The sequence below is a fragment of the Phodopus roborovskii genome, unplaced genomic scaffold (genome assembly GCF_943737965.1).
Source record: "Phodopus roborovskii unplaced genomic scaffold, PHOROB, whole genome shotgun sequence".
Classification (NCBI taxonomy): Eukaryota; Metazoa; Chordata; class Mammalia; order Rodentia; family Cricetidae; genus Phodopus; species Phodopus roborovskii.
In genome coordinates this window covers 31,159,055-31,283,866 of record NW_026126416.1, presented here as the reverse complement: position 1 = coordinate 31,283,866, position 124,812 = coordinate 31,159,055, and the positions used below count along the sequence as shown (strand labels likewise).

Genomic DNA, 124,812 nt, shown 5'->3' with positions numbered 1-124,812 from the left:
GCTACATAGTCTAAGACCTTGTTTCATGACTGTCCTTGACCTCACAAGAAAGGGAAATTGCTTCAGATAAAAAACCAAGATCCTTACAGGATAAATGCTGTGACAAAACCAGAAGACAGAATGGTGAGATGGAAAGTAAATGGGAAGGTCCTTCGCAAGTGTGCCACCACACTATATGATACTAGGGACTGAATGCAGGGCCTTCTGCATGCTAGGCAAGCACTCTACCAACTGAGCTCCATGCCCAGCTCACAGAAGGGACTTCCGCAAGCCTAACATTTGGCTTTAATGTGATGGAGGAGAGGCCAGCCATGCGAAGAGTGTGAAGAGCACCTCAGTAGACATAGCAGTGATGCTAAAGCTCCTAGAGGGAGGGAAAGAGTAGCCTCAGAGATGAAGGGAATGGGGAACAGAAGGGAGAGGAGTACAGCGGGAAGGAGAGACAGAAGGAAAAGGAGAAAAGGGAGAAAGAGAATGAGATCAGCTATGTCTGAAAGGAGGCAGGACAGTCTATGTAAGGCTTATTGGCCAAGAAAAGAGTTGAACTTTCATTCTGGGATGAGTCACATGTAACCCAGGCTGGCCTCAAACTCCCTATGTAGTAAAGGATGACCTGGCCCTTTTGAGCCTCCGGTCTCCATCTCCCATGTGCCACCACATAATTTATGTGGTGCATTTACTAAACTCAGGGCCTTGTGCCTGCTGGGCAAACACTCTGCCAACTAAGCTACATTCCTAGGCCAAGTTGACATTTTTTCTAAAAATGAACAAGAAATCATTAAAGAGATTTTACTTGGGTGGAAGCAATGCACCAAATATTTATTTATTCTTAGTGTCTTGATATGTAGCCCAGGTTGGCCTGAAACTCAGGCTCTTTTGGCTTTTGTATCAAGAATGCTACAAAGCAGGCCTGGATCATCATGCCTGGAATAAATTAGTTTTGTTGTTGCTATTTTGTTTGTCTGTTTGGTTTTTTTCAAGAGAGGGTTTCTCTGTGTAGACCTGGCTGTTCAGTTGCTCATCTATAGACCAGGATGGCCTTGAAATCAGAGATCCATCTGCCTCTGCCTTCTGAGTGCTAGGATTAAAGGTATGTGCCATTACCACCTGGCATAAATTACATTTTTAAGCAAGCAAACTGTTGTGTGGGGTATGGATTGTGGAGAAAGAGATGAAATGCAACACCAGTTGGGAAGTTACAAAACACTTAGATTCAGGTGGTAATAATTATTCAATTTCAGTAATGGAAATAGAGCTACAGAACTGGAAAGAAATGGAATTCTGGGGGTTGATGGGTAGCAAGAAGTCAAGGATAGCTGTCAGGTTTTGGTTTGCACATCTCCATGAGTGTCACCACCACTCAAACTCCTGGAGTATAACCTTTCCTACTCGGAGCTTCAATAAGGGTTCTCCAAAGAAACAGATCAACGTTTGTATACATGTATACACATGTATAAAAAGAGAATTTAAGGAACTTAGATCACACAACTATCCAAAATCTGCAGGGCAGGCAAGCAGGGTAGAGACTGGGAGATCTGAAGCTGTGGTCTGGAGGCAGAAGCCTTTCTTCCTGAGGGTCCTGTCTGTATGTGGACTCACTGGCTAAATCTATATGTGTTACAGAGCTTTGTCTGCTGTCCTCAGCTTATTGACTTGTTAATCATATTTACAGCAACTAGACTGCTGTTTGATTAAAAACTAGATAACAGGGGTACCAAAGTCTAGTCAAGCTGATACATAAAATTAATCACTCGCCGGTTGGTGGTGTCCGAATGTCTTTAATCCAAGCATTTGGGAGGCAGAGGCAGGTGGATCTCTGTGAGTTCAAGTCCAGCCTGGTCTACAGAGTGAGTTCCAGGACAGTCTCCAAAGCTACAGTGAAACCCTGTCTCAAAAACAAAACAACAACAACAAAACAAAAAAAAAAAAACCAAAATAAATAAATAAATAAAATTAATCACTCCAACTACTAAGTTCTATTACCTTTCACCTTCAAATATTTTTCAGACTGTTTCCTTCCTCTCTATTGTCACTAGCTTAATTTAGGCTTGAATTCTTCTCGTTGAATTAATTCATTGAAGTTGGGGGTTGCACAGCTCAGTGGTAGTGCAAGGCTTGCAGAAGATCTCGATTTTATCCCTGGCGCAGCATATTAATTAACGTACTTTGCTAAATGTTGAAGATAAAAATTGTGAATGATTGTGTCCTCAGGGATGTATATTCCAGCTTTTTTTTCTGCTGTCTCTCTTGCTTACTTTGAATCCACCTTTACAAATAGATGCTTTCTTTATAGATCGTTGTCGTCTCAAATTTAATAGTGCTGTAGAACACTTCTTGAAAGATCACCTTATTAAATGTTTATTTTAGATCAAAATACACAAGAAACGGAAATAAGAGAATGGCTGATCACTATCTTTTTAAGGCTTTAAAAACTATAAGTATATTGGAAAATAAATTTAAACAACAAAATATCTAAACTGGCTAGGGAAGCCCAGTGCCAAAGGGGAAATATTCCGCTCCTTTTATGTTCTTTATCATCAGTTTACCTGTTCGATTGCATTCAGTCAGATGAGGACCACAAGCCTTCTCTCTACCAGAAATGCACCGGAGCACAAGTCACTTGGTTTCTCAAACTCCAACCAGTATCTACCGCAGGCAGCCTACCGCAGACAGGAAAACTGCAGCCTCCGCCGTCGTTAATGTTACCTTTTTACATCTAACCTCATAATGCTTCTTTTTGTTGCAGCCACTGCACTGTGTCGAAATCTGTTTACATAACTATTTTGTTACTGGGTTGAGGACAAGCTACAGCACACGCCTGGTACAGACCATGGGATTCTGAAATGCTTTCGCCAAAGAATCACCGTGCTGGCCTCCGGGGGCTCTCGGGAAGGGGAGAACTCCGAGAGACTGGGGTCGACTTCGATCTCGAGGCCCGCAAGCTGGAAGGCTGTGGGAGGACCGCCCCGTCTACTGTATCCACCCGGCACGCCTGCCCGTTCACAGTAGATGATCGGCAGCGGGAGGCGAGCACCGCCCTACTCACGCGTGCGCACTTCCTTTTCCTTCCTGGGGATGGGGGGGGGGCCCTGGCCGGGGTTGGCGTCTCCCAGCCCAGCGTCGCCCCGCCCCGCCCCGCCCTGCCCCGCCCGCCGCGCGCGTCGCCCGAAGGGGCGGAGCCTCGGCCGGGCGCCCAGTCAGCCACGGTCCCAGCCTGCCCCGCGCGGGCCAACGAGAGCCAGCCCGGTGACTCACCTCTGCCGCGCTAACTCTTCGCAGCTCTTCCCTTCACACACGCTCACCCGCGCCTCGAGATGGCGGCGGCGGCGGCGGCGGCAGCGGCGGCGGGGGACTCAGACTCCTGGGGTGAGCAGAAGTTCCGGCCCGAGTGCGGGCCGTGGCGGCCTCGCTGCCACGCGTGTACTAACGCGACTCACTCTCTTCCGTAGATGCGGACACGTTCTCTGTGGAGGACCCGATGCGGAAGGTCGCGGGCGGCGGCACGGCCGGCGGGGACCGCTGGGAGGGCGAGGACGAGGACGAGGACGTGAAGGTAGGTGCGGGCCGGGGCGCCAGGCAGCCCGGGAGGCGCCGCTGCGGGCGGGTGGGCGAGCGGGCAGACTCGGGGCCCCAGGGCGCCGCCCGGGCCTGCGGGCCGTGGGTCCCGCGTGAGCGTCGGCCCAGCGGTGCCCTGGTCCCTCGGCTGGCCGGCCATGTGGGCAGCAGGCGGCGGCGTGTCCGGCGGACTCTGCCGAGGGTGGTGGCAGCCCGAGCCCCAGCCCGTCGCCGAGGGTCCGCTCCCTGGCCTGGATCTGGATCCTAACTGGCGACGAGAAGTGACAGCCAGCAGTCGGGTCGGCCCACGTGCAAGCTTCGCAGTCCAGAACCTCTCTCTCATGGCAACGAGCCGAGCAGATTGGAAACTCGGTTTCAGTGTCTGTCCCATATGGAAAGTAGGGAGACCCGCCCGCCTTTCCTAGTTCGGGTCTCCCAGATTAGTAACTTAGGTATGATCCTGAGGGTCGGTGGCTCGTTCCAGCGGAGGGATGCAGAAAATACCTTGGTTTTTCTAAACTAGAATTGGAACAGTAAAGCAAACAGCTTTTAGCTCTCCCTTCCCCCACCCCGTGGTAAGGATGAATTGAGCACTGAGATAACCGGCAGGTTAGTGGACAGAAAAGAAACCCAGGACAGAACGAACTATGAACTGTGAAAAATGGAAAGGAAACAGTATTCATCTACACAGGTCCAGACCTGAGAAAATACCAAAGATTTGGTAATTGAAGTAGACCAGGGGCCAGTGGTTTTGTTTTTCTTTGTCCTATTCACCTTTATTATTTTTGAAAACTGCATGGGCCCATCCTACAGCTCTAGAAGTTATTATCTTCTGTGTTCATTTAAAAAAAAAGTTACAAGTCTCAGCTCTACGATTGTACTAGTGAAGTTTTCAGAGTCTTGTTATAGTTGTGCACATAAAGTTTTTTGTATGGAATGAAAAACGTTAAGTAGTGGGAGTAAGTTCAAAACAAAATGGGGGCTGGGGTAAATAAAAGGAATTGGGAATAAGTGCCAGAAAGTATAAGTTGTCTGTAATGATGCCATGTAGTATATACCGGGGATTATGGCATCTAAATGGTGTTGACATGATGTTTATATATAATTATATGTATATATATATATATTTTTTCCTCATCACTTACAGTGGTTTCCAACCTTCCTAATTCTGTGACCCCTTAACATGTTGTGTTTATTAACATGTTGTGGTGACCTCTGCCCATACATTTTTTTTGTTGCTACTTCATAACTGTAATTTTGCTAGTTATGCATCATAATGCAAATATTCGGGATATCTGATACTCCACCCTTGGAAAAGGGTCATATGACCACCAAGGGTTTGAAACCCATAAATTGAGAGCTGATCTAAGTCTTAGAGCTAAATTTTAGAGTCTCCAAAGTAAGGTGTTGAAATTTCCATTCTCGTGATACAGTATAAGAATAGGACTTCTGGGTTTTAGAATGATACTGATTAGATTTGTTGACATGAGCAAGTTAGACTTTCTCATTTTGTAAATGGTCATAATGAGATCTGCATTACATAGTTACTTTGTTGTTTGCTTGTTTGGTTTTGAGACAGGGTCTCGCTTTGTAGCACTATATGGCCTAGAACTCACTATGTAGACCAGGCTAGCATTGAACCTCACAGAAATCTGCCTAGGTCTGCCTCCTGAGTGCTGGGGTTAAAGGAGTGCACCACCATGAGAGTAACTTTGTGTTTTAAATGATCATTAATCAGGGCCACCTAGCACTTGGTAGGTATTCAATAAATATTCGTTTTCAGTGATGTTTTCTGCTAAGATCTAGTATTTGAAGTTTATTTTGTGTCCCAACTTATCGTTTCCTAAGGCCAGAAAGAGGGCTTTTTTTGTTTGGTTGTTTGTTTTATATAGTGTTTACTTACTATGAATTTTGTGAAGTTTTTTTTTTTTTTAATCGAATAGATCTGCCTATTTGGAGGCTTGTTAAAATTGAATTTTGTCACCTTGCATAGTGGTTGATTTATAGTACTGAGCTTCTAAATTTTGATGTTTTAGCATTTAGTCTTTTGTAGGGATAAGCAAGCAAGGCTCAATCTTCATGAAACAAAATAAACATAATCCTTAAACAAATCAATCAGTATGTGAATTTAAAAAAAAAAAAAAAAACCTGAGTTGAGCATGATGGCAAGTGCCTGTAGTTTCAACACTTTGGGAAAGTTGGGGGAGAATCTCTTGAATCCTGGACTTAAAGACCAACTTGGGCAATTGTGAGAATTCTATCTCCAAACTATAGAAAATGTTCGTTTTATGTCAGGATCAAGTGCTTTGCCTTATAAATAACTGGTTTAATGTTATTTGAAGTATCTGTTTTAGTTACTTGCTGTAGTTGACTATCCTTTTCAGTAGACAATATTTTACCCTTCCAAACCTTGCAGTGGCGAAAATGGACTTGGTAAAGCTGTAACCTCTTAATATTAATGGAGGAAAAAGATAGGCTTTTTCCCATTACAAAGGTGAAAACTAGTGGCTAGAGAGATGGCTCAGAAGTTTAGAGCAGTAGTCATTTCCTCAGTGCCAGAAGTAGAATCCTAGCACTTCTGTCATAGCTGCTCTAGGGTATCTGGAGTCTGTTGTAGTCTGTTCTTGTAGGTCTGCTTGCTGTGATGTACAGACAGGCAGACACACACACACCTGTGTATGTTTTACTTTAAGTATGTGACTGGAATGATGTGCAGGACATAAACATAGGATTCGGTACCTACTGGAAGCAAGAACAACACAACTTTAAAACCATTTTACTAGATTCCCTACAGTTCATTTGAACAAGTTACAAATTAGGTTTATTCTAAAGGTATTTGAATTTTCAGAGGAAACTTCTGGCTGTGTTCAGCTGTCTCAAGCATTTGTTTTTTATCTGTGTGTGTGTTTAGTTTTTTTAGGCAGAATCTCATGTGGCCCCAGGCTGGCCTCAGCCTCTTTGGTTGGTTTGACTTCTATGGCCTTGAATCCTAATCCCTGCTTCTACCTCTAGCATACTAGGATTGTAGGCATAGTCAACTACCCCCAGTTTATGCTGACTTGGGGATAGATAGAACCCAGGGCTAGCTACATCTTTGGACCTCATCTAGTTCTCTGGCTAAATTGACTTATTACACTCAGAACTGACCCAGGTAAAAACTGAGCATGAAGTAGTCTTGTCTTCCTCATTTTCTTTAAAGATCTATCCACACTAGTAGTTTAAGTCTTCTAGAGTTAAGGCCATTTTTCAAGTATTCTGAAGAACAGGATCTATAGTTTATTTTATCTTTGTTTCTTATATTTTATTTTTTGAGACAGGATCTCCAATTTGGATCCTCCTGCTTTTGCCATCCAAGTTCTTTGGTTATATATGCATGCCACTTCAAGATCTGTGTTTTAGAGAAAAGTATGATTACTCAGAAGATGACCATTTTGCATGAATAGGTACCTTTATGTTTTGGTTTCTTTAAAATGGTGTCTCCTATAGCCCAGGATTTTGTCAGATTCACTAAGGATGGCCTTGGACTCTGGCTTGGTTTATGCAGTTCCGGTGATCAAACTCAACATGCCCTGACTCTACCTACCAACTGAACTATATCCCCAGTCCTGTTTTATTTGGGAGGTGGGAGAGGCAGGCTAGTTATATAGGTGAGGCTGGACTTTGAACCCTTAAGGTTCTCCTGCCTCAGCCACCATGCTTGGCTGAAAATTTGTATCTTGAAGAGATGATTTTTCTAACTTATAGAAAATTCAGAACGTACAGAAATAGTTTAGTAAGCTCTTCACTACTCCCTGCTCACTCGAATGAGAAGAGTTACTGTCATTTTTTTTTCCCCCTTGAGAGAGGCTTACTTTTGTGGCTCAGGCTAGCCTTATAATCCCTGTCAGTTAGTTCTCCTGCCTTAGCCTCCCAATTGCTGGGATTATAGGCGTGAAGGACCCACCATGTTCATTCAACTAGATTACTGTGAAGAAAATCCCAATCATTTCAATACTGTAATAATTTTTGAATAGCAAGTTTTTACTTAGAAAGCTTATTGTTAGTATTATCATTCTGTTATTATTTTGCAGTTTCTGGAGCTCAAACCTAGGTGCTTACACTTAATGTGCTACCATTGGACTTCATTTTCAATCCTAAAACATACTTTAAATTGTGCATGTGGGCACACATGCCACATTGTATGTGTAGCAATCAGACGGTAACTTTGGAGTCTGTTTTCTCAAGAAGTACTTTTTTATTTAAAAAATTGTATTTGTTGTACTGAGCCATTGCAAATAAATTAGTTATTTGTTTAGCTGGTATTTGGTTTGGGGATATTTTAAAGATTAATTTTATATGTATGAATGTTTTGCCTGCATATGTGTATGTACACTGTATGTGTGCCTGGTGCCCATGGCAGTCACAAGAGGACTTCAGATGCCATGGACCTGGAGTTAGATTGTGACCCAGTTTCTCCACAAGAGTAATAAGTCCTCTAAACCACTGAGCCATCTTTCCAGTCCTAGTGTTCAATTTTCTATTATTTTACATCCCAGCCACAGCCTCCCTCTCTTTCAATTTTTTGATCGTGATACAGCTCAACCAAGAATTTAAAGTGGATTTCTTTAATAATCACTCTGAATATGAGACAGGTGGGTGTTGGGCTAGAACACAACTGAGTGCTGAGCCAAACTCAGTGAATTGGATTGACTGGAGTAGAATTTACTGAAGCAATTAATTACTTTGACGTAAGGAAAGATGGTAGAACATTTATTTAGCTTTTTTTTTTTTTTTTTCTTTGAGACAGGGTGTATATTTGTAGGGCATGAGTATGTATGTATATAAGGAAATTATTAAATAACCTCTCTTCTAAAGAAGCTGACCATTTTAGGAAGGCAACCTGAGTCTTTTTGTGTTTGTTATAGTCTCATAATCCAATCTGGCCTAGAACTCCACACATAGTGGAGGATGGCAGTGAACTGACGCTCCTTTCTCCTCCACTCTCCAACTGCTGGAATTACAGGCATGAGCCACCAGGATACCTGGATCAGATTCCTGGATTGTTTGTTGTTTGTTTCAGTAATGGATTTAGAATCCAGGACCTCCTGCATGTTGTATCAATTGAGCTATATCCCTAGCTTCTGAACCAAATAACACTTATGTCTTTTTTTTTTTTTTAAGTGATATATTAAACTTAACTGTCTCTGTTTTGAGTCTTACAACACTTTTGTCACTCTTATCTCAAAAAACTTGCCAGCATTTACAAGTCCTTGTGTTTATCGAATAGTCTGCAGCCCAGCTTTTCTATAGCTGTGGTAGGCATTCTATACCCTACATTCATTTTTTTAGGACTTGCAAATTTCAAAACTAAGCCAAAATTTTAAACATTCCCGTGGAAAGCTCCTGAGCCTTCTTTACTTGGGCAGTGGTAGTGATAGTTGCAGCTGTTTGTTCTCTTAAAAGAATTAATATGGTGGTTTAATAGTAATTTCAGGGCAGGTGTGTTGCATGTATTTGAGGGTAATGGTAATAGACAGTGACTTGCTTTTCATGGTCCTTTGTGCATTGAGGCAGGTGTCATGGCTCTGCCTAGAATTTATTTATAGGAACTGCCTCTTGCTATTAAAACACATTCTTGCCTGACTTGGTGGCACATGCTACAAATCCCAGTATTCTGGAGATGGAAGTAAGAGGATCATGGGTTCAAGATCCTGCCATCACACCACCCCTCCACCAAAAAGGGGAATCTGATGAGATGGAGGATTTTTAGGGACCCTCCTGTTTGCATAGGTAGGAGCTGTGTTCTCTTGTTCTGGGGAACCAGAAAGTAATAGGGACAGGATATATAGAATTGGTGGTGAAGGTATCATCAAGGTGCTGCTTATTTTCAGTCATAGTTCTCTCTTGGCTTTGTAGTACCAGACATAAGCTTTGTGATCAGTATCTTTAAATTTCTAAACAAAATAAAACCTAATGTGGACAACTTGAAGTTTGAAGGTGTGTAACTAATACAGTTGTATGTATCTGGGCATATTTTACATATTAGTATGTACCTTAGCTCTGCTTTTTTATGAGATTATGATCTAGGGGAGTTCATTCTAGAATTGATTGAAAGAACATATCTTAGTAGGAGGAACTTAGTTTGCAGTTACTTTATATTCTGAGTCTCAGGAAGTTATGTTCTGTGTCATTTTGGTCCATTCAGAGCAAGTCCCTATATTGTTTCTTACTGAGATCATTTGTTGGCTACATCTGGGCTACAGTTTTCTTTTTCTGTAAAATGGGATGGTGCTGCCTTACTTTCAGGGGGTGTTAACAAAGATTAACTTTAATGTTACAGAATGAAAAACTAGCATAATTTTGGGTGCAAAGTAAATGTTCATCAATACGTGCTATTACTATTATTATCTCGGTTTAAATCTACATTCCCTGGAAATATACATGACCCTCCTATCTGAAGCACTATCTAAGCAGTGTTTTGCTCTTTGGTTCCCTTTGTTGCTACAGTTTTGATAAAAGAACTAAGGCACAATAGTAAGGTAATACAAACATTTGATTTTTAACTTCTAACTCTAGTATCTTCTTAGTTATCCATATAATGACTAATTGATTTGTTTTCAGTCTGTTAAAACTCAAAACCATGGGTTAAATTTTCAAGTGGTTGTAAAAATATATTTACTTGGGGGCTGGTGAGTTAATTCATTGGGTAAGAGCACTGGCCGTTCTTCCAGAGAACCCAGGTTATATTTCCCAGCTCCCACATGGTAGTTTACAACTGTAACTCCAGTTCCAGGGGATTCAAACTCTCTTCTGGCCTCTGGTATATAGACATACATGAAGGCAGAACATGCAGACACAGAAATTAAAATGTTGGGATTAAAAAATTATACACACACATATAGGCACACATTTACTTTTATGTAAAATTATTCCTACTCTGCTTGTTTTGACACATTGCAGACTCAATAAGGAGGACAGATTTTTAATTTCTTTGCTGGATGTACAAACTTGTCTTAATTGATTTAGATCTGTGATCTGTAATGCTATAAAGCTAGAAGCTTGTGTTTGTGTCATAGCTGTGGTGTATTAGTCAGCCTTTGCCTCTTCTACTAGCGTCAGGGTTTCCTGCTTTGCACCTTCCCTCTGATGGCTCATCTTTAAATGACATGTCACATTGTGCCTGGTGATTGCTGAGACTGTGTTCTACCTATAGATTAAAGCTCCATTTAAATTGAGGGCTGTCTCCATACCTACTAAATTGGGATCTTCTAAATTCTACAGAAAATTGTGTTGACATTAGGTTTGCATGTCACTCAGTGATAGAATTAGGCATAGAAAAACAGAGTATATAGGTCTAACTCAGAGTGCCTTGTCCAGCCCAAGGAGGCAGAGCCACAAAGGGTTAATTCTTGACTAATCTCTAATACTGTGCCTAAAATATTGTGTAATTTGATTCATTAACTATGGTTGTGTTGTAAGAATTCCTGCTTGAAATAAATGACCCATTGCATTGGTTAGACAGCAGAATACTTGGTTCATTTGGTAAATGAAATAACTGATAAGCATGGGGTAATACATACATACATGCCTGCAGAATGCAGTAAGGGAAGGCAAGAGCATCATGAGTTCAAGGCCATTTTGTGCTACATAGGTAGATATGGTCAAACTGAAAATAAGAGAGCAACTGATTTAAGACTTATAAATTTGAACTTGTTATCTTGTATTTTGATTGGTAAGATTTTTATAGTGTTAGATAAGTGGATATGAAAACTTACATGGAAAAACAAACATGATAATAAAAACATTAAGAATCCTAAAAGGGTGAACAATATTAAACAGACATTATTTTATGTCTGCACATGCTAAACATATCATAAAGCCTTGGTAATGAAAGCAGTGTGGTACTAAGTGGGTGTTAGTTAAACCTATAACCAACCCCTATACTCAGGAGCTAGAACAGGGTCACTTAAAGTTTTAGGTTAGCCTAGTCTATATGGCAAAACCTGTGGTTCTTACTATAGGTGGATCAGGGATCTAAATAAAATAAAAAGCCATGAAACCATACATATTCTAGAAGAAAAAATATGGTGAGTTCTTTGGTGTGAGATTGTCTGACTATTTATATTATAATGTAAATCCAATGATAACAAAAGCCAATGACTCAGATTTTATTGTATTTGAGGAAGAATTTCATTGAGAGAGGAACAGACGCGGGCGGTGGTGGCCCACGCCTTTAATTCCAGCACTTGGGAGGCAGAGGCAGATGGATCTCTGAATTTGAGGCCAGCCTGGTGTACAAAGCTACACAGAGAAACCCTGTCTCAAAAGGAAAAAAGAGAGAGAGAAAAAAAGAGAGAGAGAGGAACTACTGACCAAAGGTGCCTGCCTGTTGTTTCTGTTCTGCACTAGTATACTGGAGATTGAGCTAGTATAATTAGAAGAATTAGTCAAACTGGTATGGAGGGCCTTTATGTCTTGGATGCCTTGGAAGCAGAGTCAGGTAGATTTCTTCTGCATTGGAGGCCAGTATGGGCTATATAGTGAAACCCTGTCTCAAAAGTTGTTTTCAGGCAAGGTGGTACAGGTTGTATCACTTATCTAGAACACTTGGGGCCACAAGTATTTTCTTCCATTTAGGGACTGTTTTCCTAAATATTTTGAGGAGTATATGTGTGTGTGTAATGGTCTGGGACCCAAGTAAACATGAAGTTCTTTTGTTTTAAGTATATCTTATACACATAGCCGGAAGGTAATTTTATACACTATTTTAAGCATTTATTTTCTGTTTGACTAAAGATCTATCAATGGGTCATATGTAGAATTTTATTAATTTTTATTTTTTGGTAGTACTGGGGATTGAATTTTGTGCATACTAGGCAAGCAGTTAGCATTTACTGTATTCCATAGCTTCCTATTGTTTTTTACTTAATTTTGAAACAGCAGGCTTTAAATGTTGATCTACCTTCCAAGTAGCTGGAATTACATTCAGGCTTGTGGAACTAGGCCCAGTTGTTATAAGTGTGGAATATTCCTTTTTTTCTCCCCTTGTTTTACATATCTATCCATCTATCCCAGTAGTGTGGAATATTCTTGTGACAGCATGTTGGTACTCAAAGAATGTTTTGAATTATGAAACATTGAAAATATTTGGATTAGGAAACTTTAAAGAACTTAAGTGATAAAATTGTTCAAAGGCTGGATGTGGTGGCCTGTACTCCCATTACTTGGGAAGTGGAGACAGGAAGATCAGGAGTTCAAAGCCAGCTGGGGCTATACTGAATTCTCCTAAATACTAATGTTCAAAGCCCAGTAAGTAGCCTTTACTATATACAAATACTTAACTATAGGGTATGATGGGAGCAAGGGAAACCTTATAAAAGCAACAGAATTTACAGGAACTTACAGGAATTTACAGAATACTAGGAACAACCCTCCCCCCCCCCAAAAAAAAAAAAAACCATGTAAAACTTCTTACACTCCTGAGATACAAGAGTAGACTTGAAAAATGGGAAGATAACCCTTGGCTAGGGGCTTTACTGTTAATAAAAGTTAAAATACCAAAAAACGCCAACAAGCTTGTTTATGCAGAGTTAGGTTAATCATAGAGATCACATGGAAAAGAAAACATGTAAGAATTACTAATGGAGGTTCTTGTCTTCAGGATAACTGGGATGATGATGATGATGAAAATAAAGAGGAAGCAGAAGTAAAACCAGGTGAGCCACTGACACTTTTAAAACAGACATCCCTCTGTACTTTAGTTTTCTTTTCTGTACTACTTCTCTGTCCTCTCAACAGTCAGATTAAGTACCTTCTGGGTCATCGTGTAGGAGGAAAAGTAGAGGAAATGGTTATTTGAATGATCTTACCATGTCGATTTGAATCTCTGGGGGTGAGATTTGAAAGGAAAAGGAAGAGTACTGGAACTTTTATCATTTCCAGAGTATGTGACTTAGCCATGGACTAGAAAGTATTCAATATAATTGTAAATAAAATATTTCTTTCAGAAGTAAAAATATCAGAAAAGAAAAAAATAGCAGAAAAGATAAAAGAGAAAGAACGGCAGCAGAAGAAAAGGCAAGAAGAAATTAGAAAGAGGGTAAGTTTTGTCAGTTTCCTAAAATGTATACAGAATTCATAATGTGTCGGTTGTGGTACAATGTCTTTAACTGGCTTTTGCAGGGCTCTGTAAAGACAACATGAATATACCATAAGATAGGTGAATCCCAGAACACATTGATTTGTGGTTTTTGAATTCTGACGTCTTGTATCTGAAAATACTTTCAGTTTCATCAGAAAATATAGATTGGGCAGTGACCACCTTTTTTTTTTTTTTTTGCTAGCACCTGCAGTTTTTGGGTTTTTTTTTTTTTTCCAGTGCTGGGATTGAATTCAGGGCCTCATGCATGTAAGTGATCCCTTTACCACTGAGCTATGTACCCAGCCCACCTGCAGCTATTTCTAATCACAGTTATACAGTGACAACACCAAACAAATGTTTGTTATACCCTAAAGTAGTTGTATTTTGTAATGGAATCCAGAAATATTGTTGTATTTATTAATTAATTTTCTTTTTTAATAGGAAACATTTTCATAATTCAAATATAAAAAATTATTACAAACCATTCCTAACCCCTTAATTACTTATTCTGAACCCACTATTCCACATCACATGTAAATACTTGCACCTTATCTGTCCAAGATACCTTTTTTTTCTTTTTAGGTCAAGCTGACCTCAAACTCACAGAGATCTGCCTGCTTCTGCCTTCTGATGCTGGGATTACAGCTGCTTGGCTTGTCCAAGATCTCTTTATATTTCTGTATGTATTATCCCCACCTCTCTTTGTGATAGGCTTTAGCTGTATAACATAGGCTGACCTTGAACATGATTTCCTCTTGCCCCCACTTCTCAAATGCTGAGAGATCTTTTCCGTACACAGCATGAAAATACCTCTGATATTTTTTCTTCACTTTTTTTTTTTTTTTTTTAAAGCATGGCTTCTTTATGTAGACTTTGCTATCTTGGAAGTCACTCTGTTAGACCAGGTTGACCTCTGCTTCCTGAGTGCAGGGATTAAAGGTGTGAGCTACCACTCCCTGGCCGCCTTTAGTTTTTGTTAAGAAAAATCTTCAAATATGAAAGTAGGAAAATAGTCAGGCATGGTGGTACACTCCTGAAATCTTAGTACTCTGGAAGTCTGAATTACATTACTGTAAGTTCAAGACTAGCTTGGGTTGTGTTGTAAGGCTCAGGCTCATAAAGCCAAATGTGGTGGTATTCATACTTGTAACCATGGCATGTAGGAGGCAGGAGGAGGATTGCTAAAAGTTGGATGCTAGCCTGGTCTATATAGCAGTTCTAGGCCAGCCAGGGTTACATAGTGTGAGACTGTTTCAAAAACAACAACAAATAATACATGTCACTTAATACTGTTATTTGTTACCAGATTTATTTTATTTTTGTTTTGCTTAATATAACTAAATACATTTTACCTTTAAACCCCTGAAAGGGGATTTTTTTTTATGATTGCATAAATACCTGTTGTTTTAGAAGTCTATTTTTCTTGTTTTCAAGATATATATATATATATATATATATATATATATATATATGTTACATACATACATACATACATACATACATACATACATACATACTCACTCTCCTGCAAATAGATTCATGAGTCCACATGGGAGTGCTGGGATTTGAGCTCCAGGTCTATGGAAGAGTAGTTAAGTGTTCTTAACCATCTCTTCAGCCCCAGTGTCAGGTTTCTTCCCCCCCGCCCCCCCCCAGGGTTTCTCTGTGTAGCTCTGAAGTCTGTCCTGGAACTAGCTCTTGTAGACCATGCTGTCCTCGAACTCACAGAGATTCTCCTGCCTCTGCCTCCCCAGTGCTGGGATTAAAGGCGTGCGCTGCCACCACCTGACCCATATCAAGTTTCTTAACACAAATACTTAACTATAGAAATGCTTGATGAAAGCATATAGAAATATTTTAAGATGCCTGATACAGGTCATATTGCTAGAAGGGTTGTTCAGTGTCTGTTGTGGCAGTATGTGAAGAGTACCATTTCATCTTGCCTATAATTTGATCTACTCATTTTAACAGTGGATGGGAAAATAATAGCCTCTACCTCCCTGAGTTCAAGTATCACCCTGTTAGATGTTACTTCCTGTGTGCAAGTTGTTTTACCTCTCTATGTCTCCAAGCTTTATTTCATTATCTGTATAAATGAAAAATGAATAGTCTTTAAAGTGTCTAGAAGAATGCCAAAATACAGTAATCATTTTTATATGCTTCCTTCTTTGTGTAAGTGCTGGCATAAAATTCATACAATACAAAAAATATACTGTGTCTACTATAAGCTCGACTGTAAGTGAAACTTGTGTTTCATTTTAGTTAGAAGAACCTGAAGAACCTAAAGTACTAACACCTGAAGAGCAATTAGCAGATAAACTTCGGCTAAAGAAGCTACAGGAAGAATCAGACCTTGAATTAGCAAAAGAAACTTTTGGTAAGATGGTGGGTCCAATGTTGAGCTACTGCAGATGAAAAATTCTGCCAGTCTTACTACTTTAGAGAAGATCGAAAATTGTGTTTTAAAAGGACACATACATTCTAATTGAGATTAGAAAATAGCTTTAAGCTCTTGTTTATATATTTTGAGATTACTTAAAAGGTGTTGGCATGCTTTCAGATTTTTTGAGTAATTTTTAATAGTATCATAAGATTAAATATAAGACACCATTTGTAACACATGCCTATAATCCTAACACTTGCAAGTAAGGGTCAGAAGTGGTGGCTAGCCAAGGCTATATAGCAATACTGCCTCCTTAACCCCCTCCAAAAGACACCAGTAGACCCAGTAAAGTGTACTGTTGTCTAAACTAATGAACTGGATAGATTCTACTGTCTACAGCTTTTAAACTAAAATAGTGGACTGTCCTTGGGATGTCCTGTTGCCATTAAGTCTAAATAGGACTTGGGCAGAGCATGTTAGTCCATGTAGAATATTCAGTTGTGTTTAGGGTTGTTTTTCTTGGCCTTTATAGTACACCATCTTTTAGGACTGTCATTTATCTTAACAACTTAGGAAGTCGGGGCAGGAACTCCAGGGCAAAAGCCATGGAGGAGTGCTGCTCAGTGACCTGTTCTCATGGCTTGTACAGTCTGCTTTTTTACAGTTCCCAGGACTACCTGCTCAGGGGTAGCAACTTCCACAGTGAGCTGGACTGTCCCACATAAATAAATAAAAAAATCAAGAAAATGCACCATAGGCCAATGTGGTGGGGGCAGTTTCTCGGTTGAGGTTTCCACTTACCAAAGGACTTTACTTTGTGTCATGTTGACTTAAACTAGCCAGTTACCTAAGGAAGAGTTAAAAGACATAGTGGAGAAATCCAGACCACTTCCTTTGTCAAATTTGTCATTACCTTGTGTGAAAAAATTCACCTAACACCTTCTCTAGAACACAAGAGGCTTGTTTGGTCCCCTAGGAAAGTGTGACCATACCCTCCTGTGAGTCTCTAGCAATGTCAGCTGTGACTGACAGCCCATGTGTGTATGCCCAGGGCAGAAAATCTCGTATGGGACACCAGTTACAAATTAAGAAGTGAAAATGAACTAACAGACATTGTTTGGCTAATAGAAATTTACTGTTTCTTGCACTACAATGCTGATCTGTAGTTTTGCTTGATCATTTATTTGACATTGAAAAGGATATGTACAGAACCATACATACTTTCACCCTAGATTAATTTCTCTCTTTTTTTTTTAAACACATGGTTACTTCTGCTTAATTTTTGGAGTTAGGTGGTTATTTTTATTGTATCCACCTTTTTTCTTATCGTATCCCATCCTTACCCAAGGATGCCAGAGGACAACTTGTGAAGTTGCTTCTCTCCTGTCACGGGGGTGGTCACACTTGGTGACAGTTATCTTTACCTACTAAGCCATCTCCCGCCCTAGCCCTTTTGTCTTTTTTGGACAGCCAAGTAAATTCTGTGGGTCCCTTTTTTAGTATGGCTTTTGTTTTTGAGCCAGGGTCTCTCTGTGTAACTCTGGCTAGTCTGGAACTCTAGGAGAAGCTTGCATCTACTACTGAATGCTGGAATTAAAGGTGTTTCTAACACTCTATTTTTAACAAAGGAAACCTGTTCAATTGAAACGGGAATCAAATCACAAAACTCTAGAATAAAACTGTGATTTAGATAGCAACTTTTAAGTTTTTGTTAAGGGGAGGGATACGTGGGAAATCAGAAGACAGTGGTGTAGTCAGTTCTTTTTCCACATGGGTAAAGCTCTTACCCAGAGAGCCATTTTATTAGCTTCAGATCTTTTCTCTTACAGGTGTTAATAATACAGGTTATGGAATAGATGCTATGAACCCATCTTCAAGAGATGACTTCACAGAGTTTGGAAAGTTACTAAAAGATAAAATTACACAATATGAAAAATCAATATATTATGCCAGTTTTTTGGAAGCTTTAGTTCGAGATGTCTGTATTTCGTGTAAGTGATGCTGATTTCTGCTCCTTTTGTTAAGACTGTATTTTGAACACCATACTTGGGAAAGCTTTTTTTTAATAGACTTTTGGGATTTCCTTTTTAGCAAATCTATCTCCAATTTGAGTATTTTGGGATTGTTTTCGTTGTTCTATAGTAGCTTCTCCCAGAGATAGCAGCAGGCTTATGCCAAATAAAGCAGGTCACAGCACTGGGTAACCCTTTTATCCAATAATGTCCTAAAGGATTACACAGTATCTTTAGAGTGAGTGCAGTAGGGGGAGCTCAGAAGGACCCCCAGAAACTGTTGATTTTACAAATGGAGTCTGAGATGTTGTCTAAATTGCCCAACAGAACTGGCTCCCTCCCTTATGCTAGGGCACCAAGAAGTGTCTCAATGAACTGATTTTTTTTCCAGCTTTTTTTTTTTTTTTTTTTAAATATATATAAGTAAAGGATATATTGTCCACTAAATAGTGTGGATCTTGGGCTAGAAAACACGGCGTGGAGGGGGGGGGCTTATCATTTGTGTGTTTAATTTTTGTTGCATGTTCAATGTAGCTGCTACTCAATGATCAGAGGCTGTGTCTACTCCCTGCCACCCCCACCCCCATTTAGACTGGGGAAGATGGTAAGGAGTAGAGCAAATGCTAATGAGTTTACAAATGCAGTTCTATTGTTTTTCAAGACAGGCTTTCACTGTGTTGTATGGATAACCTTACTGTCCTGGAGCTTGCTCTGTAGACCAGGCTAGCCAGTCTGAGTCATTGGTTTTTATAATCATTGTGTCTACCATTGTACTCTAGTGAGCTATCACTGAGCCTAGCCATAGACTGAATAGTTACTTACCTGTTTATTTAGGAAGAGAAATTCAGTTGTTTTAATGAAATTACCTAAGTTTAATGACATACAAATGACTTTTTATAATATAAGGATATCTATTTTGATTTTATTTTTGAAAATGAAGTTTAGAAGTATGTCTCTCTCTTTTTTAAAGTGGAAATTGATGACTTGAAAAAGATTACCAATTCATTGACAGTGCTTTGCAGTGAAAAACAGAAGCAAGAAAAGGTAAGAGCAAGCTGTACAGAGAAATGACTTAGGGTGGGGCTGTAGGCAGAATTTCCTCAACACAGTAAAGAGCCCATGGAAATTTTAAGTTAGAACAGAACAGCAGAGTGGTGCCTATTGTCTCCATTCACAGATGGGCTTGTGTTCTTTTCTGAGACAATAAAAATTGCTGTAGCTTTAGCATTTCTTTGAGTACTTGATGTGGCAGATGAAATGCACATAGCAGGTAAAGGTTCATGAATTTAACTCTTCTTCATTTTTAGCAAAGCAAAGCCAAAAAGAAGAAGAAAGGCGTGGTTCCTGGAGGGGGATTAAAGGCCACCATGAAAGACGACCTGGCTGATTATGGTGGATATGATGGAGGATATGTACAAGACTATGAAGACTTCATGTGACGTTTTATCTTCTGGTGTCTTCTTTCTGTTGCCCACAATCCCTTCAACATGTAGCACAACTTCCTTTCCTTTCAGTTCTGCCAAATGCTACAATCAGAAGTGCAGTATCTTTTGTGCTGGTTATTTAACCCCTTGACACTCAGGTGCTAATGAGCAAATGAGGGAACTTGGATCTTGTTGCCAAGGGGTTAAAATTGGGAACCTCAGTTGCTACTAAATCATAGTTTAAAAACAAAACAAACCTAATAATGTTGTCATTGTTGCTATTTGATTCCATAGCAGCAGTCACTAAATTGGAAACAAAGGTTGCAACATGACAAAAAAAAATTGTGTAGTATTTACCAGCACCATTCAGTAATACAGCCTTAACCATACCTCCTTGAACTACTTCATAACTTGTCAAGAAAAGCAGTTTGCAGCAAGCAAGGGCATGTGGGATGCACCTAGTATTAAAATTGCTTTGTCTTAAAATTGAGCTGAGGATATTAAAAACATGTTGTGAAGAAGACTGCTTTTCTCAGAGTGAAGATACTGTGGCTGAAAAATAATAGTTTGATACTTAAGATTTTAATGACCAAAACCCTTCAACTTTGAAGCTGAAGAAGGTAAACCTCTCCATTATTACAGTGCAAGTGGTGGACGCTCCAGTGCATTGACTGTCTAGTTATTTATCAGCTATTTCTACTGATGGAGGACTTCAGAAGGGGGTTGGGAACTGTTTCTATTTGCCTGATTCAAGTGTCTGAGAAACAAATCTTGTTCTTCTAGGCTGCAATGGAAAAACTTAACAGGGTTTTGGCATTTCCTTTTCTTTATAAAACATGCTCAGCAAACTGCACCAGTTAACTACAGTTTGGTAAATTGTTATGTTAACAATTATGACATCTGCAATGTTTTATAAAGCAACTAATTTAATAAAATCACTATTGTGAGGACTTAAATTTTGTGTTACCTCCCAAGAGATAGTTGAGAGTACAGGATACAGCTCTTGGGTGGGGTTCTTTGTGTACTCAATCAGTGCCTGATGTAGTTACAGCTGAGGCAAGTATTGGGGGTCTTTAGTAGTTTAATTGTAGAGCAACAGAGGCTGCTTTCCTCCTGTTCATTTAGGAAATTATTTTGTTGTTCAGATGCCAAGGCCCAATTAAGTACCTAGAACCATTTATTTGGAGTAAGCATAAATTGGATGATCATTTTAAGTAATTTAACCAAATTTGTGGTTAGTTTTTTTGTTTGTTCTTTGGTCCCCATAGTTGTTACAACCAGGACGACCAAAAAAAAAAAAAGTTTTTAATTTCTCTTACATAGGCAATAGGAACCTCAAAGCTCTGTAGACTACTAAGTGGAAAACAGAACCATATAAATGACTTGAATTAGTAGAAGGCCATGACTACACAGCAATAACTACAGTAAATACTGTTGAAAGCAGACAAGGGCTAAGATCTCCTTAGCAGTAATAATGATACACACTGAATTAAAACCTATTTTATTATAGAAAGATCAGTTTCTAACTCATGAAAATGTATTGCCTATTCCTTAACTGTGTAAATAAGATTAAATTACTTTGAAACTGGAATCTGCAGGCACAGGTATTCTTTAATCACTACTGTTTCTCCTAATGTAGATGCCATTCTAACAAGCTTTTGATCTTAATACCAATTTCTCCTTCCAACCCCTACAGCCACAGATGACTGAAGTGATATGGTCTATTTCTGGGCTTTTCACCTCAAGGGATGAAAATCTCCAAATACTTTATTGACATATAGGTACAAAAAGCTATTAGGCATCTTTCAGATCTTCTAACCTGTGAGCATATCTTTAAGACAGCATCCTGTTTGAGGGTCCTTCAGAAGCACATTCACAATTTCAAAAAATCTGTGTTCATATGCCAGCTTGTAATGCAGGTAGATATCTTCACAATATGAAAGTAACTTCTTCAGGTTTTCTGTGACCCTGTCGGTAGGCTGGTGTTGTTTATATCTACACAAAAATGTATAAAGTACAGGTTAAATACTGTATCATCAACAAGGTAGGGGAGGTGAGTCTGCCACCACTATCTGTGGGGGTGTTATAGCTTAGGAAATAATCAAACTAGGATTGATAAATTAATTCCATTAAAAACAAGTATGTCACTGTGCATTGGTGGTTCATACCTTTAATCCTAGCACTTGGGAGGACAAAGGCAGGTGGATCTATGTGAGTTTGAGACCAGCCTGGTCTACAAGCTGTTCCAGGACAGCCAGGGCTGCACAGTGAAACCCTGTCTTGGAATATAAACAAAACAAAACCCAAATATGTCAGTGTCTACTTTAATTAAATTTAGTAATACTGCAAAAGAAACTTTTGCTAGAGTTTCTGGCTCACAATCAACTTTTTAAAAAAATTTTTTTTTTTTTTTAAAAGATAGCATCTCCATATGTAGCCCTGGCTGTCCTGGAACACACTCTAGGATTTGAGGCAAGTGCTAGGATTAGTCAACTTTAAGTACTTACTTTTTGGAAATGTCTTCAAATATATTGGGTCTTAGTAACTTTTGCTGCTTAAATTCTTCCAAGTAACTGAAGTTTCCTTTAAGAATCACTTGTTGGTAAAGAACTTCAGCCCAGTCAGGAACAAAGTCATAGGCCTCAGCTACAATAGAAGCCTTAAAAGAATGGAAGTGAAAAACACTGGAGGCAAAGTCTAGGAAACAGTACTGTACACAGTGAACTATGATCACAGTGCTAATAAAGGCTACCAGGTTGTCAGGTGTGGACTTGGCATTTCCCTCCATAAAACCCACTTTAGTAACTTGTTTTTAGTCTTTCTCCTAATGGGTAGTAAACTGATGTGAGTAATCATTTCCCTGTGTGGGAAGAAGGAAATAGCTGATGCTGGGACATTAGTCCCCTTTGTTTTAAAGGACTAGAACCAGTCTCAGGGTAGACTTGATTTCCAGTGTTAACCTGCACATACCATTCCATGGACACACTTTGAAAGACTGGTAAGATGACAAGCCAAGAAAATTGCCAAACATCAAAATTCTATAACCTTTGCTCAAACAATAATACAGCAGATAGTGTTGGGTGGGGATGTGCCTTAAGTGGTAGAGCACTTCCTAGGGTTTGTGTAGACAAAAGATATGCATATGCATCTCAAACTGCCTGTTCATGGTACTATTAGGCAGCTAAATTGGGATAACTAGTTTGCCCTGATTCTGTCACTCAGCTTCTGGGTGCCAAGAGTGAGATACCACAGGATTATATCGGCAGTACCTGCCAGAGTCTTCTTACCTGGTAGAACCTAGGTAGGGCCATGATACAGTCCATTAGCTTCTGATGGCCCAAGTTGATAAGCATTGTGTTCTGACCAGTGTTCAGAAAGTGAATCTGTAGTGTTATCAACTTGGTGAGCCGTTTACAGTGTAGGGCCTGTCGCACACAGGAGTCCTGAGGAACAAGGGTGGGGGAAGCACAAGGGAGAATTTTATTATCATTTCTGACTGCTGCTTGGCCCATTCCACACTCCATTTTCACTTGGAAGAGCCCAAACCAAAGTAATTCCTACTACTACAGATGCCAAGGCTGGAGGCCAGGACACAATAACACTGATTACCTTGGCATAACTCTCCGCTGCATCCAACATCAGAGTCAGGGCTTTAAGTAGGAGCTGTTTTAGTTGGGCTCCATCCTTGAGGCTCTCCTCTGTAGAATAAAGGATACTTGGCTATAAAGCTGAGTGACGACTCAGACCACTCAGTGATGACAGGCTTAATGACAGAGGCATCTTAAGTATAGTCTAGGTAGGGTTTGATGGATGACACCTTCGGAGTGCAGTCCGAAGGCTCAAGAGCTGTGAACTCCATCTCCTGCCACCGGGGCTGCTACCTACTGAATGCTCTGGTGTCTGCGCTGCTGTGGAGGTGCTGCTTCACTCACCCCAGGGCTGAGATTCAATTAGCTTCAGTTGGATACAGGCTGCTGCCTCATGATTCTCCCCTATCTCCCGGCACATGCTGAAGCACAGGGCAATCATGTTGTGCTTTTCACTGTCTCCAGGGCGGCAGCGTTTGATGTAGTCTAGCAAGGCTGTTTTCAGGGTACCACTCTGCCCAGGGGGAAAAAAAAGGGATATCCTAGGTCTTAATCAGGGGCCACAGGGCAGGATCAACTTAGTACCTTTGTTTTATAAGCTGCTGAAAATACCCAAGGAAAGGTAGAAGATGAGTAGGTATGAATGGCTACAAAACTTTAAGCTGTCATTAGGATAAGGAAACAGATGTGTCCTTATTTGGAGTATAAACAGTTAAGCTGGCCTATCATTCTGTTTGCTAGGACCCTGCTAAAAATGCAAGTGTGAAGGTGAATGTAACAGATTTAACAGCATTAAAAGCAGCCTGGATGGCCCAAATTAAAGGCTAAGAATACCTTGTAGCCATTAAATTGCTGAAGGGAGTCTTCACACACACATACCCAGAATTGAACCCAGGGCTTAGAGCACATTACCACTTAACTATGGCCTCTGCCACATGGACTACTTTGACTTGGGAAATAGCCACAGGAGACATTGTAAAAGGAGAACCTCAATTATCATTTTCAAAGCATAACATTTTGCTAAAATGTGATTTCTATATTTGGGGGTACATGTGCAAAAAAAAGGGTATATAAGTGTCTTATATGGAGTATGTATTACTTTTGTAATCAGTAAAAAAAAAGTTATTAAAATAATTCAAATGCAAAAGTGCCTCAAAACAATTTTAACATCCGGGACCCTGAACCCTGAAGATGACCATATCTGGTCGTTCTCCTTTGTCATCAGCAGGATGTCTTGATGTGGCCTAACAGAAATGAACAAGGCAACCCCCACCCCAAATGCTTTGTAAACAAAGGCTATTTGAGTGGCATACCTCACATTTATAGCACATAATGGGGATAGAGATGCTCCAGGGCTCAAAGACCCAACAAACTAGGCCTCTGTTTCCAAAGTTTCTCCTGGTGGTCATAAATGGTTCTCTGGCCCAGGTCTATGCATTTACCTTGGTATCTTTTTGTTGTACTTCCTGGCTTTAGAGTTCTTTCATACAATGATCTTATTCTTTGTCTCTCCAACTCCTCCTAGATCTTCCCTATCCACCCAACCTCACATTCTTTCTCTTAAACAAAAAACCAAATAAGCAACAAAAAGAAAGTACCAGACCAAACCATGGAGTTTCTTTTGTGGTAACTTATATTTCTGAGCATGGAGCTGGAGTGTGGTTTATATACCTAGTGTCATTCTATAACCAGATTCTCTCTCCCAGAAGCTATCAATTACAAATAACTTCTTGGTGGGGCTTTGTACCCTTTTTCCTTTTTCCATGCTGGGATTTGTCTGGTTTGAACTGGGGTTAGGCTGGTGCATGCCTTCAGTTTGAGTATCAGCCCTGTTAATGTTGCCTGGCTTTAAAATTCCTTCCTGAATCCTGTCAGAATGGGAGACCCACCATGGCTCTCAGGATCATATTTTGTTTGGAAAAAAAAAAAAAAAAAAACCAGAAATACGCTAGCAACGCTTAAGACAGGCCACTTGCAGCATGGTTGGGGAGGTGGGGGTTCTTGCCAGAATAGGCACTTTTTAAACAATAGGGGTTAAAGGCAGAGGTGATGGAGACAAACATTTTCTTCAATATTCAGCATCAATATCATGACCTGTGCAGCCAGGGCAAGTCCCTGACCTTCCTGAACAGTCTAGAGCCCCATAAAGATGTGTATCCCAAGAGCAGGTGGGACCCATATCTTAGAGCTTATTACTACATACGTACCGGATCTAGTTTCTTTCTCATCAGAACTTCAAAATAGTGCTTTTGATGCAGCAAGTCAAATATGTATGTCATCTCATTGTACCTTCCAATGCCAGTGAGGAGGCGTACCTGAAGGAAAGGGCACTTGAGCTGCTGAAGCCAAACCACTACTATCACCAAATGCCAAGCTCCATGGTGAGAAGGGTTAATGGTCAGGCTGCCTTGCTTCATTCCCTCCCAATCATTCAACTGAGGCCTCTAGATTATTTGGAAATGAATCCGTGTCATTGGTTGTTACCCTTTTTGCCTTTTTAACTGACTGCCAAGTGCTACAAAATGCCTTTCTGAGTGGGTGCTTCTTGTTACTCATCCCACTGGGGTACATTTTACTTAGCTGTGTGGGAGGCATAACGGGCTTGAGTGCTTTTGTTCACATGTCATGCCTGAACCTTGTTTGGGGGAGAAGCAGTTCTTTCCCCTAGAAAAGTTGACTTCCCTGGCAAGAAGATACAATAGCCCTGGGACATGACTTACTTTGACATGCTTATTTTGACAGATCAACCAGGAATAGAGGGCTGAACTGTCTGGCTAGAAATCAGATGGATATGGAGATCCAGAGGGCAGAATTCCCTGAGACCCTATCAACTGTGAGCTGGGGCCCTTGTCGTTTCTCTTCAAAGCTGCCTCAGGATGAGGGTGGATTGAGGGATTACTCACCACCAGCCCATACTCCTCATTGGGAGCCAAGTGGTTATCTGTGAGCATCCGGGCAGCCTGCAGGACTCTGATGATGCCCTCCATGTGGCACGTAAAGGTGAAGCAGTGATGAGCCAGGATCAGGAGCTCTGTGGCTGGGTAATAGGACATGGACAAGATGGACCACTTGGCAGGAAAGTGAAGGGCCTGGCAGAGAGTGTCCTGTCTAGAGAGAACTCTGATCCTCTACAGACTTAAACTTAAATAGCAAAATCTGGAAGCAGTCTAAAGGTACTGCAACAGTAGAAAAGTTTTAATTATAAGGACTTACTGCAGGACAGCTCCCCGTGGGGGACGGAGGGAATCCTGTCCAGCAGCTTCATGCCTACCAGTGTGCGGTCTTGACATATAGCAGTTAGCTGAAGAAATGTCTGGTTTTCTGCTGGGTTGAAAGGTTGCTTTTCTCCTCCTGCATAGAGATGGAGACAGGCAGAGTTTGCCATGAGAGATCTGGCAGAAGGACCAGAGCATGGGGCCAGGAAGCCAACTTTGCTCAGGGGCATTCTTCAGAGGCAGAATTATTCTAACTATGATGGTAATACAGAGCAATAAAATGAATGTAAAAGTTTTTGTTTGTTTTTTTCTTAGAAGAGTCTGGAACATTGAAAGGCAACATACAAACTGTGTATGTCTGTTAATATCTGAATCTTTCATGTTAGGAACATTGCTATCTGAGAGGTTGAGACTCTGGAGAGAAGGGCACCTGTTCCCTCTGATGGGGTCAGCAGCTCTCGGGTCACCTCTTCAGCCACTAGTTCAGCCACAGTGTCTGGCTCAAGGCCCTGGGTGCTGATGAAAACCTGGGCTTGTCTGCATCTGTCAGGCCGCTGAGAAGCCAAGATTGTCCGGAGCATGGCTTCACTGTCCCTGGCAGCAACATCTTCATAGGAGCAGCCCAACTCCTAAGTGGGAGATCACAGGGGCAAGTCATGTTTTAAGCAGAAAATAAGAGGATGCATTCTGCAGTGTGTGGGCAGACCACTGCTGCCTGAGTTTAGCAGTCCCAGAACCCCAGAAGCAACCAGCATGCACCTTCTAGTCCTGTCATTTTGCCAAGTCAGGCTCCTGTTCAATACTGATCTTTTCCATCAGACAGTGTAAAGGGATGAAATGTCAAATACCCTTCATAGTTTCTGGAGCATAAGCTGAGGCCTAAGTTTCCCGAGATCGCCAGTCTGAGGCAAAGGGCTGCTTAGCTTTGTTTCTCTCACATTTTTGTACTTTCTGGCTGTTTTTCAGCAAGCACAGGGCCACACACAGATCCTGGCTGCTCTGAACTTTTTTTTTTTTTTGGAATAAGGGATGAAAGAGGAGACAGGGTTTTGCTACACAGCCCAAGTTGGCCTCAAACTCCTAACAATCCTCCTGCCTCAGTGTCCCAAGTCCTGGGATTAGAGGCTTAAGCCTTCTGTCTTTGTATGTAATGTTCAAACCATAAAGCAAATACATGAAGTCTAGAAGGAGCTCAAGTTCAAATCTTATAGAGAAGAGCCAGGAGCCCATGGGAGGTAAATATCTTGCCCTGCCATTCTGGTTGGTTGAGTTACAGCCAAGACTCAAACTGACATGGCATCCTCCTCACTAGCCCTCAGATGGGCCAACATCTTGACAAGGGCCTTATGTTCAAGTCACAGTTCCCTGTTTTCTTGTAGCTTTGGGGATCCAGGGATCCTGCTCATGCTAGGCAAGCACTCTACCCCTGACCTGTAGCCCCTTTCAAGATTACCATCTGAAGAGCTGCCACCGCAATGTCCAAAGTCTACCCCAGCTTCCCACTTCCCTTTCAGGCAGTGCTCCGGTGGGATTCCCCTCACACACACCTTGGCAAGTTCATACAGACAGAGGACCTGCCGGCAGGAGTTCTTCCCATGGAGGCACTTGCTTGTGAGAGCTTGGAGATTCCTTGCCACTTCATCAGTAGATGGTGCCATCATAAACGACTGACTATCCAAACTTGAAGCTGAAAGCAAACCCAAGTCTGAATGAAGGAAGCGGTAGGCTGGCCCCTCCCCATCTCCCCATGACTTCATCATTCTGAAAAGGACCCCTAAAATGAACTCCCATGATGCTCCTGGGTCTGGGGCCACTTGTGACAGAACCCCATTTTCATCACTGTCTTTCAGGAAATCCAGCCATGATTTCTTCAACGATCTCACACTAGCTCAGACTTGAGGCTTCCTGCACGCTCTAGGGGTCAGGACCAAAATGCCATCAGACCCCTCTGCTCCTGAATTCCGCCTTGTGTTGCACAGCCAGCACATCTACTGATTTCCAAAACATCTCTTAACCTCCTTGGTCCTCACTTCACCCTGCTCTGTCTCAGCTGCTGGGCCCCCACAGTCTCATTCTGGGTTTTTAAAAAGGAAATCTTGGGCTGGAGCAATGGCTCAGTGGTTAAGGGCACTGGCTGCTCTTCCAGAGTACTAGGGTTCAATTCCCAGCATCCACATAGAAGCTCACAACTGTCTGTAACTCCAGTTCCAGGGGATCCAACAGCTTCACAACAATGCATATAAAATAAAGTTAAATTAATTAAAAACAAACAAAAAACAAATCTTAGGGCCAGGTATACAGCTCAGTGGCAGAGGGCTTGCCTAGCATTTCGAAAGGTCTTAGGCTCAATCCCAACAGTGTAAAAATCCCAAGCCTAAGCTTGAAATAGGAGAAATGTTTGGCAAAAGGTTTCTATAAGGAAAAAATTAAAAGAATATATAATACTTTGTTGTTTCCTTTTTGTCTCTTAGGCATCTCATTCTTGGCATCAGCTGGCCTGAAACTCACTTTGTAGCTCAGGCTGGCCTTAAATTTGAAGTGATTATCCTGCTTCAGCTTCCCAAGTGCTTAGGTTATAGATGTGACCTGCCACTCTATTTGTGTAACATAGGGTTTTACTATCAATAAACACCATTAAACTATGGTACATCCATTCAGTTCCATTCAGTAGAATAATCTTTCCCCAATAGAGTCCATTGGTACATCCTGACAGGGAAAATATGTAGGTTCTATGACAGAATCTAACTTTTGGGGGGAAATGTTTTATATGTGCTTGCACTGGCATGCAGAAAATAACATACCACTAATGCAAAAAATTGGCATTCTGGGAGTTTTGAAAAGTTAGCATTGAATTTACTTTTTGCATTCTTCATGACTGTACTGTCATTTGTTACACTAAGCATGTTAATTTAAACCTTTATGCTTAAACTATTAAGCATCATGGGCTGAAGATGCAGTTCACTCATCCAAGTGCTTGCTCAGCATGCATGAAACCCTGTGCTCCACTCCCATCATCACGTAAGTCACGGTGGTGGCATGGACCTGTGATCCCGGCACTCAAGATGTGGACACGGAGATTCAGGAAGAAGTTCATGCCCACCCCTAGCCATACATTGATACAGACAGACAGAAGACAGCTGAAACCTAAAAACACTTTAAAAGTGATGCAGGGTGTTGGGGGACATCTCTCTGATCGAAGTACTTGTGTGTAGGAGATCAAGAGTTCAAGGTCATCCTTGGCTACAAAGCCAGTTGGAGGACAATGTGGGCAAAACACACCAAACAAACCCCCAAATGATGCTGGTGAAGATACACGGAGCACAGCTCAGACCATGTTAATCCTTCACTAAGGGCACTGAGTTCCAGTTAGATGAAATGGGCTCACTCCACTCTTCCTCCCACTGGACCCTGACCATACAGAATAAAGATGCACAGTGGCTGTATGAGGAAGCCGAGAAGTAAGAGACAGCAAGCAAACTGAAGATGACCAGAACTGACATTTTCCTCTCTGTAGTAATCCTAGAAACCTAGAAGGGAGCATGGAGGTGGAGGAGAGACTGTACATGTGTTTATACACACGTGCACTCAAGCAATCACTAGCACTGGTTTAAAGTAAACTACTGTGCCTACTCTCCCCTGCTGGAGCATCCAAGCCACTTCTTGGCAGTAGTGGTAGAGGCTGTAATGGCAGTTGGAGTGAGTTGGGGGTTGGGAGGAGGTAAATTTTTAAGATTTATTTATTTATTATATATAGTGTTCTGCCTGCATGTATGCCTGCAGGCCAGAAGAGGGTGCCAGATCTCACTACAGATGGTTGTGAGCCACCATGTGGTGGCTGGGAATTGAGCTCAGGACCTCTATCTAGAAGAGCAGCCAGTGCTTCTAACCTCTAAGCCATCTCTGCAGCCTCCATATTGCTTTTTGGAGAGAGAATCTGGGTTCAATTCCCAGTACCTACATGTCAGCTCACAACCAACCCTAACTCCTGTTCCAGGGATTGGATACCCTCTTCTGGCTGTCAAGGACATTGGATATACATGGTACACAGGCAAACGTGGTCTACATAGTGAGTTCTAGACCAGCCAGGGCTACATAGAGAGATCCTGTGTCAAAAGGTGGCGAGGGGCTGAAGAAATGGCTCAGCAGTTTGATTCCCTGAATCCACAAGGAGCCTCACAACTGTTGGTAACTATTTCTACTGGATCCAATACCCTTTACTAGCCTCTCTGGGCAACAGGCACACATGGTACACATACAGACACACAGTGAAAAACACCCATGCACATTTCTTTAAAATAAAAACACACAATACAGTAGAAATGGTTCAAATAATCCAAAAAGCAGGAAAGAAGAGTTTTCCACAAAAATCACAAACTACCAAAATTCATCCAAAAGAAAAATGATAACCTTAATAATAGTCGTATAATTATAAGAGGGATTCATGGCTTTAAATATTCTAAAATTAAGCCTCTAGATTCTGATTTGAGGAAGATTCAAGTCAGCCATGGTGGCTCATGCCGATAATCCAAGCACTTGAGAGGTGGAGGGAGGAGGGCCAGGTGATTCTGCATCACCACAGGTACAGAGGGGATTAAAAGTCAGCCTAGGTTACAAAAGATCCTGGAAGGGATGGGGGGGGGGGATGATGTTCAGAAAATTAAAATTAAATAAAATTCCAGTTTACGAAACCAGAATTATCCCAACTTCTTAGAGACAAAAAACCAGCCAGGTGGTGGTGATGCATGCCTTTAGTCCCAGCACTAGGTAGGCAGAGACAGGCAAATTTCTTGTGAGTTCAAGGCCGGCCTGGTCTACAAAGCTACACAGAGAAACCCTGTCTCAAAAAATATAAATAAATAAATAATAACCAGACAAAAACTATTTTTTAATAGTAAACTACAGCTGAGTTTGCTGGTGCATGCCTTTAGTCCCAGTGCTCTAAAGGCAGACAGATCTCTCTCTGTGATTTTGAGGCCAGCCTGGTCTACAAATTGAGTTCCAGGACAGTCAGGGCTATGTGGAGGGATCCTGACTCAAAAACAACTAGAGAGTATTCCTTAAGAACATAAACACAAGGCTCTCAACTGAAGAGCTAATCAGTCCCAGCTTTATCTATCCAAAGGGTTATGTGTCTACCCGGAAACACAAGGTCGGTTCAGTATTTAACAATCAATATCGTATATTAATAGTTTAAAGAAGGAAAAAGCCTACACAATCAGATCAACAGATGCAGAAACAAACACGATGTTAACACTGAACAATGATGATAAAAATCTGTCCCCAGACTCAGAGCAGAATGAGGCCAAATGCTTTCCTCCTAAGATCAGCAGCTAGGAAGTATGCCACAGTCACCCCTCCTAACAGTGTTAGCCCAGCCAGCACAATGACACAAAGTGAGAGTAACGGTGACACAGAACTCTCTATTTACACATGGCATGTCTATGTAGAAAACCCCAAGAAAAATAAGAAATCACAGAAAAAGCAAGATCAATGGGGTCAAATAACACAAAATAGCATCAAAGTCTATTCTATTTCTGTAGGCTACCAATGTATAACTATAAACTCTTAAATACACATTTGTCTTTTAATTCTGTGTGTGTGTGTGTGTGTGTGTGTGTGTGTGTGTGCAGCAGAATTTAGAAGAAGGTGTTGGTCCCCTGGAGCTAGACTTACAGGTCATTGTGAAGCGCCAACTTGGATGCTGGAAACCAAACTGGCCCCTGCAAAGGCAGTTTATGTGCTTTATATCATCAACTTTTTTTCTAGACCTGGCTGACTTGGAATTTGCTATGTAGAGCAAACTGGCCTTGAATCCATGGAAATTCACTTGCCCCTGCCTCCTGAATGCTGATATTAAAGGTATATGCTCACATGTCTGGGTGTTTTTTGTTTTTGTTTTGAGACAGCCAAGGGCTACATAATCAAACTGTCTCAAATCCATGGGCAATCCTGCTTCTGCCTTCCAGTGCTGGCTTGTAGTATATGATTTCAGTCAATTAAACTAGCTATCGGCCAAACTTGATTCCTCTATCTGATCTATAAGCTAGTTAAAGGGTGTTACTGATTAGTTAATCACCTTGTCTACACAATACTTGGGGAAAAGTTACTGTCTCCGTAATTTAGTGTAAATCACAAGAGTTCTTCCTTTTTGAAGATAGCACCACACCATGTGGCAAAGAAGACAGCGTGTCACCCTTTACTTACTGCTATGGACTTTCCGAAGAGGGACACTAGGGCTCTCCTGGTCCTCAGGCAGTGCGGCACTTGGGAGAAGGGCGCGGATCTCTGGGTGCAGGTCTTCTGTGCTGGTCTCTGCAGAGGCCAAGGCCCTACAGTGCAACACTAGCGCTACATCCTGGCTGTAGAAGAGGAAGTACCTGCACACTCGACTTGCTTCATGCACACAGCCACCATCCAGCAGCTGTCCAACCAGAACATGCAGTGACTCCCGTTCCTTCCTACCCAGTGTGTTCTCACACATCTCTTTGGATGGAAGACCATTAAGGTCTAAGTATTTGGATGCGTTCAAAGCAGCAAGCTTGGAGAAGGAAAACTCGTCGGCTAAGCTATCAAAGGAGAGTTCAGCACCAGCTGACTTCTTTTGAGAGGGGCTGGGCTGGGTTTCCTCTGGGCCCCCTCCACAGGTGTGCTGGGTGATACGGCAGATCCAGGTCTGTTTCTCCAGCTCTTCCAGCTCCTCCAAGGGAACAGGCTCTTCTCGGGCAAGCCAGTACCCCACCAGCGTGAGCAGCAGATGGCGCTCCTCAAGACTGCCTTGGTCAGTGGTGTGCTCACTCACCACCGGGACCTGACTGGAGAAGAAGGAAGAGGCTGCCCTGTTCGAAATGGAGTTTTTCTTAAAGATTTCATGACATTTTTTCCAGAAGTCAATTCTTGTGTGTTTGAGGAGCCACTGCTGAGTGTGTTCTAGTGTCTTCATTTCCTGGGTTAGCTGTGAAATTGAACAAAGCAGACTTCAGCCTTGCTGGGGTAAAGATGCATCCTCCCAGATGTTGATGCTCCCTAAGCCATGCTGGGTATAAGTGCATCTAATGAATACAGACACAAAATAAGCCTGGGCTGCAGAGGGCGCTGGGTACAGCATGTGGACAGTTAGTATAATAATTCTCAATGCATCTAACTGAGTGAGGGTCAGAGAAGGCTGCTTTATATTTATCCAATTCAAAGGAAACAGTTCAAGTTTATTCTACAGCAGGGGTTCTCAACCTTCATAAGGCTATGACCCTTTAGTTCAGTTCCTCACGGCGTGGTGACCCCAGCCATAAAATTATTTTCCTTGCTACTTCATAACTGTAATTTTGTTACTGTTGTGATCTGTAACATATATAGCTGATATGCAGGATGTCTGATATGTGACTTCCAGGTTGAGAACTGCTGCTTTACAGGCCATGCTTATATAAAAAACATGTATCCTTCAACATATGCAAAGTGTGTTCACTTCTAAAGCACTCGCCTATGGACTGCATCTCATTGATTCTCTGTTACGACTGAATAACTTAAACTGTCTACCTGTTCAATCACCAAGCTGTCTGCAGGTAATGCTGCTAACTCTGCCACTCTCCTGGCCACAGCAAACTGTCCATCTGCCTTCAGCTTTTCCAAAATTGATCTACACTCATGCTGAAAAGTCTCAGTGCTGTAGTTATTAATAACTGCAGGGTTGATGGCTATGGGTGTATCCTTCAAGATTTGGCTGAGGGCACACAGCTTCTGCACATCTGGACCTGTGCGGAAGAGAGGACAAAGTCACCCAACAGTAATGTGGTGTTCCGGGGTGCTGGGGGAATGAGGGAAGGAGAAACAAATACAGAAACAAATACAGGACCTTTTTGTTTTTTGAGACAGGGTAGCACATAGCCCAGACTTGTCTCGGACTCATTATATAATCAAGGAAAATGAACTCCTGACTCTTCTGTCTCCACCGCCCAAGCGTGGGTCATGTGTCCCATAAAAACGAATCTTTTGCCAGGTGGTAGTGGTGCATGCCTTTAATCCCAGCACTAGGGAGGCAGAGGTAGGCGGATCTCTGTGAGCTTGAGGCCAGCCTGGTCTACAAATCCATCCAGGGCAAGCTCCAAAGCTACAGAGAAACCCTGTCTCATAGAAAAACCAAAAAAAAAAAAAAAAAAAAAAACCAATCAATCTTTTATTTTGACCTATTACAGAAGCCTTAAGTTCAGTTCCCTACATAATCAAAATACTAAATGCCATCTGTCTCTCCACACAAACACATATGTATACATGAATATGCACACCAATATACATATGTAAATACAAATATGCACATTTATATGTATATATGGCAATTAGCATTTTCAGTATATATATGTGTGCATGTATGAATGTGTGTGTGTGTGTGTTTGTGTGTGTGTATATACCTTGCAAAGCCTTTAGTTGAAGTCTGGCTGAACTTGCCCACCTTGCTCTAAGAATTGGTACAGATTAGATTAGCACATGAAATCAGCCTCTATTATACACATGTGTAAGGAGTATGGTTTTTCCTCCCACCGCCACTGGTCTTGTCCCGCCGCCACAGCCGCCGCACCATCCCGGGGAGTGGGGCAGGCGTCTGGTCTCCCCGGTCTCTCCATGCTGACTCCTCCTTGTACTTCCTATTTCCTCCTTGTCTCCTAGTCCCTCCTATCTCCTTTCCTATTGGCCAACAGTTCTTTATTCATTAACCAGTATGAGAAACATATATACATAATGGCATCTCCCATCACACATGTGGCTTTTATTAGACAGGACCTACTATTAGTCCAGACTGGCCTCAGCCTCCTGGGCACTGGTATTATAGGTGTGAGCAACCATGCTCAGCTAAGTGGCTAAGATTGGGGCTCTCCAATGCCATAGCAATGTGTTAACCCTGAAGACAATGACTCAGGCTAGCACACACACTCGTGTGTGTGTGTGTGTGTGTGTGTGTGTGTGTGTGTGTATGTGTGTATGTATTTCTGTCTATCTCATTTGTTCTTATTTCCATCAAGTTTTTTGGTCATTTGCTCCCTCAATACTAGCATCATGTGGATGGGGACACAGGCTTGTAGGGTGGCTGTTGAGTGTACTGGCCAGTCCTCAGGCAAGGCTACTGCAGACTGAATTCAGACTGGAACAATATTTGCTCCATCTGCTAATTTACTCAACACAGGGAGACCCAGCTGCACTTCCTGTTGTCCCTGGAAAGGACTATCCTAGTAACACTAGGATTTTTCAGGACTGCAAGTACATCTTGAAGTGGAGAGCCTGCCTTGCATGCACGGGGCCCTGAGTTTGATGCCTAGGATTCTCTACCAATACTGTGTGGCTGGGTTTGCTCCAGCTTCCAAGTAGTATTATGTGGAGCCCATGCATGTCCAATTACAAGGAAAGGCACAAGAGGCATCCCATAGGCTACTTCTAGTGCTCCATAGGCTACTTCTAGTGCTAGCCACAGAATGGCAGTCTGATTTAGGTAGTTCTAGAGACAGGGACACAGCATTCAACAGCCACCAGTACAGGCATGCCATCTCTCTTTGTTGTCATCATTGAAAACAAATGCTTTTCTGGCTTTTTGAGACATGGTCTTGCTAAATAGCCCACCCTGGCCTCAGATCTTCCTCCATCAGCCTCCCAGATACAAGAATCACAGAAGTGAAACACAGGCTTTAAAACAGTATTCATGCTTGTAGCAATGTGTCACAGTTTGCTTTTCTGTTGCTGTGCTACAACACTCTGACCAAAAGCAATTTGGGGAGGAAAAGGTTTCTTTCAGCTTACACTTCCAGGTGACAGCCCATCACCAAGGGGAGTCAGGGCAGGAACCGGAAGCAGGAACTGAGGCAGAGACCATGGAGAAGTGCTGCTCACAGGCTTGTCCCCTGCTGGGCTCAGCCAGCTTTTGCAACCCAGGACACCAGCTGCCCTGGGGTGGCATTGCCATAGTGGGCTGCACCTTCCCATGCCAACCAACAGCTAAGGCAATTCCTCACAGACATGAGCACAGACCAGTCTGTCTGCTCTGGGCAACTGCTCAATCGAGACCCTCTCTTCCACTAAACAACACCCATAGTCACCAGCTAGTGCCATTCCACAATGTCACATCTTACAAACGCCCTTTTCTCTTCCAGTCATAAAACGTGGAGCCCATGCTATCTGGCACCCGGCTCAGCACTCTGTCTGCCAGTGTTATATGGAACGTGTGCTCTTCAGCTGAACACGTATGGGTTTCAGACAGTACAAATGGAGGACACCATCCTTCAACAGCAACCTGAAAGACCCAAACTCTGATGTGATTGGCAACAGTCTTAGAGAGTGCCAGCATCTGGAGGGACCCACACATACAAAAGCAGCAGCAGCTCAAATTGTCTCAGAAATGTCCAAAATTAGTTATTATTTCTGAAACAGGGTTTGTGGCCATGAGCAATGAGGACATGTTACAGTTACCTGCCAGAGAGGATAACAATGACTGGTCAATACAGAGGGTGTGTGTGTGTGTGTGTGTGTGTGTGTGTGTGTGTGTGTGTGTGTCCATGTGGCAACTGTTTAGAAGCACTGATTGCATCATGGTTGATGCTGTTATTACAGATGATCTCTTCACACTCAGTTATGGATATCAGTGTGACTCTATTTACCCATGCATTCTATTCTGAATGCCCTCCAAAAATAATTCCCACATGGAAGCTAACTTCTGGCAGCAGCTTCAGGGCAACACTGGCTTACCATCAGAGAAGAGATGCTCAGTCCCAACAAGCAGCTGGAGGGTCTTCCCTAGCTCATACTGCGTCTCACATTGCCGTGGCATAAGTTTCAAAAGGAAACACACCTGATCCTTTATCCATGTGGCAGGTATAACCGGAAGGACCTTTGTAGCCGCTGTATCAAGCTATGAAAAACAACAGAGGCTTAAAGACAAAGGTTCACAGGAATGAAAAAGCAGAACTCCCAAATTTGGGAACAGGAAAGCCAAAATACTGTTTTTTGTTTTTTGTTTCTTTCCTTTTTTTAGTTTTTTGAGACAGGGTTTCTCTGTGGCTTTGGAACTAGCTCTTGGAGACCAGACTGGTCTCGAACTCACAGAGATCTGCCTATCTCTGCCTCCTGAGTGCTGGGACTAAAGGTGTGGGCCACCACTGCCCAGCCTGCCAAAATACTTTTAAGGGTACTCTCTTGTGGACCGATCACGAAGGGAGTGCCTGAGCATCTGACAGAATGGTAGGAAGCACAGTTCTGCCATTTTGCAGGAAGTGTTGGTATTGGGGTTGTCTGTATGAAAGTCAAGTGCCTCAAACACGGAGAACCATGGAGTTCCCTGGCTTAAATTCTTCATACTATCAAATTAGTTCCCGTCTACTGCTGTGAAATTAACCAACCATGTTTCACTTGGCAGCTTCCTAGAAGAGGGTCAGGGCTTAAATTTGAACCCAGAAGATTTTAAATTCATATTATAAAGATCTTTTATAAGACTTTCTTACCTCTGTTGACGAGGATTCCAAGTTCCAGGTCAGCCTAGGCTACAGAGCAATACAATGTCTCAAAAAACCTCATTTGAGTAGACTTTTTCTTTCTTTTTAAAATACTAAAGATGCTCTTTTTTATTTACTCTGTGTATGTGAGAGATATGTGATGTAGGTCACATCCGACAACTTTAGGGTAGTATTGGCCCTCTCCTTCTATTTTTCCACCCTGAATTTTGGGGATGGAGTCCAGGTTGTCAAGCTTTCAAGGCAAACCCACTGATCCATCTCAACGGCTCCCAAACAAACAAAAAACATTTTCCTCTCACAGTAAATAAAGTGGTGGCTTGCATTTGACACTGTCAGGGCCACCCCAGATTGACGAGATGTGGTCATGGACCACCCCTCTCTTTTTTCATGTCCACAGCAGGGACCAATAATCTTTGCCCCACCAAGTTTGGCTACACCACCAGGACAAAGATCACGGTAGCACATTATGTGACACTTCTCTGTGGCAACTACGCCACTGCAATGCCTGCCTGGCTTTTCTGCAATGACACAAGGGACTCTGTCAGCCACGTGGCACAATCCCTTGCCTGGTGCCCCCCCATGCCAGCCACTGGCACAAGAGCCCCCTGCCAACCAACTTCAGATGGGAGAGGACAGCACTTCAATTCCAGCCTACCGTCTCAAGACTTTTCTGGAACTCCACAAGCTTAACTTTGGCTTTCTCATAATTCTTGAAGAACATACACAGTTCGTACATCTCCATAATCAAGAGAAGTGGGGAATCCTTTGAAGAAGAGTTGAAATTAGAAAATCTAGAACATCAAATGCTATTAACAGCTTCCAGATCAAATTAAATTTTATGTGTTACTTCCTTTTGGGGGAAAAAAAAAATCAACAAATCCATTTCTGGTTAGTCTATAGCCCATCCACGAGGTGGCACTATGTCCCCAACAAGCATTCCTGGAGGCAAAATGCTGTTTTCTGTGGCACCAATCAGACTATTTTTGGTGAGGCTGTCTGGCCAGAAAAGAGGAATTTTGAATTAGAAAGGATAAATCTAAACTGTAAGTGTACCCACTTACTAAAGCACTTGAGCTTGTGTGGTTTGAGCTATGTGAGCTTTAGTTACTAGTCTGTAAAATAAAGGTAATACCACTTCATACCAAATATTATTTTTATATTGTGAGAACTTACTAAACCAATATATATATAAGTACTCTGTTAAATAAATTGGCTGTATCTCAAAGGTCCTAGGGCATGATACCTAACACTAAACACACATTGTAGTTCTATTATTATCTCTTATCAACTTAGTAAGAAAAAGCCAAGGAGAGAAAGAAAGACAGAGAGAGAGAGAAAGAGATATTGTGCACGTGTGTCCATATAAAATACCTTAATGAAAAGCCGGAAGCCTCGGATGAGAGTGTGGCTCTTTTGCCTTGTTAATACAGTTCTCCAGATAATGGACAGGTCCTCGAGGCTCCATGGATAATCCTCCACAGAGGCCTGGATGTGTTCCATTGCTTCAGCTGCAACCCTGTCCTCCACAGAGGTGACAATCCAAACACAGAGACAGGGCACAGCACTGGCTCCCTGCCATTGGATAAGAATGTTTCAAAATGGAAGAGCCAGGCCAGGGTTATATGGATGCACAAAGGCCACAGATGGGCGTTCCCCCAGAAGAGGCCACTCTGTTTCTCAGTTCAGGCCACTCAGAAAGCTTCCAAACATGACACAAACTGGTGACTAAGTAAGGGACTATCATAAACTGCCCTTAAGAGTGTGGCAGTCAAAAGGCCACAGAGGGGGACAACTCTCCATTAATTAGCTGAAATTAGAGACTGAACGTCTCCCTTGTCCAGCGAGGGAGGGGGATGCCTGCCCCATAGAGCCTTCTCGTGATGGCCAGCCAGGGTCAGGAGATAGGGAGGGACCTTCCTTAGTGGATGGGGCGGCCTGAGCTGTGGGAGCATGGGCACTGTCACTGACTCTGGAAGCAAATGCAGGAGCCTCACTATGGTCCCTAATGCCCATTACAGTCCCTGCCTGCCTGCTGGCCTAGCAGACAGTGTGCGAGCTCTGAACTCCAGTGCTTGGCAAGGGCAACAAGCACTCTTAATCACTGAGCCAACTCTCTAGCCCTAGTTTTTTTTAAAAAATTTATCGTATGTGTGCACGTTTGTACGTATGCATGTATATGTATGCCATGGAGCATGTGTGGAGGTCAGAGGACAACTTGTGGGAGTCAGTTATCTCCCTCCTCCCACCTTGTGGGTCCCAGGAATTAACCTGGGCTGTCAAGCTTGGTGGCCAGAGCCTTTACCTGCTGAGCCGTCTCGCTTCTTTTGTTCTGTTTTGTGGTTGTTACTTTACTTTCTAAAAAGACTTATTTTGTTTTTAATTATGTGTGTGTTTCGTGTCTGTGGGGGATATGTGCACATGAGTGTTGTACCCAGGAAGCCCAGGAGAGTTGGGGCCACTGGAGTTTGAGTTACGAGTGGCTGTGCTGGGAACAGTTACAGTGTGGGTGCTGGGAACCAGACCCAGGTCCTCTGTGAGCACAACTTGTGCTCACAAACCAATGGGCCATCTCTAGCCCTTTTTTTTTTTTTTTTTTTAAAGACAGGGTCTTATCTTACTGCCCAGGTTACCCTCAGACTTTCCATCCTCCTATCTTAACCACCCAGGCAAGTGGGATTCTAGACACCACTACTATGTCCTGTCTTCCCTGTCTTAATTGCTTTCTGGCTCCTCAATTTAGGCTTCTTGTGCCCCTCACCTGGAGACAAGAGGCTAGGACACTGAGGATTGGAGCCCGCTGTTTCACTGCCTCAGCGAGGAGCCAGCACCAAGAGGCTGACTCTTCCGAGCATTGGTGGAGAATTTCAAAGAAATCCCTCATCTCCTCTCTGTTTCTCTCGAGTTCCTGCAGGTACTGGTAGTCTTGATCACCATCCACTCTAGAGATGGACCCTGATGACAGCTTCTCAAAGGCCAGCTTCAAGTGGCTCTGAAGGATTGGGTTGAAGTACTGCAGAAGAGATTTCACCTGCAAGGTAGGGATTAAAATACACTCGATGTTCCTTTCAGCTAGAAGAAGTGCATTACAGACAGATGCAAGATAAATCTTACGATGCCAAACTGTGTCAGAGCTGACTACGTGATGTTTCCAAAGTCATTTGACCTGTCCATTTGCTATCTGGCACAGGGTGGCCTAGAACTTTCGATCCTGCCTCCTCAGTCTCCCTAGTACTGAGATGACAGATCTGAGCCACCACAACTGGTTGCTTTTGAGGGAATCTGAGTGAACTTCCAAGTTCAACCTGGAATCCTAGAAACTCGTCTGCCTGATGCCAGTCTAACGAACACGGGTCTCACAGCAGACAAACACACAAAGAACACTGTTCTGGAAGTGTGTTTACCTCTTCTGGGTGGTAGTTATGGAGTTGGCTGTGAACCAGGAACTGCAGCCAATCGTTTGCTTTGGCACATTCTCTAAGGTAGGACACACTCAGTTTCATACTGTGGGCTGTGCAGAACTGTAACACTAGTGCCCATTGGCTGCTGGATTCACTGGACAACCTATAATCAGAAGTGGAGATGGATAGCAGAAGGAAAAAATATTAAATATTGCTCTAAGGCCAGACATGGTGTTGCATTTTTGCACTCAGAAGGCAGAGGCCAGCGTGGTCTATAGAGTAAGTTCCAGATGAGCCAGGGCTCCATGGTGAGACCCTGTCTCAAAAATAACGGAAAGAAGTAAATAAATAAGATGGGAAGTGGTTAAGAGAGCTTGCTGCCCCTGCAGGGAGAGCGGGCTTGGTTCCAGAACCCGTGTCAGCGAGCGCACGATGGATTGTAGTTTTAATTCCAGGGGACCAAAACCTTACACACACACACACACACACACACACACACCTATAATATAGATCTAGTTTGAAACTTGGAAATTGGTAAAAATCAAATTAACCAGAGCATAGTCTCTCTAAAAAAGAAAAAAAAAATGAGCAAAACCCTTTCAACCATGGTAGGCAGTATCGCCAAGCACAGAACAAATCTTAACATGCATGAGGCTGTGGTTTGATCTCATTGTGGTAAAAATAAAATTAAATTAAAAACATAAAATATGTAAAAATAAAAATACATGCTTCTCAAAATATACTAAATACTTATGAGACTTCTTTTTTAAATTCTTTTTTTATATTTACTTTATTCTATGTGCATTGGTGTCTTGCCTGCATGTCTGTCTATATGAGGGTGTCAGTTGTGGGCTGCCATGTGAGTGCTGGGAATTGAACCTGGGTCCTCTGGAAAAGCAGTCAGTGTTCTTAACTGCTGAGTCATGTCTCCAGCCCCTTTATGAGACTTAAAAAAAAAAAAAAAAAAGCTAGTCAGGTGTAGTGGTACACTCCTTTAATCCCAGCACTCAGGAGGCAGAGGCAGGCAAGTCTCTTGAGTTCTAGGCCAGCCTGGTCCACAGAGCAATTTCCAGGACACCCAAGAAGACATGGTGAAACCTTGTCTTGAAAAGCAAAACAAAACCACCTTTTCTGGGCTGTAGAGGTGGCTCAGTAGTTAAAAACACCTGCTATTCTTGCAGAGGACCCGTGTTCAGCTCTGGCACACATGGTGGCTCACAACCTTCTGTAACTTTAGTTCCAAGGGATCTGATACCCTTTTCTGGCTTCCTAGGACACTGAACTCATGTGGTACACAGACATACATGTAGACAAAACACTCAGTCTTAAGAACCCACCACCCCTCTTGCATACAAGGAGGAACAGACTTCCTTTTCAGCTGAACAGATGGAATCCCATAGGTAAGAGGCAACTTTCTGCCAGGATTTCGATGAACGAGCAAGATACTGGAAGATCAAGCATATACAGTGGCACAGTCAGGTTTACTAGAAGAGCCCGGGGCTGCTGCTCACAAACCTGTTCCAACCCTGCTGCTCGATACTGCTCCACACACCTTCTTCCAAGAGAACGAGCAACTCTTCCGTGGTGGCCTTGTCACCGTCAGCAAGCTTAGACAGTTTTTCAGCTGTAAGAAATACCAGCAAGAAAGACCTAAGTGTGGGCACAGCAACACAGCCCTGTAGCCCCAGCCACACAGCCCTGTAGCCCCAGCACACAGCCCTGTAGCCCCAGCTATTCAGGTAGATAAGGAAGACGACTACATGGCTACAGGAGCTCAGGGTTACCTTGAGCAAGACAGAACACAGTGGGATCCCATCTCCAAAGAACCCAAAATCAAAGAAAAAGCCCAATAAGATGAAAGCCATCAAGAGCGTGTGTGTGTGTGTGTGTGTGTGTGAGTATGTCATATGTTGTGAGTGTGTGTGTGTGTGTGTTCAATAGAAAAAGTCAGGACCTGGGTACTAAGGCTCAGGATCATTCAAACCCAATTAAAATGACTTCTAAGAAAGGGAGATAAAGGCCGGGTGGTTGTGCACACCTTTAATCCTAGCACTCGGGAGGCAGAGGCAGGAGGATCTCTGTGAGTTTGAGGCTAGCCTGGTCTACAAAGTGAGTTCTAGAACAGCCAGGGCCACACAGAGGAACCCTGTCTGGAAAAAAAGGAAGTGAGATATAATACAAACTATGCAAGAAAAGGGAAAAGTACCATTTCTGCCTAATGCTTTTGACCTCCCCATGTTTCTTCTGGGCAAAGCAGAGCAAAGGTGCTGTACCTAGAGACTCTCTTATAAAGCTGGGGTGAACATCTTCATTTCTACACTTGTAGCCCAGAATCACATTTGCCATTTTCATGTCAACTCTGAGCTTGAGGCTGCCAAGACCAAGCAATTCTAAGAAGCAAACACAGGCAGTCCCTACTGAAGGGCTGTGGGAGGAAGCCAGCCCTAAAGTATAGGCCTCCTTGCCTACTTGCTGGATCCTGAAATAAAAAAAAAAAATCAACATTATATCAGACAGAAGCATTATTTTTCACACTGGCTGGAGACCTAGATCAGTGATTAAAGACCTTTCTGTACAAGTGTGAGGATGTCAGCTCATACCTCAGCACCCACAGATGAGGGGGACAGGAAGATGGCTCAGTGGGTAAAGTTACTTGGTATCCAGCCCAACAACTTGGGTTTGACCCCCAGAGTCACATGGTGCAGAGAACTAACTCACAGACGTTGTCCTCTAGGGTAGGGAAATGGCTCAACAGTTAAGAGTGCTTATACTCTTGTTGAAGACCCAAGTTAGGTTTCCAGCACCCACGCCAGGGAGCCCATAGGCACCTGTAACACTAGCTCCAGGGGACCTGACAATCTCTTCTGGATTCCCCCATGCACATGTACAACCCCTCCTTCCACTAGGCACACAATGAAAGTAAAACACGATCTTAAAACAAAAAAGCTATCCTCTGATTTCTATGGGTATCTTGGTGTGCGTGTGAGTGCATCACACACACACACACACACACACACACACACACACACAGACACCACAGCACATACAGAGACACAATTTTTAAAAACCAGGTGGTAGTGGCACATGCCTTTAATCCCAGCACTGGGGAAGCAGAGGCGGGCAGATCTCTGAGTTTGAGGCCACCTTGGTCTCTAGAGTGAGTTCCAAGATAGCCAAGACTACACAGAGGAAACCTGTCTCACCCACCCTAAAAAAACAAACAAACAAAAAAAAGAAACAAAACAAAAACAAACACCTGCTTCTCACCAGGACAAGGAGATGAAATTGCATTAGTGATAGGTAGAGAGCTTTATATTCACTCTCTTGCTCCCTCCCTTCCTTTTTGTTCATTTGGGTTCCAGGGAACCTTCTTCATTTTGGGCACTACAACCCTATTTCCTTAGATTAAAATTTTTTTTTTTTTTTAAATTGGGAAATTTTGTTTTGTTTTGAAACAGGGTTTCTCTGTATAGCCCTGGTTTTCCTGGAACTTGCTCTGTAGACCAGGCTGGCCTAGAACTCAGAGACTTGCTTGCCTCTGCCTCCTGAGTGTTGGGATTAAAAGTGTGTGCCAACATGGCCCGACATAATTGGGGAAATTTTAATAAGCATGAAATGCACGCACTACAGGCAATAGAAATACCAAAGCTGTGGAACTTCCTTTTTTCTTAAGTTAGTGATTTTCTTTCACTGGGGAGATATGGAGAGCCAGGTGTCGATGGGACCAGCCCGTCCAGATTTAGGTGACACTGATAACTACTCCGCTGTCCCATTTCATCTCTGCGTAAGGGAAGACTGTGCTACTTATATCTGAGTTCCAGCACAGTTTTCTAAGATGATCCACAGCACGCAGGTTCCTCTCTACTTTCTGCTTTACTGTACCTGCTGAAAGTAGTTTACATTCCTAATTCCTTGAAAAGTGATTCTGCAGCGGGTCTTATTTCTTCTCTACTGTTAAGTGGGTTATTGGTAAGAATGATAGTTTTGTGTTTGGTTCCTAACTGATAAAAAGCATTCTTGTGCAATTCGTAAAGAAACAGCTGCAGGAAAAGATTAAGAACAGCAGCTCTTGTCTGAGTCGCACAAACACTCAAGGCTGGCCACAGCCACAACTGTTTTGCAGAAACGGTCTACTGGGGCCAGCACGAGGTGTGCTGCAGCAGCTGGCTGGGCCAATTTAGAGTTCAAAGTTCTTTTTGCCACTGTGGACACCAAGGTCCACATCCCAGGTAAATCAAGTTCCAAAGACAGAAATTAGGACAAAGACTCCTCCAGACAACAAGGCACAGTTGCTATGCTTCCATGACTGGTGTAGAAGAAAAAGATCTCAGAAGCAGGAAAACTACGCCCATCCTTGCAAAGACGTCACTGACAAAAAGGATCATGGGAAGACATCAGTAACGCAGCACATCTGTCACACGGTCACATGAAACACCTGCCCTGCCACACTCACTGAGTTTAAATGACAATACACTCCAAGACTTCCAGTTTCACTGATCAAACTGGATTTAGCCAGTCCACAGCATGTTGCTCTAGAGCAGTGGTTCTCTGCCTTCCGAATACTAAGACCTTTAATACAGTTCCTCATATGATCCCCGACCATAAAATTATTTTAGTTGCTACTTCATAACTATAATTTTGCTACTGTTATGAATTCTAATGTAAATATTTTTAGAGACAGAGGTTTGCCAAAAGGGTCACCACACACAGGTCGAGAACCACTGCTCTAAGGAGAAACAAAATACCCTGGTCCTACTGAGGTATCGCCACTCGTAATGCTACCATCTGTGACTTGATGGGTCTAGCAGCATTACTGGTTTGTGTGAGATGTGGCCACCATCAATGCCTGACTCTCTACGAAGGGACCTGTTTCCAAAGCTCTTTTCATGGAATGGCTAGGTGTGACTAGAATACAGGCCTCAGTCAGCTGGTTATCTGCCTGGGGGATAGGCCAGATGCTGTGGCTGAAGTATGTCTGGGGCGGGGGCACATTAACCCTTTTTCAGTACTGACAGCCAGCACAGCATTTGCTGCAGTGTCCTCCACAACCCCCTTATCACAGGCCTGCCTAGCTCAGTCTCGGATGCTGGGAGACAGCTGTGCTTACGCTATCAAAGCCTGGCACTACAAACAGGTTAGCAAAGAGACGCCAGGTACAGCAATGGCTGTGGTACCAGAAGCACCAGGTCAGCTTCTTTGGTCACTTAGGTAGAGGGTGGAGAAGCATAAATGAACCAGTGTGAGTGTGGATGTCAGAGGACCATTGTAGTAGTCAGCCCTCTGCTGCCACCGTGTAGATCCTAGGAATCAAACGCAGGTTGTTAGGCTTGGTGGCAAGCTCCTTCACCTGCTGAGCTGTATTGCTGGCCCTAGATTTAAATTAAAGCACCTATTCACACTCCACAGCACTGTAGCTTCCCCCTTCACCCAGGAGACATGAAGACCTTTTGAAACCATTGCACTTGTAATCGGGGTCAAGTCTGGCTATCAACACGAGCTACCTAGAAAACCAATGCTTATTTATTTTGAAATTTACTTTTATTTTATATGTATGGGTGTTTGTCTTACTGTTATGCCTGTGCAACATGTGTGTTCAGTGCCCATGGAAGCCAGAAAAGAGCATCAGATCCCCTGGAACTGGAGTCACAGTCTGTTGTTAGCTGCCCATGTAGGTGCTTGGAATTGAACCCAGGTCCTCTGGAAGAGCAGGCAGTTCTCTTAACCACTGAGCCATCTCTTAAGCTCCAAGGTTAACATCTGAAGGTGCATTTTAGAGGATTCAGATGTACATTTATACACACAGAAAGTTTTCTAGCAAGATACACAAGACATTGTCAACCCTGTAATATGAAGAATTAGAGATCAGACTCCTGCCTTGTACTCACACCTTTCTGAACTACTAAACTATTTTACAATGAAAACTACTACTAAAACAAAGATTTTTGTTGTTGTTGTTGTTTGCTTTGGTTTTTCAAGACAGGGTTTCTCTGTGTAACAGCCCTGGCTGTCCTGGAACTCACTTTGTAGACGAGGCTGGCCTCAAACTCACAGAGATACTCCTGCTGAAGGCTGGGATTAAAGGTGTGTGTCACCTCTGCCTGGCTAAAACAAAGTTTTAATTACAGAACAACAGCAACAACAACAAAACCCTATTTCACTCTTAATTACATGAAACAGTTCTCCCAATTCTGTATGAAGTGGGTTACAAAGGACAGACTGTGAATACAAAATGAACCTTTGTATGGGATTCCTCTGCTGCAGCTGTTAGTGCCTGAGCTGCTGTCACAGGACTTTAAAACATGCTTTTTGAGAGTTATTGCTCAGTCCTCATCAGGGAAGCGTCTCTTTGCAGTAGATGGCAGTTACCACAGAGACTACCAACTCATCCACTTGCAGAGAATAAAGGACTTCAGAGTACCCAGCCCCTAACTGGGACACCTAGGTCCCATCCATTTCCTCAAGGTTCAGGGATCTATGTGGGAAGGGAACCGGAAGATTGTAGGAGCCAGAGGCCGTGGATGATGACTTTAAGAAAACAGTGCTCTCCAGATAGCGGGCGGGAACACACGTGAACGCTGAGTGTGACAGTGTGCACAGACCACAGAAGCCCAGGCCGGACACAATCCCAGCTTGGAGCAGAGGGGTGGTGCCAAGCCGCGCTCCTAGCTGAGGACGGCTGCCACTCGATTGCTGCCAGGAGAGGGGGAGTCCGGTTCAGTCAGTGGAGTGACACCTGGTAAACGGGCCAAACTCCAAGGCAGGCCTCAGGCTCAGTTGTAGTCGCCCCACACAAAGTGGGGTCAAGGAGAGATGGGGAGACAAAGGGGACACATAGAACATGAAGCTGGGAAAGTAGGGGGTGGGGACACCTGGGAGACACTGGAGTAAGGAGATGAAGATGATCAAAATGCATCATATAAAATTCGCAAACATTTAAACAAAACAAAGGCAAACAATCACAGCATTGTTAATGATCAGTTTCACTACTTTTAAAAATGCACCAATAAGATACACACATACTTTTTTAAGAGCAGAAATTAAGCTCTCAACACTTACAGTTGTTTGGGAGTCTTACTCTTGATTAACTCCTGGACCAGAAAAGTACCAAAGGCAAATGATGGGCGTCCATGATGTAAATAATACGCATAATTCAGACGTTCCACTACAGCGTATTTACTCACCAGGTCAGGGCTGGAAAAATGTGGGAGTTGGCTGGCTGTATCTGGGAAGGAAGCAAAACATTATCAACCTTTGCCACATCACCAGCACTGCATGCTTGGGATGCCAGTTTCTCCATGGAAAACCGGCTGCTGCAATCATTCTGCACACTGTACAAGGCATATATGACATTTTCAATTTATAAAACAGATACATTACAAAATTCCTTTTTGGTTTTTGAGGCAGGGTTTCTCTGTAGCCCTGGCTGTCTTGGAACTCAGCTGGTACAGTGCTTGCCTCACATGCATAAAGCCCTGGACTTGATCCCCAGAACCATCTAAGTCAGATGTGAAAGCTCAAGTATCCCAGCACTAGGGAGGGAGAGGCAGGAGGATCAGATATCCAAGGTCAAGCTGAACTACACAGCAAGTTCAAGACCAGCCTGGGCTATCTGTGACCCTGTCTCAAAAACACATCAACCAACCAAACCCAAAACACCCTGCCTTCTTTCTTACAACACACGAGAGGGACACGATTATCAACCTTATTTTTAAGAGAAACTGTGCTCAAGGTCAGACAGCCATTACAAGATGAAGCCATAATTTATTGACTGTCAACACCAACACTCAAACAGGGGATTCTGAAAAGAGCTGCAGAGAGGCACATATCTGCTCTGTAACATGAAGTCCTATAAACTCAACACACTGACTTTCAACTTACATGTTCTCAATTAGTTTCCAGGAATGTGTCTTCCATTGAGAAGTACTTTTACTTTTATAATAGAAAGCACTGGAAAAGAGGGATTAACTTTATGTATAAAAACTTCTATTCTCAATAGGACCTAAATGCTTCCAAAGCAAGAAATCCCATGACTTACCTCCTATTGCTAGTGTGTTGGCAGACTGCCAGCCAAACAATCTGCTAGGATCAAAGGGCGGCAAAGACTGAAAAAGAGTAAAAGCCAATCAGACTCAAAAGTTTATCGACCCTAAAACAGATAAACAAAATGATAGAAAGACCTTAGAAGGAGTCACTTCATAGGGCTCTGGTAGAATGCTTGCCAGCACATATGGGGCCCTAACCTCGATCCCCAGAAGGGAACAGTTAAATGCTATCTCTGTGAACATAAATTGTTTGAACACAGCCGCTCCCCATACCATACCACTCCCACCCCTCACCTCCCGCCACCAGAAGAGAACATGAGTCAACTGCTAAGGAGCATCACTCAAGCTCGGTCTCTGATCTTTACACACATGGACACACATGTGCACCTGCACACACATGGAGAGCTCCATGGACATAAAAGTGCACATATACAAAGAGCTCCCAGGCACCAGGCATAGTGGTATGTGTCCACAGTCCCAGCATTCAGGAGGCCGAGGCAAGAGGTTCACTTGAGCACAGGAGTTAGAGATCAGCCTGGGCAACACAGTAAGACATTGCTTTAAAATAGATAAATAAACAGCCAGGTGTGGTGCATGCCTGTAAGACCCGCACTTGGGCTGTAGAAGAGAGAGGCTCAGTAGTTGAAGGCCATCCTAGATTGCACAGTGAGTTTGAGGGCCACATGAGGCCCTGTCTCAAAAATCAAAACAAAATACAATGATGTAAGCCAAGAAGAAAAGGGAACAAGGAAAAACTTGAAATGGTTTGTGTGTGAAGTTGATGCAAATGTTTCAGAAGCAAGGATCTCTGTACGCCTTTGATCCCAGCACTTAGACACTGAGACAGGAGGATCATTACATTGAGCCAAATCTGGACAGAGTGCATGTCACTGAATCACTTGGTTTACAGCAATGCTACACGCAGTGCTGCTCGGCATGGCACAGACTCCTGCAGCAGATGTGAAGGCAGAGTGAGGCTGTCTCCGCCAGGAAACTCTTTTAAGAATTCCTGTGTATGAAACTTTTGCCTGCATGTATGTGTTTACAGCATGTGTGTGTCTAGTACATGTGGAGGACAGAAGGGAGTGTCAGATTCCCAGAATCAGAGTTACAGATGGCTGTGAGCCACCATGTGGGTGCTGGGAATCAAACCCAGGTCCTCTGAAGAGCATCCAGTGCTTTTAACCACCAAGCATCTCCCTAGCTCCATTCTTTGGAAAATTCTTTATAGAAAATTGACCTTGAGGGTATACTAAGAGGCATGATAGACTTGCACTCGGCTCTAGCACAGGCTGTTAATCTCATGTATTCCAAAAACAAACAGTCCTGGCATATCTGTGAACCAATTAGTCTACTCCCAAAGTTCTTCACATTAGAGTAGGGCAGATTTCCTATCTCTAAAGAACAACACAACTGGGGCTGGAGATACGGCTCAGAGGTTAAGGGCACTACCTGCTCTTCCAGAGGTTCTGAGTTCAATTCCAAGCAACCATGTGGTGGTTAAAAAAAAAGAACAACATAACTTACACTGGGTTGAAGATACTATGAACATGTATGTAATATATGAACATATATGTAATGAAGAAAGCCTGTTGAACTGAGCCGTGGGCAAAAGATGCTTCTAGTGTAGATCCTATATAGGCCTGAGAGGGTCTGCAAGTCCCTTTGATTTAGAAGCAAAACTGCAGGTTTCCAAGCCATTCTTCTGGGTGCAGGTTCATAGCGCCATCCTTCTTTGCCACGTTCTTATCCTGAGTATTGGAAGGAGGTAGGGCTTTCTGTTTTCCTGGCAGAGACCTGGCTGATACTGTACCTGAATGAGGTGGTAGAGTGTAATATCAGAGGGCAGAATACTAGGAGCAGTGCACTGCGGGAAGAGGGCAGCTTTGAGCTTTGGGTAAGGCGTCAACGCCATCTTCAATAGCTGGGGGTCCACTTTCTTCAAACAGTTCTCACTTTCTTCATTCTGAATGACCTATGCAAGATGACACATTACAGATGGGGAGTGGTGCTTAGATAGTACATATTTAAGATTTAAAAACTAGTCACTAGCCAGGCGTTGGTGGTGCATGCTTTTCATCCCAGCACTCGGAAGGCAGAGGCAGGTGGATCTCTGTGAGTTTGAGGCCAGCCTGGTCTACAGAGTGAGTTCCAGGACAGGCGCCAAAGCAATACAGAGAGATCCTGTCTCAACACTCCCCCACATAAAAAGCAACCCCCAAAATACCTAGTCACTATAGAAGAAGGCTCCTAGTGAAATGATCCTAGAACCTAATGGCTGTATGACACTGGACTAGATGTTTAACATTAAGCCTCTATTTCCTGCAAGATTAGGAAGAGAGCTAGACTGTTGTTCTCAAACCATATGTTGTTTGAAAAAAAAAAAGCCATCTCTGCCATAATGTTTATAATATTTATATTTAATTATTCATTAATTCTTAAAAAAATCCAACAACTATTACTGCTGGGCATGATGGTGGTGCCTGTATATAGTCCAGCATTTGGAAGGCTGAGGCAGGAAAATCACTAAGAATTCAAGACTAGCCTGGGTTATACAGGGAATTACAGGCCAACTTGAACTAGAGAGTAAACTTGCCTTAAAAAAACAAATAAAACAGCTGGGCAATGATGGAACATGCCTTTAACCCCAGCAATTGGGAGGCTGAGGCCTGGGCTACACAGTGAGTGTCAGGACAGCCAGAGCTACATAATGAGACCCTGTCTCAAAAAAACCAAATAGAAAAGCAAACAAATAAAAGAATACCATCAAAGCAGATGATTCCTCAGTCCTTTCTCGACTATAGTTTAACTGGGGGCTAAAAGCAGGCTCAAGTCGCTTAGCCATCTGAGTATAATACAGCAATCTAAGGGTAATCACCACCAGGAAGATACTGCTGAGGACAAGATATATAGCAGTATTCTCCTTCCAACCAGTCACACTCTGTATTCAAGAAGCAGGAGCATATCCATGTGTGGTCCCTCAACAGAACTTATAGGGGAAGCTAAGAATTATGCTTTAAAATAAACTTTCTATAAGGGTAATCAGCAAAGACATGTCACAAACTACAGATCTAAAATATATTTACTTGTAGAAGTAACCCAACCCTGATTCTATCCTGGAGCTATAGAAAACACACCAAGGGACAAAGAATCTCTGTCCATGCATGAATTCCATTTCAGTTCGGGACAGGAACTGTAAATTCACCTGTTTCACGCTCACTCATCTAACAGAATACTTGGAGGCAGTCATGCTTTAGATCATGCTTTAGCACCAGTTAAGGTTTAGACAATCCTGGTTCTCTGTACCGAGTTTAAAATCAACCCTACTTCATCACAATAATTTTGAGGGTCACCTGTACCTGGCTGACACCCCCAGGAGCGTACATGGTAGTAGCAAGGGCCAGGAGGGTGTGTCCTTCCAACAGCATACTGCTTACACTGGCCTGATTGGTGGGAATCAAAATCTGAGCATTTGCAAGGCTAGCCTGGAAGATCAGTTTGGGATCTGAAAATAAAAGGGATAATCACTAAATTAAGAGATATAATTCTGAGAAAGATATTTTTAACCCTGTCTACAGTAAGAACAACTTCCTAAGTTTAAAAGCATTGAAAAGACATGGGGGGGGGTCAAACTCAAAAGGTTCATCTTCATAAAAATAAAGACTTCAAAGACATAAAATGTAAAGGGAAAAAAGAGTCAAGAGACGAATCCGACAAGTGACATTCTATAGGAATAATGTCCTATGGCAATGAAATAGAATTGCTATCCCTCCCCCACAGCTCCCTAGCATCAGGGAGCCTTCATTAGATGCCTCAAGTCAACTGTATCAGAGTGATTTATTTATTTATTTTAAAATCCAGTGTTACTGTTTGCTGGTCATTATGAATAGGTTGTGTAACCGGGCAAAGGTACAACCTCAGTGAACAGCAATGTGACCTGATGGTAAAAGCCTTCCAGTGAACAGCTTTCCACTTAGCAATTTTATATGCAGAAACCTGTATGTACTAAAGAGTTTGTCTGAAACAAAAGCAACAATTCTAAGTTAAGATATAGTCAAGAAAAAAAAGATATAGTTGAGACAATTATTTATAATTGGAAAAAAACGTAAAACTGAGCTCACTGTCAAAAATGAGGGCCTATTAACCAAGGTGAAATCTTATGCCAAGATTAATGATCACTGTCTCTAAGGGTGTAGGGGAACTCTCATTACACAAAGGCAGTTACAAAACACAGATGTTTCCTGCACTTCTGCAGGAGCCATGGATACCTGCCGGACAAAGTAAGAGTAGTCACGGCAAGAAAGCAGAAAGAAACTGGAAGGAGACATGGCAATATTACCAGTGGCCACCTGTAGGTAGTCATCCTCCCATTAAGAAAGCAGAAAGAAACTGGAAGGAGACATGGCAATATTACCAGTGGCCACCTGTAGGTAGTCATCCTCCCATTAAGCCCACACTGGGTCTGTACAGGTGTCACCTTGTGGAGAGTTTAGGTGGCTTCCTTTGTTTGTTGTTTATTTGAGATAGGGTCTCACTATACAGCCTTAGGGCTTGGAACTCATTATGTAGACCAAGCTGGTCTTGAACCCACAGAGATCTGCCAGCTTCTGCTTCCCATGTGCAAGGATGAAAAGGTATGTACCTGTAACCCAACAAAACTGGCACTATATGAAAAGACTAGTTGTTAACATTGCTTAATGTATAGTTGCTTGCCCTGTACCTTTCTCCAGAATTTGGGAAGAACACTACTAACCTGGAATGCTTGGGGGTAAAGGGGCTTTTCTGTGTGGTCATCAGCAAACGAACTGGTTAATTTTTTCCGCAGCTCCCTCCCATGGACACAACAATCCCACACATTCATGAGTTTGTTGTTGTTGTTGTTGTTGTTTTTCCCTTCCATTTTGGAGTTCCAGATTGAAAGATTTATAAGTTCCTAGAACCCACCTAAAGGTGGGAGGAGAGACCTGACTCTACAGAGTTGTTTTCTGACCTCCAAGTATGCGCTTGGGGCATATGTACTTAGCACAGGAGAGGCTCTAGCACAGCAAAAGAATAGAAGAGAGGGAGAAAAGGAGGGAGGGGAGGAGGGGCATGATTCCTAGCAGGTGTCTGGAAGGCAGACCAATTCTTCGGGAGAAAGGGGTGTCAATCTACTGAGGCAGGGACTGAGCCTGTGACAGACAGGTGGTTGAGCAGACCACAAGGCAGAGTGAAGGGACTCTAACTACATAAGCTGCCAGCTCCAACTGTGACTGGGTTAGTTTTCTATTTCATTAGTAAAGTATGAGCCTGGATTACGTCAGATATTTGAATACAGCCAAAGAATTAACTTAGAGTTTCCAAGTTAACGGCCATTCAATAGACTCACAGTTTACCTAAGAGAAAGTTTACGTATTTAATACTGAACATAATACCTGTTAAGTTACTGGAAACTTGCCGACACTGAACCAAAAATTCAAGCCAAGGGTGAGCTTCATGTAGTTCTTTCTTTTCCAAAAAAGGACAATTTCCAGGACTAAGTCTATATTTAAAGACAAACAGACACCTTTGAGGTTATCACATGGGACATAAGTTTCCCAAGCATGTTTTTTCAGGTGACAGCTAGCATCAGAAAAGCAATTTTGGTGCAGGATCTAAGGCAGCATGCATTGCAGGCCAGCCTGGGCTACACAGCAAAATCCTGCTTCAAAAAAAATTAGCTGTAGTTGTAGCTCAGAAGCAGAGCACTTGCCTGGCATGCACAACAGCTTGGGCTAGGTTCCAGCAATGCCAAAAAAGAATATAACTCTAGCACCAGTAATGCCAGTGCTCAGCAGGCTAAGGCAGGAGAATTGCTGTAAGTTCAAGTCCATCCTGAACTACAGAGTAAGACAAACACCTCCCCTTCATGCGCATGCACACACAGAGATATAATAACAACACACAAAAGCATGTAGATGGGCCTGAGGAAGTGGCTCAGTGGTCAAAGCCCCCTTTGCATACAAGCATGCGTGAGGACCAACCAATATAAATGCAGCCTCAAATAATGGAGACAGGAGATCCCCAGAGCAAGCTAGCTAGCCACACTAGCCATATTGATAATCACTGCTTTGACTGAGACAGTGTCTGCTGTGCAATAATGAGAACTTGAACTCAGATCCCCAGTGCCCACACATAAAATCTAAGTGACTCAGCAGTCTGAAATAAAATCCATGCCTCAGCTCTAGAGAGGTGGAGTAGACACAGGGGAATTGCCTGGAGCCCATTGGCCAGTTGTCTAGCCCACCAGCGAGTTTGAGGTCTAAATGAGCATTTGTACCTGAAAAAGTAGGTGGACAGTGGCTGAGGACCTCACTCAATATCAACATCTGGCCTCCACGTGTCCCCACATGTGCACCCACCTGTCCACACATGCACACACATTCAGACACATTTAATATATCAAAGACTACATCTAATGCTGCTGATACTGACTATGAAGCAGTACTCACTTGTAATAGTCAAGATAGACATAGAGCAGATGCTGTAGGCCGTGCTCTAGACAGTAGAGGATGAAGTGGGAGTGAAAATCCCATCCTCCTGAGGATCTGTAGCTTTGCACGGGGAGGGTGTCTTGCATTACGCCCCCAATCCTGCTGAGTCTCAGGAGGAAAAGTTCATAATCTTCTAGTTCAGATGTGAGAAAAACCCCACTCCTGAGGGGCAGAATTAAGAGATGAGAAGTTAAAAAAAAAAAAAAAATGTGAGGTTCAAGTTAACACAATTCCACAAAAATTGCTAAGAAGCCACAGCAGTTAAACACACCAACTATTAAACAACGATAGAAATCTGTACTTAAATATTACTTTTTTATAAATTTACCACTAAACACCTCAAAACTGCCATACAAAAAGATCATGAAAAACACACACAGAGTTAAAAGAAATGCCATATCATGGCCAGAGAGATGGCTTGGTGGTTAGAACAGACCACTCTTCCAGTGGACCTAAGTTCAATTCCCAGCACCCACACAGCCAGCTCACAAACACCTGTTAACTCCAGTTCCAGAGGATCTGACGCCCTCTTCTGACCTCCATGGGCACCTGCATGCCTGTGGTACACAGATACACAGGCAAACAGAACACTCATGTACATGAAATAAAAATAAATTAATATTTTAAAGATTATAGACATTTTGGTAATAGAAATACCATATAACTGGCACTCTGATTATAGACAATTGAGTTTTGGGAGCTACTTGATGGGAGATGTCATTCTGTAAATATGTTTCTCATACTGGTTAATGAATAAAGCACTGTTGGCCAATAGGAAAACAAGATAGGGACTAGGAGACAAGGAGGAGAGAGGAAGTAGTAAGGAGGGGTCAGCATGTAGAGACTGGAGAGAACAGGGGACTGGGCCCACTCTTCAGTAAGATGAGACCACATGGAAATACTTAGATTAATAGAAATGGGTTAATACTTAAGACAGAGCTAGCTGATAAGAAACAAGTAACTGGCCAACAGCATTATATCTACTACAGAGTCTCTGTGTGTTAATTGGGGCTGGCGCTGTGGTGGGTTCAGGCCAGCAGGAAAAACCTTACTCCTTACCACTTCGTGCCCTACAGCAACCCCTATTTGCCTGACTTTGTGGTGATTAATTCTTAACTTCTATTCAGTTTTATAACTATAACCACCCTCAATAATACGTGGTTTGATTTTTATCTACTTTGAACTTTAAAAAAAAAATGAAGCACTGAGAATGTAGATTATGCTCTACCCTAATTCTTTTTTATAATTTTCTTTTTTTTTTATTCTGTGTCTTTCACATCATGCCTCCTGATCCTACTCATCCCCTCCCCCTCAATAAAATCATATAAAATTTAAGAGAAAAAAGGAAAAAAAGAAAGTAAGAAGGGGAAAGTCTCGTCATGGAAGCTGCAGCGTGGCACAGTGAGTCATGCAGTAAACCCTTTATCCATACATTTGTACATGCAGGCGTTCAACCCAGAGAGTCATGGTCTGCTTGGAGGCCCTGGCCTCTGCTACACTATCCACACTGCCCTCACTGGGGCTCTTCCTGGATATCCCATTGCTCCTCGTGGTGCAGAGATTTTGCAGCTCTGAATCCACAGCCCCCCAACCCCCAACCCCGTGCTCCAGCAGATCACAGATGCGGCGGATGTTGGAGTGGGCCAACATAACTCTGGTTCTGGACCCGAGTGCTTGTGGGGGTGGTCAGCCTGCCAGCTCTCCGTCTTCGCCACCACGGTGAGCTCTCCGGCACTTCCCTGGCTAGTTCACCACTTGCAGTGGTGAGCAAGGGGCAGGGCCTGTTCTCAGGCTTTCATATCTTCAGGGCTGGTTCTTCCATACATACACCTTTCAGGGCCAGCTCTACTGCATTGCCCAGGTAAGAAGGGGCAGGGACAGCTCTCCCGCTTTTATGACCTCAGGGCTAAGTCTTGCACTTGCTTGAGGCACTGAAGGTGGGCTGTGGGAGCATGTGGGCATCTCTCCCCAGTCCATGTAGTCACATGACAGATGAATAATGGGGGGAGGGTGCAGCTCTCATGCTTGAAACATCAGGACTGGCTCACTCACCTCTGCCAACAGGGTCAGCTCTACTGTGCTGCCCAGGGGGCGTGCAGGGTCCACTCTCCTGAGAGCAGCAGCTGGTAAGAGGGAGGTCAGCTCCCTCATCTGTCACAGGCAGTGAGGGGAGAGGGCTAAGGGGGATCTCTCCCCCACCCACACCACTACATGACAGATGAGTAGTGGGGACAGATCTCCCATGCCCACAACTTCAGGGCTGGCTGGTCCATAGCTTAGGATGGTATGATTCCCCCTTTAATACAATTACATGATAAATATTGTGATCTCCCTTCCTTCCTTCCTTCCTTCCTTCCTTCCTTCCTTCCTTCCTTCCTTCCTTCCTTCCTTTTCAAGATACGGTCTCTCCACATAGCCCTGGCTATCTTGGAACTCAGTATGTAGACCAGGCTCAAACTCAGAGATCTGCCTGCCTTCTCTGCCTCCAGAGTAGAACTGAAGATGTGCTACCATGCTCAGTATTAATTTTTCAATTCACATTAAATCAGATAAATTAGGGCTTTTGTTTTGTTTTGATTTGTTTTTTGAGACAGGGTTTCTCTGTATTGCTTTGAAGCTGTCCTGGAACTAGCACTGTAGACCAGGCTGATCTCGAATCCACAGAGATCCGCCTGCCTCTGCCTCCCGAGTGCTGGGATCAAAGGCATGCATCACCAACGCCCGGCTAAATTAAATTAGTTTTTTTTTTTTTAAACAACCAAATGCTAAGGCAATATTTTAATCATCTACATTCTACTATAAAAGCAGATGTCAAAGTACCCCTCTCTATAAGCTAGAGGCTTAGGCAACTCTCTTCATTTCCCTGGATCTGCCTCTGCATCTACACGCTGTGAGAACAGAGAGCATAAGGACCTCCCCAGCAAACACAAATGGAACGTAACATGTGTGAAACAGTGGAAGAAACATGCTGATGTGCACACCTAACTTCCCTCATAGGAAGTCAGACTACGTTGAACCACAAGAAACCTGACAGTCAACTACCGCTGAGCCACACAAACGGCAAATTCACATGGTTAGATCTAATAGAATTATCTTTACAAATGAGCTAACCTTGCCACTCTGCTCTGTATCTTATTCCCACAGTCCTCTGCAGGTCAAGGCTATAGAGCAGATGTGTTCACTTGGTGTCCAAGAAGAGTGGACACAGTTACAGGGTACCTCATCTTGGGGCATCTACGTCTTGCCTCCTGCCACTTGCTCCTTAACTTCTAATGACAACTGTACATCAGTGAACATTACATAGCAAGTTCCAGTCCAGTCTGGGCTACCTCACAAGATCCTGTCTCACAACAAACAAAACAAGAGAAGGCACAAAATGCTGTGGGGAGAAGCTCCATCTAGAATTTGAGAATCTCTTCACCATGACATTAAAACAATCCTCTTTAAATGGTGTATTATGAAGCAACACTGCACTGAATTTGTGGTCATTTAAGGGGAAAAACCTCGTGTGTGCAATCGTGCATCTGTGAGCACACACACTGACACAGCACAGGGTCTGTGGGCGCATGGAAGCACACTTCCCCTCACCATTATTATTATTATTATTAATTATTTTTAATTTTTCTTTTATCCTCCCCACTGCACTTTAATCTCATGGTTACAGTACCTGGCCAGCTTGTCTAAAATCTTATTCCTCATGTAACTGTTGCAGCAAGTATTCTGATCAATGACATCAACACTCAGAGGGGGCCACTTGTTCTGCTGAGGTGACCCAGTTTCCTGGGTCTGAAATTCTTCAATCCACAAGCTAACGCTTGACCAGTCGTGGCGAGCTGTGAGGTATTTCCAGAGGGCGTCCGGGGAATGTGCTTTGTATTCTATATGAGGAACAAGACGCCTTTTAAAATAGCAGTGATCTATAGTTACTGACTTGTAACTCCATACAGAACAGTCACTGGCTACATGTGTCCACATCATGTGTGGTTTACTCAGGCTCCCTGATTCTTTTTGCTTTCTTCGTTCATTTTATAATCAACCCCATAGATAGGGGGAGAGTGAAGGGTTCCTCACCACAGAGTTAGAATGAAACTGAATGGCACTGAAGCTGTTGACTACCTTCTCCTCTGAAACATAAACTCTTAATTCAGCTACATTAACTCAGGCTACACAGTAAAGCATGAATTTGATGCTATGACTTATCATTCCTCACCCAGTTAGCTCTGCTCCAGAGCCTGGTGTGATTCTAATCCCCAATTTTACATGAGAAACTCAGAAACTGGATGGAAAAGCAGCATCACTCTGCAGCTGCAATGATAACTTTTGGCTTTGACAATATCCATTCATCGAACTTCATGACCTTTTCTCACTACCACATTGGAAATCGATTACAAAAACCTCATAAGCAAGACGTCTTAATTCAATGAGTTTTAAAGGAAGTGAACCTCCCCTGCTAACAGGAATTCTAAAGTAGACACCCCCAAAGATTTAAACATTAATGACTAACATACCCCCCCATTTAATATGCTCACATTTCAGGCACCTCTGTACTTGCCTTCTGGACTTATCCTGGGGAGAAGGATGCATTGTTGTGTTTGCGGATCCCACCAGTGAGCCCAATTCAGTGCAATTCTATAGTCCTGTTCATTAAACTCATCTTTCTTATCACGCTTGAGGAATGTGTCCAAAATAGATTTGTGCTTGAAATAGTCCTGTTCTTTTATCCAATATCTAAAAACAGTGAGGAATGGATGTTTAGCTCCATGTAAGAAAAGTATGTTCATAATCACTACAGATGAAGTGCTACCCAGTCTCCCTCCATTAGCGCCTATGGGGACTAATGAGCTTACCTGGGAAAGGACTGCACCTGTACATTTTCTTGGAAATGTCCCGAATAAAACTTTTCAACTTGATGAACAAAGTCTACAGTTCTTCTTTCTTTTTCAGAAAAACATTCCTTTTCTTTTAAAACTTCAACCTTAGATAAAAAGCAATTAGAGTAATGACCACACAAAAATCAAGAACATTTGCAAAACAAAAGCCATGAGATTAAATGCCATTTAATAACTGTATGGGGGGTGTGGCGAATGTGGCTGGAAGAATGTTTGTTTAGGGTGCCTCAGGCCCTGGGTTTGATCCACAGCACCACAAAGAAAGAGTGGAGGAGGGAGAGGGAGGGAGAAGGAAAGGGAGGAAAGGAGAGAGAAAGCAGGGAGGGGAGGAGAGGAAATTGTATTCTAGACTAAAATTTTTTATTCCGTTATCTATTTTGTATGTGCATGTGCATGCGTGTGGCATAGCAGCTATGTGTGGAAGTCAGAGGACAACTTGCAGGAGTTGGGAGTTGGGTTCTCTCCCTCTACCATGTGGGTCCCAGGGATGGAACTCAGGCAGTCAGGCTTGCCAGGAGGAGGTTTTATCTGCAGAATCACCTTGCCAACCCTCTAAACTGCTGTTTTTAAGTTAATATACATCCATATACATTTTCCTTTACCATAATGTCAAATGCCAAATACTCATAATCATTAACTAAAAAGGATTAGGATTAGCATGCTTATATATTTCTGAGATACTAACATTATTCATTTTAAAGTTAAAATTTTTTTCATCAATGTGGTCTAATAAAAATGTAATCCACAGCCAGCCATGCCTATAATCCTAGCATGTAGAAAGCTGAGGCATAAGGATTAGGAGTTGGAAGCTATCTTGGACTACATACCAAGAGCCTGTCTCAAAATAAAAGATGGAAGCTACACAGTCACACCTTTACCTACCAAAAAGTCCCGTATATTTTTATCAGTTGTATAGAAGCATATCTTGAGCAACTCATCTTCCACATTGAAGCCCTAAAATAAACGGAATTTTAAAAGCTTACATTTGTAATGAACCCATTTGAACATAAACATGTTAGATGCAGAAATGCTCTCCTGTAGACATGTATCCTGCTAGAACAGCACATTGTGTCTGCTCTTGGGAATGTACCTTCTACATCAGTTATAAGTATCAATTGCTTGTCCCCAACACCCTTAGTTGGAGCAAAGGCAACACACAGAGCAATTTAAGTTAATACCGGGCAACTGAGGACTGAGAAAGTGTACTGTAAACTTCTATGGTGGCTTACTTGTAACCAAAGGCTGACAGAAACAACAAACAACACACATGCACCTTCAGGAGTTTCCCTGGGCAAGACTCCAGCTGAGGACCAGACCTGCTTCATCTAGGATTTCCTTCTCAAATGAAGCAAAACCAGGGAACATAAAGCCCTAAGCCAGTGCATAACCTACTAGAAAGTTCAAATGGAGATGTAAGGGCTCACATGAAGGCTATAGATTGTTCTCCAGCAAAACTGAGGCCCTATGCATGACAGGTGTGAAGTTTTCTACGAAAAACATTGTCTCAGATGGTAAGATAGTACAAGCACTTGAGAGGCTGTGATAGGAGGAAAGACAAGGCTAGCCTGGGCTACACAGTGAGATCATGTCTAAGAACAAACAAAAACAAGGGATGGTGGCTCATGCTCATAATCCCAAAATGCTGAAGCCGAGGCAGGAGGATCACGAATAAGTCTGAGGCCAGTCTGAGCTGTAAAGTGAGTTCTGGTTGTCCTGGCTCACAAAAAAAAAAAAAAAAAAAAAAAAAAAGGATGGTGTGAAGAGGTGAAGTCTTTTATACATCAGAGACGAGCAGACCATTACCACTCACCATATTCCTTAAGAGCGTGGAGGCTTCCTCTACATTGTTCTTTTTCAAACTGTCAAACACTAAATCCAGGCCTATTCTGACCAGCTCCTCAAGTCGTTGAGCAGGATGATTAGTAATTCTGAAGAAAGTCTGTGCCTCTGGTATTTTGTTATTTAAAATGGCATCAGCGATAACTTCCTAGGAAAAGAAACAAAATGTAAAGTTCCTCGTCGTTTTCTTATTATGATTAGCAATGCAGTATGTGCACATGCATTAGACACCTACTAAGGGGTTTTTGACTGAAAATCTACTTCTTGGCAAGGTGTGGGGGATGCGAACTGACTGAAGCAGGTTCTTCACAGTCTAGGACCCCACAATGTGGGAGACAAAAGAAAGCACCAGTTATAGCGTTCACTGATAGGGGCTGTGATACCTGCACACAAGGAAGGCATCTAAATAAGAACAGTGACCAAAAAGGGGGTCAGCTGCCCAGGAGCATGTGACTTCTTAGTAAAGATGACTGATCAGAAGGCAGGTATTCTAAAAGGAGGGACACTGGGTGTAGAAACGCAAAATGAGATACGTTTTATCCTGAAATGTGTGTGCGTGAAGCCGCTGAAAAGACTTTAACAGCAGGAGACCACACTTGTCATCAGACACCTACCTACATCTGGAAGCCACATGGAATGGACTGAAAGTAATTGAAAGTCAAGATAATGGGGCATGGGTAGGTAACTGCAAAAGAGACCTAAATTAAAGATCTGAACCCCGAGAGAATAGAATGGAGGCTTTCTGAGACAGGGGTCTCTGTAGAGCCCTGGCTGTCCTGGAACTCGCTCTGTAGATCAGGCTGGCCTTGAACTCAGAGATCTACTTGTCACTCTTACCAGAGGCCTTAACAGCACCATAAATTACATTATCCATGTGCAAAACTGTGTGAGCACATGCACACATAGGGTTCTGGAGACCACAGCTTACATCACAGTTAACTGTAGTCCCCGTCAACACCCCGTCCCCGTACACACACACAGAGTTAAAGATCAGTGATTCTGAGAAAGAAGAATGAAAGTGTTGACAGTGCTCTAGAACACACTAAAGGGAGGAACACAAGAAGAGAGACCTGCAAAGCAGACAGAAAGAAGGCAGACAAAAATCAGCAAGGACAGTGAGTTTCTGGGTAGAGAAGGGGGAAGAGCAGTCACCCAGCACTCTCTGCCCTCTGCCCTCCAGCAGCAGTCCTGAGGACACAGGCAAAGCTCTGCTTATCCGTTCACTCTGCTGCTATCAGCATCCACACTGAGCCATCGGCTCTGCCCCTCCAACCGGCACTCAGTGTAGAGGGATGGACTCTCCCAGCACCGCCCCCCCCCCCCCCCGCCCCAGTCAACAGACAGCAGCACGTTTTTTAACAACTACTACTGTGAAAAGAGAAGCAGACAGATGCATAGACGGAAGGTTTAAATGGCAAAAGCGTTCATTAGAATTTGTAATAAGTAGGACTCAAGTGGCTTTGTGGTAATGAAGTCACAGGACATCCCCTAAGATCTAACTGACAGAAGTAATTTCATTTATCCAGAAGTCAAAACATGCATGGGGCCAAAGTGCCCTGGAGAGGATGGCGGTACAGGTCTATAACCCAGCACTTAGGAAGCTGAGCGAGGAGGATCATGAATTTGTGCCTAGTTACAAAATGAGCTCAAGGAAAGCCTGGGGTAGTGAGACCCTGTCTCCGAAATAAATAAAAAATAAAACAAAGTTCCGGGTTCAGCAGGACTGCTGGGGGCTGCCATCTGAGATGGGTTTAGGGCTGAGCCGGTGGCTGACATAGCATTCAGAGGGCACCTGACTATGCACTGTATTAAGTTAGCAGGACCTAGAGATAGATTTGAAATCATGCCCAGAGAACCCACATCAGTAAAAGCAAAGTCTCCAAGGGTACAGACTCTAAATTCCTGTCTTCTGGTGTTTCCTTAAACTATCTGAATCTGGCAAAGGGATATGAGGAGTACTCCTATTTACCTCAAAATTGAGTTTCTCCCAAATTTTGCCTTCCTTTACTGTGAGGACATCTTTGTTTACGTCATATTCATCAGTGGCATCTGCTGGCTTCCAAGGAAACTTTATCATGAAAGTTCGAAGTTCATTGATGTAGCTGGTCAAAATGTCCACTCCTTTCTGTAGATGCTCATCTATCTCTGTGAAAAACATCAATTTTCCAATTTGCATGTGCATGTATGTGAGTGAGAGTACATGAGTATGAGTGTGTGTTTGTATGTGCATGAGTGTTCATGTGTAAACAGGCACAACAAAAATGGAGGGAAAGCATACTCCACATATCTTGTTGAAAGGAAGTCTGGAAATTGTCAAATTTCAAAACAAGTATTTCAAACAATAAACCTGAGGTGTTTTCTCTTTCTCCAAGGAGCTGCGTTCAGCACAGTCCTCCTTCATTCTACACAAAGATTATCCTTAGATCTTCCCGACAGTGCTCCTAGTGTCAAACCATGCCCTCACTCTGCCCCCTCACCGCCATGTCCCCCTCACCATGGTGTCCCCCTCACCGCCGTGTCCCCTCACCGCCGTGTCCCCCTCACCGCCGTGTCCCCCTCACCGCCGTGCCCCCCTCACCGCCGTGTCCCCCTCACCACCGTGCCCCCCTCACCATGGTGTCCCCCTCACCGCCGTGCCCCCCTCACCGCCGTGCCCCCCTCACCACCGTGCCCCCCTCACCATGGTGTCCCCCTCACCGCCGTGCCCCCCTTCACCGCGGTGTCCCCCTCACCGCCGTGCCCCCCTCACCGCGGTGTCCCCCTCACCGCCGTGTCCCCCCTCACCGCCGTGCCCCCCTCACCATGGTGTCCCCCTCACCATGGTGTCCCCCTCACCCGCCGTGCCCCCCCTTCACCGCCGTGCCCCCCTTCACCGCCGTGCCCCCCTCACCGCGGTGTCCCCCTTCACTGCCGTGTCCCCCTCACCGCCGTGCCCCCCTCACCGCGGTGTCCCCCTCTGCCGTGGCCCCCCCCCACTGTGGTGTCCCCCCCTCACCGCCGTGCCCCCCTCACCGCCGTGCCCCCCCTCACCGCCGTGTCCCCCCTCACCGCCGTGCCCCCCCTTCACCGCCGTGCCCCCCCTCACCGCGGTGTCCCCCTCACCATGGTGCCCCCCTCACCGCGGTGTCCCCCTCACCGCTGTGCCCCCCTTCACCGCCGTGCCCCCCTCACCGCCGTGCCCCCCTCACCATGGTGTCCCCCTCACCGCGGTGTCCCCCTCACCGCCGTGCCCCCCTCACCGCGGTGTCCCCCTCACCGCCGTGCCCCCCTCACCGCGGTGTCCCCCCTCTGCCGTGGCCCCCCCCACTGTGGTGTCCCCCCTGACTGCGGCTTCCCTGCTTTTGTTCTGACTAGGAATGGCACAGCCCACCCTCACTCTATTCCTACCTTCAGTGTGAGCAAAAAGCTCCTTTATTTGTCTGTTGAGGAAAGACAGTGTAAGGTGAAGCAGCTGCTCTGCAAAGTGCTTGCTCTGGGTCTCAGAGTCACTTTCTCTAATTGCTGAGCAAAGCAAATCCAACGCTGCCGTCATCTCTTCCACCTCTGGGAACAATGAAGAGATTACCAATGAAACCATCTCCCCAACATCAACACATCCAAATGTTAGTTACAATATTCCCAAATACATAAGCAAGGTCCAATGTCTTATTTTTACGAACTCACACACCTCTGTGAAGGCTTATTGCTTGTAAACCCCAATGGTTCCAGTCACTAATGAACATTTACTGGTATTACTACTATTATTTGGCAGCCTTGGTGTTTTCTAAACTCATTTTTTTTTTCTTTTCAACAACCCAGTAAGTGCTTACTTCCTTTTCATAGACAGGAGGCTGAAGTTCAGAGAGAGTAAGAGAGTAAGTCACTTACCAAGCTAATTCTGAAAGTAAATAAATGGCAGAGCCAAAATTTGAACTTAAAGCCACTCCAACAGACACACGGAGGGCAGGAATGGAACACACTCTGAACCCTTCTTTGAGATTGAGGGCCTTCTTGGGTGATTTCTGTTTGTCTCAGCATCTGACCAGCTTTGCAATTGCATGTGTACAAAAATGATGGAAAACATGGGCCCAGGAAAGTTAGCAAAGCTTGTTCCCAGGCATCTGGTTTCAGATCCATTCCCACCTTTAGCAGTGCATGTAAGAGAAGAGAGACAAACTATCCAACAGTATGAGTGAACAGTGGCCAGACAACTGCTGATGGGACAACTTTCAACACGACAAAGTAGGGAGAGAAGGGAGGAGGGGAGGGGACAGGGAGACAGAGAGCGGGAAGGAGAAAATATATGAATTTGTTTCTGTTTCTGGTTTTTGTTTTGATTTTTGAGACAGGGCTAGCCTCAAACTCACTATGTAGATGAGTTGTTCTTGAACCACAGCAATCTGCCTCCTCCCAAGTACTGGAATTAAAGTCCTGTACCTGGTTTTATTTATTTTGAGATGGGGGTCTTATACAATCCAGCTTCCTTCAAATTTACTAGGTGGCACAGACCAACTTTAAACTTGCAATCCTCCCTCCCCACCTTTAGAAAGGCTGGAATTACAGGCATGCAACGCCAAGCCTGGCTGACAGAATACTTATTTTATTGTATGTATATGAGTGTTTTGCCTATATGTATATACATGTACCATGGTGTGTACCTGGTGCCCAAGGAGGCTACAAGAGAACATCAGAGCCCCTGGAATTGAAGTTAAGACAGTTGTGAGCTGTCATGTGGTTGATGGGAATTGAACAAAGGGGTCAAAACCACATTGGGGAAACCCACAGAAACAGCTGACCTGAGCAAGTGGGAGCTATTGGAACCCCCCAGTCTGACAGCTGGGGAACCAGCCCCCCTGAATGTGGGTGTCAGTTGGGGGGCTTGGGCAGTCTATGGGGCCTCTGGCAGTGGAAGCATTATTTACCCCTTAGTGCACAAATGGGCTTCGGGAACCCATTCCCTATGGAGGGATCTTCTCTCGGCCTAGACACACGGGGGAGGGCCTCGTTTCTGCCCCAAATGATGAGACTTCGATGGTCCACATGGGAGGCCTCACTCTCCCTGGGGAGTGGATGGGGAGGTGAGATGGGGGTTGTTGGGGGTAATGGGAGGAAGGGACAGAACTGGGATTGGAATGTAAAATAAGATCGTTTTTAATTTAAATATAAATTAATTAAAAAAAGAAAAGCCAAAATCTTGAAGAATTGTTAAAGTAGTGAAAATTTTCATAACAAATTCCAGTCTATAGCTGTGTAATTAAAGTCGGCTGTCAGCACATCTCAGCTCAAAGATGGCTAATTTCCGAAGAGTTGTTCCCCTTCACACGTCACTCTCTTGAATCTAAAAAGATCATGCTGTCCTTGCATATAAAAATTCAGAGCACAGTACAGGCTATGAACAGCAAACACTGTAGTCACCTGGGGTGGCACTCTTCCAGTACCTCCAAATTGTTACCATTTGTATAATTTATGTGTACGTGTGTGTGCCTGCTTATGCGTTTGTGCTCAGGATCCTGTGTATGTGTACAGGAGCCTGGGGAGGCCCAAAAAGGGAGCCCCTGGAACTAGTTATACATGGTTGTCTAAAGTGATAGTATGCACGGAGAACTATTCTACTTACGTGTTAAATATAACTGGGATGAAAAGTGGTGCAGCTGATCAGGAACAGGAGATTTTGAAGATGGAGTAAGAAGATTTTCCTTGCTCTTCAAGAAGAAATCTACTGTGTCCAGCTGCCGATTTTCTATGCCAGCCTAAACACGGAGAGGAAAGAAACCAGAGGTGTTTACCCTGTGTGTGCTGAGCATTGGGAGGGGCAGATGTCTTAAACTTCAGAATGTAATGAGCAGAGATTACAGAACAAATGAAGCCATCTTTACTTTGTACAAGTGCCTCGGTTCTAGTGAATCCTGATCATTTTTGTCTAACTTGTTCTCTGAGTCATTTGTTTTCCTTAGCTCACATAAAGTTCTAGGAACAATTAGACTTGTAGAGTCATCCACCCCACGATGGAAACTGACATTGCCACCTTCAAGCAATAATGATCCCTGGTGCCAGCAGGACCCTGCATGAGGAGACCGGCAGTAACCCAGATCACAGCTGAGCCAGCACTGTTTACCCACACATATTTCCTGGTCCCTGCCTTTCTTCTTTTCTCCAAATATCCCTCAAATGGTTATCAGCACCATCTTAAGTCTTATCTGATGATAAGACTTAAGATGCTACCTTCCCTGTGCTGCCCACCTCAGGGCTGGCCACTCTGAAACAAATCCCTGCTGAGAGACTTCTGCCCCAACCACTTACTGTTGGGGATTGAACTTGGGTTTTTGGACATGCTAGGCGAGTTTCCCACTGGCTTATACTCCTAGCTTCGGCTGGTCTCTCCGTGAAAGGGTTGACCCTAGCACACTAGGACTCATAGAGTGAAGCTTTCTAGGCTATCATTTCATGTCAGTTTTTGTCCCAGCAGAAACAGGTTACAGGAGACTCTTCCAGCTTTCTATAACTTAAAACTCTGCATTCAAAACAAAGAAGTTGGGGGCCACTCTTACAAGAAGCTGCAACCTATGTGACTTGAAATCTTACAGCAGGATACTAATAAGTTAGCTGATGGATCCTGAGTTCAAAAATTAAATAAAAGCCTGGATTGTGTGTCAGTGGTAGATTATACTCGTGTGTACCATGCACAAGGTTCAGGGCTAGCTCTTCAGTATCTTAAAAACACAAATAAAGAATAAAAAAAGACTTTCAATTCTTATTTAGATTACTTGGGGAGCTGAGGGAGGCCAAAAGGCCTCAGGAGAAAGGAAGCAAAATACATGACATCTCCAAGCCTGATGCATCCTCAGAGCTGTAAAGACGTAAGATCAACTATAACCAACTAGGACCAATATGGCTGCAGGAAGTGACCATGGACTGCCCCTCACTTCACTATAATGGCATTTCCATATCATTGGCTATTCACTATAATGGCATTTCCATATCATTGGCTATGCAAAATTGTATAACAATGAATAACAGCAGTATATGGACTTAGACTATGAGCTCCTTAATTGTAGCCATTAGCATAGCTCATAAGGCAAGATAGGCTCCCAAAGACTTCTCCATCTTTGATTATGATACGGTGTATGGATGAAAGCAATATTAGGAAGCTAGAGAGAAAAAGGAATCAAGTTAAACCCTGCAAATCTTGGGGCTGGAGAAATGGCTCAATGGTTAAGATCACTTATACTCTCTCAAAAGATCTGGGTTTGAATCCCAGCACCTACGTATTGCCTTAAACCATCTGTAATTCCAGCTCAATAGCATCCAAAGCCCTCTTCTGACCTCCATGAGCATCAATCACACACATGTAGGTAAAACCCTCATACATATAAAATAAATCTAAAAAAAAAAAAGAAAACTGACAGCTAAAATGAAGATATTTGGGGACTATGAACACAGAAATAACTCATTATTAATGATCCCTATATGACTCCAACTCTAGGATGCTGTACCAGCAATGCCTTAGGTGCTGCAGGGCCTTTCTGGAGAGGGAGGGAGGTCCTGTCATGAGGTGTGAAAAATAGACTTTAAAAGGTTGGAGAGGAGCTAGAGATGGCTCAGTGGTTGACAATGCATAAAGGTCTGCAGAGGACCTGGGTTCAGTTTGTCTCTATGATGTCCGTCTTTGGTGTCCAAGGACACCTGTACTCATGTACACATATCCTTACACACACACACACACACACACACACACACACAAACACACACACACACTCAGGGAGTAGAAGTAGGAAGATCAGGAGATCAAGACCAGTCTTGGATATATAGCAAGTCTGAGACTGGTCTGGGATACTCTTACCTTAAAACAAACAAACAAACAAACCACCAAGAAAAACCTTTGAGAGGCTGTATCATAATGCAGAAATGCCCTGACTCTTATTCTAGTTCCTTTTTTATTAGTATACTGTGGCTACTCGATTGGCCACTCTGTCTACTTCTTAATGTATAAAGACAATGAGAGAGAATAAAAATTACTCACTCATATGGGTAGTTCAAGTGATTGTTTTAGGACCAAATTAGGTAATATATATAAAAGAATGTATGAACTATAAAATACTATATAAATTCAGATCATATATTCTGAAGCTAGATAGGAAGGAATAAGAAATAAAAGATCATTTCTACTGTTCTCCACAGCTTGCTTCTCATCATATTAGCTTACTGTTGTCTACATTTCTGTCATATTACCTTTGTGAAATACTATCCATTATTATCTCATATCTTTAGAGCCAGTAAGACTCATAAGAGTTAAGGAAATAGTCAGACCTGGAGATGAAGGGTGAAGACAGAGACTACATGAATTCTTCCAGTCACTCATTCACACAAGGGCACATGACAGCAAGTGAAGTGGGGGGGGGGGGGGTTTCATTGTTACCTCTAGAGCGTGTATAGGAATTGAGCACCGTCCCCAACCATTGAGATGACAAAGGGAATCCACAGTGCTGGCACTTCCATGTATCATCAGTCTGTTCAAAAACTCCTCTTGAGTTAGACCAAACAAAATGAGAGAGAGACCATTCTCTATAGGAAACATAAAAGCATTAATAAATTAGGAACTTGGATCTAAGAATTATGATTGAATTCATTTCTAATTACCTAATATTTCTATACTTTAGCTAAAATACATATATTGAGCTGGGTATTGTGGAGTACATCTTTTACTCTAGTACATGGTGAGTAGAGGCAGGTGAATCTGAAAAAAAAATTGGCCTGTTTGGTTTATAAAGTGAGTTCAAGGCCAATCGGGGCTATAGAGGGAGACCCTATCGCAAAGAAAAAAAATTTAAATATCTGTGTGTGTGTGTGTGTGTGTTACCCTGTGTATTAACTACTATTTTACTGCTGTGATAAAACACCATGACTGAACTTGGAGAGAAAAGGGTTTATTTCAAATTAAAATTTACCATCCTTCATTTCACAAAGGGAAGCCAGGGCAGGAATCTGCAGGCGCTGAAGCAGCAGCCTCGGGGGAGTGCTGCTTATTGGCTTGCTCCCCAGGGCCTGTTCAGCCTGCTTTTTTATTTTAATTTTTATTTTATGCATATTATGTCTTGCTGTACATGTATGTACACTACATGTATGTGTACCATGCATGCCTGTTGGGATTCCCTGGAACTGGAATTACAGATTGTAAGGCACGATACGGGTGCTGAGAATCGAATCGGGATCTTCTGTAAAAGCAACAAATGCTCTTAACTGCTGAGTCATCATTCCAGCCCCTTAGTCTGCTTTTTATACCATCCAGTCCCACCTGCCCTGGAGTGGCACCTTCCACAGTGGGCTGGGCCCTCCAAAGTCAGTCATGATTAAGAAAATACCTCCAACCAGAATGCCTATAGGTTAAGTCTGTAGGGCATTTTCTCAGTTGAGGTTCCTTTCCCCAGATAACTCTAGCTTGTGTCAGGTTGACAAGAAAAACCAACCAGGACAGTCCCATGTTGTTGTAGTGTTAATTAACTGATGTTTTTTAATGTTCATTGAATTTATTTACTATTGTGTGAGTATGTGTGTGTGTGTGTGTGTGGACACAAGTGTGTCAAGGTGCATATATTTGAAGGTCAAAAGACAATTTATGGGAGTTAGTTTCCAGGATGGAACTCAAATTATCAGGTTTGGTGGCAAATGCTTTTACTCAATAGGCTAGCTTGTCTGCCCAAGAATTATTTTATACTTAAAACACTGACCACAAAGCAAATTTTTATAAGAATAATACATTAGGGCTAGAGAAGAAGCTTAGGAATAGAGCATTTGCTTAGGCTACACAGAGAAACCCTGTCTCGAAAAACAAAAAACAAACAAACAAACAAACAAATCAAAAACAAAAGAAAAAAAAAAAAGAACATTTGCTTAGCATGCATGAGCCCCTGGGTTAGATTCCCAGCATTATAAAAACAAATAGTAAAAAAATACCAAAAACACATACTATGAAATGATACATTTATACTTCATATTATCTTGTACAATCAATACCTGAAAACTTTATTTATAAAGGTATCAACTTACTGGTTTACCAAAATAAGACAAGTAACACAAAAACATCAGATTTTGTATTAAGGGCTGAGAATGTTCCTCAGTGGTAGAGCACTTGCCTAACATGTACAGTACCCTAAGTTTAAGACATAGTATGGAAGGGAGGGAGGAAGGGAGAGAGCGGGAGGGAGGCAGGGAGGGAGGAGGGAAGCAGGCAGGCGGGCGGGCGGGCGGGCAGGCGGGCAGGCGGGCAGCAGCTCAGCATTTCCCGACATGGTGGCACACACCTGAAAGGCCTGCCCTTGGGAGGCTGAGGCAGGAAGATCATGGACAGTTCCTGGCTGGCCAGGGCTATACAGAAAGACCCTGTCCAAAACAAAACAAACAAAAAACAAGCCAGGTGTGGTAGCACATTCCTATAATCTTGGCACTATAGAGACAGAGGCAGGAGGATGGCTATAAGTTTGAGAGCAGCCTGGTCTACATAGCAAGTTCCTGGCTGGCCAGGACTAAGTAGTCAGATTCTTTCTGCCTTTAAAAAAGCACAATAATCTGGGCAGTGGTGTCACATGCCTTTAAGGCAGAGGCAGGTGGATCTGTGTGAGTTCTATAAAGTGAGTTCTAGGACAGCCAGGACTGTTATACAGAGAAACCCTGTCTCAGAAAACAAAACAAAAAAGCAAAATAAAAATAAACAAAAACAAAAATAAAAAACTAGAAGGTGAAGAAGAAACAACAATTGAATCCCATACAACATCAACACCTCTGTAGCAGGTTCTAGCACCTACACTGAATGAATGCATCTTATATACAACTGCAGCACAGGGGTCAGAGGTCAGGGAAAGTGCAAGAAAAGTCCAACCAGAAATACAACAGCCACCAGAGAATCCCAACTCCACCCCAACACTTAAGTTTCTATATAGAAAGGTAGATGCGGTGTGCTAAAGCAGTGACAGCTACAGATCCAGAGTTATATAAATCTGTCATTTTGCACTCAGTATTTATGGCATCTTTTAAAAGCCTAAGCTAGGTGTGGAGGTGTAGGCCTCTAGTTCTAAGAACTGGAAGACAGAGACAGTAGGATCAGAGTTTTTATTTCTTGTTTGTTTTTTCAAGACAAAGTTTCTCTGTGTAGCTTTGGAACTCGATTTGTAGACCAGGCTGGCCTCCAGAAATCTGTCTGCCTCTGCCTCTGCCTCTGCCTCTGCCTCCCAAGCTTGGCCTAGGATCAGTGTTTAATGCCAGCATCAGTTACACACACAGCAAGTACGAGGTCAGCTGGGGTTATGTGAGACCCTGCTTTAAAGCTAAATAAAATAAAACCAGTGTCAGTGCCAACCAAAATGGATATGGAACATACACATGGCCCATGATCAGCTAGCTTGCAACCTCTGCTGTGTAGACTCAAGTCACAGGTTTTACATTACCTTTGCTATCTAGTACTAACATTTAGCTAAAGAGAAATAATTGAAACAGGGCTGGAGGGATGGCTCAGTGGTTAACAGCATTGGGTGCTCTTTCTGAGGAGCCAGGTTCAATTCCCAGCACCCACATGTAACTTCAGATCCAGGGGATCTGATGCCCTCTTCTGGCTCCTGCTGGCTCTAAGCATGCATGCTGATATAGCACATAAAATAAATTACGGCACATGAGACAATGTTACAGAGAATAACACCAAGTCTCCTCCCAGAATAAGTACCACTTTGCAGTAAGACTAGGCACATGCTGGCACCAAGGCAACAGAAGGGAAATATAAGCCGTCACACCTCGGACTGACAAGATAGCTCAGTATATAAAAGACCTCCAAACTTGATTCACAGGGTTGGAGGAGAGAGAACCAACTCCATAAGTTGTCCTTGACTTCCACCTGAGTGCTCTGGTATTCACACACACACACATGCTCGAGCACGCGCGCGCACACACACACACAGACACACACACAAGAAACAAGTATAATACTAATATAATTTTGCAAAGCAATTGCAGCTCTAAGTGGTGTTTTCCAATCCGATACGAGACATGCTCACCTGTCAAAACAAGGCACAGCTGCTGGTCTCCACTGCTATCCACAGGAGTACACTTCTGGCTGAGAGAAAAACACTGCATGCTCTGAGTCTCCAGGTCCCAGAGGACAATGGTGCAGCTGGTCGTTCCTACTGCGCAGGTAAACAGTGCAGTAAACGCAGTCACAGACATACACTTGAGCTCTGCGGGCTGCTCCTGTTCTCTCAGGTGCATTGCCTCCCATGGTCTTCTTGGATCACCTGTCTCGATGTGCCTCTTCTGTGGAAAAGCACACCTGCCACATGTGACATCCCCTGGGATGAAAACATGGTTTGGCACAACAGGAGTGTGGTTACCAGATTCTGGGGACTCCAAATGTAAAACACCCTGGAACCACGGAGCACAACAGGAAACCTCTGGTTTCAAGCTTCTTGTTGTTTCATTTAGTGATGACAGCTGGGCCCTCCAAGACCTGGAAAACAGGGCAGCTTAACACCATTATAGGAAGGGCACCAAGTCAAGCACCAGCCAGGGTAACAACACTTGGAACGGCAGCTTCCACCTGTAGTCCCAGCAGAGGAGGCAGAGGCAGGAGGACCATTCTGAGTTCCAGGCCAGCCTGCTCTACATAGCAAGCTGCAAGCCAGCTAGGAGTTCATTGCCTCCAAATAAATAATAGTATCTTCCATGTAGAGACTTTTCATGAAAATATAATGTCAGAAGGACAAAAAATAAAAATGGAAACACACTAAATCCTAAAAATGTTTATACCTATCAACTTGAAAGGAAACTTTGGTCAGTTTCATGTTGTGGACAGAGTTAGCAAGGTCGTCCTCATCTATCCCAGCAGGCCCTTCAATGGGAAGGTCTTCCAGTGTTCCTTCACATAGTAGGTGTCCTGGGTGTTGCCTACATTGAAAAAGAATGATAGCTGCATCAAAAAAGTGATAAACGATCCCAAATTTGTGTTACATGAGCTTCTGGGTTTGTGTACATGTGCTTTTTATTTCTTGTTATACATATATATTTTTTTTTTGTCCTGTTGGTTTTATCTTTTTTATTTATTTATTTTTTTGAGAAAAAAAGAGAGGGAGAGACAGACAGACAGACACACAGACAGAGAGAGAACATGAAATGGGGTAGGTAGGGAGATGGGAAAGATCTGGGAAGAGTTGGGAAAGGGAAGGAATATGATCAAAATATATTATATGAAATTTTTTTTAATGAAAATGGGTGTGGTATACAGGGAAGAATGGCATAAATGTTATATTCCCAAGAGTGTAGTCTCTCTAACCTCCCTTGTACAACAGTAATAAAGTCAGTATCAAGAATCTGACTCTATGGGCTGGAAAGATGGCTCAGTGGTTAAGAGCCTGGTTGCTGTTCTGGGAGACTGGGTTCAATTCCCAGCATCCACATGGTGGTTTCTAATGATCTGTAACTCCAGACTCTGTAAGCACTGTACACACACGGTACACAGACATATGTGGGGGCAAAACACCCTTATATACATGTAAAACAATAAATTTCACAACATGAACAACTGCTCTGTGCAGTAGTCCATTTCACAAAGTAGAAAGAACATTTACTGTCTAGCACATTGCAGCTGTCCTGCTGACTTACATACACTCTTAATTCTTTCAACAACCTTACAGAAGTATAACCCACTTCATAGAAAAAGACACTAAGGCTCAAGAGAAAACAAGGAACCAGGCTAATTTAACCAGAAAGCTAGGGGTTTAATTACTTTTTAACATTTATTTACTTGTTTTGGGGGTGGGATAGAGAGGATTCAGGCATTCCACAGAATGCAAATGGAAGTCACATTTCGCCAGCTCAAAGCTAAGGTTTTTAATAACTCATTATACCATAACAAAGCAAGACTTAGGCCAGAGTCAGTAAATAAACAAGAACTGCAAAGCAATTTGTGTGTGAGAGTTAAGATGGGACAGTTGTGGAAAGAGGGCTCTCACCGCTGAGAAACAAAGGGGACTGTGGTAGCTGGAGCACAGCGGAGAAGAAGAATGGTGAAGCGGCATGAAGCCAGAGAGCGGCAGGACACAGACAGCTCAGAGCCTTGGGGCTACTAAGGAAGTTAACTTTCATCTTTAGGAGAAAAGGCAGCTAAAAGAGGGTTTAGGCAGAGCTACAACATGATCATGTTCAGAACATTGCTAGGGAGAGGGGAAAGCATTTAATCTCATTACACACTTCGGGAGTGTTGAATTCGGAAGGTATTATGTTGACATATGTCAAGAGGATGATGAAACGTGAGTATGTGGCTGGACCACTGAAGAGATAGACATTTTAAAGATGCCATTTTGGAGAAAATGGGCTTAGGGGATGAGGATAGACACAAGAAGACTGATCAGGCGTTTGTTAAAGCAAATCAGGTAAGAAGACAGTGGCATGGCTTGGGGTGGAAACAGCCTGGAGAGAAGACGATAGCCTGGAGAGACACCCAACAGGAGAATGACTGCTACTTGTCCCTTACCTGGACATGGACCTGATACTGAAAAGATTGTAAATATACAAAAGGAAGAGAATTAGAAAGGTCCGTGGAGGTCGGGGGAAGGAAGTGACGAAACTTCATTAAACACAAGGGAACCAAAAAGCTAAAGGAGGACTCATTAGACATCAGATAGCTTCTATGTCCTTTAAAATACAGGAGGGAAGAGTAAAGAGACAAGCAGGCCTGAGGAAAAACAGAGGGTTAAAACCATTTTTGTAAGTCCAGATATGGTGGTACACACCTATAATTGTAGCCCTGGGAAGCAGAGGCAGGCAGATCTTGAGTTTGAGGCCAGTCTGGACTACAGAGCAAAACTCTCAAAAAAAAAAAAACTACAAAAAGGGATTGGTAAACCCTGCTTTTGCAGTTTTCTCACAAATGCAAAACTGCTTGAGTGTAAGCACTGTGAAGACAGGATAAAAATTTCATTCTTGGTTGATATTTTGGCAGGCCAAGCGCTACTACTATGGAGCAAGAACAAAAGTTTAGAGTGCATGCAAGAAACTGACAAAAACGATGGATCACAAAATCCAAAGTCAGCTGGAGGGGAAGCACAGAAGGTCAGTGAGTTGGAAATCCCGGTGAGGTCAGAGGGCAGGCACTTGGGTAAGCCAGCTAAAAAGTTTGGGAAAGTGTGTTGAGTGGTGTAGAGTAGTGACATGGAGGAGTGACTTCAAATTGTCAAAGCCCAGAGATTGGCTAGGAGAATGGACAGCTAAGACAAAGTGGAAGAAAAACGTCACTCACGATGAATCGGAAGTAAAAAACTCAGCTACTCAGAAGGCTGAGCTGGGACGACCACTTCAGCCCAGGAGCTCAGGGACCAGCCTGAACAACACAGCAAGGTCCCATTTCAAAAGGGACACAGAGAAGAGGAGAAAGCCATAAGTAAGTCTAAGACTCGGGTCGAGAGAGTGCCTGTGAGTACAGGGCTTCAAGAAAGCTATACATGTTAATGGAGTTCCAAAGGATGGACTGGACAGCAGAAAGGGTTAATGTTCTGTACCAGGGAAAGAAACATTAGTACAAGATAGAAACGACAAACACATCTGGACTTCAGAGCACGCTTGGAAAAGTACAGTCAACTCCAGAGACATGGCATTAAACAGCATTTGCAAAATGATAAACACAGATCACTTGCTCAGTTGGACAGACTGGTCCCTAAGTCTGGGGCACAAGACAGAGCTCTAAAACATCCATGGCACATGACGAGGCAACTAGGCCTTCTTTTCCCACCATTCACACCATTTCTATTGAGTGATCAGGAGACATTCTACATATACAGCATGTTACTGATGAGTGAAACCAGTCTATGGGCAGACCAGAACAGTCTGGGGAAACTAAGCACCCCACTCAGAGATTTAAAAACAAGGCCAGTGGCCATGATGGCCACTCTTGTGATCCCAGCACTCAGGAAGCTGAAGCAAGAAGATAGTGAGACCTTATCTTAAACAAATAAAAGTAAATTAATCAAATTACAACATCTTTCCTAATTGAAATCCCATTGATGTCTACTCATTTTTAGATAGGGTAAAACATAAATAAATAAAGAGCCATTTAAAACAAACTAGGACTTGGAGTCTTTCAGTGGTAGAGTGCTTGCTTGAAGAACATGACTGAGGTTCTGGGTTTGAACCCTAAAAAATATTACAGCTGTAAAGATATCTGGCAGGTATATAAAAATAAATGTACCCTTTTTTAATGAACCAACAACAGGCAATAAAACTCATCAAAAACATTCCCAACTTCTCAGGGATTTATCTTATTCATATCAAGGACAAATCAAAAGACTAATGGTTTTGAATGGCCCTAAATATTGTTAGCTCATAGATGTTGAAAGGCTTATATCCAGATTATCAAGTTACATAAAAAGATTATAAAATTAACAGCAGCTAGCAAGTTCATGGAAAAGCAACATAAGTAAGCATTTAGCATTGCTGAGGTTCTTAGAAGGAGACAAGTTCAGTTCCTCAGAGGGAAACACCCATGGAAATCCCCAGGCAGAAAATAGCCGAATATATATTGTCATACTCCTTTAAGAGGAACACGAGTCCCAGTGCAGTCAGGACTCCAAGCCACAAAAGCAGCAAATCCAACAACAGGTAAATTCCATCCCCTTCTACTCTGAAATGAGACAAGGAGGGGGCGGTATATGAAAGTGAGGGTTTTTAACCTGTACAGCCCTGATTATTTATTTATACGACAAAACCCCATACAATACCACTTAAGTCGAAACCAATCTTTGCTATACAAGCCAAAATACAAAGGCAGCCAGCAGTCATTTATAAACATTCTTTACAGTAACAATCTTACCATAGGAGCCATAATGAGATCTAACTAACTACATAGAACACTGCTTAAAGGGGAAAAAAAAAAAAAAAAGCTAATGAGTATAGTTTAAGCCTTTTGTGGGGTCTATTTACCTCAAATGAGAAATTTTAGTCATCTACGTACCTGAAATACAAATTTAGGTTAAGAGCAATGGCAGTGTTGGATGAGCTGACAATCACCAAAATATCTAAGTCTTGAGACACTTTCAATGACGTAAAGGAAGAAACGCTGGCTGCCTCATGCTGCTCAGAATCTTCTTGGAGAAGAGCCAAGTCCACATGAGCTACATGCATGCCATCCGAAGTGTCAAAAATATCTTTGAGCTAGAGTTAAAGAAATGTCCATTTTATACACAGGACCCTTGAAGTCAAAGAACAGGAAGAGCTATTGTCCAGATCACTACAACTCTGACGGTCTAGCAGGAGGGCTGGAAACAGAGGCATCCTCCAATATTGTAATCAGAATAACATGCTGATGTACAGTACTTCCAATCTGCTGTTCTAGATGCAGAGGCACTATTTTCCAGGGTAAACCCCATTTAACCATTATACATTAGCCAATACCCAACTATTATCATTTCAACATGCAACCAACATTAAAAGCTGAGATATTTTCTTGTAAGCCACACTTAGAATACAACTAACTTTGGATACTGAATTTTGTCTCTCTCTTCTTCCTTCGTCCCTGCCATTCCCTTCCCTTCCCTTCCTCCCTTGGTTTTTTGAGACAGAGTTTCTCTTTGTAGCCCCAGCTGTCTAGGAACTTGCTCTATAGATCAGGCTGGCCTTGAACCCAGAGATCCACCTGCCTCTGCTTTCTGAGAGCTGGATTAAAAGCATGCACCACCACCTCTGTGCTTGAATACTAAATTTTCATCAGAAATAGCTTACCAATATTTAGACCCCAAGAGTTGTAGCTGGGCAGGGAATGAAACAAAGTAAGTAGAGTGCTTTTCTAGCTCATGGAAGTCCTGGATTCAATTCCCTAATATCATACAATCTGAGCATAATGGCTTAAGCCTGCTATCCCAGGACCTGGGAGGCAGAGACAGAGGATCAGGAGTCAAAGGAGCATCCTTGGCTAAATAGAGTACAAGTCCAGTCTTGGTCACATGAGATCCTGGTTTGTGTTTTTAAAGTCGGAAAATATTAAGTTTATTCTAAATATACTTAAACTCTCTGGTAACCGAACCAAGTAAATACCCATATGCCTAGACAATTTCAAGTGGTCAGCAGCCTCACACAGCTGACACCTACTGCGGTAGACAACAAATTTGGAAATAAAAATTATGTCAGTTTAGTATTTTATGACAATTTTTTGGGAAAAACAATATATCTAAAATAGAAAAAGCATCCCTTATAGAGGCTGAGTCAGAGGCTACAAAGTAGGCTGCAGGGTGAGTTCTAGACCAGCCTCAGTTACACAGACCCTGTTTCAAAAGTCCAAAATACAAGGATGTGGTAGCACAAGCTTTTAATCTCAAAACTCAAGAGTCGGAGGCAGGAGGATCTCTGCAAGTTGAGAGGCAGCTGGCCTGCACAGTGAGTTCCAGGCCAGTGAGTGCTACATAGTAAGACTCAGCCTCAAAAACAAAGGGTAAGGGGTAGCTCAGTGCTAGAACACAGCACTCATGAGGCCTCAGGGCCAACCCCCAAAACCATAAAGAAAGGAAAATCATCCATCCCTTTACTTAATAAAAGTTTCCAAAAATCATACAAAATGTCATTTTTTGAACCTTCAAAATAATTTTACTGCTAGATACAAAGTATAGCATTTTCAAAAGCTATTAATACTTATACAAATCATTCATTAAAATGATGTAATTATCTGGGTGTGGTAATGCATACTGGTAGCCCCAGTATTTGGGTATTTGAGGCCTCAAAAAAAAAAAAATAAAAAAATGATGGAATCATCATTGGACAAAGTAAATTACATTCATGTGGAAATCATACATATTATAAGTAATCATACATATTAACAGACACTTAAGAAATACAGTTTGGCTAAGTAGATAAAGAACACAATACGGGGAAGATTATTATGACAATAAGAATATTTCTATCCATTGAAAAAATATAAGGCAATATAGTTGAGTATTTTATGAGAATTTTTTTCCCCTAAAAGTTCCTAATTAAAAATTAACTACTCTCCCTTCACCCTAGCTCCCCCAACTGAAAGTGTAGAAAGTGTAGAAAGGCTCATCTTTCTATATATTATATTCCCCTATACATTAATCAACATGTTTATGACTTAGGATACAGATCCAGCCTAATGTACTCAGAACAAAAAGAAGTCCCCTGCAGAGCTGCACATCAATAACCGTGTCTGTCGTCTGTGCCGGCAAGGGCAGTGGGAAGCAGTCCAGTATACTCCCAGATTCTCTCCCCGAAAATACAATGCGGAGGACGAGACATCTGTTGATGAGCAGTAAGGCTGTGTTGTTGTGAAATGACAGAATTCTCAAAGATTTGAAGGAAATATCTGTGAAACAAAAGGATATGATCTCATACTCATCAATCATTCTTTTACAGTTGGTAGATGTGATCTTATAAACACAGAAAAAAAAAAACAGATAAAACAAAAAGGAAACTGTGTTATTCTAACTCATAGCAGTTACTGTTTATATCTGTGGACATGCACATTAGAAGGTAGGTAAAGATAAATAAAGATGGCTCACAATGTCCCAGGGTTCTTTTTGTTTAAGGCTGAAGTCTCAAAGCACACCAGAAAGTAGATTCAAAAAGGCTGAGTTAACCCTGAGATCACACCAAGTCAATCAGACACTTTTCTTTCCTTAAGGAAAAAGAAGGAACCTATGGTCAAGGGTAGAAAGGATGTTACTGTCTTAAAATCAGAGGCCCAGGCCAGGTGGTGGTGGCACATGCCATTAATCCCAACTCTCTGGAGGCAGAGGCATGTGATCTCTGTGAGTTGAAGGCCAGCTTAGTCTACAAAGTGAGTTCCAGGACAGTCTCTAAAGCTACACAGAGAAAGTGTCTCGAAAAACAAAACAAAAATTAGAGGCCCAGAAGCTTGGGTTTCTGGTCCTCACCTGTAACTTATCAGGCCAAGTCACAGTCAACAGCTCTGTAACCAGTTTAGGTCAGCACTGTCCAGTAAAATATGAGTCATCAGTCAACCCACAAGAGAGATATGATTTAGTAGGACTAACAGCCAAAGAAACAGGTGAATTAATTTAATATATATTATTTAATTTATATTATATTAATATAGCATATACATTAAATAATACAATATATAATAATATATTAATATATAATTTGATTAACTCATTAAAGAATTACATATATTATTTAATTAACTTCTCATAAAAGACCATGGTTAGCTGGTCACGGTGGCACACTCCCGAGATCCCAGCCCTTGTGGAGCTGATGCAGGAGGATCACATTTGAGGGCAGCCTCCACCACACAGTCAGAAAAAGGAAACAAAAGTCACAAACTTAAGCATGACACTTACTGACTCCTTGATCTTCAATGAGCCTTTGCAGTGTCCTCCCACAACAGCTGTGTGATAAGGTTGCATTGCATCTTCCATCTTTCAGATCAAATTCATAGATGCGCAGTTCATAATCTTCGCTAACAGCAAGCAGCTTGGGCTTGTCTGCGGATATGCTGCTGCTGCTGTCACGAGTATCCTCCCAGATGAAGCTAAGAAAAGAAGTCTAGACTTACTGTATTTCTACGGCCACAATCCCATTTTCCACAATAGCAGGGATCAAAGGGCAGAACGGCGAGAGCTTAGTTCACTGGGCAGCACCAATTCTGCAATCTCACATGGGGGAAAGAAAACTACCTTAGGACTCTCTTCCTTCTCCCCACTTTGCCCCTCTAAACTGGGTAGGGGATGAAATGAGCACAGGAAGAGAAACTATTTTCTTTCTATTCCTTCAGCTTTTTTAGAAGTCTTTTTTAAAAATCTCTCAGACAGGTTCTTTCGGTGTAGCCCTGGCTGTCTTGGTACTTGCTGTGTAGGCCAGGCTGGCCTTGAGCTCACAGAAATCTGCCTGCCTCTGCCATCTGAGTGTTGGGATTAAAGGTGTGTGGAGAAAGACCAACTGTAGTTAATTACATTTAAAATAAATGTAAGGGCAGGGAAGGTGGCTTAGGGGTTAAGGAACTGGCTCCGTAAGCTTGAGAATGGCAGTCTGGACACCCAGAGCCTGTGCAGAAGCCTGTCAGGCATGGTAGCCTGGATATCTGTGATACCAGCACTCAGAAGAAAGAAGCAAGAGATCCTGGGGACAAGCTAACTACTTAGGCCAGCTAGATACTTCGAGTTCCTGTTTTCAGACAGAGACCCTGGCTCTGGAAATGAAGGGAGAGCCAGCAATGGCTCAGCAGAGAAAGGCACCTGCATGTAAGCCTGGCAACCTGTGTTGGATCCCTGAAATCCATGTGAAGGTAGACGAAGAGAACCAACTCTATAGAGCTGTTTCTGATCTCCACAATCTGTATTGTGCCATGGGTTTGTGAGCATCTCTCTCTCTCTCTCTCTCTCTCTCTCTCTCTCTCTCTCTCTCTCTCTCACACACACACACACACACACACACACACACACACATACCTAATGATAAAATTTAAAAATTATTGTGGAGCGCAATCTACAAAGACACTCCGTATCAATGTCAGGCCTCCATGTGTACACATGCACACATTCACACACATGTAAAAATAAACAAAAAGGGGCCCAAGCCAGGCATAGCAATGGGTACCCATTATTCTAGTTACCCAGAAGGCTGAGGAAGGAGGGTCTCTTGAACCCAGGAATTGGACCGCCTAAATGGCATAGCAAGATTTTATCACTAAACACATGGGCCAGATGTGGTGGCTCAACAGTAACCACATCCTTCAGTGGCTAAGGAAGGAATATTAAGAGTTTGAGGCCAGCCTGGGCTACAGAGAAATACCCTATCTCAAAATCAGTCAATAGGGCACAACTCTGAAAACAACGCAGATGATGAGGCTACCACTCTGGTAGTCTCAACTTCTTTTAAAATCTCCTCTCTCTCTCCCTCCCTCTCCCTCTCTCCCCACCCCCTTTCTCTTCCAGAATGGGGTTTCTATTAAGGCCTTATTAGAAAGGTGGCACACACCTTTAGTCCCAGCACTTGGGAAGCAGAGGCAGGTAGATCTCTGTGAATTTGAGGCCAGCCTGGTCTACAGAGCAAGTTCCAGTATAGATAGCTAGGGCTACACAGAGAAACCTTCTTGAATCCCACCCCAAAAGACTGATAGTTCACCTTCCTGATTTTTATATAACAGGAATGATTTCTTTTTTTTCACAAACAACTAATTTTTGTTTATACTGAAAATTTGGGAAATAACCTAAATATTAACTATGGAAAAGGTTAAACAAAGTAAAATATTTAAAGGCACTGTGCTATCCCAAAGGGAGAACACTGTGCTGTCCCATTAAGATCATTAGCACATGGACAATGCTACCACAAAAAAAGGAAATTTGATGAAAAGAAGATATGACATACAATAACCTAAACAATATAAAACACACTATACATTGAATGTGCTGGCACAGTAATGTTTTCCTGTAATCTCACTACTAGAAAGACCTGAAGAGGGGGTCAAGAGTTGGAAGCTAGGCTGGGTTACACAGGAGAGCCAGTCTCAAAAGAAAAGAAGGAGAGGTGGCCCAGTGGTGAGTGTGGCTGCTGCTTCTCCTGAGCACACAAAGTTCAGATCCCAGCAGCCACACTGGGCAGTTCATACCTGCCTGCAACTCCAATTCCAGAGGCTCTGACACCCTCTTCTAGCCACCACAAGCACTCACACATGTGGCACATGCACGCGCACACACACACAAATGAATCTTTAAAAAAACAAAAGATTAAAATCTATATACTTTGTGAAAAATAGGACAGAAAACATAACTCTTAAAACATTGTCCTTGGTTTTACTCTACAGCACATTTAACTGAATGAAAATTCAGTTCAATTAGAACTTTTAAAAGGGGCTGCAGAGGTAGTTCAGAGGGAAAGCATGAGGTCTGATCCCAACATCCACACCCAAAGCTGAGCATGTGGCTCACACCTCTGATCCCAGCCTGCCAGCTAGAGAGTGCAACCAGTTCAGCCCATCCACAAGCTCCAGATTCAGTGAGAGGCTCCATCTCAAAACACTAAGGTGGAGAGTGACAGAGGAGACACCTATGTTGACCCCCAGCCTCCACACATGTATGCACACGTACCTACACACACTCCCCAGACGTGTGAACATTCACACAGAATAAGGGGAAGCTGGGCATGGTGATGCATGCTTATAATTCCAGCACTGAAGAAGCAGAGGTAGGATTAGTCCACAGCCATCCTTGGTTCAAGGCCAGCCTGAGCTCCATGAGACCTTACCAGCTAAGGCTTATTTCAAAGGGAGGAAACGTGGGCCAAAATACTTGTTGATTAGAAAACTGGTCTTGTATATACTTGCATTGGGTGGACAAGTTTAAAGAGAAGGGCTATGTTTGCAAGGAAACATTATTTCGGTAACAAAGATGGATATTTGAAATTATTTAGAAATAAGCCTTATCTGGCACCTTTAAACAAAGTCAGGTGTGGTAGCTTAAGCAGAGGCAGGAAGATCTCTGTAGGTTCGAGCCCAGCCTAGTTTGTATCAAGTTCTAGGACTGCCAGAGCTACATAGTGAAGAGGAGGTAGAGACTGAAGACTTACTCCTTTCTACAACAATGTTTTAAGTTAAAGAGTCAGCACCTGGGCTGGTACCCATTCAGGGTTCGCAGAGGCTATCAAGGAGTGGGCTATCTTGTCTGCTCACCCGGGAAGTGAGGTAGGGAGATGCCACAAGGTGAACATTTCCCGAAAGGAATGGGACTCAATTATGAGGTGTTTCCCCGCGCCCAGCCCTCTGCCACCAACCCACGCTGAGAAGAGGACGCAGGCTTCCCCTCAGGAGCTGCCTGAGCCGCTCAAGTTTCAGACCCCTCCCACGCTCTGCAGCTGTCCAGCACTCCACAGCTGTCCCGCAGCACTTACTGCCCGAAGGGGCCTTGGAGGCAGCAGCTGCTTCCACCCCTGCTGCCGGGCGCCAGGGACAGCACTTGGAGACTGCCCGCAGCCGTCAGGCTCCCCAGAGCCTCCTGCTCTCGGTGCAGCTGTGCCCGCGATCCCAGCTGCGCCGTCTCCTTGGCAGGGATCTGCACCAGCAGCATAGGTAGAACCCGCTCCATGGCCCCGGCACAGCCGGGGGAGGAAACACTTCCGGGCCCCAGCTTGGCAGCCATCTTGGCCCAGGTGCTCCTTCCGGTAGAGGCACCCGCATGCGTCACGGACATGCGCGATGTTTTGCACCTTGTGACTGTCATCTGAACTGTGGAGGCGGTCTTAAGGCAGTAAGCGGCTAGCTTGGGTGGGGGCGGGGCTAGTCAGACTCTTGCAGAACCACGCCCGCACTCCCCTGGGCTCAAGTTAATAAAGGCCAAGTTCTTTCTGTTGCTCTCTCCTGTGCTGGTTACTTAACGCTTTCTGAGTCGCTGGCCCCTCTTCAAGTTTTGTGTTATTGTTTTGTGCCATTGTTTGGCCAAACAGTCATGCTGTTTTCTTGGTAGCAAGGGCTCTAATAGTCTAGAATCGTTAAAGAACCCTGCCCCCTTTAAAACACAACAAATAACCAGGGCCACAAAAACAGACCCCTCCTTCCCCAAGGCTTGAAGAAATCTGCCCCCACGGAAATTTGCAAAGCAGCCATTCCCATCAGATGCCCTGGAGCCTAGAGTTTGCAAAAGCAGGCAGTTTTGAAGAGCAGTTTATCCCCAAACCATTCACTAGGCTCTTCCTCCTGACAAAAATTGATTTTCAGACTATGCACAGTGAGTTTCCCTGTATGCTTGGATACCCAGCTTCAGGGTTTGGGGGTGCCAACCTCTCAGACTAATAGTCCTCCTTTTGGGGGCAAACAATCTATTCTTAATGGTCCACCACTGAGGATTCTATTTCTTACAATCATGAAGGTTAATGTGAATATTGGAGTCAAATGATATCCTTTGTAACAGATGGATTGAATATAGAGTGGATAGTGAAGCAGCTCACCTTTCAATTTCTTCTGTTTTTCTCAGAAAAGTACAATCCAATACAGAAAAGAAAGCTGGAGAAGAGTGGAGAGGTGTTGGAAAGGCATTTGGGAGAAACAGAACAGTACTTTGTCAAGTAAAGGCTTCTTAGTGGCCTTGGATTCCTGGAGCTCCTTTACCAGCCTTCCAGCTACACTTAAGAGTATGGGAGTATGCCTCCATGCCCAGTTAGTATTGGAAACACAGCCACTTCCACAGTCCGGACATTTTGACTCAACTTCTATTAATGTACCTGCCTGGCTCATCCATTATAAAGCCTCTCTCCACTCCAATTACTCTCAAATCATCCCATGTTTCCCCACAGTATTTATGACTAATTGACATTTTCTGTCAATTCATACCCAATCTCTGTGTAAACCTGAAGAGTATCAGAGATTTGTGTACCATTGTTATTCTTCTACCTGAAACCCAGCCTGGCTCATAAAAAGATACTCCAGTGTTCCTTGATTGAAGAACTTCATTTGACAAAACGCAGCCAAGCATTTCCTATGCCAAGGAAGATGCTTTTATTTTAATCTCTCAGCCTTAGCTCAACTGTTTTGTTTACATAAAGTTCAGCAACACTGAAGCAACATCCCAGATTATACTTTTATTACATATAACAAGGCCTTGTCTCTTATAAAGGATATTCTTGACACATTTACAAAATGGCCTTCATTGTAATTCTAAACTTACAAAACAAGTTTCAATATATCACTTGATATTTCTTTAATTATACCTAAAGTCATGCCTTAATTTTAGGCAAGTCACTTAGATTTTAAGGAAGGATATGACAATGGTTGTGGCAGTGTCCTCCAATATTACAAAGTATAGGAAGTGTATCACTGTGATGTAGTTTCAATGCTGATATTTCAACTTCTCATATGTAAGTTCCAGAACTAATAAATCACTAGATACAGGCAAGCCTAAAAAGAGAGCAATAATTAACTGCAAACAATTCCATTTTACAAATATTTATGGTTTAAGTCATGCTTGGTTCATTCTAACAGTTGGTAAATTCTGAGGACAAAGATTATCTATGTGTTATATCTCTTATAGTCTTGAATAATCTTTCAACTATTTTTGAATGAATTAGTTATTCAACTTTTCAGATTAGTGCTCTGAAATGGCACCTACAAATAACTGAACATTGGGAATAAATGCAAAGGTTTCTCTGAGCAGTTGGAAGGACCCTAATGAGTCCAGACTTGTTATTCAGTAAAAACCTGAGGGTCTAGATTGGCTTTTTAATGTTTTATTACATTTGTATGTTTGCTCATATGCACACAAGACACACCTTCTCACAAACCTACTCTTAATACACTCACACACACCCCACACACTTTGCACAGTGAACATTTGTATGTCACAGGAAAACTTTTAGGAGTCACTTGTCTTATTCTACCTAGAACTTCCTTTTTTTTAGAAAGAGAGAGAGTTGTTTTATATCTCACCTTGTAGCCCTGGCTAGCCTGGAACTCACCTCTGAACCTAAATGCTGAGATCAAGGGCATGCATTGCCATGGCTAGCCTATAGAACTCTGTCTAAAGCACATTATTTTTCCATGCTCACAGTTTATAAGAGATTTCATCCACAGACCTGAACAAGAGCTATAACTGTGTCTGTAAGCACTTACTCCATTCTGGCTTCCAGCTGCTGAACTAATTGTTTGTCCATGTGATGACAGAACAGGGGAAGCAGGTTCCTGGGGAAGGCTAGGGGTTCTGCCAGGGATGCTGCAGGCAATTGAGAGATCTCCCAGGCAATCAGAATCACCAAGTCTGTCCTGATGGACAGAAAAGAGAACCCCAGCAGAGCTTTTATACTGATGCAGGAAACTAATATCCAGGCAAAGTCCCTTATTATTTGTCCACCACTGTGCTCACTGATCCCACCCCAGATAGCAATTAAGAGGTAGCATCTATACATTTGGTACATACCCAATAATGCCTATCCATCCTCCTTCCTATTTGACCTTAATAACTCAAAGGAGTTAATAGTACCACTCCCAGATGAAGAAACTGATTAAGAAATGAAATGTCTTAAAATTACGTTGCAGTAGACCGGTCCACTGACTCTTAAAATGTATCTTTAGTTACTATGACCCTGTCCCCTATGGGTAACCAACATTCTAAGGAACTCTGTGGGGCCAGAAGATGCAGTTCTGCTGTCTTCTTTCTCTGCCCAGCTTCCTCCCTGGTTCTTGAATGTATTACTCAGGAACTCTTTCCTCAGGCTCATCCTACATACCCAGGGACATTAGAATGTGTTGATAAGGCCTTTATGATCTTACCAAACTGCGCAGTCACTGCTGGATCGAAGGGAAGCATCCAGGGACACTAACTGCTCTCCATGACTCAACAAGGCATAAAGCAGAGATATCCCAAACTATGAAAGATAGATAGTTCAAGACAAAATGAGGTCACCTAGATGTTTTGTGCTTCTCTGGTTTTGCTGGCTTCCTCCTAAGGACAGGTTTGCGTGTACAGATGGAGACCAATACCACAAGAGCTGTCAGCTTTTACAGCTAAATAAAGAACTCTGACATTGGCAAAGGAATCACTTCCCTGAAATTTTCACAAGCCTTTGAAATCTGACTAAATGGAGAAATCAGTCAGTAGATGAGGAATGGAGCCCGGACTCTGATGTAGGTAGTCTGTAGGCCACACTTTCAGAAGTGCCACCTTAAGCAGAGACCTATAGGTTAGGGTGCACAAGAGAATTCACTAGAGGTTGGTAGACACTATCAAGTTTAGAGTGGCATACTTCATGACTTGTTGCTCTGGGCTGGGGGTGGAGTTCAATGCTATGATATGGGAAGGGCCTAGTACACACAAGCCCATGCTTGGATGTTCAGCACAAGGAAACAACTTATCTTTCTTTTGTTAAGAACTAAAATTATAAACATGTGGGAAGCCTCCATGTTTTTTATTTTTACTCTAAAGGACACACAATGAAATTGTTTTGATATTTCTGATGTGGAAATTCACACCACCAGCAGCCACAGGGAGTCCATTGCAAAAGATGTGTCAATTTTTCCCAGATATAGATCTCAGACAGTTCAGGCTATCCTTGGACTCACCAGAAAGACAAAGGTGATTTTGAAATCCTGATACCCTTGTTTCTACTTTCCCTTACAAGTATGCCCCACCACACTCATTTTGTGTGGTGCTAGAGAACTAAGTCAGAACTCCATGCATGCCCCACAAGCACTCCACCAACTGAGCCACACCTCTCAGTCAAGATGTGTACTTCTTTTCTAAGTGCCAGGAGGTGAGAAGCCCTGTACCATATGCTATTCCCACCATGGCATTTGTCACAAGCCTCACCACACACTCATAAGCAACAGTGCCAGACAGTATGGAAAGACAAAAGAGAGATAGGGAAAGAAAGGGAATAGGAGAAGGGAGAAAAGACACCCCACCACCAACACACACAGCTCCTCACTGTGTTTCTGGGAGTAGAACCAAGGACCTGGTATTTAATAATTTAATAATAATTTTGAGACCGGTTTAGAGTGACTTATAACACTTGCTATGAAGCTTAAGCTTATCTTGAACTCATGATCCTTCTGCCTCAGGCTCCCGAGTACTACAAGTACACTATGTCCCATTCTCACTAGAAATTGAGACGTGCTACTGAGGAGAAGATTTGTGTAGAGGTGAAACTGTCCTTTTGATTATTTCTTCCTAGTAGTACCATTTAGAAGTCATCTATGGGAGGCCTGTCATGGTGGCACATGCCAATATAAAGATCATGAGTTCAAGGTTATCCTTGGTTACATGGAGAGTTCTATGTCAGCCTAAGCTATATAAAGCCCTGTTTCAAAAAAATCAAAACAAACAAAAAGCCATCTATGGAAAGAAAGGTGTCCCAGATATATTACCTGATTCTGAAGTACCATAGAGACTGGCCTCTCTGAGGAGCCAGGTGGTAGCAACATTAGGCTTCGAAGTCCATGGAGGAGTTGATGGAAGGTCAAGTGACTGATATATTTTCCCAGAGGTTTGAACAGCATGTGTAGAGCCTGCAAGAAAAGCAAGTGTCTCTCCCAAGTCGAGTACAACTTCATATCCTCATACTTTGTCTCCAGTTCCTTCCCTGGCTGTCCACCTTTGACACCTTCCTGGTCAGGTTCCTTGTCAGGCCAAAACTGCTCATACCTCTCTTTTCCTGTAGAGTCCTAGAATACTGACTTATTTTACAATGGCTTTCTATAGGAAGCGGATGAGACTCACCCTCGTCAGAGGACCCTTATCTCCTCTCAAAGTCATAGTGTGTACTCATACCTGTACAGCCATTCACCCATTTCCCTTTGCTCATCATACCTGAATATGATCTGCTGTTGCTACTGTCATTTGTCCTGTACCTTCCTTATTTGAGGGGTGCATAGCACTACTCTACATCTTACTGGCACCTCTAGGAAGGGAGGGGGTGGGGAGGGCAAAACCCCAAACCCATTGAGACGACCCACTTTGCTACTCATTACCACAGCACCTGGTCAGCCATGTCCCTCAGGATCAGGAGGGGCAGGTGGTAGATGATATACAGGAGAAAGCTAACGGCTTGATCATGGGGCAAGAAGGGGAGCAGCCGAGCCACCAAAAATTTCCCCTTCCTCACAGACAGCACCTGCAGAAGGCTATCTGCTGTCTCCCTGCAGGGAGGAGAGGAGAGCATTTTAAGAGTTGTGCCAAGAGAGAAGCTCTGTGCCAGCAGCGAGCCCCCACCACTGTGGGCCCTCCTCGTCCGAGGCTAAGCTGGGGCTCTCATACTCACTCCAGGCTGTTCTGCTCCTGGGTCTCCTGGGTCTTTAAGGCCTGAAAGAGCTTCTCAACCTGGTTCCTCTGTTCCCCTGAGTGGTAGAGTTGTGGAAACCCATCATTCTGGCCCTCTTCTATCTTTAGTAACTGAAGGAACATCTGGGAATTTGACAGTCCAGGAGGGGGGAGGGGTTAATTGAGCAACATCCGATTCTTAAAATTTTTAGTCAAGAGCATTTCCAGTGAGCTTATCTCACCTTCTCAATCAGGGATAATACTCGGAGCCTCTGACTGCTTGCAGCTCCTGTATCCTAGACACAAAGAGCCCCTGGCCATCAGCCCCAACATCAGTGCAGCTGGAAAAGGCTAGACACAAAGTCTGACCACATTGCTTCCTCACCCTTATGTCATGACATAAGAGTGTTTAAACCCAAAATATGAATGTGTTCTAGACAACAGGGGGCAGAAAAAAATTCTAGGATGATCCCACATTCCTACCTGCTCTTGAGTTCCATGAGATACAGCATCAATAGCTCGGCGAGGGCTAAAACATGTTGATACAGCTACCTGGCCCAGGGAACCCTCAATCCGTACCACTGCATAAAGAGAGCCGGGAGGAGCATGATTCTCTGTAGGAACACCCACCCACCTAGATATCCAGATCAAGGCAGCATTCTGGCCATACCTGACTCATAAACTTCTGCCTTCTGGATATAAGGTGTGACCAGCTTGAGAGACTCAGCCCTGTTCCTCTCTCCAAGCAGCTCTCTGTCCGCCTGTTTCTTCACTAGCTTCTGATAGTATTCCTGAGGATCCAGGGAGCAGGCAAAGTGTGTGGCATTTGCAAGGCACTCAGAAGGCTCAAGAAAGAGCACAGAAGTGGACATGCCCACACTTCCAGGGAAGATACAAAGGAACCTCTCAAAATGATGGAAACAAACCTTGGGTATTTAGAAAACAGTAAACAACTCCATTTGACCAAAGTGTAGGAGCCTAGAAGGAGCTTGGGACACTAACTTTAGAAAGACGGACTCTACTTTGGAGTAACTGTGCCAGCCCCTAAACAGATGTGGCCTCTAGGAGTTGAAGAGAGGGTCTTCTGACCCAGAGTCCTAACTTATCTGGCCAAGGTCAAAAGCTGGGACTAGGGGCTCAGAGCTCACCTGGTAGTAATAATCATCCAGGTGGGGGTTCTCACTTTGCAGCTGAGCCATCTGCACTTTTATCACCCAGTCCTTCTCTTTTTGGGTCATGAGGTTAGCATAGGTGTCTGGCTTCAGAGACCAAGGCTTCTGGGCTAGGAGACTTGAAGCCAGCAGAAACATCCCTTTAGGCAAGCCCTTCCCAGAGTGATTCCCAAGGAGAAGTGAACAGGAAGTGGAGTGTTCTGGGAGGACTGGAGAATGTGCAGTGTTGGGTGACAGTGACAGAGTACCATTATGCAGTGGAGGGAGAGAGGTAGTCACAAGGACATACCCAGGATACATACAGACTGCTCCCCTCAGTCCTGGTTCTCCAGCCTTTACCTCACAGTTTGCCTCTGCTGCTGCAGTAGGATCCGTTGGTGCTGAGGGTGGAGCTGCGTCAGATGACTGGGAAGGCTTAAAAGGAAAGCGGATGAGTGGGAAACTTCTCTGTGCCCCAACCCTTCCATCCACTCAGAATAGGTAAGCACCAAAATGCAGAAAACATCACAGTCTTCATTTCCCCATCCCAACTATGTTTTCCATAACTGACAACAGACAATCTAGGCACAACAGGCAACCTTTGGGCTTGGGCGTTAGTTCTGAGTTCCTAGCCTCAGTTCTGCTGGGGTAGCCGACCTCGCTTCGCTAATTTCCTCGGGGCTCTGCTTCTCCAGCTGTCATTGTGCAAAGACTGGACTATGCTTCCAGTTTTTGGTAGTGAAATCTCTCTTAAGTGGTTTTCTGTGGCAACCGATGAAAGGTGACAGAGGTGGTCCTTGGCCACCACGTCTTGTGACCTATAGGAGGACCTCAGCTTGTCCTCATAATGCACAGTACCTGAGTTTAGGGAGCCACGGGGTCAGTGGGCTATAGAATAGAAGAGGATCTGGCGAAGGCAGGCGAGGTCCAAAGTGGCAGGCTGGAGAACTGGCTCTTGGGAACGTGGGCTGAAATGGAATTGGCCATAGATAGTCCAGGGCACAAGGGGGACATGCCACTGAGAGAGGAGAGAACACTGGTCCTGCTCAGATCATTTCCCTCTGGGTTCCTCAACTTGCTTTTCCCCTCAATAATTTCGCCCAATGTTTTGCTTTGTTGGGGAATCTTCAAGGTAGCTGTGGAGACTGTGTTCTGTGTTCCTGGCCTTTGACAACTTGTCACCTCCTAGGAGGTGCCTTTCCAGTCCCTGAGGATGGGTGGGGAGATGTATTTTTGAAGACCCCCCCCATGCTTTTGTGTTCTGTCTTCAGCTACCGAGGGCAGGCTCCTCTGTCTTTTTTCAGCCTCACCGAAGCCCTTAGCAGAGCTCAGTTACCTTGTAGCTCTCCCTACAGGATTTCCTAGTTGTCAGTTTTCAAACTACTTCAGGATGGCAGATGTCTTTCCTGTCCCTAAGCTCAGCACTTGATCTGCTGAGATATTCTATAATGCTGAAGCAGGAATTTATAGTGTCCTGTTTAGTATGAGTGGCAGTGTTCCCATAGCATTTAAGGTCAACCTGTACCACCTGTCATTTACCAAGCTCTTTTACATGATGTGGCTGTCCACCCCGTACCAATGCCTCATTTTTGGGTGCTTCATCTCTAGGGCAAGGAGAAAGGTAGATTGAATATAATGGAAGCAAGACACTCAATACTTCCAGTCACTTCCTCACAGGACAGACACCAGAGTAGACTCACCCGACACAGAAAATGAAAGGAAGTTTGTGACATCCCCAGAGCACCAGGGGCCTTGACTTCAGGGGAACCATGCAACCCTCTCTGGAACAGAAAGGAAGAAATGCCAGATTCAAATGGGCCCCCACACTGTCTTCTGCTTTTGTTTTCCTGGAAACAAGCCTTGGGCAGCAAAGCCAATTGTTTCAACAGCCAGGACAGTAAGAGTCTGATCTTCCCCTTTATCCTCAAGGCCAAATGGGCCAGGATCCTTCTTCCTCCAGAGGATCCTCCTCCAGAGGATAACTAACATTTTAGGAGTAGATCGCAGAAGGGCTGAGTCACCTAACTTATACTGGAAGTCCATGTGAATTTACGGGATCAAATACTAGGAATGGCCTACCAAGACACAAGGGCTAAAACAAAAGTGACTCACCAATAGTAGGGACACAGGAACATGCTGGGATTTTGTGTCCATACATATGTGTAGATAGACATGCATGTGCTTGCTGTGTGTGTGGAAGTTTGGACCTCAGATGTTGGTCTATAGGGCTCTTTCCACCTTATCTTGAAACAGGATATCTCGCTGACCTGGAACTTTGCCACATAGGTTGGGTGAGCTGGCCTTAAGTTTCTAAGGTCCCTCTGGTCTCCATCTCCCATCTCCCAGTGGCTGGGAGTACAGACACACACACTGCTGTATACAGGGTTTTACAGGTGTTCTGAAGATCTGAACCCAGGTCCTCACATTTGCAAGGCAAGGGCTTTACCAACTGCGTTGCCCCCTGGCCCACAGCCTTGTGGATTTTTATTGTTTGTTTGACTTTAGGGTGGGTGGGTGGGTGGGTGTGTGTGTGTGTGTGTGTGTGTGTGTGTGTGTATCTAGTCTCTCTGTCTATGACTCTCTATGTAATCCAAACTGGGGCCAAGTTACAATCCTTCTGTTTCTACCCCAGGAGTCTTAGTGCTAGGATTGCAGGCGTGTACCACTACACCTGGCTTACCAGCTGATTTAAGGTAGAAGACAGCTGCAGAAACTTAAATGGGAGAAAGGAGGAAAGGGAAGGAAAAAGCCTCAATTCAGCATCATATCTGAATAAACCACATTAACTCATAATGGGTCTTAGCAAAGAAGTAGAGGCAGGCATTGAAAAGAGTGTTAAGTGACAGTCTGAACATAGAAGCTCAGGACTGTTCTCTCTATCCTACCTGCCGTGGTACTTGGGTATTTTGGATGGCACTTAGTATGGCTGGATCCCCAAGATCATTCCCTTCCTCCTCCACATCTTGGACCTGATCTGAACACACATCTTCCTCTTCATTCTCCCTTTCTTCCACGTCCTCCAGGTGGAAGGCAGATACTGAGCCTTTTTCAGGAGCCAAGGGACCAGAGAACTTGCTTGGCCTCTGGTGAAAGTGCAGGCCTGTGGAAGAAGATGGAGACGGAAAGAAGAGGACTCTGATCCAGCCAGACAAGCTGGTATTAAGCACAAGCTCCAGTTAGAAGCCATCTCTACACCATTTAAAATATCACCCCTGTGCTGTTTTAGTCACCCTGCCCCCAGGACACTCCCAAGTGAGCCCCCAGTAACATGAACAACACTTGGCAGACATCAAACCCACCTATCTCTTCAATGGTCTGAGTGGATATCACAGGCTTCTCTCTCCACCCGCTCTTCCTAATCTAACAAGCTCTTCTGTTGCCTCTTGAAATGAGCTAGTCTCAGCTGTCCCAACTCAGTGCAACTTAACCCTGTATGCTCCATTCTTTACACTGTATGTCTACTGAACAGTCATACAGCGCTGGTCAGAGCATAGTTTTCCCACAGTAGCAAGGAAAACGAAAGCCCAGAAAAACCTATCTCAGTAGCTAGCCATGGAAGAGCTTTCAGTCACTGTTACTGAGCCTTTTTTTTTTTTAAGCTGTGCTGATGTGTACCTCTTGCCTGTGTACCTCTGGACATTTTTTGTAGACACTCAGCCCACTTGGTAAGACCTTCAAGGCATTTCATCTTGGCAGCCTGGTGGCCTTCCTTGCCAGTTGTGTGCCCCACTGATAGAGAAGCCTCTGGAAGGGAAACCTGGGACAGAGAAGAGACCCAGAGACACTCTCTCCATCAATAAGGATTGGGTGGCCCCTAACACATCCATGGTCTCTTTTCAGCGTGGTGGGCAGAGAATTATTTACCCAAGGCCTCAAAGAAGCAAGAGTCTGAGCTCTCAGATAAGCATAACCCTCCACCCTCCCACCTTACCAGCTCAGCTCCAGGGAGGCACAGAAGTTAGGGAGCTGGCTAAGCATTGGAAGGATACAACCAACCACTTTCTGTGCACAGACACCCTGCTACCGACACCCACCACCTGACGGCTGCTGAACTTCCCACGTAGGTTAGCCATGGCAGCCTGGGCCAGGGCCTGCTTGTTTCTCCTAGCTTTTGAAGACTGCGATGTGCTTCCTGCTCACCTGTTAAAGGACCAGCATGCCTCACTGGTGAAGTGGTGTAGAAGTATGAGAACTCTAATAAAGAAAAGTCTTAGTCAGGTGTGGTAGCATAGGCCAGTGATCCTAGCACTTGAGAGATGGAGACAGGAGTTCAAGGGAAGTTTCAGTTACTTAGGAAACTTGAGGCCAGACTGGACTTCCCAAGCCTGACTCAAACAACAGCAAAATAAGAACAAACAAAAAAGAAAACTCTTAACTGACTATAGTGGTCACACCTGTAATATCAGTACTTGGGAGGTTTAAGGCCAGTCTGGGCTATATAGTGAATTCCAAGTTGGTTTATTCACCAGAATTTGGCCTTGTCTCAAAAGATAAAAAAAGAAAAGAAAAACAAACTCCCTCTTGCTTGAGGAAAGAGAAATAAACTGTGTATTTAGTTGTCTTAAGTCTGTGGTCAGTTCATTGGGGCTGACATTTTAGGGGCAAATGCTTAAAAGGGGTCCTTTAAGGAAGGTTTAGGAAGTTTGTAAGAACTTTGCTTCCATCAGATGCCCAAGTTTTACTCAAGCCTAGTTAGAGAAGAATGTTCTGGATGCATCATGAAGAGTTTGCCTCTGAGAAGGGCATTTGAGCTTCCCCCAAGTCCACCTGAGCCTCACTGGGTTACATCAACTAGTTCACTCACCCAGCTGCCAACGATGCATGGCCCTTAATGGTGAGAATACCTTTGCACAAGACAACACAAACTTTCATCTTCTTGACTATTTTAACAGAAAGAGCCTGGACTGTAGGTACATATTTTATTGTAGGTAACATAATTATATTGTATTATTTGTTATTATGTGTGTGTGGTATAGACCAGTGCTTTATACATGCTAGCCAAGTGCCTTACTACCTGAGCTACATATCCAGCGCTTGGGAAGCCGAGGCAGGAAGATTGCCTCCAGTTTGAAGCAAGCTGAGGATTTTTAGTGGGTTCAAGCCTGGGCTGCATAGTGAAATGAGATCATATCTCAAAGCAAACAAATGGAGAAGGAGTAGGACAGGAAGAGGAGGAAAAACAAACCATATCAAAAGACTGAGTTATAAAAATCTCAAATCCAGGCATAGTGATACACACCTATAACCCCAGCACTTGGAAGGAGGAGGCATGAGGTTTGAGAAGTCAAGGTCATCATAGCCACATAGAAAGTTGAAGACCAGCTTGGGCTACATAAGATAGTGTCAAAAAAAAAAAAAAAAAAAAAAAAACCTGCAACCAAACAAGCCCCTCCCTCAAAGGTGTTATTGCTTTTTCTCTACATAAGCTTCAGGTTACATTATGAAAAAGATGGATATATAAATAAGAAAAGTTGATACTTTGCTTTTCAAACCTTTATTCAATATGCAGTCAAGTAATTCTCCATGCAGTCAAGTGATTTTCCATTCAACATATTAAAAATTCCTGTGTGTGTGTGCTTATGGGGAGGTCAAAGGATGAAGTTAGGTGTCTTCTGTCACTTTCTGTCTTAGTTTTTGAGACAAGGTCTTTCACTGAGTCTGGGGTTAGCCATTTCTGCTAGGCTGGCTGGCCATTGAGCTCTTGTGACCTTCCTGGTGACCTCCAGCACCAGGGTTAAGGGCATATGCACCCACAGCTGAATTTGATTTAGACTTGAACTCAGTGCTCCTGCTTTCCCATACAATGCTCTTATGCGCTTTGCTGTGTCTTCAGCCACCACACTTTCTATTATCAATATTTAATTGCTACAGTTGCAAAAGTCCGGGGCCAGTGAATATTTTGACAAAGTCTTGCTATGTAACTGACTTTAACTAGTAATTCTCCATATATTCCAGACTGGCCTTAAACTCAGAATCCTCAGGTCCCAGCCTTCCAAATACTTGAATGATAGGTATACACCACAACCTTGGCTTAGAGATGCAGACACATGATAGGGATCTAGAAACCGGTCTTGCTCTACTTACAACTTGGTAATTAATCTCCAGTGAGGCTGTGGAAGATCTGGCTGGTGGGAGTAATTGTCCTAGAGAAGGCACAGGTGACAAGGCTAGTCACAGGAACAGGCTGGTTCTCATGGCCCATCCTGCCAGGTGATCTCAAGCTAGAAGAGATGGATTTGCCGAAGCTAGCAGCGAACTCTTAGTCTACAGTGATTACTGTACTCAGAGCTAAAACCATCAACCATAATGCCCTCAGGCTCTGCTCCTTAAAGCCTCCTCCAAGTGTTTAGTTATAGAGAAAACCTGAATGATTTAAGTAACCCATTTGTTAATCTTTTTAATACTAAGGATCAAACCCAGGGCCTGTGCATATTAGGCAAGTATTCTACCACTGGCCTACTGCCCAGCTTCACCTCTGTGACCTTTTTTTTTTTTTTTTTTGGCGTATGTACAGGTTGCAGAGGGATAGGGTGGGTGTACACCCATGTATTCATGTTTAAGAGACCAGAGGTTCATGTCAGGTGTCTTCCTATATCGTTCTACACCTTATTCTTGGTGACAGTCTCTTATAGAACCCACAGCTCTGTATTTGGCTAGCCTGCCTAGACAACAGGCATCCTGGCTACGACTCATATATATTATATGTTTATAACCCTCCCAGGCCGGGGGTTATAGACATGCACTCTAGTGCCCAGCATTTATGTAGGTGCTGGGATCTGAACTCAGGTCCTCATGCTTTAGCGGCAAACACTTTACCAACTGAGTTTATCCCCAGTTCCCACCCCACTTATGGCTAATTCTAACAACTAAATGTAATCAGAATACTAGACAAAGCTCATGATGCCTATTACACAGAAGTCAAGGAGCAAAGACAGGAGCTGAATCTTTAAGTTGCATTTTGCAGAGTCAGCAGTTTGAGAAGGCATCAGGTTGACATCCTGAAAACTGCTGAGTGGTTTGAATGGGCTAGTTTCTCTCAGTCTTGGGCATTTGAATATTTTGTATATGGTTTGTGGCTGTTTGGAAGGACTAGGAGGTGTGGCCTTGCTAGAGGGAGTATTTAGAGACACGAAGTCTTTGCTCACAGACTTGTGCTAGACAGTGTTCCTCAATCCATAGACTGAAACTCATTCGTTTGGAGGCGGGGGGGGGGGGTGTCAAACCACCCTTTCATAGGGATTACCTAAGAGGTATTCATATTACAATTCATAACAGTAGCAATTTTAGAGTTACGAAGTATCAATGAAAATAATTTTATGGTTGGGGGTCACCACAACATGAGGAACTGTATTCAAGGGTGGCAGCACTAGGTAGGTCAAGAACTACTGCTCTAAGTGTACCTGGAATGTTAAGGACACAGAGTAGTTCCTTCAAGAGAAGAAATGCAAAATCTGTTCTCTGCTCAGAAGGCTGGACCAGACATGCTTATTAGCCTAGTGACTTTTGCTTTATCTGTGTGGCTAGAGATTTTCCAGTACTGAATCCTCTCCCAGATCCTTATACACAATTTATTTTTTCTCAGAAAGTCTTTATGGACTTTGCAAAGAGTTTTGATGTTTTCACATACAATCTGTTTCTCAAGGAGATTTATATATGCTTTGTTGTGCATGCAGGATTGAGTTAACTATCACCAGAATAGTTTTCACTGAATTGTGCTGTGCTTAAATATGCCTAAAGTAAACAATTCAAGGTCAGACTTCCAAAGTTTGAACCAACATCTGCTACTGAGTCTGTTGAACTGAACTACCTTTTGTTTTGTTTTTCAAGACAGGGTTTCTATAATTTGCCTTGGCTATTTGGAACTCACTCGGTAGACCAGGCTGGCCTCCAACTCAAAGAGATCCACCTGCCTCAGCTTCCGAGTGCTGGGATTAAAGTCTTACACCACCACTGCATAGCCTGAACTGCTTTCTTGCCTCTGGTAGTTTGTCTTGCTGCTGTCCATCAAGGTCACAGAGATACCCACAAATTATGTCACTGAGGACAGGCTTTGAGCTTCCAAAAGACCTGTGATATTCACAGTGGCTCTCTGCCTCTTGCTTACAGTTTGAGATGTAAACTTTCTGCTGTTCCTGCCTCCATGCCTTAACTCTACCATCATAGACTGTAGCCCTCTAAAGCATCAGCTCAACTAAATGGTTTCAAGTTGCCTTGGTCATGGCACATGACATGGCACATTATCACAGCAATAAAAAGGTATTGCTTCCATCTCATCTCCAACTAGCAGAGTATACAGGGAGAAGGTGGATGGGAGGGGCACAGGTAATTAATCATGTCAGCTGTTTCTTGCACTGGTCAGGTGGTCAGCACATCCCTTGTGCTCTTCCCTCATTCTGTGGATGTCTGGGCCCAGACACTATTTGAAATGTGAGTCTATTGTTACTTTTTGGCTGGTACCAACCTTGTACTCCTCCAGTAACATCTGGGCTAGGGAGTAGTTAACTCAGAACAACTGTTAACTGTGCAGACGCTAAGCCAGTGATAACACGTATGTACAGCTACTGTTTTACAATGTGAAGTACAATTAGGTCTTTATAGTACAGAAATGAAAGTGCTCACATCAGTCCCTCCTGTCCCCTCGTCACTTATATCTATAAAGCTCTGTTATTATTGGAAAGGTGGCATCCTGCCACCATGCACTCAGTTATTACCAGTAAGGGAATTCTCCAGTACAGAGTTATGCACATCAGAGCACACTATGCACATCAAGCAGTTGTGACTTGGTGGGAACATCTATGAAACATTTCTGTGTCTGGAATATGTAGAAACAGAATGCAGGCAGGACCAAGGTTGGAAGACACTTAGGTCATGTTAGGTGAGCATGCATGAGAATCATTTCTCCATAACCTCCAGGCTCACTGCTTCTGGAAGGGTCAGCACTTTTTTCCATTTGTGTTTGGCTTTGAGATAGGGTCTCAATATGTAGCCAGGCTGACCTCAAATTCTTCATCTTCCCATGATGAGTCAGACTTCCCATGAGCTGTGATTATAAGCAGAAACCATGTCTAGATTGAGTTTATTCTGACTCTGATAATCCCTCTGGCCTCTGAAGACATCATTGATATCTGGTGGTTTGTCCTGGGTTGTCCCTTGTTACTGGTCTGATCTGATCCACATTTCAGGGGGTGGAGGGTGAGTGACTGACGTTAATGAATTAGTGTAAATAAACAAAAGAGCAACCGAAAACAATTTTTATGCCAATTTTAAGTAATTAAGAGGTATAAAAGGAATAGCTCTTAGGCTAAGCCCACCTGGAGTCTGTTCTGGAACTTAATTTTGTCTGTCCTGGGGGAGATGCGCTATTTTCTTCAGAAGCACAGTCCACACTCTTTGTCAGGAGCTGGACTTCTGCAAAAGGTCAGTATACAACCCAATCTTATTAGGAGAATAAACAATCATAAATTAACAAAGGACCAAAACTGTGGCCATGCTTAGGAGGCTATACAAAGCTGAGCAAGTGGACGTTAGCACAGATACTTAAATAAACTCTGACTTTGTTAAGACTTGGTTTCTTAAATAATTAAAATGCTGACAAACAGCTGAAAGCAAAGCAAATATATATGTCTATATAATGTCACAACACATGCACTCTACTTAAACCCTTATCATGAGCTTGTCAATTAATGTAATCAAGACAAGGTTGTTTTTAATGTCTTGAAAATTTTAATCAGTTATGCATTACTTGTTATAGCTGTCACATCAAAGCTCAGTTACAAGCATTTTCTTTACTGGTTTCTTCTTTTCTTTACAGTGCTTTGAATGTGAAACTGTAGACATTAAAAACTTGTTGATTTCCAGTCGGGGTTGAAGCTCACATGCTTTGTCTTGAAACGGCTTGAGCTGTTTCCTTTAGTTTCTCCTCGTGGTATTTTTATCTTATCCTCAGTACTCTGCTGAATCATTGTCAATCTGAAACACTTTTTCTAAGACATTGAGCTTTCCCAGTTTAGCATGCAGCTTCATCTGATCTTGTTCTTTTTCCCTTTGAAGCTGGGCCTGTTGTTCTAGGATCATAGCTTAACTGAGCTTAACTGGTTGCTTTTATCTTTTTTCTGTTTAATGGGTTTTGCTCATTGGTTTCATTCTCCAAGGCCTTTTTATACTGTGTCGTCTCACTGGGCAGAGTTAAGATTGTCTTCAGCTTGAGTCTGCTCCAGCTCTAGGCAATGGATCTTTTCTTGGAGAGTTTTTAATGCTTCAACAAGTGCTTAGTTGTTTGGGCTATTAAACATTTTAGGAGGGGCGACTTCTGAATTCACAGGTTGGCCATTCTGAGATGCTTCATTCTGAATGAACCTTTCTGGAGGGTTAAGATAACTTCCAATTATGCTGTGTGATAATTCAGAATACATTGTCAGATGGATGCCCCCAGTTAACCTGGCCTCCAGAACTGTTGTTTTGCTGGCAGCGACATGACTTAAGTTTTATTGTGTACATAGGATTGAATTTCTTACTGCCAGGAAAACTTTACCAAATTGTGCTGTGCTTAAAAATTCCTAAAATAGCCTGGTAGTGGTGGCACATGCCCTTAATCCCAGCACTTGGGAGGCAGAGGCAGGCAGATTTTTGTGAGTTTGAGGCCAGCCTGGACTACAGAGTGAATTCCAGGAAAGTCAGGGCTACACAGAGAAGGCCTGGCTCAAAAAACAAACAAAAATCAATAACAAAATTTCTAAAATAAACTACTCAGGGTCTGATTACCAACGTTTGAAACAACATTGGCTACTCAGTTGTGTTGAACAAACTACTTTTTTGCCTCCATTGTATTGTTACTTTGCTGGCTGTAGTGATCTCAGAGACTACTCCAAACAATGCATGTATACATACATACATATACACACAAACACATTCAGAGAAGGACAGACAGGCAGACAGAAACACAGGGAGAACTGAACTGAATTCAAGGAACATTCATGACACATATAACAAATTGAGATTGTTGGTTCACATATTGTTAATATAAAATTTTTTGTTTGTTTTTTGAGACAGAGTTTCATTGTGTGTTCTAACTCACTTTGTAGACCAGGCTGGCCTTGAACTCACAGAGATCTTCCTGCCTCTGCCACCTGAGTACTGGGATTAAAGTCATGGGCCACCACCCTGGTTTATAAAGTTCTTATCTGTTGCAAATTTTAGGTGAATTTTATTGTCGCTTGGATTTTTAAAAAGACTCTTTTATATATTTTTTCTTTGGTTTACAAAAAGTTGAGATGTATAAAATGTTACATTTCATCAAGATCTAGGAAGATAACAGAACTTCCAGTGATCTTAAACAGTGAACTGCCTTGTATAAACAAGATGACATAAGGACAATACAGAGACAAAAAAAAAAAAAAAAAAAAAAAAATCAGGCTGGAGAGATGACTCAATGAATAAAGGATTTATGCAAGTGTAAGGCCCAGAGCCCCAAACCTCACATAAAAACCTGGCAATCAAGGTGGTGGCACATGGGAGGCACACTTCAGTAGTTAATCTTAGTTGGAATTGATGAATTCCAGGCTCAACAAGATCCTGCCTGGATAAATAACTTGGAGAAACATCAGTGGAGCTGGGTGGTGGTGGCTTATGCCTTTAATCCTAGCACTTGGGAGGCAGAGGCAGGAGGATTTCTGTGAGTTCAAGACCAGCCTGGTTTATAAGAGCTAGTTCCAGGACAGCATCCAAAGCCACAGAGAAACCCTGTCTTGAAATCAAAACAAAAAAGACAAACCAACAACAACAACCCCCCCCCCCAAATCCAGTAAACAAAACCACATCAAAAACCATCAGTGGAGATATTCCCACCATAGCCTCAGGACTCTATGGTGGTGCACTCCTATGTATGTGGGGGAAAAAAAGCCTACAACTTTATAACCCTGTATTTCCTGAGTGTGGGGCACAAGCTATTTTTGTTTTTAAGAGAAGCAGAAGCATAATGGTCAGCTCAGCTTTCCAGAACCTGTCTCAAGGAGCTGAGGCTGTACAACCCATTCTAACAGAGCTCTCTGCAATGAATCAAACTGGACAGAAAGGGATTTTACATCAGAGGCCATCCAGGCCATAACTCAGCGATGAGGACAGAACAGAAAGGGTTTTTAAGAGGCCAGGCAAGTCTTATCCCATACTAGAAAGTATAATAATTCAACTGGTGAGAAAGCTATGTCAAAGGTCAGGGAATATAGGAAGGAAAAGTCCCCAAGTGAAATTGGTGGGTAACTTTGCAGCCTGGAACTCCAGAGGCCCCAAGTCCAGGCACTGATCACTCCTTACTAACTCAATGACTTATTGGGGAGCCCCAGAGAACCCCCCAAAATATACAACCTGAAAACAAGCTCATAATCCATGTTACCAAAGAGTTCAATGAGCAGAGGCAGGACCTGAACCGTTAAGCCAGGCTTTGTTCAGAATCATCAACCTGAGAAGGCAGTTGTTTAACACCTTAAATATTTCCTTGTCTCCCATCTCCAGCCAGCAGAGTCCACAGGGAGAAGATGGGTGGGGGTACAGAGCTTGGTATTGCCCATGTTCAGGTGGCCGGCCACATTTCTGAGACTTGAGTTGTGTCTCTTGCTGTCATCCCCTCAAACTCTTCTCTCATTCTGTGGATGTTTGGACCGGGGAACTTGAAAAGCTGAGTTTAGTTTGTTTCCTCCTGTATTGGGGGCATCTGGATGGGGGGGTGGTAAATGAGAACAAACAATCCATTAATGTGTGTGTGTGTTAAGATAAAGAAACACGTATGTCTTTATAATACAGAATATAAACTTACCTATCCAACCCCATCTCTTATCATTATACATATTCTTTAAATAAACTATTTTTGTGCTATTCACAGTGTAGGCAGGTGGGTATCAGAATTTGAGGCCGCCTAGTCTACGTAGCAAGTTCTAGGCTAGCCAGAGCTATACAGTGAGAATCTGTCTCGATATATATAGATAGGTAGATAGATAGATAGATAGATAGATAGACAGATAGATAGATAGAGAGACAGACAGACAGATAGATAGACATACAGATAGATAGAAGTTACTTGAGCCAAATGTGGCATGCACACCTGTAATTCAGCACATAGAAGATGAGGGTCAGAAGATCAGTTCAAAGCCAGTCTGGGATACATGACACCCCATGTCAAATTCATTCTTCTCTCTCTCTCTCTCTCTCTCTCTCTCTCTCTCTCTCTCTCTCTCTCTCACACACACACACACACACACACACACACACACATCTATTTTCAGTAGCCAGGGATTTTGGCTAATAGTACCCTAGACAGGGAATTCACAAACAGAAATGCAAAGAGCATACATAAGCTGCTCAGCACAATCACCTTTAAAGATTGAAAGTAAGGCAATTTTTCAATGGCAATAGCCATCAAGGGAAGGTGAAGGGAGATAAGTAGGTCTCTTAGTTTAAAGTGGGAGGTATAACTTGCTACAAAGTCTCTGTAAGACAGCTTCATGATATATAATATGGGTTACAATAAGGAAAAACTGGAAATGCCCCTAATGAAGGATTGGATTTTTTAAAAAAAAAATGCACTATAAACTGGGTGTGGTATAGAAGCCAATAATCTCAGCAGTCAGGAGACCCAAGCAGGAAAACTGAGCATTCAAGGACTTCCATACTGAGAAACCATCATTTAAAAAAAAAGTATGGTGTATTCATATAATAAAATATTATGAAAGTATGAAGACATAGTACATATCTATACTGTTCTAGAAACAGTGTCCATGACATATGGTTACTTAAAAGCCAGTTTCCAGAGAAATATATGCAAGAGGATTCCATATTTTTGTTAACATGTGTATTCATATACATATCTTTGTATGAATAGAAAAAATCCAGGCATAAATATGCCAGTGTACTAGCCATGGGTATCTTGGAAGGCAGAATAACATGTAGTCTTGATATTATCTAAACTGTCTGAAATTTTCTTATGGCTGTGAATCTTATAATTAGAAAAAAGGGACCTGGGGATCTAAGTCAGCGGTAGAGCTTGCACACCTGGGGCTCTGAGTCTGACTCCCAGCACCCCCAAACAAAGAAGAAAAGTCTTAAGGACCAATGGTGAGGGAAAACAAAACAAATAACAAACCCTATCTCAGACTGGCATAGTAGCACATGTCTAAAATTTCAGCACTTGGGAGGCAGATTTCTGAGTTTGAGGCCAGCCTGGTCTACAGATCAAGTTCCAGGTCAGCCAAGGCTACACAGAGAAACCCTGTCTGGAAAAAACAAAATCAATAACACCAAAAAAAAAAAAAAAAAAAAAAAAAAGAAGAAAGAAAGAAAGAAAAGAAAAGAAAGAAAGAATGAAAAACAAGCCTGTCTCTGCATCACAGTCCAAAGGGGAAAAGGGGAAAGTTCACATTCTTTCCCTTGGTTCCAAGGTCCTCAGTTGGCTGCTCCTTACTGGCTCCCAGTAGAGTTAGTTGCTGTTCTGGTGTCATCATCTATTTACAGGTCTATGAATTGCAGTTCACGAGCTACTCTGGGGAAAATTGCCCCAGTGCTTAGCAGTAGAACCCAGTAAAGAACTGTGAACAACTGAATGATTGTTGTGGGCCCTAATGTTATTGGACAAGTTGGGGCAGATTGTGGACATGTTTGTTAAAGGCTAAGAAAAAAAAAGGCAAAACTATAGGCACCTTCGTCCTGGTTTAGAAGTTCCCTGTTGTAACTCTCAGCCCACTCTAGCACTGTAGACCTCAAGTAGGGCACACATGGTCTGGCTCATTTGGAATGTGATGTCTACAGAATAATGGACATACATAAGGCACTTCATCAGGGCTGGTCCCTCTCATGCTGTGCTGGGCCCCACATCACCCACATTACCAGAGATGACCCAGCTCAGATGAGAGTGGTGAGAGGGGAGGACCCAAGACTCTAACAAAGCAGGTAGTTTGCTGCTCGCAATGAGCGTGTATCCCAAATGCCCTGTGAAGCCACAGCCCGCTTGGTCGAAGGCAAATTAGACTTTGGAAAGGCAAACATTTATTTGGAACTAAGTTTTTGATAGCCAGGTCCAAATCTGTATGTTTCTGGAAAGGAGGGTTGGATTGATTTTCTATTGCTGCTGCAATGAAATTCTAAAACCTTATTCACTCAAAACAATTTGGCATCTTATACTCCTGCAGACCCAAAGTCTAGCACACGCATCATGGAGCTAAAACAAAGGTGTTGGTGGAGCAGCAGTGTTATCTGCAGGGGAATCTGTTCTTGACTTGCCTTCTACAGGCTGCCCTCATGTCTTGACTCATGAGCTCTTCCTTTGTCTTAACGTTGTGTATTGAATGCCTCTGATTATGCTTCTGTAACAGTATTTTCCTATTAACCACAGACAAAAAAAAGGTTTCCTGATTAAAAACAATTTAGATTTATTTTATGTCCATGAATGTTTTGCCTACCTGTGTGTCTAGTGTCTGAAGAGGTCAGAAAAGGGCATTGGTCCCCTAGAACTGGAGTTACAGATGGCTGTGAGCCACTGTGTGAATGCTGGGAATCAATTCTGGTGCTCTTAACCACAGAGCCATCTCTCCATCTTAAGGATCCATGCAATTAAAATAGATTTGCTTCAATTATTCCCAGTAATCTAATCTCAAGGTTCTCAACCTTAATTATTTCAGCAACATCTCTTATGCCTTAATGATAACAAATTCACAGGTTCCAGAGATGAGGACAGTTGCTGGGGATGGGGAAGTATTATTCTGTCTGACAAGGTATGATGTGGAAAAAGTCTAAAGTATTGTTCATTAGAACCTAATTCTATATAAAGAAATGATACAGGGGTGAGCCAATGTTCTTTAAGGACATTAAGCTGTTAAAAGTGCTAACAAGTAGTACATGATGGCCCACACTCTTAATCCCAGCACTTAGGAATCAGAGGCAGGTAGATTTCTGTGATTTTGAGGCTAGCCTGAATGACATAGTGAGTTCAGGGACAACCAAGACTACATAGTGAGACCCTGTCTCAAGAAACAAAAACAAAACAAAAAACCCCACAAACCACCACCACCCTTTCCAAAATAAAACAAAAAATGCTAACAAGTCATTTTTCAGATGACAATTGTCATATCTCTCTCCCTTACATCTGGCTGTTTGGGGAAGAAAGCTGTCTGTCAAGTAGCTCACCTTCAATGTCAACTGGCTGGACTACCCTCAAGGTAGCCCAGCTATTTTGGACACATTAGAATTGTTCTGACAGCACTAAAGGGAACCACTTCAATGACCACAGAAACCAAAGTCTGTTTTAGAAGGCTTTGCTCCAGTCATGCCTCCTTCAAATAATTTATTTGAGAAGGAAGCAAGCCAGTAGGTAGAAACCTTAGTAAGCTACAGGTGACACTAGTTTTTCTCATTCCAGACTGGAGGGGAAGAACTTCTTAGGTAACTTGGTAAGAAGGCAATGACTGGTGAAGTATGAGACCTGTGATTTGCGTTTTTTGTTTGTTTGTTTGTCTGTTTTTGAGACAGGGTTTCCCTGTATGTAGCTTTGGAGCCTGTACTGGCTGGCTTCAAACTCACTGAGATCTGCCTGCCTCTGCCTCCCGAGTGCTGGGATTAAAGGTGTGTGCCACCACAGCTCGGGATCACTAATCAAGAAAAAGACCTACAGACTTGCAGGCAATCTGATGCAGCATTTTAATTGACATTCTTCTTCCCAAATAACTCTAGCTTGTGTCAAACTGGCAAGAAGCCAACCCAGAAACTATGAAGAGACAGCGGAATCGGTGGTGCAGCTGCTGTGAGGAGGTAGCTAAGGAGCTCCTTAGAGCAACAGGCAGAAATGACAAAGGATAGAGGAAACATACATGTGGTAGGCTGAATGTATTTGGCCCCTATAAGCTCATAGGGAGTGGCACTATTAGGCAGAATTCAGATAAGAAATATGGATTAATTTAAGTTGTAAGAGCTAGTTAGTAATAAGCCTGAGCTATCAGCTGAGCATTTATAATCTATATTAAGTCTCTGTGTCAGTTGGGAACTGGTGGGAAGGAAAGAAAAGTATGTCTACATGTGTCACAGTAGGGGCAGGCTTTACTGTGGGGGTGGGCTTTGAGGTTTCATATACTCAGGATACCATCCAGTGACTCAGTCAACTTCCTGTTGCCTAAAAGATAAAGGACACTTGGCTATTTCTCCAGCTCCATGCCTACATGCTTGCCACCATGCTCCCCATCATGATGAACTGAAGCTCTGAAGTGTAATCGAGCCACCACAATGAAATGTTTCTTTTATAAGAGTTGCCATAGTCACGGTGTCTCTTCACAGCAATGAAAACCCTAAAAAAATACAGAAGGTGAGAAGTTAAGTTGCTGAAGGTGAGAGACTGGGAATCCTGGTCACCAGAAGAGTTGCAGGCAGCTGGCAAGCCTTAAAGACTGAGGATCCCATACCAAAGGCTGCTGGGGTTGCTGGGGGTTGCTGGGGGCTGTTGGGGACTGACTGACTGCTGCTGCTGCAGACCAAGGATTCCATTAGTTGATGAATACTCAGCCTTTGACAATCAAAACCCAGAGTGTTATACATCCAGCATGAGCATCTAGAGCTCACAGCCTCAGACATATGGCTCCTGGCTCTAGAAATAAGTCTCTAGTTGTCACAGCTTGGAGGTACATGTCTCTGAGCCTGGTAGGCTAGTCCATTAGCCTTTGACATTTGGTGGCCTGGGACTAACAACATTGGAAATGCCATTCCTTATCTTTTCTTGAGAAGGACCCCAGCCAGCTTCTGATAACATAACAACATGGAAATTATCTAAATAGTAAAAATAAGCAAATTCAAGGAACATACATGAAATTATCCTAATTTTGTAGAACGTCTTCCCCCTATATATGCACTATCTCTGTTTACATTTTGTTATCTATAAATGAAAATGACTACCTTCAAAACAGTTGTATAGTTTTTGGGTTAGCAGTTTCATGCTCATTAGTGTATATGTGAGTCATCTGAAACTCTGTTAAAGGGTGATTTTGCTCAGTTTGTCTGAGGTGGACCCAAGATCCTGCATGTCTAAGTTTTCCTAGATATTGTTGGTGCTGATGTTAGATCATGCTTTAACTAGCAAGGGACTGAGGATAACTTTTGGAGACCTCAGCACAAATTGTTTCTAGTGGACCTGCTGTGTAGACAAGCCTGTCTCAGAAAACTGCTGATAGAGGTCCATTCACATGAACTTTAACCTGTTCTGTCTCTCCACGTTGATATCTTACTTTTTTGTCGTGTTCAAGCACTTTTGATATCTTACTTTTTTGTCGTGTTCAAGCACTTTACTCTTTTTAAAATCTAGCAATAAGTATCTGTGTTTTCAGAGTTTGTCTTTCTAAGAGTCTGTTTATTTATTTATTTATTTATTTATTTTGTGTGCATGTGTACCTGTGCCTACAAAGGCCAGAGTGGGGTCTCTTGGATCTGAAGATAACAGTGTTTATGAGCTGCCTAGTGTGGGTGCTGGGATGCAAATTCCATGCTCTGAAAGAGCAGTAAGTGCTCTTAACCTCAGGGTTTACCTTTTGTAACCATAATAATTAATATACCATAAGTACATTAAAGTATATGGTGAATAATAATATATGAGCACATCCGTAAAACCACCATCAAACTCTAAATAATTAACAGTTTTCACTGTGTCTTTTGTAAGTTCTATATAAGCAGACTCATACAGAGTACATTCTTCTATCTGGCTTCTTCCAGAATGATTATTTCATCCATGTTCTTGTATTATTAGTTCATTTATTGTTTGTTCTTGATAGTATTCCATTGACAGATTTATACCACAATGTATCTATCCATTTACCTGTTGGTAGCTGTCTGGATAATTTTTGGTTTGCAGCTTTTAAAAAACAAAGCAACTTTGGACATTCACATACAAGTCATTGTGTAACATGCTTTTATTTTCTCTCTGGGAAATAGCTGAGTACAGAGACTAGATCTAATGGTCCATTATGTTTAGTTAAAAAAAAAAAGCAACATTTTTAGACTCACTTGCTTTGTTTTATTTGTATGGATATTTTCCTTGCATGTATGTAATGTGCACCATGTGTTTGCCCATTGGATCCTCTGAAATTGGAGTTACAGAGAGTTGTGAACTACCACATGGGTGTTAGAAATTGAGCCCCAATCCTCTGCAAGAGCAACAGTTGCTGTTAACCATGCACCCACCCCTCTATCTCCAAATTTTTTTTGTTTTAAATAAAATTATTATATTGTTTTTTTAAAAGTAATTATACCCTTTGCATTGCTACCAGGACAGGAGTGCATACAAATTCCATTTCTTCTGAAAGAACTCTTGCCAATATTTACTATTTTGAAGTATTTACTGCAAAAACCTTTTTAGACAATCATATAGGCAAGGAAAAAAGCCACCAGTTCACCAGTTAATTAGTCTCTTGGGAGATAATACTATTTAACTGTCATCTTTTAAAAAATTGTCATGTTTATAGATTCCCAAAGTTGGCCCAAAGACACACAGGGCTCGTCTTTTCTTTTTTCATTGATTTATTTGTTGACTGAGTGTGTGTGTGTGTGGAGGTCAGAGGACAACTTGCAGTCCATCCACCATCTGGGTCCCAGGGATTGGACATGGGTTTTCAGGCTTGGTGGCAACCTTACCAGGACCCATCATTTAAACCATAGTTTTCTTTTTCTTTCATTCTTATTATTCAGACACAGAAGTCCCCACCTGCAGAAAACTGAAAATGTGTCTGTCTTCTGGCTCTTCTTTGTTTGAGATATGTCTAGACTGGTCTTGAACTTCTGGCTTGAGCAACCCTTCTCTCAGCCCCCGAACCTCTCTCAGCTTTCCCACTATGGCTGCTTCCTTTCTGCTTTTACATTGGGCTTATAAGTGAAAAGAAAAGACTTTGTCTTCCATGAACTTAAGTTTGGTAATTTTCTGTGATATAGGAACAAAACAAAGCAAAACAAAAAACCTTATAGTTTTCTATTTTCCTTAATCATTTTCTAGTACAATTCAATACCAGCAGTGTTTAGTATAATTTAACATAACATTAGTATTTCAGGTCTTAAATGTGCTAAATGAGTTAGTTGCTTTTTTTTTTTTTTAACTGTATGGAGGAAAGTATCTTAATTCATGCCTTTATGCATAACAATTATTCTTATATTTCAAAGTTACAGAAAGGGATGGCAAAATAACATTAATAATTATGATTCTAAACATTACTGTATGCTGGGTAGGCACTGTAGAACTGGGTATCTGTTCATTATCTCATTAAGGTCCGTGGAGAATATTCTGTTTTCTCTAGTTTAGACATGGGCTCCACACTAGAGATTGTTAATAGTTTAAAAACATGTCAAAGAAACCCAGAGATTATGTTGCCATGCTCCTTGGGGAAGCCCAAAGTGGCTAGGGTGATTTCCACGATATCCCTCCATGTCTCTATGCTTCACTTCCGCTTCCTACTAAAGCAGCATCAGCTTGGCTGCTTGTTGATGGTGGTGGAGTGTCTCCAGAGTCCCGGCAGTCACTGCTTGTCTCTGTCATGCGCTTCTGGCCAGGAGTTTAACTTCCTTGATGGGTCCACAGCTGATGTAATAGGCATCCTGAATAAAATTGCCTTTGTCTTCCAAGCGGATAAGGCAGGACCCTCAAGGAAATGCCTCTCACTTTTATCTCTCTATCCAGAGAAAGAATTTATTCGTGGTATCATGCCACTTGTTCACTCAGTTTACCAATGACACTGTTCTAGGGCGGTACTACTAAGAGAATGGTCTGGAAACTCAGAGCTCTCAGCCATTGTCTGTCTTTCAAACAGGACAGAAATTTACCTAAATTTAGCAAGGTTACCAGAGGAAGTTCTCCACCCAAAGCTCTCAAAGGAGAAACCTGAGAGAAGTAAGCCAGATTCTAGGAGCTGCCCCCTTAGGGTGGGAGGGTCCATGCACAGGGAATCCTGAAAACCATCTTTGTATTCCCGGGGCTATAATTCAAGGTTTGAGTTCTGCCAATTAATGCTCTTAATTGTCTTGGCTTTACTTTTCAAGTATGAAAACTTCAGGTCCTAAGCCCATCTCTGACTGGGATTCTCTTGTCATTAGAACGAATGGCGGTAGTTCCAGCCAGAAATCCCTAGGATGAACGACCAGGTACACCAATCTCAGAAGCACACCCTGAGTGCAGGGTACGGACGTATAGCCCAGGTTCTTCTAAGCATCACAGGACAGGACGTTATAAGAACATGAAACTGAAACTGGGAAAGTCCTTCTTTAACCTAGTTTAGCGTCACCAGCTAGGAGACTGGTGACGGCCTCCGGATCTGGGTCCCGATTGGCTGTGAGTGTGTGGATTAATAAGAGTGCACACCCAGTCCTGGCCACTTCGTAGTTTTGCTCCAGGGAGCACGATGGCTCGCTCCGTGGCTGTGGTCTTTCTGATGCTTGCTTCACTGGTCTGCTTGGATGCCATCCAGCGTGAGTGCCTCTTCCTCCTCTCCTGGCGTTAATTCTGATTTCTCCTTAGTTCTCCTTCTCGACGGGATTGGCCAGGGCTAGGTCTCCCGGGGAAGGGGTGGGAGTCCCGCAGCTTCCTTCTTGCTGCTTCGAGTTAGCAATGTGGAAGTGGCTGGTTTGCGACTGTGAGGAAAGACAGGGAATGATTCCTTCCTGCTCTTTGCCTGCCGGAGTCCCCAGAGTCCTGGAACACAGTGGGAGGGTGGGCCTGCCCTAAAGGAGCAGAGTGGAGGGTCTTGGACTCGTGGAAGCCGGGCCTGGACCCAGGGGCCCGGGGACCCGGGGACCCGAGGAAGTCAGCCCGCGGCGGCCCTGCTGCCTTTCAGTTTCATAGCGCCTTGGGATACAACAGAGCAGGAAATCTAGAGAAATGGGCATGGGTCCTAGGCTCTGCTGTTTCCAAAGCTTTCTGGCCGTTGACTTACCTTGTCTCATTAATGTTTTTAGTAATAATTGTAAGGCTGCTGGGTAGTTTTTTGAGTGCTTTATAACTTTGAAACAGCATTTACGATGTAAACATTCTTGTATCTCTCAGATGGGGAACCAGAGGCACAGAGATTATGGCAGTCGGGACTGAAATCGAAGCCTATTTATGACATTTGGGGTAAAAGTAGCCACTTTTGTTTCTAGAAGTGCTGGAGGCCTTCCTGGGTTATAGTCTGCAAAACAGGCTGGGCTGCCTTGGACCCTTGGTACTTCAAACAGGGTTTCCTTGTTGGCACACTGCCTGGTTCTTTCCAAGCATCTACTTTCAGTTTTGAAAACTGCAAGTTTTTCAAAGTCAGGGAGGTTGTGAACTCTGGGTAAAGATAATTCAGTATAGTTACCAAGACTCTTGAGGATAAATAACTCTCAAGTCATAGAGGTAGAAAAGTGGCAGATCCCAGATTCAAACCTGGCTCAACACTTGTCTTTGTTGTCAAAGAGGAGATTGTTCTTTTTTGGAGGTTTCTAGGCAGGGTGAACTGGCCTCTGACCTCTGTGGCATTTATTATGCTCTTGTCACTAAAACCTCAAATGCAAGGAGCTTTCTGGTTTATCTTCACTTTAACTTTACAGGAAAAAAAATTATGGCTCCATTGAAACCTTAACTCTAATTCTTGACAGGACTAGTAACATTTCCTCCAGTGCATCTAAAAACATACAGCTCTTCCTTCTTCCTATTGCCTTCTATATGTGGATAATAGCTGCCCTTTAGAGACCACATAACCCTGAGTATATGTGTATTTGAAAGTATAAGTCAGGTGTGGTAACTCATGCCTGTAATCTCAGCCCCAAGGAAGCTAAGACAAGAGTTTAAGGCCAGTCTGGAGCCAGAGTAAGACTATCTCAGATGGCTGGATGGATCAATAAATAGGTGGACACTCAGACAAACAGATAGATGATAGTGAAAACACAAAAAAGCCAGTGAAATGGCTCAGCAGGTAGAGACACTAGCCACTAAGCTTGAGTTTGATCTCAAATTCTACTTGGTGGATGGAGAGAACTGACTCTTAAATCCACATAAGAGTTATGGTGCTCTCTCTCTCTCTCTCTGTCTCTCTCTCTCTCTCTCTCTGTGTGTGTGTGTGTCTCTCTCTCTCTCATACACACCAATTAGAAAGAGTTTATAGTATTTCCTTTCCATGTCCCTGTATCTCAAGGTACTTATTCCCAACAAGTTTAGTTAGGGCAGTCATTTGAAAGTGCTGACTAGAAATATATTTCCTCTCATAGACATCTCTCCACTTAGCTCTAGTGGAATCTAGTCTTCCTCGTTCATCATATTCCTCACTTCTCCCTACAGTATTTTATCCATTCCAACACAACCACTTAGTTTTGCTAGCTTCTGTAGATATTTAAATGTTGCTTGTTTTCTAGTTTATGAAATCAGAGTTTTGTTTTGGCCCGTTATCTCTGGACTGGAACAGAGAGATTGTATGTGGCAGGATTGGCCCCTGGACTAACTTGCATAGGAACCTAAGTGGGGAAGAGATAATACTAACATCTACCACCTGAGCGGCAATGCTCAGCTTTCATCTCTGTATCACACAACACATGTCAGGAAGTCTAGGGAGGAGCAATAAGCAAAAAGGAAGGGGATAAAAATAAAGTGAGAGCTGACGCAGCACACAAGGACATGGGCACTATGAAGTGGGTACTGCAGGGGGTGTGCTGAATGAGACATGAAATCGGAAAGTAGGTGGGCCATAGAATTTATTAAGAGAAGGGATCAGTGCAGTTCTTGAGAGCTTCCAATAAAAGTCCAGTAGTCTCTAGTGACAGAAGACACTGCTACAGGCCAGGTAGGAAAAAAACCAAAGGCCTGTACAGGATTTTAAGGAAAAGATACTAGGTCATGATGTAGTTCTCAAAATGTAGGTAGCCTTTTGGGGGAGCAGAAGATCACATTTCCAGAGCAGAAATAGAACTGAGAGAAATAGATGACCAAATGGGGCATGGGGCATGGTATAGACTGAGATGCAGTTAGCTCCAAGGAAAAGGCCCTGGAAAGTTGTCATTTGTCTTTTTCTGTGACTCTTAGGTACCCCACAAATACAAATCTACACACGCCACCCACCTGAGGATGGTAAAGCAAACTTCCTGAACTGCTATGTGTCGCAGTTTCATCCCCCCCACATTGAAATCGAGCTGCTGAAGAATGGGAAGAAAATGGACAAGGTGGAGCTGTCAGATCTGTCCTTCAACAAGGACTGGTCTTTCTATCTTTTGGCTCACACAGAATTTGTGCCCACTGCGACCGATAAATATGCCTGCAGAGTTTCACATGTCACTCTGAAGGAGCCCAAGGTCGTCACCTGGGGTGAGTCTTCAAGTTCTTCCTTAATTTCTAGAAGCTCTATCTGTGTTGAGTCACAGCTTAAACCTGCTTTGCTATTTCAAAAATAAATCTGCATACTAAGACCATTAGGAGATATCCCCAAAACACTGATCAGTAGCTCCCTGCTGTTAGAGCAGGGAGCTACAGCAGCAGTACCCACTGTCCCAGACTTCCTGCTGTGACTTCCTCCAGGCAGCCTGATGCACACAAAGTGCCAAAGAGCTTGTTGGGAAGTCATAGGCTTTGGCCTGCAATCCCTGCCCTCATGTATCTACAATTCTGTACTGTTCAATGGCTTGGCTAGGTACTTGGCTAGGGGGTGGATCTCTGGGTAGTTCTCAACAAGTACTCAAAGCTAGCAACAACAACCTATTTATTCTACCAGTCTTATTACTAACACTTTTGGATGTCTGTTAGTACTTTGTATAGAAAAGTAAAAATGTTTTCTTTTTCTTTCCATTTTCTTTTTTTATAGAACGAGACATGTAATCAAGCATCACAGAGGTAGGTTTCTTGACCTTAAGAAATGGGCCTTTGGGAGAGGGGAGTCTGGGGGTGGAGCACACACTGGGGGGTAGGCCTAGCATGCATAAGGGTTTGTGTTCTATTCCCAGCACTGCAGGAAGAGAATTTTTTGCTTCACTCTCCTAGGAGCTGTTTATAGACAGCTCTAACACCATAATTGTCACTGTACCAAAGACGTTAGTCAGGGTAGCTTGCTAGTAGCCACAGCAGAATCCTTTGGGGTTACAACTTTTATCCTATGGATTGGCAGGAAGAAGGCAAGTAACTACAGGTCTGGCTCTGCCATCATCACTAACCCTCTAAAGGGAGAATAGCAACTTCTAATATGTGGCCAGGAGAGACCTGCAGTTATCAACACCATCTCAAGGGTTTGGTCATCTTCTGTTTTCTCCTTGTCATTTCTGCTAAGAAATGGACAATGAATCACTTGCTTTCTTTGTGTAGCAGTGGCCTTGCTCTTCAGCCAGAAGAGTGGGGTGACAAAGTTCTGCAGATCCATCTCCCCTCAGTCTCTTGCTCTGTCTCAGTGGGTAGGCACTAGGTTTACTTTCTACAGACTTTCAGAGCACTCAAGGAAAGACAAGGATATAGGTTGTTGTAATTTCATGTAAACACACTATCAGAGCTGTATCGGAAGGAAACCTAGGAGCATGAGAGAGGGGGAACACGGGCTTTTCTATTAGATGCAGTGTAGTGGTGGAAACTTCAGGGAAATCATACTGTTCAGGGACATTGGGGCTAAAATCTTGTTCAAACCTTGTATTATGTTTATTTCTAGGAAAGCAGGATTGATTTGAGAGAGGGTATTAGAGAGGATAGGTAATCTGGCCAGACAGTCACCAAGTGGTGACTCACTTACTTTAAGAAGGTGGTTACACACAGATGCTAGACCCATTGGTGGTAAGATCTGTAATGTGAATAAAGTAAACGCTCTACTGACTTCCTCTTTCCTTCCTTCCCTTCCCTTTTTTCTTTTCAGGTCTGAAGATGCTTCATTTGGACCAGTTTAATTCTAAAGTATTTCTCAGTTTTTAATACTCAGTTTAATCTATGCATACAGGAGAAATAGTAACGACACATCATCTTCTTTATGACCTACTTTGAATTCTGCATGTTTTCCAAAAACAGACTGAAGAGTAACATCCTAGATATCTGAAATAATAAAGCATCAATGAGTATTTTGATCAGAAACAAACCATTTTGATAATTTGAAAGAAAAAAACTGCTAGTGAATATAATTAAGAATAATAGTTGATCATATATCAAACCCTTTGTACATCTTATTAGTTGGATGTAGTCATTCGTCTTTAGTCTATCACAACATAAGTGATTTTTAAAAAAATCTAAAAAACCTGAGATATTTTCGTTTTGGTAAAACACACAGGTCCAACTGAAATTTGTTATTATGCCTAGCAATGCTCTCCCCCAACCTCATGGATTACTTCCTCTTTGTTATTTTTACTCAAAAATAAAACAAAATATAATAAAATAAATAAAGAAAGAAAAAAGGATGTTTTCTAGACATTGCCAGACTGTTACATGAAGTGGTTTCAGGGTAGCTTTCAACGTCTGCAAGTGTGTGTGTGGTTTTATCACCCGAAGAGCCTGTGAGTATCTTAAGAGGTTCTCATAGAAGCAGGCACCAGAACTAGGGGTCTACATGAACACGACTAAGGAAGGGCTCCAAAGCAAAGCAGTAGGAGTGTGGCTGATGACAGGAAATAGGAAGGAACTGAGAGGGGAATAGGGATTTTGGAAGTACTGGTTCTACAGGGAGCTCTAGAGCAGAAACCACATGTTAAAGTTTGTCTTGGCAATGTGGACAAGCCTGTTGCTGGCTCTATAGGACTATGTGATAGGATGAAAGCCCAGATACTTTGGCATGCAGAAGCTGAGGACTGGCTCTCACTATTGGATGTAGGTGGAACATCAGTGGCTACTGTTTCCTGTTGGATCTACAGCATAGCCAGTCTGAAAGACCCACTACCAGTTCAAAGTTTCTAAGGGCTAATGTTAAAGTAGGAATGCTAATCAATTTAGAGCTAAGTTTGAATCCCAATTCAAAAGTTATTATAAAATCCTGACTTGAGCTTTTAATTTTGATAGTTTAGTTGTATCCCCAAAGGTCTGTTTGTGGTTGCACCTTTAAGAGGTGGGGTCTAGTGGGAGGTTCTGTGGTACTCTCACAGGATGGGGATCTTTTTGAGTTCTGAAATGGTTATTATAAAGGCAGCAACTAGGCCCCTTCTGTCCCTTGTGCTGGTCTAACATTTAAACACTTGCTCACTCCTGATGTACTTTTCCTATTGCTGTTGACCCAAAAGAGGAATCTTAGGCATAGAGTCTATACTAATCATTTAAAATTTTGAAATTTCAAAACTGTTAATTAAATAAATATTATTAAGTAGCTTGTGTCAAGTATTTTGTTATAATAATTACTTATTAATAGTCACCGTAACGCCAAAGTGGGATTAGTCCTATATCACAAAGGTTATTCATTTATTCACTCAATTATTATTTTGAATTTAGAATTATTAATTTATTTTTATATGTATGATACATGTACATACAGACATGCATGCTTAGTGCCTATGAAGTTCAGAAGTGGGTGTCAGATCCCCTGGAACTAGAGTTATAGATGGATGTGAGCCACCACACTCATCACATAGGTTCTCTGGAAGAGCAGCTGGTACTCTTAATTGCTAAGCCTTTCAGTGTGTGTGTGTGTGTGTATGGATGCAGAGGCCAGAGGTGCTTGTTGTTGGATATCTTTCTCAATTGCTATTACTCTCCACCTTATATTATGAAGCAAAATCTCTGTGAATCTCAAATTTGGAGATTTAGCTGGCCAGCAAGCCTTAGAGATTGTGGTGGTTTGAAAGAAAATGGCCCCTAGAGGCTTGTAGGAACTGATACTATTAGCAGGTATGGCCTAGTTGAGGTAGGTGTAGACTGTTGGGAAAATGTATCTTAGTCTCTTCCTGCGGCCTTGGGGTTCAGATGTAGAACTCTTAGCTATTCTCCAGCACCGTATGTGTCTGCAGGCTGCCATGCTCCCGCCAAGAAGGCAATGGACTAACTAACCCTCTTAACTGTAAGCCAGCTCCAGTGAAATTTGTTTGTTTGTTTTTTTTTTAAATAAGAGTTGCCATGGTCAGTGTTTCTTCACAGCAACAGACACCCTAACTAAGACAGGTCCTCTGGTTTCCACCTCTGCAGCTCTGGGATTATAAACACATATCACCACTCCCAGCTTTTACATTAGTACTGAGGAGTGAACCCAGGTCCTTGGGCCTAAAGACTGAGGCATCTTCCATTACCCCAATAAATGATTTTTTATGGGAGGTAAATGGGCCCAGAAGACAGCAATCTGGGCCAAAGTTCCTTAGGGTTATATGGGTCAGCTCCTACTTAATCTTGCTTGGTTAGGGAAGTTTCAGTAGCACTGAAGATGGTTGGGTCACTACTGCTGGGCTTACGCAGGATAAGGGAACATCATGGGAAGTTCTTCCTTCATCTAGACATCACAAGGCCTGACTGAGCCCAGCCAAAGCTGTTCAAGAACAAGACTGCAGTAGTAGCCTGGGAACTCAGCAGAAGGAAGGGAGATTGGGTTACTTCCAAAGGCTGCTTCCTCCAGCAGCCAAGAGCTCAAAAGAACCTCAGGGAGGCACCTGGGAGAAAGAACCCACCCTCCTTCCTGCCAGCACCTTAAATAGAAACCTTTATTTTTCCTGTGTGTGTGTGTGTGTGTGTGTGTGTGTGTGTGAGTGCATGTGTATTTGTGTGTACATGTGAAGGCTAATTTAGTCCCCTTGGAAGCCACAGGCTGGAGCTGGAATTATAGACAGGTGCTGGAATTCAAACTTTGCTTGAAACTGCTGAACCATTTCTCCAGCTCCCCACAAGACACCTTAAAAATACACTAGTTACATTGGAAATAACTCCAGGGCAGGCTGCAGGTGGAGAAGCGAACTGAACCCTTCCTACCTGTCCTGGTAGAACTTCGTTGGCACCTCAGGGTGCCAAGAAAGACCATATTTCCAACTTCTGTCTCCAAGTCCTGTGTTAAACCTTGAGGAGTAAACCTGGTTCTCTCTCTCTCTCTCTCTCTCTGTGTGTGTGTTTTTTTTTTTTTTTGTGTGTGTGTGTGTGTGTGTGTGTATGGCTTCTCTAGCATCACATTTTGCCATATTGCTTTGAGCTCAGCAATGGCTCTGATTCAAATGTTACAGTATTGGTTCTGTGATGCTTTTCTAAAATGGTGATAATCTAGGTAAAATTCCCAAAACAAACAAACAAAAATCCCATACTACACCTTTTGAGTTACCTTGTACTTATTCAGCTGTGTTAGCCAGGCATAGCAAGTAGTCAACAGAATTTCAAGAAATAAAACAATTTAAAAACACAACATTTTTACATGTGATTGTAAACCCAGATTATAAAGACTTGTTTATCTGTAGACTGCAACCCCTGACCCTCCGTTTCTGGACATTACAAGTAATGTCACCATCGGAGCAACCAGGAGGTATCCTGTTAATGTTGGAAACCTCACTGCGAGACTGACTAGACGGTAGAGTGCTGATTTAATCTCTGTGGGCAGATGGGTACAGAGAACAACTGCCCTTCCTCTTTCCTATAAAGGGCTTTGGTAAAAGAGGAAACTAAAGGGGAGGAGGAGGGGAAGTCCCTTTAGTAACCGAACCACCCCCACCCCCGACCCTGCGCGCGCTTTTTGCCCACAGTCTGGTTATGCGGCAACCTGCAGTTCACAAAGACTAAAAGTGTTTAGGAGACAGCAGCAGCAGGGATGGGGAAGAGTGGAAGTCCAGATAGAATTTGCACCTTATCAACCTGCTTTGTGACCTCTGCTCTACAACCTGGGGTGTTCCTGTTTGTCTGGATCTACAAACCCTTGAGCAATCTGCTTGCCCCACCAGTGTAACAAACAGCATGCCCAAGAGTTAGTTCAAAGCTCATAGGTCCCACATCGGCTGCAGCATGCCTAGATAGAGGTGAAGTGATGGGCTCTCCTTTCTGGGCTGCCTAGTTTCGTTGGAGAGAGTGTGTAGCTGTGGTTTGTGATTGTGAGCCCCAGAGTGGAGAAAGAGATCCTGCCAGAGTCCTGCAGTAGCTGTGTCTGGGCCAATAAGTTGGTGCCTGTGATAGAGTGCTAGGCACTCACCCACTCCTGAGCTCCCCTAATTTCCTTCTTGGGTTTCCAATTGTCTTCCATGATTTACACCCAAATCTCTACAATAACGCTGTATTGTGCAGTATTTCTGCCACTGTGTTTGAGATATAATTCACAAACCACACAAATAGCACACTTAAAGTATAAATTCACTGAGGCTTAGTATATTCACAAGGCTATGCATATCCATCACCATAACTTTAGAACATTTTCTCTTCTTCTCTCTGGTTTTTGAGGTAAGGGTCTCACTCACTGTAGCTCAAGCTGGCCTTGAATCCATTAGAGATCCACTCTGTCTCCTGAGCGCTGAGATAAAAGTGTGTGACACCATGCCAAACAATTTTAAACACATTGTCACTTTCCCATTAATCCCCTGTTCCAGTTAGTAGCTTCTCCCTTCCTCCTAAACCCTCTAGACCTAGAAAACCATTAATTTTCAGTCTTTGTGAATTTGCCTATTCTTGATATTCCTCTTATTTTATTAAAATTGTTTTAGTTCCTTGAATGTGTGGGCATGTGTACATGTGGAAGTCACAGGACATCTTGCTGGTACCAACATTCTTCTGCCACCATGCAGCATCTGGGGACAGAACTCAGGTGGTCAGTGGTCAGACTTTGCAATAGTACCTCTAACCACTGAATGACCATACTTGCCCTTTGGAGATTATAATGCTCCTGTCCACCCTTTTGCTACAAGGCTTGCCTCAAATTCATAGCAGTCCTCCCGCCTCAGCCTTGCTAATGCTGGGGTTAAAGCATGCAGCACCATGCTCAGGTTGAAACCAAGATTCTTTATTGTTAATGCTCAAATTTCATCTCATTTCCTAGAATAAAGTTTTGGATAAAACTCTTTAACAACTCCTATCAGAGAATTTTGGGCTAGTGTAGCAGCAAATATACTACATAATTCTTCTTAATAGAAACTCAGACACATAAAGAACTTTTTAACAATTTTATCCTCTGTGTACAAGTGTTTTCCTTAATTTGTATGTACCATGTATGTGTACCACATGCATGCAATGCCCTCAGAGGCCAGAGAGAGCATAGAATCTCCTGAAACTGAAGTTAGAGCAGGTTGTGAACTGCCATGTGAGAACCCAAGTACTCTTAATTGCTGAATCATCTTTCCAGGCCCTAAAGAGCTTTTAGAGGCCCCCACACACACACCTTTTTTTAAAGGACATGGTTTCATGTAGCCCAGGCTGGCTTCTGGGGCTTCTCCTGGCCCCATGTCCCATCTGTGATAGGGACACTGGGATTACAAATGAGCTGCTGTACTTGGCCCTAAGTGGGTTCTAGGGATTCAAATTCAGGTCCTTAACCTTGCAGGGCAAGCACTCTCCACACAAAGCCACCTCCCTAGACATTTTTTTTTTTTTTTTTTTTTAAAAACAGGAGGTCTCATGTACCATATAGCTGGGGTTGGGCTTAACTCACTATGGTCCTT

At 43.1% G+C, this 124,812-nt stretch overlaps 4 protein-coding genes and 1 pseudogene across 4 annotated transcripts; 2 read left to right on the top strand and 3 right to left on the bottom strand.

The window, feature by feature from the left end:
* The first annotated feature begins 3,201 nt into the window (after window positions 1-3,201).
* Window positions 3,202-20,450, top strand: Eif3j (eukaryotic translation initiation factor 3 subunit J). The gene is made up of 8 exons (XM_051183547.1): window positions 3,202-3,366; window positions 3,450-3,553; window positions 13,196-13,250; window positions 13,542-13,633; window positions 15,938-16,052; window positions 17,888-18,049; window positions 19,041-19,114; window positions 19,378-20,450. Exons 1-8 carry the CDS (start codon window positions 3,315-3,317, stop codon window positions 19,507-19,509), a joined length of 786 nt encoding a protein of 261 aa, XP_051039504.1. The 5' UTR covers window positions 3,202-3,314; the 3' UTR covers window positions 19,510-20,450.
* A 529-nt stretch (window positions 20,451-20,979) lies between these two features.
* On the bottom strand, window positions 20,980-86,646 carry Spg11 (SPG11 vesicle trafficking associated, spatacsin). The gene is made up of 40 exons (XM_051183548.1): window positions 86,319-86,646; window positions 82,775-82,965; window positions 81,556-81,777; window positions 79,420-79,612; window positions 75,225-75,362; window positions 74,477-74,925; window positions 70,855-71,000; window positions 68,056-68,188; window positions 65,847-66,002; window positions 64,429-64,604; window positions 62,431-62,607; window positions 61,503-61,574; window positions 60,579-60,706; window positions 60,284-60,459; window positions 59,399-59,609; window positions 55,690-55,893; window positions 54,634-54,740; window positions 52,579-52,724; window positions 51,033-51,194; window positions 49,213-49,279; window positions 48,234-48,399; window positions 43,451-43,656; window positions 42,693-42,801; window positions 41,181-41,340; window positions 40,538-40,807; window positions 39,151-39,351; window positions 38,435-38,542; window positions 37,016-37,178; window positions 33,827-34,041; window positions 32,501-33,248; window positions 27,844-27,983; window positions 26,727-26,925; window positions 26,295-26,432; window positions 25,985-26,118; window positions 25,289-25,396; window positions 23,427-23,595; window positions 23,104-23,192; window positions 22,782-22,937; window positions 22,002-22,153; window positions 20,980-21,489 (listed from the first exon to the last, which is right to left on the bottom strand). Exons 1-40 carry the CDS (start codon window positions 86,615-86,617, stop codon window positions 21,309-21,311), a joined length of 7,365 nt encoding a protein of 2,454 aa, XP_051039505.1. The 5' UTR covers window positions 86,618-86,646; the 3' UTR covers window positions 20,980-21,308.
* Window positions 86,647-89,033: 2,387 nt separating this feature from the next.
* Window positions 89,034-97,517, bottom strand: Patl2 (PAT1 homolog 2). Its single transcript, XM_051183546.1, is given in 16 exon segments — window positions 89,034-89,086; window positions 89,088-89,178; window positions 89,686-89,780; window positions 91,279-91,419; window positions 91,890-92,049; window positions 92,172-92,314; window positions 92,413-92,466; window positions 92,654-92,751; window positions 92,841-92,961; window positions 93,319-93,495; window positions 93,687-93,756; window positions 94,180-94,289; window positions 95,022-95,102; window positions 96,207-96,421; window positions 96,937-97,078; window positions 97,462-97,517. Coding segments are annotated over 15 exon segments (1,662 nt in total). The 5' UTR covers window positions 97,010-97,078; window positions 97,462-97,517; the 3' UTR covers window positions 89,034-89,053.
* A 5,563-nt stretch (window positions 97,518-103,080) lies between these two features.
* On the bottom strand, window positions 103,081-103,733 carry LOC127221276 (centrosomal protein CEP57L1-like; annotated as a pseudogene).
* Window positions 103,734-114,696: 10,963 nt separating this feature from the next.
* Window positions 114,697-120,403, top strand: B2m (beta-2-microglobulin). Its single transcript, XM_051183545.1, has 4 exons — window positions 114,697-114,786; window positions 117,350-117,628; window positions 118,122-118,150; window positions 119,151-120,403. The coding sequence occupies exons 1-3, from the start codon at window positions 114,720-114,722 to the stop codon at window positions 118,133-118,135; spliced, it is 360 nt and encodes a 119-aa protein (XP_051039502.1). The 5' UTR covers window positions 114,697-114,719; the 3' UTR covers window positions 118,136-118,150; window positions 119,151-120,403.
* The last annotated feature ends 4,409 nt before the right edge of the window (window positions 120,404-124,812 follow it).

Bases quoted from the DNA above. Each gene is read 5' to 3' on its own strand.
- Eif3j (XM_051183547.1), top strand. From the start codon at position 3,315: ATGGCGGCGGCGGCGGCGGCGGCAGCGGCGGCGGGGGACTCAGACTCC. The intron at 13,251-13,541 runs GTGAGCCACTGA...TATTTCTTTCAG, and splicing joins GGAAGCAGAAGTAAAACCAG to AAGTAAAAATATCAGAAAAG. The intron at 19,115-19,377 runs GTAAGAGCAAGC...CTTCATTTTTAG, and splicing joins AAAAACAGAAGCAAGAAAAG to CAAAGCAAAGCCAAAAAGAA.
- Spg11 (XM_051183548.1), bottom strand. From the start codon at position 86,617: ATGTCCGTGACGCATGCGGGTGCCTCTACCGGAAGGAGCACCTGGGCC. The intron at 27,984-32,500 runs GTAAGTAAAGGG...GTTTGCTTTCAG, and splicing joins TCTTCGGAAAGTCCATAGCA to CTTCAAGTTTGGATAGTCAG. The intron at 25,397-25,984 runs GTGAGTAATCCC...CCTTTCCTTCAG, and splicing joins ATGAGGAGTATGGGCTGGTG to GTACGCCTCCTCACTGGCAT.
- B2m (XM_051183545.1), top strand. From the start codon at position 114,720: ATGGCTCGCTCCGTGGCTGTGGTCTTTCTGATGCTTGCTTCACTGGTC. The intron at 114,787-117,349 runs GTGAGTGCCTCT...TGTGACTCTTAG, and splicing joins CTGCTTGGATGCCATCCAGC to GTACCCCACAAATACAAATC.